Source organism: Cuculus canorus, chromosome Z, assembly GCF_017976375.1.
Source record: "Cuculus canorus isolate bCucCan1 chromosome Z, bCucCan1.pri, whole genome shotgun sequence".
In the NCBI taxonomy this organism is placed as follows: domain Eukaryota; kingdom Metazoa; phylum Chordata; class Aves; order Cuculiformes; family Cuculidae; genus Cuculus; species Cuculus canorus.
Genome location: NC_071441.1, coordinates 65285404 through 65400864, shown reverse-complemented (window position 1 = coordinate 65400864; position 115461 = coordinate 65285404). Strand labels below are relative to the sequence as shown.

The 115461-nt window shown below is 44.6% G+C and overlaps 5 protein-coding genes across 14 annotated transcripts in view; 1 reads left to right on the top strand and 4 right to left on the bottom strand.

The window, feature by feature from the left end:
* Positions 1–8045: 8045 nt before the first annotated feature.
* Positions 8046–45591, bottom strand: RANBP3L (RAN binding protein 3 like). 10 transcript variants are annotated; one of them, XM_054054911.1, is made up of 17 exons: positions 45194–45591; positions 37660–37776; positions 32140–32198; positions 31841–31877; positions 31194–31271; positions 30042–30116; positions 29339–29431; positions 28837–28911; positions 27414–27538; positions 26835–26938; positions 21621–21705; positions 20470–20569; positions 19267–19397; positions 18226–18346; positions 17484–17626; positions 13704–13896; positions 8046–8516 (listed from the first exon to the last, which is right to left on the bottom strand). In XM_054054911.1, the coding sequence occupies exons 1-17, from the start codon at positions 45411–45413 to the stop codon at positions 8473–8475; spliced, it is 1800 nt and encodes a 599-aa protein (XP_053910886.1). In that variant the 5' UTR covers positions 45414–45591; the 3' UTR covers positions 8046–8472. The 10 variants fall into 10 exon arrangements, with proteins under 10 accessions (XP_053910886.1, XP_053910888.1, XP_053910887.1 ...); XM_054054913.1 differs by lacking the exon at positions 29339–29431; XM_054054912.1 differs by lacking the exon at positions 31194–31271.
* A 10227-nt stretch (positions 45592–55818) lies between these two features.
* Positions 55819–68284, bottom strand: LOC128850459 (maestro heat-like repeat family member 5). Its single transcript, XM_054054822.1, has 9 exons — positions 68170–68284; positions 67585–67734; positions 67244–67398; positions 66754–66898; positions 66497–66634; positions 66119–66295; positions 65420–65575; positions 65142–65243; positions 55819–55950 (listed from the first exon to the last, which is right to left on the bottom strand). The coding sequence occupies exons 1-9, from the start codon at positions 68251–68253 to the stop codon at positions 55819–55821; spliced, it is 1239 nt and encodes a 412-aa protein (XP_053910797.1). The 5' UTR covers positions 68254–68284.
* Positions 68285–81282: 12998 nt separating this feature from the next.
* Positions 81283–101854, top strand: LOC104057484 (3'-5' RNA helicase YTHDC2-like). The gene is given in 27 exon segments (XM_054054821.1): positions 81283–81346; positions 83011–83101; positions 83737–83933; positions 84867–85066; positions 85653–85819; positions 86806–86908; positions 88153–88309; positions 90582–90689; positions 92349–92497; positions 92908–93043; positions 93404–93530; positions 94461–94526; positions 95581–95723; positions 95726–95758; positions 95934–96030; positions 96117–96203; positions 96300–96381; positions 97287–97364; positions 97886–97996; positions 98094–98106; positions 98109–98194; positions 98542–98670; positions 98672–98791; positions 99291–99414; positions 99924–100128; positions 101016–101212; positions 101805–101854. Coding segments are annotated over 27 exon segments (3102 nt in total). The 5' UTR covers positions 81283–81300.
* Positions 101855–102090: 236 nt separating this feature from the next.
* Positions 102091–109402, bottom strand: LOC128850426 (uncharacterized). Its single transcript, XM_054054694.1, has 19 exons — positions 109097–109402; positions 108862–108941; positions 108616–108741; positions 108156–108238; positions 107916–108045; positions 107532–107621; positions 107021–107125; positions 106605–106782; positions 106346–106437; positions 105761–105910; positions 105235–105389; positions 104745–104889; positions 104488–104625; positions 104110–104286; positions 103395–103550; positions 103117–103218; positions 102745–102847; positions 102587–102646; positions 102091–102360 (listed from the first exon to the last, which is right to left on the bottom strand). Exons 1-19 carry the CDS (start codon positions 109212–109214, stop codon positions 102224–102226), a joined length of 2325 nt encoding a protein of 774 aa, XP_053910669.1. The 5' UTR covers positions 109215–109402; the 3' UTR covers positions 102091–102223.
* Positions 109403–110837: 1435 nt separating this feature from the next.
* The window catches only part of LOC128850458 (uncharacterized), an 8424-nt gene continuing 3800 nt past the window's right edge, over positions 110838–115461 (bottom strand). Inside the window, exon 11 of the mRNA XM_054054820.1 lies at positions 110838–110942. Coding sequence (XP_053910795.1) covers positions 110838–110942 — 105 coding nt within the window. The remainder of the gene's footprint in view (positions 110943–115461) is intronic.

Below are 115461 nucleotides of genomic sequence, written 5' to 3'. Positions count from 1 at the left end.
CGCGCGTCCGCGGAGGGTGCGTGGGTTCCCTCGGCGGGAGCACTGCTGTCCGGCATCCTCGCTGTCCCTCTCCGCCCGCAGGTGGTGAACGAAGCCGCTCGCGCCCCCGGTTCGGGACCGGCGCAGGGCGGGCTGTGGGAGCGCTGAGGTGGAACGCAGAGAAGCTGGGCCGCTTGCTGGTTAAACGTGTCTGAGGAAAAGGGCTTGGAAAGTTAGAATAACGCAGCAGGCTCTGTTTTACGAGGACTGAATGGTGTCTTCATAGAATTGCTAGCTTGGAAAAGACTTTGGAGGTCATCGAGCTCGACCGTACCTAACCACTACTAAATCATATCCCTAAGCAATTCATTTAGCCAGCTTCGAAATACTTCCAGAGATGGAAACTCAACCACCCCCCTGGGCAGCCTGTTACAGTGCCTGACAACCGTTTTGGTGAAGATATTTTTCCTAACATCCAATCTGAACTTGCCCTGGTGGAGCTTGAGGCCATTCCCTCTTGTCCTGTCACATATCACTTGAGCAAAGAGACCACCACCCACCTCACTACAACCTCCTCTCAGGTAGTTGCAGAGAGCAATAAGGTCTCTCCTCAGTCTCCTCAAGACTAAACAACCCCAGTTCCCTCAGCCACTCCTCATAAGACTTGTTCTCCAGCCCCCTGACCAGCTTTGTTGCTCTTCTCTGGACACCCTCAAGGACCTCAATGTCTTTCTTGTAGCGAGGGGCCCGGAACTGAACACAGGATTCGAGGTGCAGCTTCACCATTGCAGAGCACAGGGTAGAATTGCTTCCCTCGTCCTGCTGGCCATGCTGTTTCTGACACAGGCGAAGATGCCATTGGCCTTCTTGGCCACCTGGGCACGCTTTGTGAGGACATGGTAGGAAACATTCCATTTGAGAAGCCCTCCTCTTGCCCATGGCTATTCCTGGTTTTATGACATTTATGGCAATGCCTGAGGAAGCACAGAAGGCGGCGATGTGGTGAGGGCAGCAGGGCTGGTAGCAGAACCGTGCACCTGGGCTTTAGCCCAGGTGAAAAAAATGGAATAATGGACCCCAAGTTAGTTTTTAATGTTGTAAGCAAGCTCTTTAGATGCGCTGTGTGGTTTTTCTCAGGAACTGACTTCCACAGGCAGCACTTCCACACATAAAGCCTCACGTATGCAAGTTTTGCTAATTGCTCACCTTGCGCCTGTTCCTTCCCTGGAAAGTTGCGTCCACTCATTGTGGGGAGAAGTCGAAGACGCAGCTCTTAACCCTCAGTGCAGCACCCTTCTATGATGCCTTGTGAAGAGAGCTTTAGCAAATTAGAGCAGCTAAAACCACACAGCCCTTCCCTACTCTTGTATAACAATATCATCCATCCAGTCCCTACTGTCGGGTGGGAGGATTTTCTATCTACTGATTAGCTTAGCCTTGAAGGAATCTACTTCAAACCAGATTACCAGGAGAGTAATTAAACATATCTAATTCCCTTGCTATCCAGAAAACACCTCATTCTGTTTAACCATTAACTTTCAGATTGCACAAAGCAGTAGGTATTACAAGAACCTGCAGACCAAAAAGATGTAAGAGGCTTTGAAGATTTACAGCTCTGTTCTCAATGGTATCTATTTTACAACTTATTTGGCCACTGAGCTGCTCCTCCAGGATTCCGTGATTCATGTATTACCTTTTTATACTGAGCTGTTTTGATCTTTGTTTGAAAAACAGATCGGCTTCAACCACTGAGGCAAGCTTGTAAATGGAACAGTATTTGAGGCCATTCAATTATCATGTTACTTTTTTTTTAATTAATGCCCACACCAAGCATTATAAGCATAAAATATTAAATATATATTTTAAAAAGTAAATCCAAAGCAGTAGATGTTATCTTAATGTTCTGGAAGCAGAGCTGAGGCATAGAGTATGATGTGATTGATCCAAGATTCCCAGAAGGAAGTCTCTGACAAGATACGTGAAGGGAACACAGACATTTGACGCACCATTGCCTATGTGGAAAAGGTTTAAACTTTCTGTATCACAGAAAATAGGGTTCGTGGGATGTTACAGTTTGCATCTTAATTTGTAAGCAGACTTCCTTACAAAAGTTCAGTAGACACTATTTCACCACTTCCCTACTACACCTTGTGAATACAGGCCTGGTATGCATGAACAGGACATAAGTATCTGCCAAATGACACTTTGCTCAATTTGAGATATATTCACAGTTTGTGACATATGACATGTCTTCATGCCCCATCTTCAATAACTTCAGAGCAATATAGGTGCATCAAGGGACAGATTCATTCATACAGGATTAAATTAACAAGCAGAAGCATTTTAGCCTGGCGTCCTTATTGGATACAAATATGGAGCAGAAGAAAATTCCTACTGTAAGAACTTTTTAAACCCTTGGCCGACCACAACCAACTTTGTTTTGGCCATAGAGTACTTAAAAATTACTCATGGTGACAAAAAACTCAGTATTGCCCTGCAGTAAGGAAAATGCTTCATTTTCCTTATGCCCACTTTAGGCACCAAGGAGTCATGATACATGAGGTAAATGTCATTACACAAATCCATAGAAAGCTAGGCATCCCTAGCTCTGCATTCTATATAGTGAACTTAATAAAAACCTATGTAATAAACTTTAAATAATTTATTCTGTGTTACAAACCAATGTAACTGGAAGAATTTCTAAGTAAACATTACATTATTCCTAAATTGTTACACTAGCTGCAAAACTGGCAATGCACAACTGTAACAGTTTTACATAAGGAGGTCTCCAAATGTAGCCTTTTTCCATCCAAAGGGATGTATATATTGCTTCCAGTGCAGTTACAGTCTAGGAAAACTGTTCATTCCTACTCCTTATTGAAGTCTCTAAGTAGTTCCTTCTTGTGATCATTCAAATAATAACCAGTTATATAGTTAACTAATGCAATAATTTACATTCTTTAGATTTTTTTTATGTGCCTCCAAGTACTGCTGATGCCTGATAATTGTACTGCACTCATTGTGTTGAAAAGGATAATGCTCTCAGTGTTACCTGCATTCACAGAGGAGAAGGCAAACAGACCACCACAGCAATGTTTCACAAAACTGAGTCCTCGGATTTTGAGCCCAGCTGACCACAGCTGTTAATTCAGATTATCCAGAGGAAGATTCCAGATCAGTGCTTAGAGAACACATCACTCATGTAACACGTCAGAATCTTACAAGGCAGGCAGATGAGCACATTAGCAGGTATAGTCTGATTGAATTCTAATCCCAGATTCTATCCATGTATGCTTGCATTCTGATTGCAACGTATGTACCCTTATCAGTGATTACATAGTTAGGTAATGTAATTTGCTTCATAAATTCCAAAGTAGAGGAGGATGCTTCAGAAAAAGCAAAATAAGTGCAGTTACTCCTACGAATGCAAATTATTTTCTTCACACAAAACTAATGAAAGGGGGCAAACTTTGTTGTCCATGCTTTCATAAAAATTTGTTTTAAATAATAGAAATTGACTCTTCTACTTTTCTTCCCAGTCTTTTTTTTTTACGCGAAGCAAACTATACCATCCCTGAAGTGGACTAATACACTGACTTAAACATTTCAGAAGCAGTCTGAATATGATCAAACAGATGCAGATGCATTGTTTTGTAAGAATACCAATAGTGTTTGTGAAAGACGACTCAGCAACCTGAACTCTACTTCTTAGGCAGACAACTGCTGTGGAACAGGCAGTGTAAGCTTTTTGTAGATTTTCCTGCCAGCACACCCCAGTGGTGGGTCCTCTAAAACCCAGTTAGGGAAGAGGATCCTCTTCCCCTCCCCATCCACATTGCATGGGCTGTCAATAGCACTGAAAGCAATATCAAAAGTGCTAGAGGTCTTCCCTGTATTCATTCACTCGATAGAGACATTACCAAACTATTAAGTTCATACCATTTGCCAAAACTAATCCAAAGGTGACTAGTGATCATTACATGACAAGATTTAGGAAGAGATACAAACACCTCCAGAACATAAAATAAGCCGTTTAGGCCACCCCATCTAAGTAGATTTGGCCAGAAACTTGTAAGTTTAGTGGGAGATATCTGCATATGTACCTTTATATTATTATATTGTTAGTTTTCCCTCCTTTTGAAAATTACTGCACTGATAGATTAGAGCTTCCAGCCTTGCATCCCTTCTATGTATAAATGCATCACTGGGATTTGTTAGAAATTAATAAATTATTACATGAATAAAATCCATCTGAAAAAAAAAAAAACCATAGAAAAACAGGTTGCTTCACAAACAGCAGTATTAGCCATGTTTAGCTTCCTGTGGATTTAGGTCACATCCCTACACCCCTCTTCAAGCCACCATAATCCCAAGCATCCTTTCATGGTTTTCCTTTCTCATCCCTCTTACCAAATGCTGCAGCTTGTTCAGAAGCAGGAATGCGCCATTCAGCCCCAAAAGCCTCACAGAAAATACCAAGTTTGCCCTGAAACTTCTTCCTCAAAGGATACCCTCCTCTGAGTTCTGTCACTCAACAACTGCCAGTTTTCATGAAGAACCTGAATTGTCATTGAGCTCTCTACCTCCTGTCCAATTTTTCTGAAACTGAATAGTGGGCTTGAAGTGAGTCTGACAGATAGATGGACAGAGTACAGAAGAGTTTAAATCTTGTTGCCTTTGAAAAATAGGCTTGAAATTCTGCAGCATGGAATGAACTGCCTGTAAGAAGCTCTAACTGAGCCAGAAAATAAGGTAACTAGTTACACATAAATTAAAGCTGTAAGAAAATTGTTTATTATTCAGGCACAGAAATCGCTGCTCTGGCCATCATAAAATGACAACCTTTACATTTTAAAAACCAAGTTAATATATTACATATTAGCATACCTTCAGTCTTGAGAAACAATGAATTTTTGTACAATGAGACTATATAGAATAAATAAAGTATTAGGATCTCAAGAGTAAAAATTTATACCATAAATAGGTTTGCACATACATGTAATTATGTGTCCTCTATTAACATAGCATCCAGAGTCACCAAAATAAACATCTCCTTCCCTTCTCGCTTTTAGGAGACACAGCTTCATATTTAAGAGTGTGTATGTGCACACAAGCCTGTGTATTTGTGTGTATACTTGTGTATATACGTAAGACTCTTGGGAACAGGCAGATCAAAAGAGAGTTTGTTTATTTGTGAATGATCACAAGCCTTGTTCCTCATGCTGGGGGGGGAGTGGGGATGACAAAGTGTAAGTCCTGTGTCTGCTAAAGTTCATTATGCCTCTCCAGGAATGCTCTTTCTTTTGCCCAGAACTTTACAGCTGCAGCAGAATTTAGAGGGATATCATGACAATCAGGTGCTTAAATCCTATTTCACGAAAGGCTTTGATTATCAGGACAGACTTTGAAATCAAACTCTGCATTCAGTGCATAGCCAGCTGAACTCCAGGGCAGAGTTATCACCATGACCTGTTGCTAAATACATATGGCTGCTGTGTTTTACAGCTGCTGAAGTTTTTATAACACAGGGCTTTATTCCCGAGTATGAGTTGCCGCAATGAATCTGAAGGTCAGTGATGCAAATATTGTGGAGATCAGGAGTGAAGCTGATGGAAAGGGACAAAATGTACAGCTAATTATGGAAAGAACATTTTTGCTATCAGCAGTCTGAAGAGTCAAAGAGAATCCCAGTGCTTACTGTCTGACACAGGTGCTCTGTTGTGAAGCACTCCCCTTTTTCTGAAGGCAAAAATTCAGTCCCACTTAAGCTTACTGTCACCCAGATGTCAGACGAGTGCTGATTTTGGCAGGCAAGTTAGGATTCAGCGTAATCCAGGTGCTAGTTCAGCTTCAACTGGATGCTAATCTTGACAGGCCACTGAGAATTCAGGAAGAAGCTGGTATTCTTCCAATTCCATATATATGTTCAGATGGGAAGACTGAATTGTAATTTGACTCTTCATGCGTGACGCAGCTTTTAAGATTGATAAATCATTACAATTACTTTGGTTAAAAGGACTTCGAGATACTTCAGAACAGGTTTCATCTCTGGGGATGACAAATAACATTTGCTAACCAACAATATACAGGGCAGGAGAGAGTTGCAGCAGAATGATTACAGAAATATTTTCTTTATCTTTTGACAGAATGAACAGAAAAACAAAACATAAATGGCATTTGTACTGGGCACAGGCTTAGGAATGGTGTAGTAAGTCTTCACTCACAGAGGGCATTAGAGAGAAATGATGTTTCTAATTCCTCATGAGAGTTGTTAAATAGTAGGCAATAGTTTGTGGAATCACTTTTACAGAGTCACTAAGTTTGGCACTGTTGGGATTATTACGCATATTAGGATGTGTAACATATTAAACTATTTGAAGGAATGATACTGTTTAGGGATAACTACAGCTAAGGCAGATGTAATCTCTGATGATTCCACATATTTAAGAGAAGTTTTAGTGGAGATACTTGGTTATACTGTGCAGGCATTTATTTGTGTCTATTAAGTGGACGATTAACTGTGCAAGTGCTTTTTTTGCTTGACTGAAAAGGGGTTCCTGAGTGCAAGCACATACAATTTTACATCAAAAACCTCATATGCACCTTAGAACTGGCTTGCAGCTCTTCATGGTGAATTCTCCTGGTCTTTATGGCTGTAGAAGGCCAACTGTGTTTCTTTGACCTTTAGCAAAATTCTACAACCAGTATACAAGTCCAGACATTTTCAAAACAGAAAAAAAAATCCGTTATGAAGGCTTGCTTCTGTAGTCCTTGGTCATGCTAAACTGCTACTCCCAATTCTGCTTGTATGTGCTTACAAACAGAATTCTGAATGTTACCACACAGTTTTAAATAAATGCTTTTAGTGAAGCGAAATTTAAAGTTTCCCAAGTGTACCTGTTAAACAACAGAATAATATCTCTTTATATATATTATTAGTTCATGGTTATGTGGTCTTATCCACCAATATGATCACACAGAATCACACAGAATCACACAAGGTTGGAAAGGACCCATTGGATCATCGAGTCCAACCGTTCCTAACACTCCCTAAACCATGTCCCTAAGTACTTCATCCACCCGTTCCTTAAACACCTCCAGGGAAGGCGACTCGACCACCTCCCTGGGCAGCCTGTTCCAGTACCCAATGACTCTTACTGTGAAGAATTTTTTTCTGATATCCAACCTGAACCTCCCCTGACGGAGCTTCAGGCCATTCCCTCTAGTCCTGTCCCCTGTCACTTGGGAGAAGAGGCCAGCTCCCTCCTCTCCACAACCTCCTTTCAGGTAGTTGTAGAGAGTAATAAGGTCTCCCCTCAGCCTCCTCTTCTCAAGGCTAAACAACCCCAGCTCTCTCAGCCGCTCCTCATAAGACTTGTTCTCCAGCCCCCTCACCAGCTTTGTTGCTCTTCTCTGGACACGCTCCAGAGCCTCAACATCCTTCTTGTGGTGAGGGGCCCAGAACTGAACACAGTATTCGAGGTGCGGTCTCACCAGTGCCGAGTACAGAGGGAGAATAACCTCCCTGGACCTGCTGGTGACCCCATTTCTGATACAAGCCAAGATGCCATTGGCCTTCTTGGCCACCTGGGCACACTGCTGGCTCATGTTCAGTCGGCTGTCAACCAGCACCCCCAGGTCCTTCTCTTCTGTGCAGCTCTCCAGCCATTCTTCCCCCAGTCTGTAGCGCTGCATAGGGTTGTTGTGCCCCAAGTGCAGGACCCGGCATTTGGTCTTGTTAAACCTCATCCCATTGGTCTCGGCCCAGCAGTCCAGCCTGTTCAGATCCCTTTGCAGAGCCTCCCTACCCTCCAGCAGGTCGACACTTCCTCCCAGCTTAGTGTCATCTGCAAACTTGCTGAGGGTGCACTCAATGCCTTCATCCAGGTCATTGATAAAGACATTGAACAGAGCTGGACCCAGTACTGAGCCCTGAGGAACTCCACTTGTGACTGGCCTCCAGCTGGAGTTAACTCCATTGACCACCACTCTCTGGGCCCGGCCATCCAACCAGTTTTCAACCCAGGAGAGTGTGCACCTGTCCAGGCCAGAGGCTGACGTGATGAACAAACATTTATTCCCTATAAAACTCCTTACTTCAATAATATATCTAAATGTATTTAATTCTAAAATCTGAAGCCTTTGTAATACTTCTTGAGTACTGGAAGCCATTGTGTCATTCAGGGCATCATTTAGTAGTGGAGTTGTCCATGTTGGGTTTATGGTTGGACTTGATGACCTTAAAGGTTTTTTCCAACTTAAATGATTCTGTGCTTCTGTGATCTCAGTGCAAAGCAGGCTGACTGGAATTGTCAAAAGTGCATCCCAAGTTCTTTCTCAATATGTTAAACTTAAGCTGTCCCTAACATTAATCTTTACTTGAAGGTCGTAAAGCAAAACACATGTGATTTTGTTCCTCCAGGGACTGATGAGTCAGCTAGACATCTTGGGAAGAGGAGTTCCCAGGCGTGCTGTTACAACTTCTGGTAGGTGTCATGAGCAGACTACAGACTGCCCGCAGTTCCATCTAGAATGATCTGAAAAAGAATTTTTAAAAAGTCTTGCTTATTTGAGTGTATTCTTGTTTTGAAACAACCCGGCATTTCATAATACCAGATCAGTAGGTTAAAGTCTGTATATGGTCAGTTCCTGGTTTAGGTAAATATCTAACTAGATAACACAGGATTATTCACAAATATTTGAGCATGTGAATAGTGAATGAAGCCCGTGACCCCCCATGTCAATAAGGACAAGTACATAAGCACTAAGGAGTCAGATGTCTAGATATGACAGTGTGTCTGGGATGCAAATCATCTTGCTCTGTATGGGGAACATCGTCTTAACACTTCATAACAGATGCTCAGTAAACTGAGAAATCCAACATATCTCCAAACAACTCATTGGTCATGATAAAGTACCGAGGGGTGGTTCTGGTGCACAGTTTCTATGACTATGATTAATCTGCAAAAAGCAGAAACAGGTGACTAATGCCAGAAACATAATACTGGTATCTCAGTATCTGCTTAAAAGTTGCTGCTACTATCTGGCCACTGCTAAGTACTTTCTAAAAGTTCTAAACCTCTTATAGGTGAAATCAAAGGCCTTCAGTCTGGCAGAACATTAAATCTAATTCCCCCCACCCCAGCACTCCATTTCCTGTTATGTTAGCATTTAAAGCCAGTCAGACAGTTGTCTTTTCCTCTCTACTTTAGAAGTTACTGAAACCTCCTGGAAAGAATACAGAAACTTAGACTCCAACAAAGAAGTTAATTCTTCACTTTTCCTCAGTTTTAATTACCATCAGGTATGTGTGTGTTAGATTTACGACTGGAAATTCTTAACTACTGGTAAAAATTTAAATAAAATTAACAAGAAATGTCAAACAAAGACAGCAGTTTTTTAGGAGTTCCTATAGCATTGCTGAAGAGTAGTTCCTTTAAGGACTTTTAAAGTATTTTGCTTAAAAAGTAAAAAACTCTCTTATAATATTTTAACATCTTGATAAACACCAGCGATGACAGAGCCCTAATGAGGCCAACATGGGAGGTGTGTGTTTGGTGGACGAGAAAACATCTCTAAAATAAAACAAAGGTTGCGCTTCTGTGATATTATACTTCCCAGCTCACAACATCAACAGTCTCCAACATCTGCGGAATTTTTTGTGGACCCATGTGAGACACATTACATCCTTGCACACTGTGGTCTTCCCTTAAACCAGGCAGACTTCCTGGGACTTACCTAGTCCTAGACTCCAGCATCTTTCAATTCACCCTAATACCTTCTAAAAGAAAACTCTATGCCAGGAAAGAGAGGACAACTCCATCAAAAGAGAAGAGCCCTCAATCAGAATGAACTTGTAAAGTTTTAGAGAGTTTTTGTTGAGGTGCAGTAAAAGAAACAAGTCATAAAACACATTTTTGCCTAGTGACACTGTCATCCTTGTCCCTCACATGTACTTTTCTGGCATCTCTGTTCCCCCTTGGAGATACAAATAAAAAGACCCATAAAATAAATAAATAAATTCATAGTGAGGAAAAGGGTGGGAATCATATAAATGGTTTAGGTATATTTATATATAAATTATATACACACACACATACATTTATACTTTAATATATATATACCTATAGCCCTTTGCTAGCCTATTGCTATGACTGGCATTTCATGCTCCCCTATGAAAGAAATGCCTTATTCCTCTAAGGAATAACAGTTCTTTCGAAATACTAACAGAGTAAGGACCTTCAGCTATTTCTGATGATTGTGATGCAAACAGCACTGGTCTCTAAATGTAAACAAAAATTCTTTTGAACTAAAGAGAGAAACTCCTTATGGCTATGGAGAAAACATGGAAAAATCCCTTAGAAGCATCAGAACCAAGAAGTAACTTTTTCAGAGACATCTTCATCATTTGTGCATCTAAGTAGTGACTTCAATCACCTGCTACCAATAGCAAGCTTAGGTGTTGGGGCTCTGCAAGGTTCATGTGCTGGCAGGATAATTTTTTGAGCCTGACATAGGTACCTTCTTTGTGCCATCAGTGGAAAGAGATGGGCATCCTGCAAGAGCTGCATAGTGTCTGCATTAGAAAACTGCCTATCCTATAACTACTTATGGATTTATGCATATTAGGAGTGCAACCCAGTAGCCCCATGTGCTGAATTTCTAACTGCCTGTAGTCAAGGTGCTTAAAAAACAGGAGTCTGAAGAGTTTGTCTGCACAGATTCATGACACAAGCCTGCCAACACCAGGAAAGCCTCAAATTTAGGGTTGAGATATAGTAACAAAGCAGGAGGAGGTAGTGGCAACAGCTTGCCCTTATTTTCCTGGTTGCAGAACACAGTGTGGTATGGCCTTTTTGTCCACAGGGGTCAGGTACAACTTGTTGCCTGCTAGGAGACCACGGGCCTGTACTAGGCTATTCTATCTGCCTAGCTAAGGGGAATTCTCTGTCACGCTTCTTGAGGCAGATCTACCACACAGCAAAGAATGTAAAGATCTGCAAGTTCAAGGAGAGGAAAAATGAAAGAGGAGAGGCACGGAACTGTCTGAGGCCAGTGGCATTTCACTCATAAGGGAGCAGCCTTGGTCCAGTCATTCACAGATTGCCACAACAGCACTTTTCTTTGTTTTATTTGTTAAATTATTTAGTGAGAAAAGTTTTCATATGCTTAGTAAAGAATTCTGCTCATCTTTCCTCAGCTAGGTATTACAAAGACAATGGAGGCAAACAGTTACAATACTTAAAAGAGAAAATAATTAGCAATGAAAGAAATAGCGGAAGAGATTTGCTCAACTTTGGTCAGCTTAGAAGTTTGCTGTCTACTCTAAATTCATCTCCTCGGGTCACTTTGTGATCAGTGGGAAAAGATAAATACTTCCCAGAGAGTTATTGATCCCATCCACTCTCAAAATCTATTTAAAGAGGAATTGTTCTGTTTTTCTCCACTGAGATTTACAGAGCAATTTGTTGGTAAAAATATCCAAGCTGTAACTGATGAAGTCTGATCTAATAAAAATTATCAGGTACAGCAACTTATTCTTTACAGAATATATGAAATTAATATCCCTAAATTAAAGTTAAGCTGTTCAATTAAGATTTTAAAGTATATTTCAGTAAATGTCTATTTTTAAAATGGTAGAAATATCTCTACTACCTTATACACTGTCTTTCTGCAGCATTAGCATCCCATGGATGTTCTAGTGAAGAATTCTGTATAAAAAATTCTTACAAAACTGTATTGCAAATACACAGAATCACTTTAATGTTCATAATGTTTCACTTATTATGTATATCATATTTGCCTTCTTTTTCTAGTCTTCAGCACTAAAATTAATTTTCATCTAGTTTTTCATGTCTTTTACAGTGTTACAAAAATATTGCATAATCTAGGGAACTGTGTTAATTCAGTTTAACAAGAAGGAAATCGCCTGCTTTAAGAAAAGAAAGAACTATCACATTTTTTGAGACAAAACAGGTAGATGGAATGAAATAAAATGCAGGCATACTTTCTAAATGTATTTCTTGAGGGCTTACTCTTCTTAACATTTATGTAGTCTATTAAGTAGACGTAATCTCTGAAACTTTCATCAATAAAAAGAAGACAGATTATTCATGCACATCCTTCTATGAAAACAAAAGCATATAACCAAAAAATTTAAAAAAATGTTCTTAAATATGCAAGATCTGATCTCTTACATCTAAATGGATGTTTCTATCCTAGTATTTAAAAGTGACCTCAACCTATTCAAAATCCATGAAGTGTATTTTTCTTTCTGTTCTGGAAACAGGAGTTCCAGGGACAGGCATGGGTAACACTGAATGTCTACAAGTAGAGTGGGATTTGGATACCAGTAACAGGGATCTATGCAAAATTACAGACCTTGTGGCCCTGAGAATAATAGAAGAGATTAAGATAAGCAGGAAATGCTAGAAGTTATCAAAAAAATACTTGAAAGGGATTGTTAGAACTGCAGTCAATAACTGGACATAAGTGACAGACAGATGCTTAAACTAAAAGGTCGAGAAAAACACAGCAGCCAACACTCATATCTCAGAATCTGCTAGCTGCCATCTGCATATTTCTATCAGAGGCTTATGCAAATCAAAAAAAATATTTAACTTGTAAATCTGCGTTCTTACACTGCTTTGACACTCCCCTTCCCCTCTTTTTTTTTTCCTTATGAGAACAAAGAGTTCTTATCATCATTAGTTCTGGAAAGGAATCGAGCTCCATACAGACTTTTCAAGTTATCAGAAACTCTTTGTAAAGTCAATAGAGCTTGATTAGAAATTACAGAGGCAATGTTTGATTATTTTGAAACAATCCAAGGAGATCTCAGAGCTAAGGATTTTTCTATTTCCTAAACAGAAAAAAGGTATTTGTGAGAAAATGTAGTATAAAAGCATCATGCTTTCCTTAGCACACTAAATGCTGCTGGGAGGTAGTTAAACAACGGGAACAAGCACTGTAAACTGCAATCTATTTGCCAAAAGGGGAAAAAAAGTCTTGTTCCCTTAAGCAAACAGTCAGTCATAGCTGTTTCTTGTACACGGCCCAATTCTTGTTGAATAGTTGTTAAAAGCAAGATTTTATAGTATAAGGGCAATATGTTACTTCTAATGGCTGTGAGCAACAACTCAAATATGCCTCCTGCAGGCCTTCTATTAGAAGATTGAACGCAATTGTCTGCTTCTGTATCCACTCTAGCAGTTTAGCACAAGGAAGTGAATTTGACGCAGAAACATGACTTATCTTTTGCTAAAATAGAAGAGCTTTTAAGTCTGATTTGCTTTCTGCAAATGTGACCCTAGACTTGTTGTGAGCTCTATTAACAGCTTCTTGAGTAGCATTAAGTCAGCAGCTTCCACCTTACATCTTGCTTTAGTTGCGTTTTTCACTTCGAGCAGCCTACATTTTTGTTATGTTGAAGAAAGCTGGCAAAAGTGGCATGTAATTCTTCACCTGCAAATTTGCCAGAGAGGCAGTTGTTACAGCTGATCAAGAATCGATGTTTTAAATGAAGTTAACCACTGCATAATAAATACCTTAGTAAACACATTATGCTTCAAGCCACTAGTAACTACCTAAGTGATGATATGAATGGGGTATCTGCAACAGATGAAAGTTATAGTTAGCATGGGGAAAAAAAAGGTACAATTTTCATCGCTTACAAGAAAATACTCTGAAAGGATTACAGCATTCCCAGGAAAACTTCTTCTTACCAGATCCACTGCTGCTCACTTGAGTTATTTTTTCATCATCTTCATCATCACTTTCACAGTTAAACAGCTGAAAAGCTATTTCTGACTCCGTGTCTACTTGATTAGCATCTGGCTCTTGTTCAGCAAAGCTTCGCAATGCCACAAGGCGGTGATGTATTGCTGTATACAGGTATCCAGTGTCTTTTGAGCCTGCCTGCAGAACATAAAATGTATACAATCAGAACTAACTGAGAAAAAACTCTTATTTTTCACAGAGAAGCTAACTAACTAATTTTCACAAGGAAAGAGCTGTGTTTTGCCTTTGTAATCAAAACAATCAGTTTAAGATTGACACTTAAAAATTCATTTAAGAAAATAAATTTAAAAACAAGTAAGGTCAAGTTTATTTAAGTGGTCTGAGTTTTATGTGTAGCTGTTTATATTCTCTATATTTACAAGAAATATAAGCTTAAAATTATTATTTCCCCTGAAGAATGACTCAGTTTGTACTGAGTACTTGATACGCCAAATGATTCCTAAATATGGTTCTAGAAGCAATAAAGCAACAACATGTTACTATATACATTCCATTTTGGTTTCCAGAATAAACAAGAGTTTTAAAACCTAACTACAAAAAATATTTGTTATTATAAGATTTAAAGATACCATGAATTCTGCTGCTATTGTTGAGCAGAAGATAAGCATCGTCAAGAAGGGTAAGGAGAACTAGACAAAGCAGCGTTTTGCCAGTACATAAAACCTTGAAGCAGCCGTGTTTTGACTGTCATGCTCCACTCTGGTCATCACATCTCAAGGATATAGTAGAATTGAAAAAGGTGAAGAGAAGGGCACTAAAAATGACTCACGGTATGGTGCAGCTCCTTATGAAGAGCTGAGACACTCAGTCTGAAGAGAAAGAAGAGGAGGGTTTTCAAAATTGTAAAAGTGAGAGATGAAAAAGTGATGGATGAACCGAATATGGTTAGGCTGTTCATCAGACCACACAATAAATGCATTAGGGTGCACTCCATGAAAGCAATAGAGGACTAGTGTAAAAGAAAGTGCTTCTTCACAGCGTAAGAATTAGAATTTGCTGCCTCAGGAGAGAGTGGGGCCAGACAGTATAAGCTGAAAAGAACAGGCCAAGAATATAGTAATAGAAGTTTTTAAAAAAGGAATTAGGATAATTCAGGGACAACTATTTCACAAAATAGATAGAAAAGGAAACAAGTATAAGTGCATATTCTCACAGCCTAATGCAACACTTAGGGACACTGAGGGCTGATGAGGTTAAAAGACCATACAAAGAGGTCATGCTTGCCTGTGCTTCTTAAAAGCACTGCATTTCAGCACTGTCAGAAGTGCCAGCAGAGTACTTCTTAAGATCTTATGGAGGAAACAATCTACCAGAGGGTAACTGACTGCACATGGTCTTCTATAGCCCAACTCTCCACTTCCGTGCATCCTGTGGACTAATTTCTATCTCTATGACTTGGTAATAGGAAGAAATATATCTTGCTCGGATTGGAAAAACACATTTCAGTGTGTACAGGTGGAAAAGCTATGTGAATTGGGAAGCAACAGCAGATTAGGGTTGCCTTTTGTGCAAACAATTCTAGGCCTACAGCCAGGCAAAGAACAAAGCAGTTCAGAGTTGTTTAAGTGTCTCAACTGCAAATGCAATTCTCAGTGGACAAATCCTACCTCTCAGGATAACATAGCTTTTCAGGAAAAGTAAGGCCATAAATATGAAAAAGGCAGGTATTCAGTATGATCATTTCTATCTGTAGACTTCCACTGATTCATTCAAGAGCCAGAGTTCCTCTGTCACTTTAATCTGATATGGTCAGGTGCAAGGTCTTGCACCTGGGTCAGGGCAATCCCAAGCACAAATACAGGCTGAGTTGAGAATGGACTGAGAGCAGCCTTGAAGAAAAGGATTTGGGAATGCAGGTGGATGAGAAGCCCAGCATGATCTGGCAATGTGTGCTGGCCCAGAAAACCAACTGTATCCTGGGCTGCATCAGAACTGTAACCAGCAGGTCAAGGCAAATGATTCTGCCCCTCTGCTCTCATGAGACCTCGCCTGGAATATTCTGGAGTCCTCAATGGAGGAAAGACAAAGATCTGTTGAAGCAAGTCCAGAGGAAGCCACAAAGATGGTCAGAGGGCATCTCCCATATGAGGACAGGCTGAGAGAGTTGGGACTGTTCAGAAGAGAAGGCTCTAGGGAGGCCTTATAGCGGCCTTCCAGTACTTGAAGGGGGCCTAGAGGAAAGCTGGGGAGGGGCTCTGTATCAGGGAGTGCAGTGACAGGACAAAGGGTAATGGTTTTAAGCTGAAAGAGGGGAGATTTATATTAGATATTAGGAAGATTTTTTTTTCTGTGAGGCCAGTGAGGCACTGGAGCAGGTTGAATATGTGGGTGACTCATCCCCAGAGGTGATCAAGACCAAGCTATGAGCAACCTGACCTAGCGGAAGGTGTCCCTGCCCATGGGCATCTCCCTGCAGGGTCAGCCCTCTTCCCAAACCTGGATAAGTACTAAAGGAACAACCTAATAGAGTCTTGTGAACAGCCTCCTTTGCAGCTGGTATCATACGACTCCTCTGCCTCACTGACAAGGAGTCCTTTGGGTTATATCCCTGAACCAAACATATCAATCATTCATACGACATGGGAAAAACAAATTTAAATGGTAGTTAAAAATACCCACTCATGCTGGGGAGGAGTGGGTTCCACTGAATACTAGACCAGTCTCAATGATATACCAAGGCTTTGGTAATGTCTGCTGGGTGTCTCACACATTGACCAAAGTCTCAGTGTCAGTTTGTATGCATACCAGCTATAGGGATGGCATACCACACACTTCAGTGATAAATGAGGAAGCAGATTCCTGCAACCTTTGCCATATGCACACAGCTGTCACGGATCTTAGATTCCTAACATATGTCTATTTCACTGTCCAGAAGTGCCAGGACAGAATTTAAGAAAAGTTTACAACCCTATATGCTAGAAAAACTGCAGCATATAGGACATTTCCAATTCTCACATACAGACGAGCTGTGTCAATCACAGTTTGAAACTGATAGGCTTACACTGCTTGCATATACAGTGCATGGTGCTTTGCTTGTGATGCTTCCTGGAAACTGTGGTTTATTTTTCCTGCCCAGGAGACTGAACCCTTCCCAGAAAGGTCTACTGGTGAAAATATAGACATCCTTAAACTCAGATGGACACTTTCACTTTCCAACCTAGTACATACATACTATTTATTTGCAAAGAAGTCCACCACATTTCCATCCTCAACTTATCAGCCTTTGCTAGACAAAACCAGGATTCTCAAGACTACTGTCTAAGACATGGCTGTTCTCCTCAACTGAGAAATGAAGGTGCTACTCTGGATGGATTATTGGTAGCACTGTGTTGAGGACCATGGCAGAAAGTTGCTGCCTTGTACCAAAGTAACTTATGAATATGTATTTCCCTGTGTAGAAATTCTTTCAGTGTTGCTTCTGTAAAAAAGATTAATTGCCGCATTTGACTCTGGAATGATATCCAACAGTATGTGAAACAGAGTCTAGAAATTTCTGTCCTAAGGCCATATCTCACCTTCATACCTTTTTTTTTTTTGATATATCAAGGGATAGTACTTCTGACTAATTTCATAGTAAATGCATGTAACAGCTATGCACAGCCTGACAAAGCACAAAATGACATTTACTAAAAACAAAGCCTCAACAACTCTTCAGAATCCTAGATCAAAGGCGGATTTGGGTGTGGGTTTTATCTCTTGCTTACCTGAATTAGAAATACTTGAACAGAGTGGTCCTCTTGGTTTGTTGCAGTGAAGCACAGGCTCTTGCTGTTTGCTCTTTTTATAACCATTTGATCCCAGAGTCGAGTGTTGAGAATCAATCTCAAGCTGCCTTGATTTCGCATAACTAAAATAAGGTGGTTTATATGACAGGTCATTGGAACCATTTTATTTTTTACTGCAGCAATTTTTTCTACAACGAATATACAACTAATATTTTCATGAATTACTCTTTTACAGTTGGTCTAAAACCTGACATGGTGAGATATTTTTCTAAATTATTTTTTAAAATACCAAAATATATTTGTTTATTTTAATACAGCTGGCATACAAAGCAAATGCTGAAACAGTGCAATACAACATCAAAAAATAACAGTACAGGAAAAACAACATTCCAGAAGTGACTTGAAACAGTGCTCCTGGGAAAGCAGAATCAACAAAGACTAACTGTGAGACTGGTGACTGAGCTAAAGATACACTGCAGTAGGAACATATGGAACCCTACAACACACATAAGTGTGTGTGTACTGAGTGAAAAATGCCCAGTACTTCAGTCCATAAAGCAGCTAACTTCATCGGGAAACATTAAAAAGATGCTCAACAACTTGACTGAAATAGAGCTAGCTACTCAGTTTTAAATGTTCTCAAACAAAGTTATTCTGGTCAGCAATTGAACAAATCAGTTTAGTGTTTTGTGTATGAGTTGCTTTGTTATTTAATTCTTACTTAGCCTTGACTGCAGCATTCCACATTTATTGCTAGAAGTGTCATTAAGCCTCAGGGATCCTCTGCCTCTTTCAGTCCAGGTTAAAGAAAGCTTATTAAATACAAAAAGCTTGCAGTTGATCTGAAAGAGAAATACATGATGGAAATTGCCAGCCAATGTTAATTTTAGTGGTTCTAAAACTTCATGTTTTCAAACGTTTTTATATGGCTTTTAATAGACTTGCACACATTTACAAATATAGATACATCACCACTACTACTTAAAAGGAAATTGCTCCCAGATCTGTGCTAAGCTTTCTGCGAGTCACGGAAAACATTCAGCACGAATCCTATTTTATGTTGTCAATTATTTCATCTTCATTAACTCTTCAGCTGTGATATCCACTAACACAGCAGAATCTGTTGCAAGTGTCCTACAATCTTATTCTCTTACTCATTAGGAACATTATGCAGCCCAGGATACCAGGCGAGTACTACTCCAAACAGAGAAAAATTTCATGTTCTGACAAGAGAGAAGACTTAATAAATTATACAATCATTTAACTTCCAACGTTAAGATTTTTTAAAATCATACACATAATTGCTATTTCCGGAGAAAATAACAGTTTTAAGATGAAAAGTAGAAAGATACATCCTGCTGGACCAGGAATATAATTGATATTTTAGATGAACTATAAAATTAATTACTTTGAAAACACGTTTCTTCCCCCCCCCCCAAAAAAAGCCTTTGTAATTAAAAAAATCTTTACTTAAATCACTTCCAGTCTAGAAGTTTTAATTACTGTTGGTATATGTGTAGATGCTTATAAAATACAAGTGTAGAATGAAGTTCTGAAGCAGTTACTGAAAGGGACTACAAAATAAAGAAATACGGCATGAAAAAGAAAATATCAGCCTACAGAAAAACAGATTAGCAGAGACATATCTTTTAAAACTTAAAATGTGAAGTGAAGTTGTTTCCAGATTGTTGCAAACTGATAAATATAGATGTTCTTTTCAACAACAAAACTGTTCTCTGTCAAGGCTTTATGAAACACACACCTGTAACACGTTGTGCTCTGCTTCTTCTCCAGTTATAACTTCAACTTTATCTAGCAGAATTTTTTCCACTGGCTTGGAAATACAAGCAGCTGCTGACTCAATTAGTGTTGCATTCCTCAACAAAGCTGTTTCTGTAGGGAAAAAAAAAAGGAAATCAGGAAATCCTTTCTGTACAGAAAATATTTCCAGGACAAAACTAGCACATAGGATGGCCTGTGACCTCAGTAAGCCCTGTGGTGTCTGATATGATTTAGTGTTACTAGTAAGTTTTTGGCCAAAGCATGGCATAGAAAAGAAAAAGAAAAAAGCTGGAATATTGTAAAATGTCTCATCTGTTTAGGCTCATTTTCAGTTGAACAGGGCTCTCTGCAGTTGCAGAGCTTTGCCAAAACGAACAACTGTAGAAACAAGCCCTAAATAATCAGAAGTTGATTTTCTAAATGAAACTGGTCCCTCATATTGCTGTGCAGACCAATAAATAATGAAAAGCACATGTCCCAATATCTGAATAGTAACACATATACAACAAATATTTGACAGGAACAACATTAAACAACAAGGAACAACATTGGTACAAAATTTTTTCTGTTTGCATAATTGACATACGTTTTCCATAGGCTTTAATGTTTTTTTTTCATTTGTAAGAACGTTTATACAAAGTACAAGGATGCAATACATCTGTTACTAGAGAGGGATGCAAAGACAGGTGCCTACTTGGTATTTCCTCACAATCTAAGCAGCTTGCATAGTAGAAAAGCTGACACTAGAGTCACAAACAACCCCTGAAATCTGTGTGTGGGGAGTTTCAGTCCTACAATTAGCAAACAAATACGGCAAAGTAATTTATAGGAGCAGTCACAAAATACAAGGAGCCAACAGCTTAAAACTGCAGTTAAAAACAGTCCAAAAGGCATTCAGAAAATTCACTGCATTTTTTTCAAATAATAAATAATAACCTGTAAAACTCTATCATTTCCTGAGTACCTTAGATCATTCATTCTGAAGTTAGTCCAGTTCAAATGTCATCACCAGTAGCTGATTTCTGAATGCAGATTTTGGCACATACTGCAAGTGTACTAGTGATTGGATAACTTGAGAATAAATGACAATTACTGACCCCTACTCATTTAACATCCTCCAAGAATACAGCAAAACACATAATAATAAAGCTAGCTGTAGTGGTTTGCTGGTAAGTGCTCTTATTTGTTTGAGGACTGACATGAGAAGATTCTGTGTACATGTATGTTATTTGTCCTTTATACAAATTGGCTTCATTACATGGCTTGGGATGTCTTTCATGACTCTAGAAAAAAAACACAAAACAAAAATTCCCATTTAAATAAAATGGCTAAATCATTTCATATCAAACAGAACATTGATCATTTAATGCATGCTAGGCTGAAGATTAGCAATTGCAATATCTTAAAAGTAAAAACTGCCTCAGATGATACCGTTTCAATCTCCAGTGGAAGTATTTTTATTATCATAAAATCAGTACATCTTTCTTCCACCAAGAAGAATGGCCTCTTTGTTTGGATCCTGGACTAGGACTTAAACACACTAAAAGACTTAGAAGTTTAAGTACCAGCTAATGTCCAGTTTAAGCAGTTAAGCCCCAGAAAAATAGCTTAAAATTCCCAGATATCACCAACTTAACCATGACCTTCAGGTTTTCACATGTCTAAATAAATCCTTCTGGCTTCTAACAATGCTCAGTGGCTCAATTCCTACTTTGTAATTAAATCCTGCTCAGAAGTCATAACCTAGACCAACAGTGGCCAAGCTGTTCCACTGGCAGATATTCAAGCTGTTTCATTCTACTCCTACTAGAAAGTGAATCTCAATTCCATTTTAAATGGTGCAGTTCTTATTGGGAAACACCTTTTTGTCTGAGCTTCCTTCAAGACTTCAACCATTAAGCTGTCTCACAGCATGCACAATGTAGTTTCACAGGGACAAGATCTAGGATGGGTGTTCACTTTTCCCCTCATACTAATTTCTCCCATTTCATAAAGGAAACAGAGTGGTGGGGACCACGCCCTTTTATCTTCTGTTGTGTCTGTCCCACTTTGCATAGAATATTTAAAATATTTTTCATGTCAAAAAATGAGCAAAAGACAAGTGCATATTGGTACGGGTTAGTCATTTGAGCACTTATCTAGGATGGGGAAGACAGGGATGCCTATCCCTCCTACAGCAAATACTTAGATATTTTCTCCTCAACAGTCATTGGAATCATATATACTCACATCTTTGAAAGAACAGGAGGAGCTTAAAAGATGCAATCTCTGAAAAAATATATTCATAAGTACATTAACCTTGATAAAAAGCTTACCAGCGTTTACAGTTCTTACCAAAACTCTCTCAACCATGTTTTCTCCAAACACAAAGTCAGAATTCCTGCTGTTTTGTAGACTTCTGTCTTCAAACAACTGACTTCTGCGGGAACAAAATAACAGAAAAATATGATTTAGAACTATTTATAACTTTGTGAAGAATATAAATAAGTTAATGCATTTGCTTTACCGCACCTTACATTAAAGTAAACCAAAATGATCGCTGAAATAATCAAATTCTTCAAGAGAATCTGAGATTATTCCCTGCATAACATTTCACATAAGGAATTGAGAGTGTCACACTGTATTTCATGAAGATTACTGAGAATGTTCCTTAAAAGCAAAGAATAATAAGAAAAACAACATCCCTCCTTCTCCTCAGAGAAGTGTCTTACCCCAGAAATTTTAATGAGCTACTTTTGTTTCCTGGTCTCCTTTTGCTACACCAGTATAATACCAACAACTAACAATTATCCTTTCCTGTTAGTGCAGCACTAGCACCCATCAGAATAACGTATTCCCTGGTGCCTCACAGGCGCTCCTTGGTCATCCATTTCACATCCTGGAAAGGCAGAGAGGCAGTGCATACTAATGCACACACTTCGAATTCAGGTAAACACTGCAAAAATGAAAAGGCATGATAGCAGATGGCTGATGATGAAGTATAACTAAAACAGGAAACAAAGGTCTTCTTCCCATTTTTCAGTGACTTGTTCCACAAATAGATTTAAAACGAGAAGTGAAGAAAACTAAATGCTTGCAGTCATTTGGTACTGGCCCAATTTATTTTGGTGATACAGATTCAAGAGAAAGTTTCAAGGAGTTGGTAAATCACTTTGCATTTAGGATCTCTAGTTCTTTGAGTATGACTGGGTTTCCCAGAAGCCTCATTAAAACAGCACTTGTCCTTCTCTGTTGTCCCTTTTTCCTTGTCAGTGACTCAGGTTTTCCAGATAAAAGTTTGTTTCATTTTTTTTTTCTTATAATGCCACCATAACAGCTCTAAGTTAGCCTCTTAACTCTCAGGGTTTAAGAGAAGAAGGTAGACGCATGACATAGTCACAGCTTGTAAAACGTATTTTACTTGTGGATTATATTCAACAATATTCTCATATAAGTAGACTTGTGATTTGACCTGCTAACTACATAGCCACTTTAAATAAACAGATTCCATTTTTTTATATAAGTCACTAGAAACATCCTTGTATACATCTTTGTGTGGAAGTTCCTGCTACTGTGGTTTTCGGGTATTTTTTGAGGGTTTTGTTTTTTTGGGGGGGTTGTTTTGTTTTGTTTTTTGACAAAAGGCTTATACATTGTCCATGCTTTCTGTAGAGCTTAATCATTCCATCTCTTGCTGGCATCGGCAAAACCTCTGAAGTTCTTGTCTCTTTCTGTTCCAGAAGAACAACTTAGCAGGAAGATGATTTCATGTTCTGTCACAAGCTGTATCCTTCAGCACCACTTATCTGCACTTCCAGATCATTTATGACCCGTGCGAGAGCTTAAGGGCACATAAGTCATGCAGAGAATATTCCTGTTAATAAGCTGAGTTTGTTGCCAGAACTTTGATGACTGCTTTGAAAACTGAAGTGCTTGGGGATGTGATTTAGTAGTGTAGTAGGTACAGTTAGACTTGATTATCTCAAAGGTCTTTTCCAACATAGACATTCTATGATTCTATGATTCTGTGTTCACATCTTACAATGTTCTTGAAATCTCTTCATGTAGAATGAAGGAATTCCCAAGTACAAGCAACCTCCATTTTACACTTAAGGAAAAAAGCATTCTTTTAACATTCTCATGCTTGATGTGTTGCTAGGACTAAGAGCAAGTAAGAAAGAGGTATTAGAAAAAAAACGTCTCTTTTCAGCCTTGAAACCTTCCATCCTTGTTTTGGGCCGTGAACAGGGAATCTGAAGTGCCTTTAAACTAATAAGTTTCTTATCTTTAAGAAAAATCCCCACTAAAATTCATTGAATTGTGATCAATTTCTGGCCCGTAATTTCATCTGCTGCTTCTAGGCTGCTCTGAATGGCAGATAGCAAATCAGTAAAGTAGCAAACCCAGAAACTAGAGCTTCAAAGAAATAATGTGGGAAATGGATTTTAATATATTATTTTCAGAAACATAAGGAAAAAGTAATCAGTGCAGGATCATTCTTTTTCCAGACAGTTAACTGGAAGTGCCAGCCTTAAAGTTCTATTAAAACCTCAAAGTCCTTATATTGCTGCAGGATAAGAACTGTGTGCCAGGGATGGCATTGCCATGGAGATACAAAACAGAGGTACTGAATTCAGGGAATGACCACAAAGAAGGAAGAATGGGAAAAGGAGAAACGTGGATAACATACTGGAAAGTGACTATGGAAAGGAAGTAGATCCAGGTACTGTCTCAGAGTGTTCCAAAGGGTCTGAGCAGCTGCCAGTTGCAGTGCTGGCCTAGAACCCTTGCAGTTTTCCAAGCAGATCCTTGTGCAAAGCTGAATACGTGAACAGAAACCTGTGTTTTCCCAGCATTATGTTCCTGTCACGACACAATCTCCTTTCCAAGCTCCTATTCAGACTTAAGAAACTGCAAGTTCCTTCTTTTCAATTCATTACTATGGCCAGTTCAGGAAATGGAACTGTTAGTGGTTTCCTGGGACATGGACAGCTGCAGCAACTGCAGAGGGCTAACATACCATTTTCATTCATCTCTACACAGAACCAAATCACATATAGAAGAAGCAGTGGAGGGGGAAGCAAAGGAAGAGGGACGTTTGCAGGCAGCAGCAACCCCTGCTGTTAAGTGTCTCTGCATTTTATTTTGTAAATAAATGTCAATAGCTATATCTTGACTGATAATTAAAAACAAATCTAAAAAAATATTTTCCTAGCCATGAACAGGTCTGGCTGCAGTCTTCCCTATTGTTCAGCAAATACAAGGTCCAACAAAAGAAAACCCATGAGAGTATCCCTTTAGCACAGAAACCAAGAGTTGCAGAGAAGAGACAAAGAGATGGTTGTAGAACATGTTCTAAGACAAGACTCAACTCAATAACTTCACTCAGTATGAATGCATGTGTGTTCAAATACATAAATTTTCTCACCGGAAAATGTCGTTGTGCAAGGGTGAACAGCTAATTAACATGAAGTTTCTGGTGAAACTGAAGAAATCCATGATGGAAACTTTTAAATTAGAGACTGACGCTTACAGTGAAGAGATCCCAGATCCCAGAGATGCTCAAAGTAACCCATTTTTTGTCTGTAGAAGATGTGAAATCAAAAATGACAGAGATCCTCAAAACCCAGAATTGCATTGAAAGTTGGCAGCATTGTGTGCAGCTGTTTGCCAACTCAGAAGGGAACTATTTTGAAGGTGATTGCAGTGGGTAGTCTTAATTTGTTAAATAAAGAGTTAGAGGCATAGTCTCAGGGAGTTTTGTGTTGGACCTCAAATATAGAGTGTTGAACTTGTTTGAATACCTACTGTCTAGTTATCTATGAGAAAATACTTAAGCCAAAAAGATGTTACTGAAGTGTTTTAAAGTATCAGTCAATATGGATCAGAAAAGTGGCCCTTACACCCCCCTGCAGTTTCTGAAGAGCAGTACGTGCAGTAAGGACCTAGCTGCGTTTATGTTCATTTTCAACTTGACAGATAAACCAAAATTTACTACAGGTGTGATACACAGAATCAAGGAGGCGCAAATAAGCAGATTAGCAATTCCTCTTCAAAAAAAAAAAAAATGCCATGAACACTTTTAAGTCTTGTAACTTGTCAGCACTGAAATGCTGCATTGCATTTCTCTGTATATCTACTTCACAAGAGAAAGCCACTCACCTAACTTTTCCCAGGTATTGTGCAGATGACAGAAGGTAAATAGAGTTGGAATATCAATATCAACTGATTCTGAACTTAGTACCATCTCCCCTTTAGCTTTTCCAGTTTGTGTATTACCACCACTCTGAATATGCTAAAAATCCAGTGTGCTGTGTGGTACCATGTTGTCCTCACAGGCTGTCAACACAGCATTAGTTGTGACAGAAAGGGATAGGCTGGCTCTTCCAAAGCACAGTGAGCATCTGCCCTCTAATAATACTGTTCATTTTGATAAGGATTAAGAATCTAAGTTGTTTGTACATGTAAAATACCTCATCTCTTTAGAACCCCAGCACTGTGCATCCCAAATGTTATATGCAGGAACCTTCACCTGTGACCCATCCAGGCCTGAAGAAGGTTGGATTAGACTCCTTTGCAGCTAACACACTCTCTGCTCTTCAGGTGGGTGGAAGAAAGGAGGCAACACCACAATGAGTCATCTGTGGCCCTAGCAATTATGAAATGTCATTCTATCATCCTAACTACTCTCTGTTCTATTCCAGATTCTCCAGTTAAATAACCATCATCAGCCATCAGCAAGCAGCACTACTATCCACAAGATAGTCTTCTGACACTAAGCTGGCTAACCACAGACCGAACATTCTCAGTGTCCAGCGAGAAGCAATAGCACACTTTGCATCAGTATGAGCTCTTTCAGCCATATACAGAGGCAAGGGCATGGGACAATGACCTACTTCAAAGAAGTCACCTTCCTTATCAAGAAATTCTGAAGTCCATGCTGGTCAACCTATCAGAAGCCACCCTGTCACAATCATCACAGCTAGCTGTTCACGCCAGAAAGAAGAAGCCACCCTGTCACAATCATCACAGCTAGCTGTTCACGCCAGAAATTCTGGTGTGTGTACAGAAGTACAGCTTCAGTTGCAGGATTCACTCTGTCTTCCAAATCACTCCTGTATGGTTTTCTTCATATCTCCTGTGCTCAACATGATGATACGTTTTGGTAATTCCTGAGTTTCCCTGCACCCATTTCTGAGATGCAGCAGCTACACAGTCAGAAGAGAGTTCTCCAAAGGGACACAAAAATGACTGTAAACATTCAAAACTGGGATATATTTTGAGCTACCAAAGCTGCAGGAGATGGCAAACCAAAACAGTGCCTTGAGGGTTGCTAATTAGAAACAAACTGTCCTACAGAGATTAATTACTGGCAGGAGACTATTTCTTATGGTGTATGGAGCTCATGTCAGCATTCACAAATCCTGGCACCACACACAAACACCACTGGGCACTGTGTGGGTGTAGATAGCATGGATTTAGTACCATGTTACAAATGTTGGACAAAAAGGCATAGTGACATAGGCCAAGTGACAAAATTGTGTAGAAATATAATAAATAGAAACTTACTGTATTGTTTTACAGCTAGAAAGATTCGTGGTAGTAGATAACCTCACTGCTGTTTTGGAACTTACTGAATTCTCAGCTGAGGAGTAAGAGCTGTCTTCAGGTGGCTATGAATAATAAAACCAGATTACTTAATTAGAGCAAGCTTATTTTCTGCTATAAACAGGTCTGCTACAAGTCCAGAGTCACTGTGGTGTTTGTAGGTATAGCTATATGTGGTAGTTGGCAGGACTTCCTCTGGCTGTGTACTAAGCTGGTGCCCTTAATAAAAATGTTAAAATGTTACTTTCTAAATAAACAAAATCTAGAAGACCCCATAAAGCTGATTTTCCCAAAGAACCTTCATATCTTTAAGTAGAGACAGCCTGCAATTATGAGATGTTTTTTCAAACACAGTCAGCACAAGTTTAACCGTTCACACCATGTCAGTGATGTATCGATTCCACTGCAACTGATATAGGAACTTTCTTGAAAATGATGCAGTGGAACAATTAAGTGCTTTCAAACAGCACTGTTTGTTGTTGTTTTTTTTAAGCTGAGCTCCAAACACATACTAGCCAGCAAAATTACTTTTCTTTTTACCTGAACACATGCTTCTTTCTTAGTCACAAGAGATAGTACAGGATTTTCAGGACAGGTCAGGGCTTGTGGGGGTTGTAAAATGGCAGGTCTAAGGACATTCCGCAACTGACTTTGTGACAAAGATCCTTGGAAAACACAAATACAAAATATTTAAAGAGATTTTTCCTTCACATCATTAATAGTTGTCTTAATGTCAGTTAGCAGCGTGTCCAGATTGCAAACAAGACCAACAGCATCCTGGCTTGTATCAGCAATGGTGTGGTCAGCAGGACCAGGCAAGTGATTGACCCCCAGTACCCGGCACCAGCGAGGCCACACCTCAAATCCTGCGTTCAGTTTTGGGCCTCTCACTACAACAAAGACATTGAGGGGCTGGAGGGTGTCCAGGCAAGGGCAACGACACTGGTGAAGGGGCTGGAGAACAAGTTTTACAAGGAGCGGCTGAGGGAACTGAGGCTGTACAGTCTGGAGGAAAGGATAACGAGGGGAGACCTTATCACTCTCTGCAACTCCCTGAAAGGAGGTTGTAGCAAGTCTGTGTTGGTCTCTCCTCTCAAGTAGTAAGTGACAGGATGGGATGAAATGGCCTCAAGCTGTGCCAGGAGAGGTTTAGAGTAGATATTAGGAAAAATTTCTTCACTGAAAGAGCTGTCAAGCACTAGACAGGCTGCCCAGGGAAGTAGTAGAAGTTGCCATCCCTGGAGGTATTTAGCAGACATGTAGATGTGGTGTTTAGGGACATGGTTTGGTGGTGGAGTTGGCAGTGTTAGGTTTATGGTTGGTCCTGATGATCTTAAACGTTTTTTCCAACCTAAACAATTCTGTGATTCTGTGATGTAATTCATACCTATATGTCTCGCTGCTTTAACTGAAAGTGTGAAAGCATATTTAAATTACTACTATGACTAGCTACATTTTCTGATAAATTGTAATTCCTTCTAAATTACAGAACCCTATAATGACACCAACCCATTATCCTAGCAGAATAAGAAGGTAATGAGTTACATAAATAAATATACATATTTATATTTATAAAATGCATCTGCATTTCTATATTTAAATATATCTCTGTATTTATACTCATATTTAAAGCTTTATGTTAAATCTATCTTCTGATATTTCAAAGTTAATGCTGCTCCTGCAGACACCAAGAAGGTTCCTCATTGCCTTCTCCAGGATCAGCGTTATTCAGTTAGAAATGTGAAGTGTCACTATTCAAAGTTATATTCAATCCACTCAGGAATGTAGTCAAGGCAGAGGCTCAGAACAGAGTTTACACCATATTTGCACTGTCAAACAAATAACTTATGAACCTCATAAAAATACTTAGCGCATCATTCAGCATAGAAAGGAGTTGTCATGTTTTTGCCTTATGTATCTGTTAAGAACGTCCTTGTGGAATAAATAATGCAATGACAGTTACCTTCTTTTGTACTTTTGATCAAGTCAATGTTTCTCTGAAGAAGTGCTGAGGTCATGAATATGTTATTCTTCGCTACTACAGAACAAGGAATTTAAAACTTAATAATGAGTAATGCAAACTTCAATTATTAATTCATGTCTCTCTAAACTCTTCCTATTCTGGTAGTACCTGAGCAATATTCCAACCTATCCATCTAAATAAGATCTATGAGATAACCGTTACTATCTCCATTTTTGGAGATGGGGTTGACGTAGACACAGAAAACACCATGGGTGTTCTGCTATGTCAGAGACAGATGTCTTTTCAATATTAACAGACGTTTTAAGCTCAAAAAATTCTTCTTTGGCTTTTAAAATCAGGTGCTGCTGATTTGCAAAAGCCATTGAAATGGCAATGCTGGTCCAATTTTAGGCATTTTTAAGATGGGTAAACAAAGCCCAAGAACATGGGAATAAATAAATGTGCCCTGCCCTGTTCTGGTAAAAAGACTTTCATAACTTACAAGAGTGATGGCAGCGCACTACCGATGCTTTCTCTGTTTTAAAAAAAGATACCAAACAGGAGCCAGAAAGTGACGGCAACCATGTACCACATCCTGTAAAACGAGATGACTGATGCTCTACACACAATCACAGTTTCTCACTGCAGAAAGAGTGTGTTTTGTTCCTATAACAATGTTGTGTCTTCTTAAGATTGTTTAGAGATCCTTCAAGCCAAAGTCTGTCAAGGATCTGTCTCTGGTAGGAGATACACACTAGGCTTCACTACAGACTCCATCATTCCCAATAGCTCTAAGTGGGAGAATATTTCCAGCCTTAATAGCTAGGTGGAAGACAGGCTCCCAGAACAGAAAATTAGGTTCCTGTAGGACCTATCACCATTAAATTGCAAGCAAACTGATTAACGTAAATACTTTAACTCCATTCTGTTTTTTTCAAGTATAATTTATGTCACACTCTGTAAATGCCTGTTTGCAAATTATTCAAAGATTGCAGGATTCCCTAACAACAAACGTTTCTTGTATTCAACTGCCAATTCTAAAACATCCCCTTCTTCTGTCCAAATACCAGGCTAGTACAATGCGCTGCAGCACTGGCCTGTAGAAAAAGTATTGACGTACACCTCTCTATTTTAGATAACATCTGCTTTCCTACATAAATATTTATTGGTTTTGTTGTTTTCTTTTTTTTTTTTTTTTTAATTACCTGAGTGGGAAGGAGGGAAGGTAGGGAGGACGGTAAAGGAAGATGATCTCCCTCTTTTCTGAACAAGAGTTGTATCTGAAAAGATAAAAGGCTGAAATTATCATTTGTTTGGGAAAAAAAAAAAAAAAGATTAATTTTCAGGTTAGCCAATTTGATGTCATGCCTTCATTGGCAGTAGAATGAATTATTATCTGCTAACTACCAGCTTTATGAAGTAGCCTGTTAGGTTATGCCTGTACTGCTGAATCGGAGGCATCTTTGAGACCAGATGGCACAGAAATGCTTATTGCTAGCCCACTCTGTAACAGTTCTGCCCCGGAGACCACCAGTCGGAAAGGTTCACAACATAGCCAGGGAGTGAGCCATTTGTTAATTAGCACCGACAATCAAGAGACCAAACAATCAAGCTTCCTCCTGCATCCTGCTTTATTCTTTGGCATAGTCATCCCCTAAAGTTTCTTCTACACCTGTGATTCTTCTGCGTATGATCTCAGCATAATTTTCAGAGTAAACTCAACTTAGCTTATCTTAAATCCTCTTAGCTACATTCAGATGTGTCACAGGACTATATAAAACAAAATATAATGTACACATATTAATGCCTAAATTCAGAAGTAACTTTCTGGTCTCATCTGCATGTTAAATAAACATTGTAAAAGCCAGTCATCCATCCTTCTACACAGCAGCCTCAGTGTCTTACGCGCATTTCCCATGGAATCAACACAAGGTCCTTAATAGGCCTTCCAGGTCAGCTGTTGGCTGGATGGAAGGAGGGGCCCTTCTAGAAACTGCTCAGCATTTTCAGGGATTGCTCAGGGAACACTGATCTCTTACACAAACCAGGGAGTCTCATTCCTTTCCAGCCCTCCTCCTCCCTTGACTGTGTGAGCAATTCAAAGAAGCAATATGTTATACACAGATTTTTCGGGGCTTTATATAATATTATGTAAGTATTGAAAAAAATACATTTTTTCTAAAGAAGGGATTTGTTGGAACATACCAGCAAGTTTCTATGAATGTTTAAATTCTCATGATTTGCAGCATTTCTACAGTGCAGAAATGTTTCTTAGACTGGAAAATTCGCTCTCTTCTTTACCAGATGAGAATACAGAACTATAATAATCAAAACATGACTGGAGCTAAACACCATACCTGTGTTAGACCCAGAGTCAGACTTCTGGAAAGTAAAAGATGATGATCTTGCACACTTCCCGGAACAACTAATGAAATCTAGAGAAAAGTAAATCTAATGTTCTGTAGGGACAGACTGCAAGGAGATTTCAGCACAATATCATGATACAGAATTAAAACCTCAACATGACACATTCTAGGAATGACTTACAGGAACAGTTTTAAAGCAGTACCTAAGAACACAAGGGCTTTGGAATCTCAGTCAACACCTGGTACAAAGGCCTAGGGAGTCTTCTTTATTTCTACTAAGTTCAGGGGACTTAAATGAAGCACTTGCGATCCATTCAGAGCCCACAGGCTCAGAAGACATTAAGACTGAGAAGTTACATTATAATACAGCTAAAAGAAACAGGAAAGGGCAGCTAGGAGCTCATACAGGTGTTGAATGTACTTGGCAACTTTTCAGGGCTTCTGGAGTTTGGTGTTCAGGTAATATAAGAAGTAAGATTGAAGGGACATATGTATTGGGACACAATAGGTGGCTCTACACCCACATAGTCTTAAGACTACTAACAGCAAATTGTCCCCGCTCATACTATTTTGAGAGGCAACAGACCAATAAATAACCCAATGTATTATTATACTCTTTCAAATGAAGTGGTTATTACCATTTTCAGCTTTGCAAATTGGGTCTTCTGCAGGCCGCTGGAAAAAAAATATGTGTGGAAAAGTCAAGGAGAATAGAATAGTCATTTTCTAGACCAAGACACAAAGTATTTAAATCCAGCACTTACGCATTAAAAGCAGTCTTGTTTCTACTTTCTACTTTTCCTCGCACTATTTCAAGATCATTTATTACAAGCTTAACCCTAGGCTAAAATTCTTTACTACTGCTAGGATTATGGTCTACAGATTCCTCATTTCTCAGCATTCTCCATCAAATATGTAAAAATAACAGGCTTTTTACCGTCAAAGGACGCTCTTTCTTTCCAAAAACAACTGTTGGCTGGGCAAGCACTGATCTCTCTGGAAAAAAAGACGTGATCATTTTTAATAGTAATTCTGCAATAGCAATTCTCAAGTACAGTTCTTGAAGTAACGTGCAATAGCAGACAGGACTTTATTGTTCTGTTACAAAGGACAAAAATATAGAGCTGCAATGATGTACAGCACAATTCATAAATGAAAAAAAACCAAACCAAACCGCTAGACTTCACAAATCCCACTGTGAATTTTGCCTAACTGGATGCCAAAGGATTTGGCCTTACACTTTTTTTACACTTCTAGTTAAAAAGAACAAAAAAAATGCTTTTATCCCTAACAAATAACATCTGCTATCCTTTAGGAACAGCAGTGAACTACAGTTTTGGTTCTCAAACAAGTGCAAGGATGCGAACTGCAAAATGATCCCAAAAGAAAAGCAAGGAAATATGTTACACTTGGCTTCTCAGCTACATTCACATTGCTCATTCTTTAGGCTTCAGGTAAGTGAACATCTAGCGTCAGTTTTATTGAGTGAGTATGATTTATAAAAAAATGAAGTTCTATAAAGCAAATTCCATTCTCAGGTATACCTCTGCATTTCTTACGTATAACTGAAAAAAACTTCGCATCCATGTTTGGGTTTTGTTTCTTTGTTGTTTTTGTTTAACGAAACATATTTCAGCATACATTTGTCTCACATCAAATTTTATGTCAATTTTGATTTCATACTTCTATATATTGCATTAATTCTTCAGACTTTGCTAAGAATGAGCCACTCTGCAGCTCTAATGGACTAATTTTGGTTGTCAGTGTGAAAGCAGAAGTTTTCAGCAGTTCCACTGATTAATGATACATTTATTATGCCAAAAAATGGCACAATTAAATAGCAAAGAAGCAGAGACAAACAGATTATGTTACACCACCACATACAGAAACCACCTTATGCTTCCTTGAGATGTCTGTAACACGCAGTTAATAGAAACAGTCAGCACCTGAGCACGAGCATCTTTTAGTTGTGGGAGATTAAAACAGAGACCTGAATCATAGAATCACAGAATGGTTTGGCTTGGAAGGGACCTTAAAGAACATCTAGTTTCAACTGCCATGCCATGGGCAGGGAGACTTCCCACTAGATCAGATTGCTCACAGTTATCTTATCTAGCCTGGCTTTAAACACTTCCAGGACGAGGCATCCACAACTTCTCCGGGCAGCCTGCTCAAGTGTCTCACTACCCTCACAGTGTAGAATTTCTTCCTAATACCTATTCTAAATCTACCTCTTCCAGTTTAAAGCCATTATCCCTTGTCCTGTCACTACATAGCCCTGTAAAACGTCCCTCCCCTGCCTTCTTGTAGCTCCCTTCAGGTACGAGAAGGCCACAATAACATCTTCCTAGAGCCTTCTCTCCTCCAGGCTGAACAACCCCAACTCCCTCAGTCTGTCTTCATAGGAGAGATGCTCCTTCCCTCTGATCATTTTTGCAGCTCTCCTCTGGACTTGCTCCAGGAGGTCTATGTCCTTCCTGTAACGAGGACTCTGCACGCAGTATCCCAGGGAGGGTCTCACAAAAGTGGAAAGAGGGAGAATCACCTCCCTTGAGCTGCTGGTCATGCTTCTTTGGAAGCAGCCCAGGATACTGTTCCCATTCTGGGCTGGATCGCACATTGCTGGGTCACCTTGAGCTTCTCATCCACCAACACTACCAAGTCCTCGTCAGGGCTACTCTCAATCCATTCTCTACCCAGCCTGTATTTGTGCTTGAGATTGTCCCAACCCAGGTGCAAGACCTTGCACTTGACCTTGTTGAACCTCGTGAAGTTTGCACAGCACACCCTCTCAAGCCTGTGGTGGTCCCTCTGGATGGCATTCCATCCCTCCAGCGTGTTGATCACTGGAGGTTTGGTGTCATCGGCAAGCTTGCTGAGGGTACACTCAATCCCACTGTCCATGTCAATGAAAGATGCTAAACAACACCAGTCCTGATACCAACCTCTGATGAACACCACTTGTGAGTCATTGCCAACTGGACATTGAGCTGTTGACCACTATTCTTTGAGTGCAACCACCCAGCCAATTCTTTATCCAATGAGTGGTCCAGCTGTCAAACCCATGTTTCCCCAGTGCAGAGAAAAAGATGTCATGTGGGACAGTGTTGATTGCCTTGCACAATGCAGGTAGATGACATCAGCTCCTCTTCCCATATGCACCAACCCTGTAGCCCTGCTGCAGAAGGCAACAGAATTTTTCAGGCACGATTTGCCCTTAGTGAAGCTCTGCTGACTGTCACCAATCACCTCCTTATTTTGCACGTGCCTTAGCAGAGTTTCCAGGATGATCTGCTCCATGATCTTGCCAGGCACAGAGGTGGGACAGGCTGCCCTGTAGCATCCCAGGTCTTGCTTTTTTTTTTTTTTTCTAAAAACAGGGGTTATGTTTCCCCTTTTCCGGTCAGTAGGAACTTCATCAGACTGCCACTGCATGTATTTTTCTCCATGGGTGACAAGGACAGACTAAGGTAACTACTAAGACATATGTCTGCCCTTTGGCCAGAGAAATCCCACACTTGATTTCTTGTTAATTGGCACTTGTCAGTGTATGTTTCATGTGCACACTATCTTTATAACATTGCTTTCCTCCGTTACCTGCTCAAACTAAAAGTCCATGTGAAAATATACAGACCATTATTTTTATCTTGGCTTGAACATTTATCTGTGACCAAACCACTCTAGCACTGTTGTCGATTACTCAAAGGTTTAATAAAGCAAACATAAACCTATCATGGATAAGTCAAAATTACTAAATAAATACATGTTCAGCAATCAAGAAAAATTTAAACATTGTTTAAATAAATGCTGCACATATCCAAGCAGTGACAAGAATCACAAAATTATTACTCAAACCCAGTGATAAAGAGTCACAGCAGTAATAACTAATACAGTTCTGCTGTTGTTGAATTTAATTTCATATTTCCTCAGGCATTGTGTGTGCAAAGTACTGAATCTAGCAAATTGGGCAAGCTTTGCAATGAAGGTTTGGTTTGTCCTTAACAGAAAAAGCAGAAAAAAGTCACATTGTTCAACTTCAAAAAAGAAAGCTCTCTGTCACTGAAAACTGAAGAAAATTTCCGTAGTCCGGTTATAACTGGGGGGCCATGACATGGCATGAGGTGTAGCAATTCCACTTCCATTCACCGGAGGGGAGTGACACACATTTAAAGGATAGTAATTCACTGAAATACAAGGTCTCGCAAAAAAACCCTGAGACTAACTGTACAACTCAGAACCCAGAATGCGAGAGGAGAGACAAAGAGATGGTTATACGGCATGTTCTAAGCTGTCACAGTGAGACAAGGCTCATCTCAATCTCTTCACTCAGTGCGAGTGCATGCATGTTGAAAGAGAGACATCTTCCTACCCTCCGTTGGCAAATGTTGGTGTGCAAGGGTGAACTGAGTTGACATCAAGACAACATGCCAACTCACAATGCTTTGTCTGTGAAGTAGTATTTAGCAGATAACAACATCACTGTACTTGAGCACCCTCTCAGGTGTGATGCTCTAAGGAACCTTTTTTGACGTTTTAATGATGTGAATGCAAAACTGATGGAGATCATCAACAGCCTTTCAGAAAACGATGTCCAGAATCGCACTGAACATTAGCAGCATTGTATGCAGCCATTTGTCAACTCAGAATGGAAATATTTTGATGGCAATCGTAATTGATTTTCTTAATTTGTTAAATAAAAAGACTTACAAGCACAGCCTCAGGGACCTTGTACGTTTTAGTAGTAGCAGGGTTTTATCCTGTCGTCTTTTTTTTTTTTTCCAAAAAGGGGACTTTTATTCTTATTGAATGAAGGTAAAATACAAAAATTAAAACATGACTACAGAAACCTTTATATTCTCCACAGTCCCTCTCAAAGCTCAGAAGCTAGGAATATTTTTTAAAGGTACATTTACGACTCTAAAGCATGGAATTAATAAAGCATAAATTGCAGTGAAAAAGGAACTGATTTTCTATCAGACAATTTTTGCTGGAGCTAAAGGGCTGTAGGGAGTTTTAAGGAATTAGGAAAGTTCACTACAATATAAACACCAAGAAAATTCCAGTAACAGCTTCAAATATAGAAGTTTCTGAAGAAAAATTCATAACTGGTCGATTACCAACAGAAATATGTTAAGCTAGGGTATAATCATACCTCTTAAAGACAAATGTGCATATCTTGATGCTGCAGTAAATATAAAAGACATATCCCATCAACTGCTTTTCAGCCAAAGGGGAAAAATTCCTTGATGTTGGTAGATTTAGTCAGAGGTTGCTGATGCTGCCCTGGTTATTTATTATTTTTACAGTTCTGTGCCGCCTGTAGCCAAATCAAGAAAGTTTTTTGTAATTCCTCAAAAGTGTTCACGTTGCTTATCAGTAAGATCTTCATTCATCAATCAGGCCATTCATAGCAGAGTTTTAAATATATATTTGTGTTACCTAGACAAGCATCCTATGCATCGCCTTCCAATTTTAAGTTGATATTTAAGCACAAAATATCTGCAGCTGATCTCCACAGAAAAAAGCAAGGCAGAATTACTTTTGTATGTAACACAAGGCCATGAAGGAGTTACCAAAATCATGTCAACATGTGAATTTTAATGCTGGGAAGCAACTTTGCATCTCTCCCCTTCATTTTCTGCAATAAAATGTGCTTCCCTGTCCCAGGGAAGCAGCAGCAGCCGCTGAGGAACTGGACTAGGGTGGGCTGGGGCCACCAATGGGACAGTCATACAAAGCCTGGCTACTGTCTAGTTAAGAGTGGGATGCTCCAGCCTTCATCAGCTTGGTACTTGTGGGTAAAAGAGGCTGTTGGAAAAGATACCAAAAGAACCTGCCAAATGGACTGCTCTGGCTCCAGAGACTTGAATAATCCACCAGCCTCAGTCAAGAGTCCAGACACAGAACCTGTCTGTCTGCCCATGAATAATCATCACAGATCAGCCTCTCTTCCTTGCTACGGTTCCTCTTGAAGCTGCTGAATTAGAGAGGTCTTAGCCTAATGTTTGCTTCATTCAGAGTTCAAAACAGGCCTGGAAGAGACACTGGAAATCTGCCATTCCCTAGCCTGAGATCTGCATGGTCCCTCGGCTCCAGCTTTCTGTTCTTCACAGAAGCACCATCAAACTCTGATGCTCTGATCATGCTCTGATCATGCTCTGAGCAGAGCTCCCCGACATGGAAGGCAACCAGATCTCAGACCCGGTGCTCTGCTTCGCTCACCCAGTGTGGGCATCCCCACCGCATCACTCTGCTTGGCACTCTGCCTAGAGCTATATGTGCAGGCTATTGTGCAAATTACAGTTATTCATATGCCCAAATGGAAACTGCATTTATAAGAGTTCCATTTGGAAGAAAATACAGATGCAGTTTGGGAAAAATAATTGCTGGCTGCTGCCTAAGCCTAGAAAGCATTATTCAGAATGACGCACAAGAAATAACGTAAAATAGCTCTCACTAGCTTTGCTGGTATCCCAAAAGCCATCATTGTCCTCGAGATGTATGGGTCCTTCAGCCCTTCCTGTGACATTCCACTCCACTTCGATTGCTATTGCTTTTCCTAAACCTGCAGAAACTTAACAAAAATAGATACATTAAAAAATAAGCCAGACACCGATGGATTTCAAAATTGTAGTTATTATTATTGCTCCATCTTGTCCAGATAACAGATAAATGATCCTTAACCTTTGAGGGCTAAGGACAGAGTGGAGAGGATGTAAGACCAAAATTCTCTCCCATTTTCAGTTATATACCTGACATCATAAGTGACTGGATCCTCCCAAGCAAAACAAAAACCCTCAGATCTGTAAGAGGCTAAGATAGGAATTCGTGTTCTCACTAAAAGCTTTTTATTTCTGACCTTTGAACAGTTAATTTTTACATTTTCAGATTTCAAATGAAAATAAATTCTGTTGCATCTTCACTTGCCAGAAGTCTGAAAACATTTTACTTCATAGTTACGCCAATACTTTCAAATTTTTGTGTGTGAAATTAGGAACATCTATCTATAAAAAAAAGCCAGCAGGAGGTTTTATATAACTTAGGATGTCTGACTCTACGGAAAGCCGTGAAGTACCCATCGAATCTAAAAATCAAACTTATTTTACATATATATTACAGAGCTAAAATGCAGGCACCAGTTTGACTGCAATTACAGTTCTTAACACACGAATCACGATTTTCTCCTCCAGTCTTAGCAATATATACTGTTTCAGATAATAAGTTAAAAAACTGATTTTATCATTCAAATTTGTGTTCTGTTCAAATCTATTTCATTGGCTAGTGATCACCTTTAGCTAATTACAACACTGAGCAACTATTTAAGTCAGTGTTGAAGAAAGCCACAACTACTTTTCCAGTAAATTAACATATCTTATAAAACGTAAGGTTAGACACTTACATGCTGTTCTGCTTTTCCGCTTTGTATCAGATTTTAAAATTATGCCTAACTGAAAGCAATATGAAAAATTGTCCTTTAAACATTTCACCCCAGAGCTGGCAACAGGTGGGTTTTATTCTATCTGTCATTTGAGTGCTATTAACCACTTAGGTGGCAGGATTCTGGTCTCTCTGTTGTTTCTTTCAACAGTTAAACACAGATAATTTCTTTGAAGGCCTAAGGCCAACCCACTGGATTTTGCTTGAGCTTCTACAGCTCCCACAACTTTATATGTTATTTGTATCACTCTTTACAAATAACTACCAGTCCTGCAATCAGATATTTCAGACTGTCTGAGTTATAAACCTGAATCCTTCATGCAAAACCTGAAAAAAAAATCTAGTATTTCATAACAGCCAACAAAGATGTAATATTGAAACAAAAGTTGACTAGTAAAAGTATAACATTTTTCTCATAATTCCTTAAATTAAAATAACAACTTATACTTCCTTGGTTGTTTTAGCAATGCCACTTGTACCTCATAGGAAAACTTTTAATTCGAAAACAGAAACTACAATTTTTACTTTACATAGTAGGAAAAAAAAAAGTCTTCTTAATCATAATTTCCAAATAATGTCACTGATTTACAAAGTTTTTAAGTGCATCCAGCTTTCCTGCACAACATCCAAGTAACCACTACACAATGCACAAAAACTACTACCTGAAAATTTATAAGTAGATAATAATTTTATCCTATGTCATGGTTTAACCTCAGCCAGCAACAAAGCACCAGACAGCTGCTGGCTCATTCTACATCCCCCGCAGGATACCAGGAGGAAATCAGACAGGCAATAGAATACTCCTGGGTTGAGATAATAACAGTTAACAATAACAACAGTAATTAAGAAATTAGCAAAGAGGGAAAATAAACCCCAAGAAAGACAAGTGATGTAAATGAAAACAATTGCTCACCACCAGCCAACTGATGCCCAGCCAGAGCCCAAGCAGTGCCCCCAGGTGCCAACATTCCCTCCACCTTTATAGGCTGAACATAGTGTCTATGGCTTGGAATATCCCTTTAGTCAGTTGGGGTCAGTTTTCCAGGCTGTATCTCCTAAAAACTTTTTGTGCAGCCCTAGCTTACTCGCTGGCAGGGCAGCCCAAGGAGCAGAGAAGGCCTTGACTCTGTGTAAGCACTGATCAGCAGTAACTAAGATATCCTGTGTTATCAACAGTGTTTTCAACACAAATCCAAAACACAGCCCAACAACAGCTACTTTGAGGAAAATTAAGGCTATCTCAGCCAAACCCAGCACATTCTATCACGAGATATAGGTATAGAATCCTGGAATCACTCAGTTGGAAACAACTCACTGGATCATCGAGTCCAACCATTCCTAACACTCACTAAACCATGCCTCTCAGCACCGCATCCACCTGTCCCTTAAACACCTCCAGGGAAGGTGACTCAACCACCTCCCTGGGCAGCCTCTGCCAGCGCCCAATGACCCTTTCTGTGAAAAATTTTTTCCCGATGTCCAGCCTCAACCTCCCCTGGCAGAGCATGAGGCCATTCCATCTTGTCCTGTCCTATGTCACTTGGGAGAGGAGGCCAGCTCCCTCCTCTCCACAACCTCCTTTCAGGTAGTTGTAGAGACCAATAAGGTCTCCCCTCAGCCTCCTCTTCTCCAGGCTAAACAAGCCCAGTTCCCTCAGCTGCCCCTCGTAAGACTCATTCTCCAGACCCCCTCATCAGTCTTGTTGCTCTTCTCTGGACACGCTCCAGAGCCTCAACATCCTTCTTGTGGTGAGGGGACCACAACTGAACACAGTATTCAAGGTGCGGTCTCACCAGTGCCAAGTACAGAGGGAGAATAACCTCCCTGGAACTGCTGGTCACGCCGTTTCTGACACAAGCTAAGATGCCATTGGCCTTCTTGGCCACCTGGGCACACTGCTGGCTTCTATTCAGTTGGCTGTCAACCAACACCCTCACGTCCTTCTCCTCTAGGCAGCTTTCTAGCCAGACCTCTCCTAGTCTTTATGACACAGCTCCAGTACATTTTTGTGCTCCGATACACAATAGCATGAATTTCACTAGCATATTAAAGCAGAAACACTTCTGCATTTTGATGTTACAGCTTAGTTTGCCGGTTCCCAAATTATAGAACTCAAATTGAATAAAGTTAAGCAGCAACAACACAAATTCTTGCACATAACATTGCTGTTTTGTTTGTTTCACATACAAATCAGCTCAACAGGAACATGTAATAGGGGAAGACATAGAGAAGAAAAGTAGACTTACCATGACTTTAATTGTTACACCTCCAGAAGCAGATTTTACATTACTAAAACACTAAGTAAAGAAAAAAAAAAAAAAAAAGCGTTGCCTCCGTCATTTATGAATATATGTTGTTTACATCTATTACGTGAGAAAAACTCTAAAACAAAATATTATGGCTAGAAACATGAAAAACAAAGAAGCTAACAATAGACTACCCTGTAAGTGGAAGTCATGGATCCAGAAATTAGTGTAATTCCATTCAAAAAAAACGGAATTATTTTGACTCTGTCAGCTGAAGATCTGTCAATTAACATGCTGCCTCAAGGAGCATCAGAGTTAAACTATCTACTAATATAACCATTTTTTGTTCAATATGCTGTAAAAAAACAGAGAAAACTGCCTGTACTTAGATAAAAAAAATGCAATAAGGCATAAGAGAAATGTATATAGTGAACATTGTTGGGGAGGGGAGCCCCGGAGTCAATGAATGAGTCCTCATAGAGGTATGATCATTGCTCGTTTATTGTAACATCTGAGGGTCTATTTATACAGATAATCAGAGTGCACGTGCCAGAAGCAAGTCTACAACAGGTTACAAGACCTTGTCCATGCGGCCTAAAAGTTATTCTAATTGGTCAATAAGTTAAAATCACGCAGCACAGTTTGGCACATATTCCGTTTTACATCCTAACAACAGACAGTAATTGGTTACATCTTTCAAGATACATGTTTCCATGGAATCAGAACACTTACAACATATTCTAATCGTAAAGTTACCTTGGTAAACTACGCACCTGGTTCCCATGCCTCGTTCTGACTTTATCAAGCCAGACTCCTCATTCTCATGAGATAGCAAAGCTCTCAAAAACATCACAACCTTGAAGCTTTATACTAAGGCTTTGTATCTAAGAACTGACTATAGGCCTTTGTGTCTAAACATTGATACTTTAGCACATTCCTTTCTACTGATCATCGTAGGCAGGGTTGTGCAAGCAGGCTTCTAGGATTACAGCATGTCCAGTTGGTTCCAATATATTTTCTACAGAAAATATACAGTATGATAAATTAATAAAATACTTATCCAATCTCAGACTCATGTTTCAGTATTGTTTCTGGGTTTTGATACAAAAAGTCACCTGTCAGTATTTCCAGAGATGGATCATTTTAATCTAAAAATAGGAGAAAAAATAATAAAAACCTTCTGGCTAAGAACAGGGTATGCCAAACCTGAAGTGGATCCTCACTTTCTGTTTTATAAAAACTCAACAAACTTTGCAACACAGAGTCCTTCAAAGCCAATCAAGAGTGCAAAAAGGCTGCCAGCCAGCATCCCAGGTCCCTCAGTGACCTCACTCCTTAGCCAGGCTTTCCTCTGCCAAAACTCATCTGAGGAAGGGGGCACAAGGCAAAACAGGGATGCCATAGCACAGTACATTAGGCACCTAACATAATGAAACTGATCAACACTCAGACGTATAGAAAAAGCTTTTAAGAATTTCACATTGCAGAGTAACAGTTCTGCTTCTGGAAGCACTAAGCAGACGTGAATTCCATTGGAATTCAAAAGCATGGTTGGCTGCTCAGTACCTTTGAAAAATCAGGTCACTTATTTAAGACTCTAAATATGGACATGGAAACCTACTTTCACATTTCCATTTATTATCCTTCACACTTCTGACTTCTGCTTATGAAGCATATTCAGCACTTCCTAGGACCCTTAAAAATTAAGATCAGTATTAAAGCGAAGACGGCACGACTTTCCAAGCAGACTTCCCGTTTTTTTTTTTTTGTTTTGCTCTGGTTTTCATGGTAAGACATTGTGAGACAATGTTGGTTAATTCAGGCTGAGAGAGTTGGGCTTGTTCAGCCTGGAGAAGAGAAGGCTCAGAGGAGCTCTTATAGCGACCTCCCAATACCTGAAGGGTACTCCAAGAAAGCTCCATAAAGACTTGTAGTGATAGGACGAGGTGCAATAGCTATATTCTGGAGAGGGGCAGATTTAGGCTTCCTATAAGGAAGAATTTCTTCACCATGAGAGTGGTGAGACACTGGAACAGGTTGCCCAGGGAAGTTGTGGATGCCCCATCCCTGGAGGTATTCAAGGCCAGGTTGGATGGGGCCGTAAGCAGCCTGATCTAGTGGGAACTAGAGGATCTTTAAGGTCCCTTCCAACTCAAACTATTCTGTGACTCTATTATTCTATGATTTCATTTGCATCTAAATCCATTGTATGTACACAGTGGTGTTTTTAATCAGTCAAAACTAAAAAAAAAAAAAAAAAAAAAGGGAAAATAAAACAGGGTTATAAATAAAATTAAATTCTAATCTGGTCAAATCTCCAATGCTAATTAGAAGAGCTTTCTGTACACGGAGGTACTAGAGATGCACGTTGCTGTACAGACAACAAATTTTGTACTTCAGTGGCCCATGAAGAGATTTCTAAATACAGCACAGCACACTGTTCAAACACTCCATATTAAATGTTCCTTATCATGAGTTCAGGTAGCATCCTATTAAATACAGTTTGGGGAACTGATCAATGATTTCCCACCCCGACATCTCTGTTTGGATCAACAGAGAGTGAATCCTCAAAGCAGTGAGCTTCCTTTTTTTTGTACTCAGAAAGAGGAAAAGTTCATCCAACTGACTATTGTGAAATAAAATTTCTGGAAGAATTTGTCCTAGGACAGCTCTACTGTACTGTTTTTCAATCTTGCACATTCTTTGATATACAAATAGTTAATAAGTCCCATAAATCATTTCTCTGTCATCACTAAGGCCAGCGATGAGAGCAAGGATTCTTCATATGGGCACAGTTGTGCGGAATCAGGCTCTGCCTTTTTAAGTCATGTTCACCCTCTCTTCAACCACTCTCCTCAATGCAACGGATTCTAAACAGTGTGGAAAAGGTTCTTGTACCCAATGATTCCATCTACTAGTCCTAGCTTCCACTGTGGGTTTATAGCATGCCACATGAGATCTAAAAAATTAACATACTTCTTTTCAACCATGGAAACTCAGCCTGCAAAAATGTTTATAAATACAGCATATGTCACGCCCATTCAACTTGGTACAGCACAGTCCTCTACTTTATGGGAGCAAGACATAGATAGGCATTAAAACCACACCCTCATGCCAGCAATACTTTAACATTTCTGTGAGTTGGCTTTATTTCAAACATTAGAGTGAAGAAAATAATTTTGGGAGCCTTATGACTACAATGTAATTCTACCAGTGATGCAATGCCAGAAGTAACAGTGTCACTAGATTAGTAGGACTGTGCCAAAGTACACAACCAAAAATTGTTTTATAAACATGGAAACTTCCAACATCCCATCATTTTAAATCTGTCATAGAAGCCTGTAAAATACTGACTGTAAGTCCAATTAAATTCTTAGGCATATAAAACATTACCAATTTCAAGCTATTGTACCAATATTAAATTTAATAAATTGCTGCAAAGTAGGCGAGAAGTAAAACTCGGGGTTTTTTTGTGCAGAAACCAAACTGTAAAGGTAACAAGAGTGTGATGCAGAAAAACACATCCTTAAATTTTAGGCATGCAAGTAACTGGACTCTTTGTGCTCAACACTAAGCACAAACTGAAAGGCTGGTTGACTGATATATTAGTCCAAGCATGCTAAACTGTATCAGTCACAGCATCAGATTTAGACCTTGAAAGCAAATGCTTGCTCTTGCTGTTTTGCGTTCGTTCACCAACCTGAACTGTAGAAGATGTTTGGTGGTATTACCAACAAAATGTCCTTAATATTAGCACTGTTCCTTTATGCATCCTCTTAAAACAACGCTACTACTACTATTCTGTGTAAGCCATTCTCGGTTCTTGGCCCTCCTTGGTACCCAGGCGATGAAGGCTTTGGCTGCCCGTGCCTGCAGCGAGGCATCTCTCTGAAGAGACAGACTGAGCCTGCTTTTCTCTCAGCGCCCAAACGCACAGGGAAAGGCAGGAATGGCCAGGGAAGCACGAGCTGTGCCCACCCGCTGTCAGGACTGGCGTTTTGTAAAGCTGCAGAAAGTTTAGCCGATTCCGCGCTCCTAGAAGCACACACAGACTGCTTTGAGGTGCCCTACAAGTAAACCCCCCAGGCATACACTACCTGGTAACATCTTTTCCCCACCTAAAACACAAACCAGAGCTCCCTGACTGATTATCACTGACAACTTGTGTTGAAGATACTAAAATCAGCCAAGCTCTTGCTTTGTATCACCCACAACCAGGCACATCGGGGTTTTTATCCCACTCCCCAGCAACCCCCTCGCAGGGGCAACACAGGAGCCACGCAGAAGCTATTATCCAACAAAACCCACCTGGGCAGCACTCCTCTTTGGGGTCCAGTGCACTGGGGCAGGGCCAGCAGGTGCTCTGCTCTTGGAGCACAACCCTGGGGACAGCGGGGCAGCCTCTTCTTTCAGTCTCAGTCTTTGCACTGTGCGCGGATCTGACCGAAGCCTCGCTGCGGGCACAGCAGCGCCGCACACCTGCACGTAGAACATTCCCTTTGCACGCAGGAATTGGCCGGTGTCTCATCGTGAGGTCCGCAGAACTACCTTTATATATATATATATTTATATATATGCAATCATAGATAGGTTATATATGATAGAAAAGCCGCTTATATCATATATAAAAGCCGCGCAGAGGTTTGCCTTCAGCCGCACCCGGTGCTCCCACGGCCCTCGCACAGCCCGGGAAGCGCCCGAGGGGCTCTCGGGGTGCAGCGGGGAGAAGGGCGGGGACGGGGGGGAGGAGGCACGGACAGACACCGCCTCCGCCGCGCACAGTTCCTGTGTCTTTGCTCACAGCTCGGTCTACGAAGATGTCTCCTTGTCCGCGCACGCCTCCCACCCCCCCCATCTCCCTCTCCGCTCACACCTCCCTCTCCGCGCCTTCTCCCTCCCTCCCTGTCCATCTCCATCTGCGTGCACACATCTCTCCGTCTCCATGCACACCTCCCTCTCCATGCACACCTTTCTCTCCGCACACACCTCCCTCCCTTCCTGTCCATCTCCACGCACACCTCCCTCTCCTCGGCCGAGCCCTTGTCCTGCAGTAAAGGCACACCCAGTAAAGCCCAGCCCCATGGAAACAGCACTGCCATAAATGATGGCGTCATCCTGAGGGACCTATATTTCCTCCTCTAACGGAATAGTAGATTTTGATTAACCTCGGTCTCCTTTCATACTGCTCTTGGTATTGATTTTGGGGGCTTTTTAGTTTCAAGAATAAGATAAAACATTAAGCCAAACAGCCAAGCACTATGATTATTTCCACTCTGACACAATCTGAATGCAGTGTCCCCAAAAAGGCTGTTGCAGCTGCCTCCTAGATGCACCGTGCAGCGAGTTTGTGCGGCCTTGCCAGCATCTTCTGCAGTTCACCAAAGTTATAACAGTCCCGGGTTACTCAGGTCAAGTAGGAGCAAGCGTAGGCAGTTATATTGCAAGCTTGGTGTTAAACTGCCTCTAATAGTTTAAAACAAGAAGGCAGGCATTTTCTAAAAGTTCATCAGAACCATAGGTCCAGCTTAATCCAGTTTCTCCAAACCACAAGCATCAGGTGTTTCACAGGAAAAGATGCAAGAAGACCAAGATCAGGCAGATGCCGAGTAATTTTGTCTCATTAGAACACCAATGTGTGTTGGCACAAATCCTGAAGTGTGCCATTTGCCATTTCACTCCTACTGCAGTAGAATCACAGAATCATTTAGGTTGGAAAGGACATTAAAGATCATCAAGTCCAATGGTTAACCTAGCCCTACCGAGCCTATCACTAAGCTGTGTCCCTAAACACCACATCTACAAGTCTGGTGCAACTTGAGGCCCTGTCCTCTTGTCCTATTGCTGCTTACTTGGGAGAAGATACCAACACCCATGTCACTACAACCTCGAGGGCAATAAGGTCTCCCCTGAGCCTCATTTTCTCTAGAACAGCCCTTGTTTCCACAGCAACTCCTCATAAGTCCTTTTCTCTAGTCCTTTCACCAGCTTCGTTGCCCTTCTCTGCAGCACATCAATGTCCATCTTGTAGTGAGGGGCCCAAAACTAAACACAGTATTTGAGATGCAGTACTCTACTTTCACTGTTAGTAACAGGTATTTTTGTGGACTCTTAACTAAATGCGCAGACACTCTTGAAGCCTTACTTACCCCTTATTTCATGGGTGCATTATGTAAGCAAGTTCCACAGACACCATATTGTGTGAAGAACTCTTTGCCATTTGTGATTTTGCTCATTTTCAGTTTAAGGTGAATACTGCCTTGTTACTGGCACGTGCAACAGTCCTGTTCTAGCTTCTGAAAGTTTCATTACTTCATACTTTCATCACATGTTTTATTTATCTCCAGAGACAAATTGTTTAAAGATTTTCAATTTAAGAACTGCTTTTTAATCTAAGAACCGCTCCTGCTTCCATTGCAGCTCTGGAGTCTAGAATTCCAGAACGCCTTTCTTGAGACTGAGGTGGCCTGTGGTCAACATTGTGGAAGTCAGTGGCACAGAGCTATGCTTGATTTCTCCAGAATTATTTTTCATGTCTTCCAGATGTTTACTAACGTATCAGTCATTTTTCCGTCATACTGCAGATCGAAGTGAGCTATGATCACAGTTTAGGGTAATGCCAAATTTAGAATACCCTAATATGTATTTATAAAGGATTTTTTTCTTCAGGATAGTAGTTTATCATTAGTATTATGTCATTAGTCATTGTACTTGCCATTTTAGTGGCTATTCACTTTGTAGGGTGGAAGACTTCTCAGCTTCTTCAACATCTCTCAGCTGACTGACTTAAGTATTTGCAAATGCTGCTGCTGGATGGCACCTTTCCAATTCACCTGCACTAGAGGCCTTAATAGGAATGAAATCTGGGTTTCATCTATGCAAAATTCCTTTCTACTTTCACTCTTTCTCTCATCTCTTAGGTAGCTGATTTTCAGTCATGTTAATACTTAGTCTGATCCCAAGAACATTTAGTTGTGGGCTAACTTTAGACTTACAAATGCTGATGACAGGATGCTTTGGTCCAAACCAGCATCGCCATTCTCATATCTTTGTGTTAATACCATATTAATTTTCCTTGCAAAATTCCTTCAAATAATAAAATCTTTAATGTACTGTAACAGCCAAGTGAGTACTGAACATCAGCTGAAACTGTAAATTAAAAGGAAAGAAAAAGGAAAAATAACGTGTTTGGAAATGATAAAGCATGCGTATACTATGTTTTTCATGTTTCATCTGTGAAAATATAAATTAACCAACAGATAGCTTCTCCATAAGAAGTTTTTCATCACATCATGATAAAATTAATTTTGATTTAGGAGAGATAAAAATAAAATACAGAGAAGTTAACTTTCCTGTAGTCTTAGCTAGGTTACAGGGTAGATTCCTTATTTCTTCAAGACTCCAAATGGTGTAAGGTTCTTTTACAGACAAGTAAATATGATTTCTAGACCAAAGACATAATAATCTAATGATGAATCTAACAGTTTTATGAAAACTCAGTTATAACAAACAAACCCAAGTGTTTGCAATTGGTATTCATTCAAAGTCCTGAAAATGCCTGCATGTGTACCGCTGTCATTGGCAGGGCTGGCTCTCCCCTGCAGATCCCTTCCTCTCAGTAGCCAGAACCTCCAAGGATAGGACAGATTTTGTGAATGTCAGCATGATGCACTCGCATGACTCTTACTTACCCAAAGATAACCTCTGAGAACTCCTTATATAACATGAATAAAGTAAGTCCAACAAATTAATTTTAACTTTCAGATACATTAATCATTCAACCAAAAAGGTACCTATCCCGTACTCTGAGCACTCTCCACTTACCAAAATTTTAGGAGGGACTATCATTCAGATCACAGTATCTGTCACCTCACCCGCCACCCTCAGGAACAAACACTGTCTGCAGTGGCACCCTGCGGCTGCGACATTTCTGTTCTCCACTGTTCTCCACATCTGAACAACAAAAGAATGGACATGAGATTTTGATAACAGCTGACACCTAGTTTCAAGGAATAAACAGTTAAGAAGGACTTTTCTTAGTACTTTATTTGTCCTTTACTGATTTCCCATAACACACTTAGATAGTTTGGCCAAGTGCAGCAACACATTTTATCAATTTTTATCCCCTTTACACATTTCTTTTCTCAGACCAATTTCAATGCTGTATTTGAGAGAGGTCTGTGTGCTAGAATTTCTGGCCTGCCTGTCTGTTCAGTTGTGATCAGCTGAACACAGGGGATCTCAGTGAGGAACTGAACAAGTGCCTGTTACACTTGCGAGTACACTCAGCACATTCTCCTTTCACCTGCCTCGAAGGCAAGGGCAGCTAGGGCTAGGGTGGAAACCCTTGAATGGGAAGACAGCATGAAGGTAGTGAGAAAGCACATGTCACTGCCAGCTCTAGTTACTGCTTACGCAAATGGGGAGAGCTACTAAATGGATGTTCATGCCATCCTTGGGGCTGGTGAGATCCAGCTCCTAACTTGGGCAGGGTGACACAAAATGAACAGGAAAAGGCTCTGAGCCCTGCTGGTTGGTGTTTGGCAGTAAGTCGCTGCTTAAATTTCCACTATAGTATTCCAGAACAAACAGGCAGTGCAAAACAAGAGTATTTTTAACAGCCTGAGGCCATATGGTGTTCTTCTAACCAACAGCTTGGTAAAATGAACTGATTTCACAGGCATGGTGCTCATTCAGAACATACACATTAGTTTTTTTCTCCCCAGAGCTACCAAATTAAACTTATTAAAGACTAAGAGACAGCAGCCAGTTCAGAATTAACTCTATGTTTGTTACATCATCCTCCAAGTACTTTGAAGTCCTGACATGAAAGACATTATAAAACCAAAATGTATTGTTACTAGTACTATGCAAGATTTGGGGGAATATGCTTAATTAGAAGGGCACATTTTGCACAGATATGTGTCTGTGTAAATGTGCATGTGCAGTGCTTCCCATGTGCTTATTTGTGAAAACAATATATGCACTACTGAACCTATTTATAGTACATATTTTGCAATAAGGAATTGGAACTATATATATGATGATACAAGTAATTTTTTTCAGTTTTTAAATCATAGGCTTGGATTTTTAAATTTCTTTTGGTTTCCACATCAAAACTTATGTGTCAAAATCATGAAATTAACAGAATAATTCAGCTTAGAAAGGATATCAGGGAATCATCAAGTCCAATCTCCTGCTCAAAGTCAGGTGGACACTGAGATCAGACCGGGTTGCTTAGGGCTTTATTCAGTTGAGTTTTGAAAACCACCGTGAACAGAGGTTCGAACTTCCCTGGACAACCTGTTCTTTTTTCTTTATATTCAGTAAGATGCTCTCCAATTTCAATTCATGACCACTCTGTCTTGTTCTCTTGCTGTACAGCTCAGTAAATAGTCTGGTTCCACCTTCTTAATAAGCTTCTCTAAGGTTTTGGATGGCTGCTACAAGATCCCCTTGAAGCTCTTTCTTTAGATTGAACAAGACCAGCTCTCTGAGCACTTCATTAGGGGGCAAGTGTGCCAGGACCCTGATCAGCTTCATGGCCCTGTGCTGAATTTGCTCCTGTTTATCAATGTGTTTCTTGTACCATGGGCCCTAATCACCTTCTTCACCATATGCTGTGAATACATAAAATAATATAGTATGAGATAATATGTAAATAATATACTATCCAGTATCTGATCATCTATATTTTATACAGAAATAAAGATACCTCTTTAGCCTGCAATATCTACTAGCTGTTTGTGGACCTGCAAGTTTACAAACTGTTTCCTGAGCAGTTCTGTTGCATTTGTGTTGTGGTACTAAGAATGTTTCCCAGCTGCTGAGTTGCCATTTGAGTGTTCTGGCTGCATGCTGACTTCCTGTTTTGATAAAACCGGGAAAATACCCCTGTTCTTTTTTTCCCTTATAAATAGAACAGAACAGACTGTTTCATTTGGAAGGGACGTATAATGATCACCTAGTCTAACTGCTTGACCAGGCAGGGGCTGATCAAAAATGAAAGGCAGTCTAAATGCCTCTTGAACACTGAGAGGCTTGGGGAATCGACCACCCCTCCAGAAACCTGTGCCTTTACCACCCCTTTGGTAAAGAAGTACCTCCTAATGTCCGGTCTGAACCTACTCTGATGCAGGTTTGAGTGAACCATTCCCATGTGTCCCATCACTGGATACCAAGGAGAAGAGCTCAGCACCTCCTCCTCCACTTGCCATCCTCAGGAAGCTGTAGAGAGCCATGAGGCAGACCCTCAGCCTCCATTTCTCCAAACTAGACAAGCCCAAAGACCTTGGCTGCTCCTCACAGGACATTCTTTCCATCCCTTCCACCAGCTTTGTTGCCCTCCTCTAGATGCATTTGAGAACCTTCACATCCTTCTTAAATTGTGGGGCCCAGAACTGCACACACCATGCAAGGCGAGGCTGCACAAATGCTGAATACAGTTGGATAATCACATCTTTTGATCAGCTGGGGTTTTTTTGATCAGTTTGATCAGCCTCAGGATGGGGTTTGCTGTTTTGGCTGCCAGGGCACTGCTGAGTCTGGCTGACCCAGCTACTGACCAGCACTCCAGCTCCCCTTCTGCAGGACTGGTGCCCAGCCCCTTCTCTCCCCATCTGTTCTTGTGCCGGGTGTTACTCCATCCCAGATGGGGAATCTAGCATTTGTTCTTGTTAAATTTCATAATGATGATGATTGCCCAGTGGCCCAATCTGCCTAGAGCTGTCTGCAAGACATCTTTTCCATCACCAGGACTTCCCATTTTGGATCACTGACAAACTTACTAATGGTGCATTCAACTACTGCATTCAGGTCATTGATTAATACATTGAACAGAACCGGCCCTAGAATTGAGTCCTGAGGAACACCTCTGGTGACTGTTCACCAACCAGATGTAGCCCCATCCACTACAATCCTTTGAGCCCTACCCTTCAGCCAGAAGGATGCTGTGAGAGACAGTATCAAAATCTTTACTAAAATCCTGAAAAACTATATCCACCTCCTTCCCTTCATCCACTAGGCAGGTGACCTTTTCAGAGAACGATATCACATAAACTGAAGAGGATTTTCATGCGAACATGGGTTCGCAGAAGGTAATCAATTGTGCCTGATTACCTCTGCAAGAAAGCTGTAGAGGGACTATTCATAAAGGCTTGTGGCGATAGGATGAGGGGAATCGGTTATAAAATGGAGAGGGGCAGATTTAGACTGGACATTAGGAAGAATTTCTTCACCGTGAGAGTGGTAAGACACTGGAACTAGTTGCCCAGGGAAGTTGTGGCTGCCACATCCCCGGGGGTGTTCAAGGTCAGGTTGGATGGGGCCTTGAGCAGCCTGATCTAGTGGGATGTCCCTGCCCATGGCAGGGTTGTTGGAACTAGATGATCTTTAAGGTCCCTTCCAACCCTGACTATTCTATGATTCTATGATTCTATGACTCTATGATGATTATATCGTTCTTTAAATGTCTTTCTTCCCTCTCTCTACTCGCACTACGCTCTGTTTTCATACCGAGAATATCTAAGACACAGATCTGTAGCTCCCTCCTGCACATCCTCTGAACCTGCAGAGCAAAGGAACGGGACTGCTTTAACACTACACTACATGTGCACCCTGCATGCCCTTACAGAGTTAGGGGGTTCAGAATACATTTCCCCACTCTGTGCAAATGCATACATTCCTACTGCTAGATGTCTAGCTTCATATTTTGCCATATTAGAGCATTCTTTCTTTAAATAGGCCTGAGTTAGTAGGCCACCTAGAGAGCCCCTTCCAAAATCATTATGCCATCTATACACCATTCATGTAAATCTACAACAGCTTCAGGCTCCCAATCTCTAGAAAAAAATACCTGTGTTCACCTGTCATTACCCAAAGACAACTACTTTATGAGCAACACCATCCAACTTTTAAAACATTTTACGTGTACAAATTTTTAATCAAGACATGATGCTGTACTAAATCAAAAGTCTTGCAAAACTTTATTTGAAAATATGTAAGGGCCATATCATTAACTAAACATTGATATACCAGGGCACTTTTATTCCAGAGCTACTACAGTTTATGATTAATGGCTACATATTTGTATCTTTAATTTAAATCACACATGATGATTTTCAGGACAACAATACTTAATTTGATCAAACAATTTAGAGTACATCACAAGTAAGTATCCCTGGGGGTGTTCAAGGTCAGGTTGGATAGAGCCTTGGGCAGCCTGATCTAGTGGGATGTCCCTGCCCATGGCAGGGGGTTGGAACTAGATGATCTTTAAGGTCCCTTCCAACTCAAACTATTCTATGATTCTATGATTCTATGATTCTATGAACAAAATGTTCAATACAGTTGAAAACTCCTCACATTTCTGGGTTTCAAACAGTAATAAAGAGAGAAATTAACAAATACTGTGAAAGCCGTTAAAGACTTGTAGCTACTGAAGGAAAAGGAATTCTATTTCTCTCTATCCAAAACACTATTGCCTGAATTTACATCTGTCTGATTTTAGGCACTTAAGTAAGGAATCTAAATTAAGAGCCGTATTGCTCTACTTCTACATTGTACCTCAGAGAGGGTGATTTATTCCTCTGATCTGAACTATCTCTGGACAGACCTTCTGCCACTATTGATTGTGGAAGAAGCCTCAGCTATCAAAGTTTTCTTTCAGACACCGCCGAAGTGAGATAGATGAAATCACATGTATGAAAAAACATAAATAAGATGAAGCTTAGTTAAAAGCAATTCAGTAGATATACCCTGCAAACGTGAGAAAGGGAAGCTTTGTTATCTTTCTATCTCATTTCTTCCCTCCTCTGCAGCAAACCATCCGTGAAGATTTCTCCTGTGAGCCAAATGTCAGGTGTTGAATGCAGAGCATGTGCAGGGCTTTATTCTTGTGCAGAACAATAATAGAGATAAGCAAAATTCCAAGGCTTCTAAGAGCAGATGTTACTATGCTGCTAACTGCATTGCTGGCTAGGATTTTGACTCCCTGATTTTGAGATGAGTTCACGTGGCAATTTCCTGTTTTACTGCCTCCCAGCTGTTCACCCATCAGAGTTTACTGTCCTGCAATAGAAGGAGATAAGTACTTGCATGGCAATCAATAAGTGAGTAAATTGCCAGGCTCTAAATCCTGATAAATGAAAAGATAAAAGCGTGCCTGTGCAGTTAGTAACCCTACTGGGAGCAGTGCATCCTTAAGACATAATAGGAAGACTCACCAAAGCCCTTCTGTGCTAGCTCTCACTCCAAAACTAAGGAAAGGTGCCACTAAATGTATAGTCATTTAAAAGGAGAGGTTTGGAAAAGGTCACATAAATCACTCCCTATTGATGTAAATTTGCATGCACTGATTATAAAGGAAACCAAGGGCCATTGCCTCAGATGTAGATCCCCTCCAACTGCAGTTAGGTTGAACGGATCCCGTCCCCAACATGAAAATTTTACTTGTGAAGAACACATTGCAAAATCAGTTTAGGAATGCAACGGGCTTGGAGAAGAGTGGCTGGAAAGCTGCCTGGCAGAGGAGGACCTTGGTGGGTTGGTTGACAGCTGACTGAACATCAGCCAGCAGTGGCCCAGGTGGCCAAGAAGGCCAACGGCATCTCAGCCTGTCTCAGAAACAGTGTGGTCAGCAGGACCAGGGAGGTTATTCTGCCCCTGTACTCAGCACTGGTGAGGCCACACCTCAAATCCTGTGTTCAGTTTTGGGCCTCTTGCTACAAGACATTGAGGTCCTGGAGTGTGTCCAGAGAACAGCAACAAAGTTGGTGAAGGGGCTGGAGAAAAAATCTTCTGGGGAGAGGCTGGGGGAACTGGGGTTGTTTAGCCTGGAGAAAAGAGGGGAGACCTCATCACTGTCTACTGAAAGGAGGTTGTAGTGAGGTGGGTGTTTGTCTCTTCTCCCAAGTGACAGGTGATAGGGTGAGAGGGAATGGCCTCATGTTGTGCCAGTGGACGTTTCAGATTAGACATCCTGAAAAATTTCTTCACTAAAACAGTCATCAGACACTGGCAGAGGCTGCCCAGGAAGGTGGTTGAGTCACCATTTCTGGAGGTATGTCAAAGATGGGTAGACAAGGTGCTCAGTGATACGGCTTAGTAATAGGCAGGTAGAGTTGGACTCAATGATCTCCAAGGTCTTTTCCAACCAAATGATTCTGGGATACCAAGCGATATCACGAGGGCTTGTTAATGAAAACCCATTTGCCTCTGGAATATCTATGTGTGTGGAGATAACATATAAAGATTCATTTCTTGTTATTTTTCATCTGCGTACCGCATCCAACGGATATATATTACACTATGTTAACAGCATCATGGCATCAACAAAGCATAAAATCAGACTGCCTGATACTGTGCTGAATTGCCTCTGTTTCAATACTGTGTGTTCTGGTGTAGGACCAGTGACAAAATAAGCCTAAATCAATGCCCTGGAAACTTTCCAGTGCTTCTGTAATAGATATTCTAGGACATTGTTAACATTACTTTATTACTTAATGCTGTGTACAACAGGCTTGGTTTTAATTAACCTGCCTCTGGTAATTATTGAAAGAAAATTAAGGAGGAAAGAGAGAAAAAAAGTCCTTCTGAGCTCTGTGATGATCTCGATGATCCAGGAGGTCTTTTCCAACCTGGTGATTCTGTGATTCTGTGGGACAAGATCAGCACGGACTGTCTTGTTTGCTCTTCCAGGGAAGAAGCAAACTTGTAAAGGTCCTCTGTCTGCTCTGTCAGCTGACATCAAGCCATGTTATCAGTCATCTCAAGGATTTCTGTAGGAGTTAGTCCAGAGATAGAACTAAAAGAGTGAAAAACAATGAAGAACTATTTAGGAAACCAAGAGAAAACTGATTAAAAAAGAAGTTAAATGAGTACGTCATAAGTCTAGTAGTAAACAGAAGTCTTAGAAATTTATTATAAAGTGCTTTTAATTAGTAGTAGCCAGTATTTGCCTTGTTGTTAACAAGTCCTGTGTTCTCTGTTGGTATCTGGGTCTGCTTAATACACCGCTCTTTCTCTGAGTTTTCATTCTCTTCTCTGTTCATGCTGTACTCTCTTCCCTCCTGAAACAGGAAATAGGCTCATTACCATCACACTTCTAATCAAATACAGATGCACAATGACCTGAAAGACCCACATGTACGCCTATTATGATGTAATTTATATAATAAATGTAAGTTAATGCTGTAATTTATGTAATAGTTGAGATCTCTGTAAAATTTTAAATTCTATGTAAAGTTTCTTTTTAGTAGCAGATTTACTAATTTAACAGGACACTTACGTTCACTAATGACTATTATGTAGAACATGTCTTAAAGTGAAACAATGTTATTGCAGGTTTGTGCCTTTTCTTCCTGTCTAGAAAAGAATTTTGGAGGCTTTTGCAGATCATTTGCAAATGAAACAATATTAAAGGCCAGGGTTGAAACCCTTAAGTCTTTGGACAAGCCATGCTATTATTTAAAAGATTTTGAATTAAAATATAATTTTCTCTATAATTTATGTCCTCTTACTACAACCCAGAAATCAAAACTGCTTCAGAGTGAAAATTTCTATAGCTCCTCCCTCAATTCTCTTAGTACACTACAGGTACTTTAAAGTCTGATTTGAACTGTTTAAATACTATCATTGTCAATCATATGATTTCAATATCTTTTACCTAACCAGCCTTTGCTTTCAAAATGGTGTTGATTAAATGCAGAAGCTATTTTACCGTAGCCTTAATGTTATAGAGTTTATCTAAGAAACACAGCATCATCTATGCTTGATCAGTAAGTAAAAGTTGCTATGTTAAGTGTTTTGTGGCTTTTATTAAACACAGTATACCAAGATATTAATCTATGTATTTAGCCAGTGAAGCAGGAGCAGAAAGTACAGACCGGTTGTAGTAGCGGTGGTGTTAGAAACTTGTTTTCCTTTACTGGATGCAACTGCCTAGTCAATTCCTTATTCAACAAATGGTCCATCCACCACATCACCTCTCTCCAGTTTAGAAGAAGGATGTCGTGTAGGACTGTGTAAGATGTGTATGTCACATATTTCACTGCCAAAGGAAAGTTTCACAGATAATCCATATCTAACAGTTACTGCCTTTGAAATTCAATTACAAATACACTATTTCATTTTTAATAAAATGCAATGCCTGCCCTAAGTTTTACTGATCTAAAGAACACAGTCAGATCGCATGTACTGCAGAGGTTTCAATACTGATGATGAGTATTGCATGCGTTATACTCAGTAGCATAGTGCAAAGCAAAAGAACTATGTCTTAATAACTTAGATGTATTACAGCTGCAGGAATATGCATAAGCAGATATATTCCACTTCTCTAAAGGTTAAAGCTTCCTTGGGTATATTTGTACACTTAACACAACTGGCAGATGGTTCCTTAGTACTTCAGTGAGTGCTTGTATTGCTACTTACACCGCCTAATGCTAGAAAAAATTTGTTTCCACAGCTGATTGAGAGAATTCAGGAGAAAAATTCCATGGGTGTCTCAGAGTTATATATGCTGGTTTGAGGAAATGCTAAGGGCCAACAAGGTTTAGTTTAGTTTCAAATAAAATAATGCTGATAAATAATGGATGTGGTTATGCTACTAATATAATTATGCCTTGAAAATGAAGACATTTAGGGACAAGAATATGCAGAGTAGACACCCTATTATCTCAGTTACCTGTCAGGACAAAAGCAAATAGATGAATTTCATAGAAAAAGATATTTTCTATTTCACCATTTTATTATGTCAGAGGAGTAATTTCTCCAGAGAAACAGAGACAGAGAGAACCACACCCATCACTGAAAGACAATTACACCCTTCCTGTTTTCTGAAAGGAAAAAAAAAAAGAAAGGCTAGAGCCCTCTGTGGTCCTGGAAGGATTTCCATGTGGCAACTCAGCTACCAATCAGAAGATTATAACTCAGTAGAACAAAGAATTTTGATGATTGCTTCAGACTTCAGGCAAAACTAGGTTTTGTTATCAGTCGTTTTCTCTTTCAAACATTTGCAAATTAAATGATTGAATTGTAAGAATGTTTTAATTGTTTTCTGGTGCCATATTAATGCATTTTTATGTGATTTCTTTTGGTCCTTTGTAACTACAAAGTGACTTCCTGAATCACAGGGGAAGAATGAGTGAAATTCTTTGACCTCAGGAGGTCATGAAATGTTCAGAATGATCCCTTTTAGCAATATAACCTATTAATCTCTGAATCATTGAATAGCAAAATCTGCTCCAGCTGTCAAGGCTCATCTGCTTTTACTACATGCAGAACAAGCACATCTCACTTCTTTTGCTTCTGGAAACAGTTAGAGGAATTTCCTTAGTACTCTTCAGAGTTACAAAAGTTGTATTACTTCAATTATTCAAATATGCTAAACGTGGTACTGCTCTCCTGGTAGGAAGACAGATATATTCTTCCACTCAGTCCTCATTTACTCATTGATAGAATCACAGAATCACAGAGTGGTTTGGATTGGAAGGGCCCCTAAAGGTCATCTGTGTTGCAACCCCCATGCCGTGGGCAGGGACACCTCCCAGGTTGCTCAAAGCCTCATCCAGCCTGATCTTGAGCACCTCCACAAATGGGGCATCCACAACTTCTCTGAACAACATGTTCCATTGCCTTACTAACCTCACAGTAAAAAAATTCTTCCTACTATCTAATATAAATCTACCCTCTTTCAGCTTGAAACCATTCCCCCTCATCCTAGTACTGCACCCCGTGATAAGAGTCCCTCCCCAGCTTTCCTGGAAGAGGAATAAGCCATAAGGTCTTTTTCTACTAGTGCCATGAAGTCAAATCTAGATACGGTCAAACCAACAATAAATAGTGTCCTTCACTAACTCTGATGCTATGTTTCAAAATCTGGGTATGAAAAGAGTCTTAATTTGACAATACTACAGAATGGCCAATGTTTCTTTAAGGGTGTTGGCAAAGCACTTACCCACTTCAAAGGTGATTACTCAATAATATTTTATTAATCTTTTTTTTAATTACTTTTAAAAACACAGAAACACAGAAAGCAAAATCAGCCAGATAGCCATGGTCAACCGCTGATGCTTCACAGAAATTTAAACTTGGATCCAAGGGCATCTAAGAACCAGAACCATGCAAGTTCTTTTAAAGTCATGGAGATACTTTTCAACAAAAGCCAGTCTAAACCCATATTAAATTCTATTAAACTTATTAAACTGTACTTCATTGTAGCAGGCAACCAGCCTGTTTTGTGATGTGAAACATGAGGTTTTATTTATATCTCTTTTTAACCTTGCTTCAATAGAGTTTCATTACCCAGTACTTTAAAAATAAAACATATATACACTGTTTTTTGATGAATTCATGCATCACCGAGTTCACCAGGCCTATCTTGTGGACTTCATTTCCTTATACAGAATTCATATTTCTGTGTTCTTGGAGCCTATACCCTTTGGATTTCATTTGAAGCTGGTACTCAAAATTTGGGCTCTTTAAGCCTAAATCAAGAGACATTTGAAAAAGAGCCTGAACAAGCCATGTGGAATGCAAGTATTGTCTTACACACATCTCTAATAAATACTGATATTCACCCATTTGCTTCCTGTTTTGGGGTTATTTCAGGAGTGTGTCGTATGCTACAGTAGTGTGCACAGCAAGCAAATGGGCAGGTTCCAGAAAGAGCAAACAGAATTTCAGTCATTGCTGCACTACATTGATATGCACTAAACATGAGAAAGTTTCCTTTGCAGTCCCTGTCATAAAAACTTGGATTCTCTGATACTATGATTTTGTTACTATTTATTTCCTGATTTCATTTTCCAGTTGACTTTAACACTGTGACCTGAACACACTCTGATAATAATTAGGTAAGAGGATGAAATAACAGGGTGGGAAGGTTGGAAGAGGTGGGGGAAACAAAACAACTGATGAAACCATCTGCACAAACATACCTCCTCAAAAGCAATTCTCCCATAAGGGAAGGAGAAAGGCAAGAGGGTGCTGAAATAAAGGAAAGATTTGGAAAAAGGAAGAAAAAGAAGTCAAGATATGACAAGTGAATGAAAACTAGAGATTTATGTGCGAAGGACCCAGGTCAAGGGCACAGATGGAAATCCAAGCACTTGGGACCACTGCTCGAGTCTCCATTAGACTGGAGGCTGGCAGATGTTACACCCATTAACAAGAATGGGAGAGAGGATTCAGGAAGCTAAAGACCTGTCAGTCTAATTTCAGTGCCAGGGAAGGTCATCATAGGTTCCATCTCACAGCACACACAGGACAGGCCCAATTAGCATAGGTTTATGAAAGGCAGGTCCTGCCAAACTAACCTGAACACCTTCTCTGACAAGGTGACCCGCCTGATGGACGAGGGAAAGGCTGCGGATGTTGTGTACCTAGACTTTTGTAAAGCCTTTGACACAGAATCTCACAGTATCCTACTTGAGAAACTGGCTTCCTTTGGCCTGGACAGGCGCACCCTCTGCTGGGTAAAAACTGGTTGGATGGCCGGGCCCAAAGAGTGGTGGAAAATGGAGTTAACTCCAGCTGGAGGCTGGACACAATTGGTGGTTTAGCTTTATTCCTGCATTAAGCACAACAGCAAACCAGTGGTTTTGTGAACCTGTTTTGAGAGTTCCTACATGGAATGTTGCAGTGTGTTGCTGGTATATTCCAGCAACAACAGTGAAGATCTACTCTATGGCTAAACACCTTTCACTATACAATTGCGGTTATGTAGAATCTGCTTGGGCATCTCTACAGTCCGGTAGTTAATAGAGATAAAACCTATAGGTACATTTTCTTTCCTATCAATGTTAATGATCTGAAACATTTCTATAGCAAAAGAAGTATATCTTCTAACATGCATTCTCATTCAAAATTACTGCTCCAATCATGCTGTACTCTCGTCACTTGCTATCTTCTTTCCATTGAAAAGGAATTGCCTATGAATGCAGATGATACAGTTTCTGTCCTAACACAAATACCTGGAGAGTCAAGATCACAAGAAAAAATGAGAAGGATTGGTAGTTTCCTAGACAGGTAATAGATTAGCATAGCACATATATTTCTTGCAATTCATGTGAGCCAGGGAAATCCATCTAGTATTGTCAACTCCCACTGCCTAAAAAAAGTCAAATATTCTGAGATGTTAAAAAGTATATTTAGGATCCTTTCTCTTTAACATTTGACTTCTATCTTTAAAGACATTTGCATGACTTTGTAGGTCAAAAGAAGAAAGAGAAGAGTGAATCTGGAAAGCTGGTCTTGACTTGCGGAGCGATGGAAGTGTATTGCAGTCTCCCAGAAATGCATAGTGCCTTTTCAAGACAATATTCAGCACTACACAATAGCAGAGTGCTGTTCACTGGAGACCAGAGATGCTGTCTTACATCTCTGTAAGACAAAGCAGAATTTCAGTGGAAAACACAATAGGGCTAAAATCTGTTGAAGCTTTGGCTGAAATTTTTGTCTGATTTTGCTGTTTTCTGAATTAATTTATTTTAGTTCAAGTTAAGGAGCTTTGATAAGCAGAGGAAAAAATGTATTTAGTTTTGTTCTGTATTTTATAATCTCTATTGTCTGTTTTGCTGAAAGGTCAGGAAAGATTTATTTGAATTTTCTGCAGCGTCATGCATTTTGTTTTATTTATTTATTACGTTAAAAGATTTCAAACTGTTTTCATATGGATGTTTTTAAGGGTAGCTAGGAGAGCTCCTTGTCATCTTTGAGTAACTTCTTAGCTCCCCAATGAGATATTAAAAGCATCAGATTCATTAATCATTCAGTTTTATCAGAGAACTTACTCCTGGTGAACAATAAATATTTTTTCTAAATCTGCCTGGAAGAAGACCCTTCTTATTTCTACTGTAACAAAGAGGCCCGCTGTTTCTACTTTTCAAGATGTACTCATGTTCCCTTTAGGAACCTCTGAAATCCATTGGGTCATAAGTATTTAACCGGGTTAGGCTCCTTTGAAATCCAAGCCTTTGATTGTAATACAATGACTTGAACAACTCTTTGCAGAAATAACCACTATATCTACCACTCAGTCTTGCTGTTTACAGTGAGACTACAGGTAGTGTTAAGATGTAAAGGTATTTACTGGGAATTAAAACTCTGAGCTTTCTCAATTTTATTCATCTCAGGAGTTCCCCAATTTTGAATTCAGAAACACTTGATTTTTACAGTAATTGGTTTTCTATTTGGCTTGTGTTTCACTTGTAGGAATCAGAAATTAGACTGTGCTTATCCCAGTACATGTATGAGACATCCTTCTGCTAGAGTTTTTAAAGCAATAAATAGTCTGTAGTTCATAAATGCTATACAAAACTGTTCATTTTCATGTAAATTTCATAAAACCCACGTTTCTTGAAGTCTTCGTCCTAATTAAATTTCTATTACCTAATCAAATGACATAAAATTCTACTGAATGTCCAGCAAATTTGTATTGGGAGTTTACCTCAGAAAGACAAAAGATGAGTAAAAACTAATGGTTGAAAAACTAATGGATGAGTAAAATTAATTGTTGGACTCAATGATCCAAGAGTGGCTGACAGGTCAAGGGAGGTTCTCCTCCCTGTCTACTCTGCCCTAATTAGGCTCCATCTGGAGTCCTTTTTCCAGTTCTGGGCTCCCCATCTCAAGACAAGGAGCTACTGGAGAGAGACCAGCAGAGACCATGGAGAAGATTAGGGGACTGGAACACCTCTCTTATGAGGAAAGGCTGAGAGACCTGGGTCTGTTTAGCCTAGAGAAGGGGAGGCTGAGAGAGTATCTTATCAATGCTTATAAATATGTAAAGGGTGATTGTAGTTACTGAAGAGGCTTAGCTGAAAAGTCAGAGAATTGATTCTGCTTTAGCTCAAACCAGAATAATATGTTCTTGGCAGTTCTTTAGCTCTTACTGTCTTCAGGATAGCAATCGAGTCTCCAAATTCATGCTGCTAATATGTTTTGAAATGCTTTTTCTCTAGGTCTCAACTGTTTCAGACAGCCCAAGGACTATATCATAGAGAGGAATGAAAGATCAAGCCACAGCAACCTCAACATTCCCCTCCTTGTACAAAAATTAACAAAATTTGTTTGTCGAGGGCTACAATACTGTTGTGCCATAGGTATGAGCTTTTATGTAAAAAAGTCTCATTACTAACCTATTTAATATACTTCTGGTCCTTTTTCATGCTTGAGTTCCATAACAGGGGGCTGGAGTACCTGGAAAGCTGGTACTGGTTACAGGCATGCATGGTGACAGGTAAATGATTTCTTTATCTCCACCGCTGAGCTGGGGATTTTCCACTACGGTGTCTTTGCTTAGGGAATGTTTTAAAATGACAGCAGAGTCTCAAGCTGTCTGATTTTAGTGCTGATAGAATGGTACGTGATTTGTTTGACTAAGGAAGCTGCAGGCAAAAAATGTTACAATTGGCAATTTACTTGTCTCCATAAAATAATTTGATTCAGTTCATTTTTCCAGTACTATTTCATCACAAGGTAACGGAGTTAGTCGTTCTTCTAGGTAGGATGAGACAAAAGGGTAACTTCTCCTCCCAGTCCTGAGACTGTTTGAGAGATCTTTGGCTTGAAAGCCGCCTGGCAGAGAAGGGCCCGGGGGTGCTGGTTGGCAGCACGAACACGAGCCAGCAATGTGTCCAGGTGGCCAATAAGGCCAACAGCATCCTGGCTTGTATTAGAAAAGGTGTGGCCAGCAGGAGCAGGGGAGGTATCATCCCCCTGTGCTCAGCACCGGTGAGGCAGCACCTCGAATACTGTGTTCAGTTCTGGGCCCCTCAATACAAGAAGGATGTCCAGGTGCTGGAGTGTGTCCAGAGGAGGACCCTGAAGCTGGTGAAAGGTATGAGGATAGGCTGAGGGAACTGGAAGGACTTAGCCTGCAGAAGGGAAGGCTGAGGGGAGACCTTGTGGCTTTCTACAACTGCCTGAAAGGAGGTTGTAGCGGGGTGGGTGTTGGCCTCCTCTGCAAAGTACCACAGGATGGGAAGAGAGGGAATGGGCTCGAGTTGTGCCAGGAGAGGCTTAAAGTAGATGTTAGGAAAAACTTCCCTTCTGAAAGAGTTTTTCTATATAGACATATATTTGTCTCTACCTGTATAAACTATGACAAGATTAAATTGAATTGCAACTAGAGGGTTAAACAGCCTAGTCTTATTCGCTCTTGCACGGATTCCCCCAGCAAATGGGCAAGATGCAGCCATTCAGGTGCTCCCTACGGAGTGCCTTGTATACGATGAAATGATGAGAGCTCGTGGGATAACGAGTATCCGATGCTGTTCTGTGGTGACACCTATCACCGTGGCACTCATCTGCAGACCGGCGAGATTACTAAGTGATGCTTTGCAGGAGCCATCATTCGTTCGAGGTACAGAGGGGTTTGGATTTGGAAAGTTTCCATTGCAATATACATTTTTATATATGTATATAGAAATGCACATGTGGTTTTGCAAACAGCTTCAGGCACAAGTTTGGTAATGGCCTGTTGATATTGATAAAGGTACATGAGTGAGTCAGCTCACATCAATACAGGTGCTTATATAGCAAGGCCCTCAGCAGATTTGGGTACTGGAGTTCTGCTAACTGAAGCAGATACTTTGCACTGAGGTATGCTTGCAGAAAAAACCCAGTGGTTTTACAAGCATTTACCTTTTAAAACGAAATCTAGAAGGGAAATGGGCTTTATTGCTAGTTGTACAGTTGTGTTTGGGTTTTTGCCTGTAAGTGGAAATGATACAGAAATGTTAATGTACCTTTTCTATTTAATCTGGGGCGGTGTTCTGGAATGATAGCAGTGAGAGTGAGAGTGAGGACAAAACAGCTGGGCACACCGGGCTGGCATGAGGCACAGTGGCCTGACACAAGGGAGACGCTGCGCCTCACATTCCAGGGGCTGCAAAGGGTTGGATTTGAGGGAGAGCGGGGCTCTCTCTCTTCTCTCAGCTTCCTCACAGTCTTTGGAACTCCTAAAAACAAGGAAGTGACAACAGAGAATTGGATTTGAGCACAAGGGATGGGCATGTCACAGACCCTCCCCAGCTGGCTGCACCAGTCCCTCCTCCCAGGATGCCCCATTGCGGAGACCCTTCCCTCCCACAAAACGTGGAGAAGAGCCCCTGGGAGCTCTGTTCTTGAGGACAGGGAGCAAGGGTGCAGCTCTGGGCTGTGGGCTCAAGGCTGGAGCTGGACAGGGGAGACCTACAGCCCAGACATGTGGGGCAGGCCTTGTCCAGCCTGGGCACTGGGGTTTGGGGGTTCTTCTCACCAAGCACTCTGCTATTATCCACATCTGCTGAGACCGGATGGGCTCTTTGAGCTCCCTCCAGCCGAGGAACTTTGCTGCCACCAGGAGAGCTTCCTCAGATGCCTGTGGGGCAGCAGAAGGTGGGAGCTGACACAAGGGCCTGGGCAGGGAGACTGGGCATCCCTCTTCTCGTGGCTTTGCTTGTGGGATGGCGATGGCCTTAGGAAGCTGGGACGTGCCCTGGCCCAAGTGTCTGGGAGCCTCTTCCCTACATCACGGCTCAGCCTTGAAATTTATACCTTGGCCACACTTGGCGTTTCATCGCTCAAGTGCAAGAATAGAGGGAGCAGGGCCATTCTCACTTTGCTGTTCATCAGGCTCTTGTGCTTCCATGCCACGCTCTTCAGCTGCTCCTTGAAGCACCCGATGGCTTGTTGTCTCACCTGGCTGAGCTCCTGGTGGGAAGAAACAGAGCAGGACTCGAGAACCAATATCTCTCTGCCATGGTGAGCTGGAGTGTTACCATGGCTGATGGGAGGGGAGATGCTCTGTGGCTGGATTCGGGTACTGGAGGAGCGGGACAGCTCTGGAGCTGCAGCTGAATGGCCGTGGGCTTGTGCAAGGCCCCTCAAGGTGCTCTCCTGGCCACCCAGCGCTCCCCACCAGCTCAATCAGCCACGTCAGGGACGAGCTTCCCCGAAAGGGGCTGAGAAGGAGACCAGGCTGACCCTTGGCAACGCCTGTGGGCCACACAGCCCTGGCTCAGCCTTTGTCCCCGGCCATGCTGCCTGGAGAGAAGATGTGGTTGTGCTCCTGCAGGAGCCCTCGGGGTTCTGAGAGCAGCTCTTGGGGAGAAGCTGGGTTGCAGAACAAAGAAACCTGGGGGAGAACGGAGAGGAGAAGCCCCTGCTCCGAGTGCTGTGGGCAGGGCTGGGCAGCAGGGCAGTTATCCTGGTTCGCTACCTATCTGCAAGGCTCAGGTTCCCCATCAGCCTTACGTGATCAAAGAGGGGCAGCAGCTTTTCCACAAGCTGCAAGGCGCTGGAGCTGGCCTCCTCCTTCTTCAGATAACCTGTTATATTTCGAATGGTCCCCAGGGCCCTTATCACGATATCTTCACTGCTGGACTGCAGGTCCTCTGTTATGTCCGGCAGGAGGACCCGCATTCTTCTTGCCTGCGTGAAGACAATTTCCTTGTTGGGAAAAGCTCCGTGCCTGGAAAGCTCCCCAGGCAACCACCAGACCCTGCCATGGCAGGGAGAGCATTTGGAGCCATCACCCCACCAACTAACTCCAGCCGTGGCCAAGCCACCGCCTTGCCCACTGCCCCAGCTCCCGGCTGCCAGTGTGGCTCCCCCTGCCTGCGCCACACTCACCGTCTCGGCTCTCTGAGAGAGCACCATGAAGCCTTGGAGCACTAGTGGGCATATGGCTGGGTTTGGAGACCTCAGGAATCTCCAGAATTTACACAATGCCTCAAAACTGTCATTTTGGAAGTCCTTGCAGGCCAGGACCTGGAAGAAAGGCAGCAGTGAGCCAGCAGCAGTGCAAGTGGATCTCCTCACACTGTGCAGCTCCAGGTTCCACCAGCAGCTGAGGCTAAGGGCACTTGGGACTGTTGCTGGGAACTCACAAGCAACTGAAGGATGCCGATGTCCTCCGGTAAAGCGTAGAGGAGCTGCTCCCGTTCCCTCTGGTGCCACAAGAACAGCTCCATCAAGATGCTCTCCATGGTTTCTGGCATGGAGAACATGGCCTCCCACACAGGCAGGGCAGAGCTGCAAGGAAGAGGGCTCCGTCAGCAGGGTGTCCTCAGCCACCACAGCCTGGCCTGGGGCAGCCCTGCAGGATGGGGACCTTGGCCCTCGGCTGGAGTGGCCTGGACAGCAGCAGAGGAGCGAGGAGGAGTTCGCTGTGGAGCTGAGAGGAGCGTGCTGGTGGGGCTCTGGCCTGGCTTGGCCACCTTTGGCTGCTGCAGGGCTTTCCTGGGGCTGGAAAGCACGGTGGGAGGGGGGGCCCTTCTCCCCAGGGGTGTCCTGCACCATTCCTTGGCTCCGGCAGCCGGAGAATCTCTGTGTCCCTTTCCCCACAGGAACAACCCTCCTGGCTGTCAGGGCCAGAACCTGTCTCTTGGTGGTGCGATGGTCATTAGTGTCGCAAGCACTTTGGTCGGATGATGCTGGGTCAGGAGGAGCAGCAGTGACTCCACGCTGTGCCGCGCTGTCTCCATTTTGACGCCTGTGATGTTTTGGTGGATGGACTTGATGATGTTTGGGACCTGGAGGGGACACAGGTGAGGATGGAGCTGCCCCTGGAGTGCAGCCATTTCCTCAGCTGCCCTTCCCATCCCTCTCTGCTGACTTCAGGTGGTTGCAGGTGCCCAAGGCCCCTGCATTTGGAAGGGAGGGAGGAAGAAGGCCCAGCAGGGCTCAAGGGCAGGGCCGTCCAGCCCCAGGCCACTCACATCCAGCAGCCAGCACTCAGGGGCGCCCATGGCCACATCCACCACATTTCTTGCTGCATCCTTGTCAGAGACACTCCACCAGTTCATTGCCTCAATGGCCGCGACGACGATGTCCGTCTTCTCCTCGCTTCGGAGGTATCGTGCCAGCCTCTGGGGGACAAAGGGAAGGAATGAAGAGATGTCCAAGCAACAGCCCTGGTTGTGCTGCTGTGCTGGGCAGCCCTGGCGAGAGACGCCCGGCAGCGCTGGTAGCGGCGCCCACAGGAAAGCTGGCAGTGGGGGCTGCAGTGGCTGCCTGGGGGAGGCTGAGGAGAGGGGGCCCCCGGGGGGAGGGAGGAAGGTTGAGCTCAAGGGCACAGTGGGTGGCCCCCAAGCCAGACAGAGCTTGCTGGTGGCCAGGAGACTGGAGGTGCTGCTGGGAGCCTGGAGTGCAGCCCTCCCATCGTCCCTGCTCGGGGATAGCAGGAACCCTCTCAGCAGGGGCAGTGGGGCCACACCAGCCCCACTGAGTCTCCGTGCCTTTGCTCCTACAAGTTCCAGGCCTACGCCTGGCACGGGAGTCCCAGCAAGGGAGGAGCTCATTACCATGAGAATGCCCTTGGCGTCGAGAAAATCGGTCACAGAGGTATCCTCAGTGTCTTTCTGGAGGTGTCCTCCGTCCGTTGGCATTGACCTGCCTGGAGAGTGGGGAAGAGGCAGAAGGTCAATAGGACAAAGCAGCTTCCTTGGCCAGCAAGGTCAACCCTGTCATCACCATCCTTAAGATCTAATGATACTTAAGGAGAATCAGAGCTATCAGGAGACATCTGTGTAGAGTGGTGAACCCCAATGCAACTTCTCTTACTTTCTTGCTTGCGGATGAACTCATATAGAGAACACAGGGCATCCAAATCCGGAGTTCCGTTCTCTTCCACGGAATATGGGAAAATGAAGAGATGTCCTAGCAGTTGTCCCAGGTTAGAGACTGGCACGTCTCCAAAGAAGACAAGGCTTTTGGTGGGTCTTGTCCGTTTCTCCCAGACCTGGGTGTGGGAGGCAGAAGAGCAGAAAGGCTGAGGGCAGGCAGCTGGTGCTGAAGCCCTGGGGGCAAGAGGCTGCCCAGCGCTGGATCCCTGGCGGGTCAGGGCTTTGCAGGGCAATGCCGGCTCCGGCTCGCAGAGCAGCCAACTGGGCAGCAGCCCCGTGCGAGGGGAGCTGCGGCTGCTCTGCTGGGCAGGGAGGGGACATGGCCTGGCTGGAGGGGGCCTGGCTCCTGACCTGCAGGGTGGGGTTGTTGGCCAGCAGGCGACTGAGCTTCTTGATCCTGCCCAGGGCCCTCTGGCGCACAGCTGCTCTCCCTGAGCTGGTGAAGTCCAGAAGAGTCTGGGAAGAGAGAAGGTGCTGGTGAGCCCTGGGAGCAGAGTCCTGCTCCTGCAGAAGCAGCGCTGCTGAGCTCCTGGGCTGGACTCGCCCAGGCCACGAAGGCTTCCTCTGCTCTCCAGCACAGCCTGCAGTGGGGTCCCTGTCCTAGGAGAGCTCGTTGGCTTGGGGGTTCAAGACAGATCCCCTGGGCCAACCTCGTTGGCAGGCAGGAAGGCCGGTGCCACCCTCGGTGCTTGGAAAGAGCGTGGAGGGCAGACCCTGGTTCCCAGAGGAGCTGGGCACCCTTCCTGCAGCGCTGTCACTGCCTGGCACCGAGATGGAGACTGTTGACTCCACAGTGGACCCCTCTGGTCGCTTTGCCATTGTTTGAGAGGGTCATTGAGTGCCACTCCTGTCCCTGCATAGGACACCCCCAAAACTCATCAAAGCATGGAATGTCCTGAGTTGGAAGGGACCCACAAGGTTCATCGAGTCCAACCCCTGTCCCTGCACTGGAGAAACCTAACACACGCTCTGTGTGTCGGGGGACATTGGCCAAAGGCTTCTTGAACAGTGTCAGGCTTGGTGCCGTGACTGCTTCCTCGGGGAGCTGTTCCAGTGCTCCACCACCCTCTGGGTGAAGAACACTGTCCTCACGTCCAGCCCAACCCTCCCCTGGCGCATCTTCCTGCCATTCCCTTGGGTCAGAGAGAAGAGCTCCGTGCCTGCTTCTCCTCCTCCCCGTGTGAGTAAGGTATAAATACGAGCTGGCAACAATAGACTGGGTCTTAGCTGCAAACACAAGCGTGAGGACACCCCCTTCGGCCCCGAGGAGAGCCCGACCCATTTCCCCCCCCCCCCCCGGTGCCTCGGGCAGGAGGGAGGCTGAGGCGGGATCAGCCCCTCGCTCCCAGCCATGCCGAAGGCTCGAGAAGCTGCAGCAGAGCCGGCACCAGCAGCAGCGCGGTCCCTGGCTCCGCCCCGGAAGGGCCTTGGCGAGCAAAGGGCGCGGCTGCCTTTGCCGAGGAGGGAGCGGTCCCGCCGCGGCGCGGAGCGGCTCGGGGCGCTGCTGAGCGACTGTCACCGAGCGGGGGGGTCGGTGCGGCCGGGATGGAGCGGGGCCGCCCTTAGGGACCAGTGCGGACAGTGGCTCGGGCGCCTCTGGCTCTTTGTTCGGTCCCAGCGGGCGCTGACTCGCAGAGGAACGGCCCCAGACGCAGAGCTGGGTGCCGGTGTGCGGCTGTGCTGGCGGCGCAAGGGGGATCTTTCCTCCGAGCTTGCACACCATGTGTCAAAGCCGGGACAGCTCTCTTGTGCTATGTCACACACGTGCATGGTGCTAACGTACAGAGTCATGACTTTTGCAAGAAGTGGGTAGGGTTAGTAAGATTAGTCCCTGGAACTCATTACCATAGGTCTCCTCCTCTCAGCGCCTGCGCATTTTCCCGTGGTAATGGTCGATGGGGTCTTTGGGGCTGAAGGCAGGCAGTCCTCCTGGCGTTGAACGTTTCCCCTTTCCTCCTTGCGCATGCTCGTAGAGAGCCTGGGCTGCCTTCGGGCCTTCTCTGGCCCAGCTGGTGGGCCTTCCTACGACCATTGTACCAGTCCTTGTTATGTGCCTTCAACCAGATACAGTCACTGCACGCTGAAAACACTTGTGTGTCAGAATTCTATATTTTACTGCATTCAAAGTTATAACTTTAAGAAAGGATTTCTTCTTTCAGCAGCAGGCTCGCTCGGCTGGTTTGTTCTGCAGCAGCTGCAGCGAGTGGCATGCGGGGAGAAGGAGGCTCGGGCCCGGGGTTCTGTGGGCGCAGAGACTGCCACCGTCGCGTTAAGGAGCCCTGGGTGTGCATAGGCCACTGGGAGCACTGGGGAGGGACTGGGAGCACTGGGCTGGGACTGGGAGCAAGGGGAAGGGACTGGAGGCACAGGGCTGGGACTGGGAGCACTGGGCTGAGACTGGGCACACTGGGCTAAGATCAAGAACACTGGGCTGGGACTGGAAGCACAGGGCTGGGACTGGGAGCACTGGGCTGGCACTGGGAGTAGTGGGCTGGCGCTGGGCCCACTGGGAAGGGACTGGGAGCACTGGGCTGCAACTGGGAGCACTGGGCTAAGACCAAGAGCAATGGAAAGGGACTGGGAGCACTGGGCTGGCACTGGGCCCATACTGAGCAGGAATTGGGAACACGGGACTGGCACTGGGCACACCGGGCTGGAACTACGCACATTGGTCTGTCTTTCATTTCAAATGTCTTTCATTTCAAGACTTTTCATAAGCACAACAAAAATGTGTTTTGCACCCAGAGTCTTGTCACAAACACCCCCAAAAGGTAATTTTCACCCCAGATCTCACAACTCTCTCCAAACTCCCCAAAAGCTTGACTTTGCCCTCAAATCTTCCCAGATTTCATAGAAACACGGAATGTTATGGACTGGGAGGGGCCTCAAAGCCACCCCCTGTCATAGGTAGGGACACCTCCTGCTGGATCAGGGTGCTCTACGCCCCATCCAGCCTGGCCTGGAGCACCTACAGGGATGGGGCAGCCACCACTTCTCTGGGCAGTGGGCACAGTGGGCTGGAATTGGGAATACTGAGCTGGCACTGAGCACACCGGGCTGGCAATGGGAAGACTGCAGTCTGGGGGTGGGAGGGTCTGGTGGGATTTATATTCACCATGAAGCCTTGGAGCACTAGTGGGCTTATGGCTAGGTTTGGAGGCCTCAGGAATCTCCAGATTTTACACAATGCCTCAAAATTCTCGTTTTGGAAGTCCTTGGAGGCCAGGACCTGGAAGAAAGGCAGCAGTGAGCCAGAAGCAGAGCAGGTGGGATCCCCACACTGTGCAGCTCCAGGTTCCACCAGCAGCTGAGGCCAAGGGCAAAGGCAGAGGGCTCCGTCAGCAGGGTGTCCTCGGCCACCACAACCTGATCTGGGGTAGTCCTTCCCGTCCCTCTCAGCTGGCTTCAGGTGGCTTCAGGTGCCCGGGACCCCTGGGTTTGGGAGGGAGGGATGGAGGAAGAAGGCCTGACAGGGCTCAAGGAATGGAATAGGTTGGGTTGGGATGGGTTGGGTTGGGTTGAGTTGGGTTGGGTTGAGTTGGAAATCCATTCAGCTGGGACGTGCCCTGGCCCAAGTGTCTGGGAGCCTTTTCCCTGCATCACGGCTCTGCCTTGAAATCCATACCTTGGCCACGCTCGGCATTTCATCGCTCAAGTGTAGGAAGATCGGAAGCAGGGCCGTTCTCGCTTTGCTTTTCATCAGGCTCTTGTACTTCCATACCATGCTCTTCAGCTGCTCTCTGAAGCACCCGATGACTTGTTGTCTGACCTGGCTGAGCTCCTGTCTGGAAGAAGCAGAGCGAGACTTGAGAACCAATATCTCTCTGCCATTGTGAGCTGGAGCGTTACCACAGCTGATGGGAGGGAGGAAGGCTGAGCTCAAGGGCCCATTGGGTGGCCCTCAAGCCAGCCAGATCTGGCTCTGCTCTGACTGGGGTGAAAAGCGGAGAAACCCATCAATCACTGCCAAGAAACCCCAAATCCACAGAGAGTGGGAAGGCATGGGGGCCCCAGTCTGTACCCCACAAGTTGGGGCCGGGGAGGTGGGGGGAAGGGGGGCAATTCAGCCCCTCTGACTGCACCATGAGCAACTGAAGGATGTTGATGTCCTCGGGTTAAGCACAGAGGAGCAACTCCTTTTCTCTCTGGTGCCACAGGAACAGCTCCGTCCAGATGCTCTCCATGGTTGCTGGCATGGAGAACATATTCTCCCACACAGGCAGGGCAGAGCTGCAAGGCAGAGCACTCCGTCAGCAGGGTGCCCTTGGCCACCACAACCTGGTCTGGGGCAGTCCTTCCCGTCCCTCTCTGCTGGCTTCAGGTGGCTTCAGGTGCCCGAGACCCCTGGGTTTGGGAGGGAGGGATGGAGGAAGAAGGTCTGACAGGGCTCAAGGAATGGAATAGGTTGGGTTGGGATGGGTTGGGTTGGGTTGGGTTGAGTTGGGTTGAGTTGAGTTGGAAACCCATTCAGCTGGGACGTGCCCTGGCCCAAGTGTCTGGGAGCCTTTTCCCTGCATCACGGCTCTGCCTTGAAATCCGTACCTTGGCCACGCTCGGCATTTCATCGCTCAAGTGTAGGAAGATCAGAAGCAGGGCCGTTCTCACTTTGCTTTTCATCAGGCTCTTGTACTTCCATACCACGCTCTTCAGCTGCTCTCTGAAGCACCCGATGACTTGTTGTCTGACCTGGCTGAGCTCCTGTCTGGAAGAAGCAGAGCGGGACTTGAGAACCAATATCTCTCTGCCATTGTGAGCTGGAGCGTTACCACAGCTGATGGGAGGGAGGAAGGCTGAGCTCAAGGGCCCATTGGGTGGCCCTCAAGCCAGCCAGATCTGGCTCTGCTCTGACTGGGGTGAAAAGCGGAGAAACCTATCAATCGCTGCCAAGAAACCCCAAATCCACAGAGAGTGGGAAGGCATGGGGGCCCCAGTCTGTACCCCACAAGTTGGGGCCAGGGAGGTGGGGGGAAGGGGGGCAATCCAGCTCCTCTGACTGCACCAGACAAGCTGCTTTATGTAAAATATAACATTGAAAGTCAGGGGAGAGGTTTCAGCAGCAGACGGCACGAGGAGTTCACTGTAGAAATGTCTTCTTCCCAACACGACCAGGAGCGCCAGTTCAGACTGCATAAAAGAGATGCTCATGGAATCATGGAATTGGTTGGGTTGGGTTGGGTTGGGTTGGGTTGGGTTGGGTTTGGTTAGATTGAGTTGGGTTGGAAAGCTGTGCGCACTGTGCAGCTCTGGGTTCCAGCAGCAGCTGAGGCCAAGGGCACTTGGGGCTTTTGCTGGGAACTCATGAGCAACTGAAGGATGTTGATGTCCTCGGGTTAAGCACAGAGGAGCTGCTCCTGTTCTCTCTGGTGCCACAGGAACAGCTCCGTCCAGATGCTCTCCATGGTTGCTGGCATGGAGAACATATTCTCCCACACAGGCAGGGCAGAGCTGCATGGCAGAGGGCTCCGTCAGCAGGGTGCCCTTGGCCACCACAACCTGGTCTGGGGCAGTCCTTCCCGTCCCTCTCTGCTGGCTTCAGGTGGCTTCAGGTGCCCGAGACCCCTGGGTTTGGGAGGGAGGGATGGAGGAAGAAGGTCTGACAGGGCTCAAGGAATGGAATAGGTTGGGTTGGGATGGGTTGGGTTGAGTTGGGTTGAGTTGAGTTGGAAACCCATTCAGCTGGGACGTGCCCTGGCCCAAGTGTCTGGGAGCCTTTTCCCTGCATCACGGCTCTGCCTTGAAATCCGTACCTTGGCCACGCTCGGCATTTCATCGCTCAAGTGTAGGAAGATCAGAAGCAGGGCCGTTCTCGCTTTGCTTTTCATCAGGCTCTTGTACTTCCATACCACGCTCTTCAGCTGCTCTCTGAAGCACCCGATGACTTGTTGTCTGACCTGGCTGAGCTCCTGTCTGGAAGAAGCAGAGCGGGACTTGAGAACCAATATCTCTCTGCCATTGTGAGCTGGAGCGTTACCACAGCTGATGGGAGGGAGGAAGGCTGAGCTCAAGGGCCCATTGGGTGGCCCTCAAGCCAGTCAGATCTGGCTCTGCTCTGACTGGGGTGAAAAGCGGAGAAACCTATCAATCGCTGCCAAGAAACCCCAAATCCACAGAGAGTGGGAAGGCATGGGGGCCCCAGTCTGTACCCCACAAGTTGGGGCCGGGGAGGTGGGGGGAAGGGGGGCAATCCAGCTCCTCTGACTGCACCAGACAAGCTGCTTTATGTAAAATATAACATTAAAAGTCAGGGGAGAGGTTTCAGCAGCAGACGGCACGAGGAGTTCACTGTAGAAATGTCTTCTTCCCAACACGACCAGGAGCGCCAGTTCAGACTGCATAAAAGGGATGCTCATGGAATCATGGAATTGGTTGGGTTGGGTTGGGTTGGGTTGGGTTGGGTTTGGTTAGATTGAGTTGGGTTGGAAAGCTGTGCGCACTGTGCAGCTCTGGGTTCCAGCAGCAGCTGAGGCCAAGGGCACTTGGGGCTTTTGCTGGGAACTCATGAGCAACTGAAGGATGTTGATGTCCTCGGGTTAAGCGCAGAGGAGCTGCTCCTGTTCTCTCTGGTGCCACAGGAACAGCTCCGTCCAGATGCTCTCCATGGTTGCTGGGATGGAGAACGTGTTCTCGCACACAGGCAGGGCAGAGCTGCAAGGCAGAGGGCTCCGTCAGCAGGGTGCCCTCGGCCACCACAACCTGGTCTGGGGCAGTCCTTCCCGTCCCTCTCTGCTGGCTTCAGGTGCCCGAGACCCCCGGGTTTGGGAGGGAGGGATGGAGGAAGAAGGCCTGACAGGGCTGAAGGAATGGAATAGGTTGGGTTTTGATGGGTTGGGTTGAGTTGGGTTGAGTTGAGTTGGAAACCCATTCAGCTGGGACGTGCCCTGGCCCAAGTGTCTGGGAGCCTTTTCCCTGCATCACGGCTCTGCCTTGAAATCCGTACCTTGGCCACGCTTGGCATTTCATCGCTCAAGTGTAGGAAGATCGGAAGCAGGGCCATTCTCGCTTTGCTTTTAATCAGGCTCTTGTACTTCCATACCACGCTCTTCAGCTGCTCTCTGAAACACCCGATGACTTGTTGTCTGACCTGGCTGAGCTCCTGTCTGGAAGAAGCAGAGCGAGACTTGAGAACCAATATCTCTCTGCCATTGTGAGCTGGAGCGTTACCACAGCTGATGGGAGGGAGGAAGGCTGAGCTCAAGGGCCCATTGGGTGGCCCTCAAGCCAGCCAGATCTGGCTCTGCTCTGACTGGGGTGAAAAGCGAAGAAACCCATCAATCGCTGCCAAGAAACCCCAAATCCACAGAGAGTGGGAAGGCATGGGGGCCCCAGTCTGTACCCCACAAGTTGGGGCTGGGAGGTGGGGGGGGGCAGTCCAGCCCCTCTGACTGCACCAGACAAGCTGCTTTATGTAAAATACAACATTAAAAGACAGGGGAGAGGTTTCAGCAGCAGACGGCATGAGGCGTTCACTGTAGAAATGTCTTCTTCCCAACACGACCAGGAGCGCCAGTTCAGACTGCATAAAAGGGATGCTCATGGAATCATGGAATTGGTTGGGTTGGGTTGGGTTGGGTTGGGTTTGGTTAGATTGAGTTGGGTTGGAAAGCTCTGCGCACAGTGCAGCTCTGAGTTCCAGCAGCAGCTGAGGCCAAGGGCACTTGGGGCTTTTACTGGGAACTCATGAGCAACTGAAGGATGTTGATGTCCTCGGGTTAAGCGCAGAGGAGCTGCTCCTGTTCTCTCTGGTGCCACAGGAACAGCTCCGTCCAGATGCTCTCCATGGTTGCTGGCATGGAGAACATGTTCTCGCACACAGGCAGGGCAGAGCTGCATGGCAGAGGGCTCCGTCAGCAGGGTGCCCTTGGCCACCACAACCTGGTCTGGGGCAGTCCTTCCCGTCCCTCTCTGCTGGCTTCAGGTGGCTTCGGGTGCCCGAGACCCCTGGGTTTGGGAGGGAGGGATGGAGGAAGAAGGCCTGACAGGGCTGAAGGAATGGAATAGGTTGGGTTGGGTTGGAAAGCTCTGCGCACTGTGCAGCTCTGGGTTCCAGCAGCAGCTGAGGCCAAGGGCACTTGGGGCTTTTGCTGGGAACTCATGAGCAACTGAAGGATGTTGATGTCCTCGGGTTAAGCGCAGAGGAGCTGCTCCTGTTCTCTCTGGTGCCACAGGAACAGCTCCGTCCAGATGCTCTCCATGGTTGCTGGCATGGAGAACATATTCTCCCACACAGGCAGGGCAGAGCTGCATGGCAGAGGGCTCCGTCAGCAGGGTGCCCTTGGCCACCACAACCTGGTCTGGGGCAGTCCTTCCCGTCCCTCTCTGCTGGCTTCAGGTGGCTTCAGGTGCCCGAGACCCCCGGGTTTGGGAGGGAGGGATGGAGGAAGAAGGCCTGACAGGGCTCAAGGAATGGAATAGGTTGGGTTGGGATGGGTTGGGTTGGGTTCAGTTGGAAACCCATTCAGCTGGGACGTGCCCTGGCCCAAGTGTCTGGGAGCCTTTTCCCTGCATCACGGCTCTGCCTTGAAATCCGTACCTTGGCCACGCTCGGCATTTCATCGCTCAAGTGTAGGAAGATCAGAAGCAGGGCCGTTCTCACTTTGCTTTTCATCAGGCTCTTGTACTTCCATACCACGCTCTTCAGCTGCTCTCTGAAGCACCCGATGACTTGTTGTCTGACCTGGCTGAGCTCCTGTCTGGAAGAAGCAGAGCGGGACTTGAGAACCAATATCTCTCTGCCATTGTGAGCTGGAGCGTTACCACAGCTGATGGGAGGGAGGAAGGCTGAGCTCAAGGGCCCATTGGGTGGCCCTCAAGCCAGCCAGATCTGGCTCTGCTCTGACTGGGGTGAAAAGCGGAGAAACCCATCAATCGCTGCCAAGAAACCCCAAATCCACAGAGAGTGGGAAGGCACGGGGGCCCCAGTCTGTACCCAACAAGTTGGGGCCAGGGCTGGGAGGGTGGGGGGGGGGCAATCCAGCCCCTCTGATTGCACCAGACAAGCTGCTTTATATAAAATACAACATTAAAAGTCAGGGGAGAGGTTCCAGCAGCCAACGGCATGAGGAGTTCACTGTAGAAATGTCTTCTTCCCAACACGACCAGGCGCGCCAGGTCAGACTGCATAAAAGGGATGCTCATGGAATCATGAAATTGGTTGGGTTGGGTTGGGTTGGATTGAGTTGAGTTGGAAAGCTCTGCGCACTGTGCAGCTCTGGGTTCCAGCAGCAGCTGAGGCCAAGGGCACTTGGGGCTTTTGCTGGGAACTTAGGAGCAACTGAAGGATGTTGATGTCCTCGGGTTAAGCGCAGAGGAGCTGCTCCTGTTCTCTCTGGTGCCGCAGGAACAGCTCCGTCCAGATGCTCTCCATGGTTGCTGGCATGGAGAACATATTCTCCCACACAGGCAGGGCAGAGCTGCAAGGCAGAGCACTCCGTCAGCAGGTGCCCTTGGCCACCACAACCTGGTCTGGGGCAGTCCTTCCCGTCCCTCTCTGCTGGCTTCAGTAGGCTTTGGGTGCCCGAGACCCCCGGGTTTGGGAGGGAGGGATGGAGGAAGAAGGCCTGACAGGGCTGAAGGAATGGAATAGGTTGGGTTGGGTTGGGTTGGGTTGGGTTGGGTTGAGTTGAGTTGAGTTGGAAACCCATTCAGCTGGGACGTGCCCTGGCCCAAGTGTCTGGGAGCCTTTTCCCTGCATCACGGCTCTGCCTTGAAATCCGTACCTTGGCCACGCTCGGCATTTCATCGCTCAAGTGTAGGAAGACCAGAAGCAGGGCCGTTCTCGCTTTGCTTTTAATCAGGCTCTTGTACTTCCATACCACGCTCTTCAGCTGCTCTCTGAAGCACCCGATGACTTGTTGTCTGACCTGGCTGAGCTCCTGTCTGGAAGAAGCAGAGCGAGACTTGAGAACCAATATCTCTCTGCCATTGTGAGCTGGAGCGTTACCACAGCTGATGGGAGGGAGGAAGGCTGAGCTCAAGGGCCCATTGGGTGGCCCTCAAGCCAGCCAGATCTGGCTCTGCTCTGACTGGGGTGAAAAGCGGAGGAACCCATCAATTGCTGCCAAGAGACCCCAAATCCACAGAGAGTGGGAAGGCATGGGGGCCCCAGTCTGTACCCCACAACTTTGAAAATTCTTCTTCCCAACACGACCAGGATCGCCAGGTCAGACTGCGTAAAAGGGATGCTTATGGAATTATGGAATGGGTTGAGTTGAGTTGGGTTGGAAAACTGTGCACTGTGCAGCTCTGGGTTCCACCAGCAGCTGAAGCCAAGGGCTGGGACCTTGCAGTGCTCAGGGTCAGCAGGAGCCCTCTCAGCAGAGGCAGTGGGGCCATGCCAGCCTCACTGAGCCTCCGTGTCTTTTCTCTTACAAGTTCCCCGGCTATGCCTGACAAGGGAGTCCCTGCAAGGGAGGAGCTCATTACCACGAGAATGCCCTTGGCGTCGAGAAAATCGGTCCGATAGGTGTCCTCGGCGTCTTTCTGAAGGTGGCCTTCATCCCTAGGCATTAACCTGCCTGGAGAGTGGGGAAGAGGCAGAAGGGTCAATAGGATAAAGCAGCTTCCTTGGCCAGCAAGGTCAACCTTATCATCACCATCCTAAAGATCTAAGGATGCTTAAAGAGAAGCAGAGCTATCAGGAGACATCTGTGTAGAGTGGTGAAGCCCAATGCAACTTCTCTTAGTTTCTCGCTTGCAGGTGAAGTCATATGAAAACGCTGATGGCAAGAGGGTGCCCAGGGTTAGATCCCTGCTGAGTTGGGGCTTTGCAGGGCGACGCTGGCTCCAGCTCGCAGAGCAAACAACTGGGCAGCAGTCCCATGTTGGAAGAGCGTGGTGGGCAGCCCCTGGTTCCCAGAGGAGCTGGGCACCCTCCCTGCAGCACTGTCTTTGCCTGGCACTGAGGTGTGCACCATCAATTCCAGAGAGGACATCCCCTCCCCCTAGGGTGAGGAGCAGCCCCTCAGAACTCAAATCGTCTCCCGTAGCTCACTCAGCACTTACCGCGGTGCAGGGATCAGTGTCTGTTTCTGCCTCGAAAAGCTCCTTTGCTTTTATAGAAAGAAAGGGGCAAGAGCGTTGTCAGGCAAGTTTGTATCAGGAATTTCTCCTTGCCCTCCAGCACTCTCTCCACAGAGCTGCAAAGAGAGAGGGAGAGGCCGGTTGGGCACTGGTGCTGGGAGCGGTGCCTGGAGGCCTCGGATGTGTGGACATGGACCTCAGGTGTCCCTGGGAGGGATGTTCAGGTACCTCAGTTCAGTGACCACACACATGGCTTTGTGCCACAGCTCCAAGTGGAGGTAGTTGTTCCTGCATTCCTCTTGCAGTGGCGCCTGCAAAGCACAACTGGTATGGGACCTGGAAGCAGGAACACACGGTGCCATCACACCCTCACCACCCAGTGCCACCAGACCTTCACAGTATCATACAAGCTTTAAGATTGGAGAAGACCTCTGAGCTCATCCAGTCCCAACCCCTCCAGACCTACTAAAGCCTGTCCCAAAGCATCACATCTCCACGTGTTTTGAACCCCTCCATGGACGGAGACTCCACCGCTTTCCTGGGCAGCCTCTTCCAAAGCTTCGCCTTTCTTTCCGTAACCAAGTTGTTCCCATATCCAATATAAACCTCCCATGGTGCAACTTGAGGCCCATTCCCCCACACTGAGCAAGCTTTGCCCTCTTCCACTGAGCTCCTGCCTCTCCTCTCACCTGGACCTTCTCCACTACCTTGTAGCCACAGAAGAACGTGTCGGGGCCTCGCAACAAGCAGGACTTCTTGGCAGCTTGGCAAAGGGCTCCGATGCTGTGCACAAAATTCATATTCCTGCTGTGCTCCTGGCACAAAGACAAAACAGGGAGCGTCACAGGAGGACACACCTGGCCAGCAGGACCGGAGCACTGGAGATGGAGACCTGGGAGAAGCAGCTCCGCCCAGGCAGCGAGGGGCAGGGGTACCTTCTCTGGGCAGCTGATGAAGGTGCAGATGAAATCTATGGTTTCCTTCAGCTTTGCGTACAAGGGGAACCAGCTGATGTCTAAGAAAGCAGGAGAGCAGGGAGGGCTGTCAGAGGGTGCAGTGGGCTCTGCTGGGTGCAAAAGTGGGGGCCTGGCCGGGTCCTGCCCTTGGGTCACCGCAAGCCCTTCCAATGCTCCACACACAGATTCGGGCCCAGCTGCCCAGGCCTGAGCCCCCTTAGGCCTTGGGGGTCCTCGCAGGGGGGATTCCAGGATTTTAGGGCATGAAATCTTTGCCCTTGTCCTCTTGGGCCCAATACCGACCGTATTGGGGTGACGAGACATTTCCAGTTTATAATAAAACCACACAACCCTGACTGGAATGATATTCAGCTGCTATTAGACCATATGACCAACACAGAAAAACAACTGGTAATAAGAACAGCTCAAAGTTTGGCAAGTGATCAAATAAAAGACCCAGAAGAGGTCAAGCAACATTTCCCTTTACGAGATCCAGGGTGGGATTCTAACAGAAACATGCATAAAGCCTCGTTAACAGCATATCAGGATTGGATAGTTAAAGGAATGGAAAGGGCCATCGCAAAATCAATTAAAGTGGTCAGCGTTACACACAGTGAGACAAGGTCCAAAAGAAACACCCTCAGAATTTTTTGACAAATTACGAGACACCATGAGAAAGCACGCTCCCCTAGATCCTGGATCTGAAGTAGGAATACAGCACGAGAAGTGAAGAAACTAGGGCCTAGGAGGGTTTTAGGGCAAAATCAATGTACATGGTGTAAAAGGGAGGGTCATTAGAAAACAATGGGACCGTGTCAATGAGGAGGTGAACATCATGGTGTACCTCGCCCTGGATCGCTTCCTCTGCAGGGAGGAGGAAGGTGCGGGGCTGGGGGCACAGGGGGAGGGGGCGGCTCCCTTCTGCCCTTGGTGCCCCAAGAAAGGCAGGAGGGGAAGGGCCGAAAGGCGGAGGAGCTTGTGTTGGGAGCAGCTGATGGCATCGTACAATTACCAGCTTGAAAAAGACCTCTTGGATCATCCAGTCCAACCCTTCCGATCTGCCGCTAAACCAGGAGGTCCCTGAGCACTTCATCTACCCGTCCCTTAAACACCTCCAGGGATGGGGATTCTCTGGGCAGCCTCTGCCAGGGCCCCATGACCCTGTCTGTGAAAAATTTTGTCCTGCTCTCCAGTCTGAGCCTTCCCGGGCACAGCTTGAGGCCATTCCACCTAGTCCTGTCCCCTGTCACCTGGGAGAAGAGGCCAGCTCCCTGCTCTCTACAACGTCCTTTCAGGTAGTTGCAGAGAGCAATCAGGTCTTCCCTCAGCCTCCTCTTCTCCAGGCTAAACAACCCCAGTTCCCTCAGCTGCTCCTCGTAAGACTTGTTCTTAGCCCCTTCCCCAGCTTTGTTGCTCTTCTCTGGACATGCTCCAGAGCCTCAACATCCTTCTTGTAGCGAGGGGCCCAGAACTGAGCACAGGATTCAGGGTGCGGTCTCCCCAGTGCCGAGTCCAGGGGCAGAATCACCTCCCTGGACCTGCTGGCCGCGACGTTTCTGACACAAGCCAAGATGCCATTGGCCACCTTGGCCACCTGGGCACACTGCTGGCTCATGTTCAGTCAGCTGTCAACCAACACCCCCAGGTCCTTCTCCAGGCAGCTTTCTAGCCACTCTTCCCCTAGTCTCTAGCACTGCATAGGGTTGTTGTGCCCCAAAGGCAGGGCGCGGCATTTGGCCTTGTTCAGCCTCATGCCGTTTGTTTCAGCCTGTGGGTCCGGCCTGTTCAGATGCCTCTGCAGAGCCTCCCTACGCTCCAGGAGATTGACGCTTCCTCTCAGCTTAGGGAGCTAGGGCTGTTGAGCCTGGAGGAGGCTGAGCGCTGCTGAAGGGCCTGGAAAGAGGTGATGGAGATGGGAAGCAGGTCTGTTCTCCCGAGGGACAAGTGGGAGTGGAACGGCCTGGGATGCACCGAGGGGGTGAGAGCAGAGAGCTGGGGAGACTTGCCTTAGGAAAGAGTGCAACGGGCTGCCCGGGAAGCTGGGGAGGCTCCTTCCAGTGGGTGTTCAGAGAAGTTGCAGATGTGGCCCGTGAGGACGCGGTTCAGGGCACAGGGGTGGCTGAGAGAGTTGGCTTGTTCAGCCTGGAGAAGAGAAGGCTCCGAGGAGGGACTGTTTACAAAGGCTTGTAGTGATAGGGTGAGGGGCAAGGGTTATAAACTGGAGAGGGGCAGGTGTAGACTAGACATGAGGAGGAATTTCTGGACGATGAAAGAGGTGAGGCACTGGAAGAGGTTGCCCAGGGAAGCTGCGTCTGCCCCCTCCCTGGAGGTGTTCCAGGCCAGGCTGGGTGAGGCTTTGGGCAGCCTGACCTGGTGGAAGCAGGCTTGTGACTGAATGAGCTTTAAGGTCCCTTCTGACACAATGTGCTGGGCTGACAATTTGACTTGATGATCTCAGCACTGATTTTCCAACCTCAATGATTCTGTCTTTCTAAGAATACCGTGCCTTATGTGGTTCTGTGTTTTTCTTTCATTGCCTTTCTAGAAATGGAATTTCCTTCCTCTTTCACGAGTACAGAAAGAGTGTTTGTTCACTGGCTCTGTCGGTCTCTCGGACTCATATCTAAAAACAAAGGGTGAGTTAGAGGCTGAATTTTATTTTTTTATTATATTTTTTCTGGAATTTCATGACTTAAAATGATGTGTGTTCCCCACATATCGTGCCCTGTTGCAGGGGATGGTGCTAGAGAGAAAAGTTTCAGATAAAAATAAGTGTCTTTGTGCGTGGTTAGTTGGAAGTGGCTTGCCCTTGTAATATTAGGTGGATTTCATGGGTCAATCCAGAACCTCTCACCAAGATCTGCTTTGTTTTCCATGCGCTATTTGGTGAGAGAATACTTGAACTGAAATTTGAACAACTGAGGAAAGTAAAATACTCACCTCTGAAGACGTGCACTGTATCTTTTTTCCTTCGCTGTACTAGTGTGTTGCTCATTTAAGAAACGCAAGTTTTCTTTTGAAATAAATCTGAGTGTTCCACTCCTCTTTAGTCTCCCCAGATTTCCGCAGTGTTTCTGGACTGATCAAGTGATCAGTCTCTAAAAGCCTGATCGTGATTGATTCTTGTCGTTGAATTTCTAGATAGAGTATAATTTTGATGTTAATAATTATTATGACATTTTATTTGAATATAATCTGACCGCCAGATCATTACATAGATATAAATAGGTTAATTATTCCTAAAATACTTTTTGGTTTTTTTCCCTCCCAGAAAAGGAGCACATCGATACCTGGCTGTAGAGAAGAAGTATAGATCAGAAGTGACACATGCAGAAATTACTTGTTGCTTGGCTTCTAGGACAAAACATACAATTTGGAGTTTAATTCAGAGATTTCCTGTCACAAAGAAAGAACAAACAGAATTTCGGCCAAAGACAGAGCGAGGAAATGCATGTGCTGTTGAATCTGGTATGTTCAGTGTGTCCTCTGATACGGACTGGTGATTGACACGGCTTAAAGAATAAACCAATCCCCAACCCAGCTGACACTTGCCCCCAAAACATACCCATTACTTTTGTTGACTTTTTTGTTGGTAATAATAGGGTTGTTTAAAACTGGTGTCGTGAGGAACTTAGGCAGTCACGTTACGCAAGCTTTTCATTCTTCTGGGAAATATTTATTAAGGGATTGCAGAATAGCATTTACAATACCAAATTTGAAGTACTCTTCTCTGAAGACGTACAAGGTTTTTAGCTAGTGCTGGATTGGTTTCTAATGTGTAAACTGTGTGCTCTGTGGGTCCAGGGGTCTAGATGCAGCGTGATTCAATTTGCATGATTTCAGCTAAATCTTAGGGACTAGAGTGTTAGGCTGTGTAAGACCGGCTGAAGGGAGGTCATAAAAGACCAGGGAGCACGTGAAAGAAGGCATCTGAACCACGGCAAAGTTATCTTTTCTCAGGAGACAACATTGTTAGTTTGGAATAACTTAGAAGTTTAACTATACAGTGACTATTTCTAGGCAAGCTGTAGAGGTGTGAAGGTGTGACTATGATACAAAGGCCAAGAAAGTATGCCAGGCAGGATTTTTTCGCATTTGTTATCTATTTCTTTTTGCTCTGTGTGGCCTTTTTTGACACTGAGCAATCCACCAGCATAGTTTGTTTTTGTTCAAAGTATCTAGGAAAGTAAGAACTCCTTTGAATAATATTTATTTCAAGCATTGTAACAGGCTGTGCTACTGTGAACATGGCTTGTAAATGTGTGAAGGGTTTGTCGCTCGTCACATCTCTAGGGATGCATACAAAGTCAGGAGTGTTCATTTTCAGGTGTGATTTTTAAGCCATAGTTTAGTGACTTGCTTCTGCCTCTGTGCAAGTAAAGTGTTAACTTCTCTTCACAGAAAACACAGGAGTGAACAAGACACGTGAGCGACTCAGCAGTGGGATCTCCCAGGTGTCAGTGAGAAGAGGGGAATCAGAGTTTGATTCCTTCAGGCAATTGCTACCAGTTTTTGAAAAACAGGATGAAATTGTTAAACTAATAAAGGATAATATGGTTGCTTTGATTGTAGGAGAAACTGGATCCGGAAAAACTACACAAGTATGTTTCTTTAATGGCATAAAACTATAACAGTATTTATAAAACACTAATGCCATTTTTTTCAATACATGTGTAATAAGGGATTTCTTTCTGCTGCTTTTAGAGTTTTTGTTTTCGTTTGCAGTTGAAAGCCTTGTGTCGAAAGCCTCTGATTCCCTTTCTCGCTTTTGAACTATTAAGCCAGCAGATACTTAGTAAGAGCATAAATATTTCTGTGCAATTTTGTGATCGATACTAGTTTTTCAGTACAGTAATGTAAAACTTGGAAGGGAAAATAGCCTTCTAAAGCTAGTTCTGTAGTGGAATATTTTTGTGATAAAATGGAAGGTTACCTAAAATATTTTTTATCGCATTCTCTGAAGCAGGAGGGAGAAGCTTAAATTATTTTTTTTGAAACAGATGAAACTTAAAATCAGAGATTTATGATTGCTGCCTTTCTACTCTTTTAAGCACATTTGCAAGGATAATCTTATTATGTGTTGTCTTGCAACCTCTGTAGTATTGAGATGCAGTTAAGTTGTTTCCTGATAAAAAAGCCATGACTTTAGGAAACTGACAAGGAACTTGAAACCACTTCTCTTTACAGATCCCTCAGTTCCTTCTGGATGACTGTTACAAAAATGGGACTCGTTGTCATATATTTTGCACTCAGACGAGACGTTTGGCAGCCGTTGCTGTGGCTGAGAGAGTGGCAGCAGAAAGAGGAGAAAAGATTGGCCAGCCAGTCGGTTATCGGGTCCGATTAGAAAGAAGGTACTTATGATATTTCTTATAGCCAGTTGATCTCGTGTTGCTGTCTTTAGTCTTATGTACATATAAGCTACCATTTATTTGGGATACAGCCTAGTACAAGCTTTGTGTGTACAGTATAGGTAAGAGCATGTTATTGCTTGGGTAATGGGATATTTAAGAGTGAAAAAGACAGTTTTCCTCCTGTATTTTTCAGTTTCAGATGGTAAATTGTCTTAGGTAAGTGAATTGCAGGTCCTTTCTCTTCGTCTGATTGGGAGTGTGTGAGTGGAATTCCTTGTCTTGCTTTCAGATCAAGCCTACGCTTTCCCCTCTTTTTTTAATCCCTACTTTTAACATGTTTAGATCCGAAAGTTCTGCCAGCTTTGAAGATGGGTAGGCAGAGCAACAGCCTTAAGGGATGCTGTAGAGCGAGAGTCCCTAAAAGTGACAGTGGCGAGGAGTGTGGCAGTCACTCCTTTTACTTGCCAAGCTAACTCTGCCACCGGTACTAGAATAGTAACTAGATAGTAAATAGATTTTGAAGTTCTTGAAGAGGAAAAAATAAAGCATTTGAAAAGGATCAGCTGATTTCTTTGGGCTTCAGTCAGGTGTAGGCAAATAGGAAATGATATGGAAGCGTAGTGCGGAAGAATTGGCACCTGTTTTTTTCCAAAGCCGTCCATGCTGAATTTTCCAGTAAAGTAAACAAAATGGAGTGATTCTCAAGGTTCTGTTCAGCTTGATTGTTTATTTATTTATTTATTAATTTGTTAATTAATCCATTGCCTGAAGGTTTGGTGCATGAGCACTAAGATTCCTTAGGAACCCTCTGGGAACAGGCATTGTTTACAAACAAATAGGATGCTTCTGTCTCCTTGGGAGAGCTAGAATCCAATTCCATTTCTGGTGAGCAGCTGTTAATGATTTAATTTTCATTAAGTATTGGAAAGCTAGCATGCATTTCAATGGTGTGAAGGACTGAAGTCTCTTCATGAATTGTTCTATAGGGTTTCTCCAAAGACACTGTTAATGTTTTGCACTAATGGCATCCTGCTTCGCACGCTAATGGCAGGAGACAGCGCTCTGTCAGTAGTGACACATATTATCGTGGTAAGAATCTTGCTGTATTTCATGTGAGGTGGAGCAATGCGTATTACTTATTAATTGGAAGATAAGGTCTTAGTTGTCTTTATTAATTTGCTGAGCATGTGCAGTGTTTTTATTTGGTTAGAATCTGAATTACTGTTAAGGACTTACTGAGTCCTTATTATCGGGCCGAGTTCGGGTTTTTTGCTTTTTTGCTTGTAACATTATCTTGTTTTAGGTTTATATCAATAATTAATTTTGGAATCATTACGCAGTTGGTGAGGAGAGAGATCTAAATTTCTCGGAACTTCCTCTGTCAGAAAGCAGAAGAGCCCTAGAGAGGCTTCTGTGGATATGGTTCAAGAGAAGCACGTGGGAATTCTTTGGATCATCATGTACTTGTTTTAGCAATAAAGGTTTGCAGTCCTTTTGTTGGCCCAGATGTTTTCAAGATAATGACTGGTCTAATTTTCAGCAAATTGTTTAAGCATTCGTTTCTGATGATGTGACTAGTCCTATTGTGGAATTTGATGTCAGTGGAACCAGAATGTTTGTTGCAAGATTGAGCTCTCCGTGGCTGAGGACAGAAATGTTTGTGATAATTTTATGTGCCTGCCTGTTTATCAAAATGAGAAAAACTGTGAGAATAATTTATACATTCTTGACGACTTCAGCCTAAAACTGTGGTATTTTTGAAATATTTGCGTCCCTGCTTCATCAGTCCATAATACAAAAACCAGAACAAAGCACACCAACAAAAGCAATTACTCTAATCAGTCATGTGCCTTAGCTGGGGATAAGCTTTGTGTGTGACTTAACGGATCTAAGCAATCTAATTTTTTTCGTTATGCGTTATCATACATTTCTTTAAATGTTCATCAGTTGTGAAGTGAGAGTTTGTTCAAATAGTTGTAGGACTGGCAGTTTATGTCATTATCTTGAAAATGAAATTGAAATGTAAGCATTAGAAAAGTTTCAGGAGTTCACTTTAACCTCTGAAATCAAGCTGTGTGTGGCTGGCATCTTAACAGAGCAGTCTTCATAGAACTTCTTGATATAAACTTTTTGAAATATTTGTTACTTTTGAATAGTTTAAAAGAAGTCCTGTCTTAAATTAAACTGACACATTTCTGTGTCTTTAGTGTTCCAGCAAATCGTATCTTTCAGTCTTTTAAAGAGTTCATATTTGTAGAAGGTTCCAGTATTAAGTTTGTGATGTTTAGCTGTTGTTTGTCCCGTTCCCATTGTGTCCCCGCCGTTTGGTACAGGACAAAGTACACAAGAGGGACAGGTTCAATGACTTCTTGCTAATAAAACTGAGAGATGTGTTGCAGGATCAGACTAATTTAAAACTAATTATTTCTAGTGCTGCTCTGGATGCAAATCTCTTTGTTAGCTATTTCGGAAGTTGCCCAATCGTGCGCAGTAAGTATTTGTGTAAAATCTTAACTCTGGGTATACCTGCCGTAGCATTTATAGATTTTATTGAACCAGAGCAAACTGTTCTAGGTAATGGAACACGGCAAATATGCTGAGAGTTGCAGCGATGCTTGCCCTTGGTTTGTTAATTTTTTGTGGGCCTTTTATTTGTTTGCATAGATGGGAGAGCTCTTATCACAGGGAGTTCCATAAGTGCAGGGGTGTACCGGCCCAAGCTCTGATCAATTCAGGAAACAGGAAAAGGTTCTTAAAGTGCTGGTCTACATGGTGGTGTAGACCCTAGGATCTATCTGCCAGAGTCTGATCGACCTTAATTCATTCCTGGGAGTTCCAGTTCTTCAGGTCTCTCAGAGATTGCTGCTGGTTAGTGGATAGAACCCAGGTAACTGCAGCCGGTCGCTTCAGAAGTACAGTCTTAGGCAAATTGGGTTTTCACATTTTAATCATGCAATTCTTTCTTTTCAAGAAATTAGTTGATAATCTAGGTAAACACTGAGAAAAAAAACATGGCAATTTATGTTAATTTGCGTTTAGACTCAGTAACCTGCAGTTAGATTACATTCAAATGCAAGGAAAAGCTATCATTGCTGCTGTTATTATTTCATTTGGCTCATCTTTAGTAGAGGTAAAACAGATGTGTGGGAGATTTTTTTTTGTTTTCTTTCTCTTCTCTTCACCCTCTTGGCTTGCAAGTTTTGCACAGGGCCTCCTGTGGCACCTTGCTGTGCTCTTCCTTTCTCAGCAATGATGTCTAAGTGTAACGTATTCTCAGAAGCGTTTCAAGAGGAATCCTGTATTTTCAAAACAATCAAGTAGCCTGTCTGCATGTCAACCTTTTTTTTAAGAGGCTCGACGGTCCCAGGACCCAGGTAGGATCACTTTCCTGAGAATCTTCTCTACAAATCATCACTTTAATTTTTGGAACGTTCCTGAGAAAGAAAGCTATTTTATTGTGGATAGAAATGTTTCTTTCTAGTTCTGAGTTCTGAATTTATGTCTAGTAAAAGAAGGCTTGCAATTTGTTGGAAGCAGGAATCTGGAAATTACGCTATTTCAGTGTTTTCGAAAGGTTTCTTTGCTCAGGGGGAACCTCAGTTCTAATTATTTTGTGAGTTTCCACCTTCCTCTTCTTGCGGCTTCCCGCTCATTTAGATCAGTATGCTTATTCAGGAAATCCCGACAACTTTTTTCCTCTGGTTTGCCTGAGTGGCCGTGCTGCTATCACTTCCTTTAGTCTTTGCAGACGAGTTCCAATTGCTAAAAAACCTTTGCTTTTTCCAGTTCTGAGATTTTAGGAAGTATAAGAAGATGGTTTCCAAACTTTGTCTGTTAGTGTCATGAGAAAGCTTCGATCCTCCTTCAGTAATAGAGCTGACAAAGTCCTTAGCGCAGAAACCAGCATTTTGTAGTTATGCGTTCCTGTGGCACAGTTTGTGATCAGTGCTGGAAGACTTTGTAACTGCTTCTACAAGTACGTGAGCTGTAGCTTGTTATTTCTGAGGAAGAGAAAAGCCCTGAGTGATTTAAACTAAGATAGGGCAAATGTCTGCTAAGGTACGAGAAATTAATATCTGGAGATTTTAATGCTTCCTGTGAGGAAGAATCCTTTAGTGTCCATAAGTAGGGTCTAGGAAACAGTCATGTTGAAACAGAGGTCAGGGTAGATTGTTAGGAAATAAGGACCATTGGATTGTCTCATTTGTCAGGCCGTACTCGGTAAAAAGGAGCCCAATTTGGAGAGAAGTTTTTCTCATCGTCTACTTGTCGTGAAAGAAGGTGTTTTAATACGAAGGTGACAGTCTGCTTCTGAGATCTGGCACTAAAGCTGTATTAATTGCTATTAGAATTTTTAACCCAGGTGTCAGTCTTACATAGTTAACTCTTTTCTGTAAACCTAAACAAAAATGGCTGTTTTCTTTTTCTCATTTTGATAAAATTGCAATTAATAACCGTCACTCTTCTGAGCATCTCTTGGTATAACAGTTGATAGAATTGAGGAGCTTAATGGGAAACGAGGTACCCAGCTGACATTCCCCTTTTGAAATGTGTTTTGCTTTGTGGCCCGATAGTCTTCAACAAAATGAGCTCTGCTGGAGATACTTGTACAAGACTTTTCAAGGAAAGGTATTAATTCTTTAAATCAGGCTCTAAGAAAGTTTAATTCACTTTTTGTATCTACAGAAACGCTTTTTTAAAATTCAGACTCCAAATGAAGCTTGGGAATGTCTAATGTTTTAGGAACTATTTTTACTTTCAGTACGAGGAAGACCTTCTGAAGTTCAAGAAATGTTTTTGGAGGATATTTTACGAAGCACTGGATGTATAAACAAAGAGATGCTAAAGTACCGAGAAGAGAAGCAGCAAGGTTGGTGGACTTGTTTGGGTTGGCAATGAGTCTCATTGACTGAGAGATTGAGCAGCTAAATAGGATGATTCTCTGTTAAAGTTCCAAAGTCAGAATATGAAATGAGACGTGATTAGATGGCAGCAGGTATCTTTTAGCTCTCAGTGTTTACATTATTGAAATAGATTAGGTAACCTTAAAAAATTGTTTTCACTTTCTTTTTATGGTTGTATTTTTGCTTTCAGTTGAGAAAGGACGTGTTTGTCATAATCATTATTGAGTAGAATTGCATATTGTTGGGGGTTTTGCCCACATGAAAATGATAGAAGTAGAGACACTGTGTGCTGACTTTTGCATGGCAATCGAAGCGCAGCCGTTAAAGAGGGCAGGGTTTTGTACATTTTGTACAGAAATGATTCCTATGAGTAACATTTTCACTGCATTCTTCAGACATAGATGTATTCAATACCATAGAATAATAGAATGGTTTGGGTTGGGTTGTGAGGGACCTTAAAGCCCATCCAGGTCCCAACCCCCCTGCCATGGGCAGGGACACCTCCCACCGGACCAGGCCACTCAAGGCCACATCCAACCTGGCCTTGAACGCTTTGAGGGAGATGGCATCCACAACTTCCCTGGGCAGCCTGTGCCAGCGTCTCACCCCCCTCGTCATGGAGGATTTCTTCCTCATGTCTAATCTAAATCTTTCCCCTTCCAATTTCAAGCCATTCCCCCATGTCCTTATCAGTCCAGGCCCTTGTAAAAAGTCCCTCCCCAGCTGTCTTGTAGACCCCCCTCAGGTACTGGAAGGCTGATGCAAGGTCTCCCTGGAGCATTCTCATCTCCAGGCTGAACAACCCTAACTCTCTCATCCTGCCCTCATAGCAGAGGCGCTCCAGCCCTCTGATGATCTTGGTGGCCCTCCTCTGGACTCATTCAGACAGTTCCATGTTGTCCTTACGCTGGGGATTCCAGAGCTGGACACAGCACTCCAGATGGGGTCTTACGAGAGAGGAGTAGAGGGGGAGCCCCGAAGTCTTAATGTGTTTGAACTGAATATTGTTCTTTTTTTATGGGATGAAGGGGATCTATTATTTGAGAAGTTTTCCTGGCAATGGTAACTAACGATCATAGAGTGTATTTAAAAAAGCCAGCCAAACCAACAATAACCAGTATCTGAAGCTCTAATATACAAGCCTAAGTGTACGTTGATTGCGTTGCTCAGTTCTGATCACTGTGGACAGAAAAGTTGAGTTGAGGCACTGCTGTCTTTTACTGTTTATTCTGCTTTTATACAGAACGTAGTTGTTACGTCCAGGAACTATATCACTTCTTTTGTGGTATTTCACTTCTGGAGAAAGATCTGGACTGAGAAGTGCTTGGGAGACACTTAGTTGGGAAGCTCATTTGAATGCAGTGTGTTGAAATACTGGAGAGCCTGGGGGGTTAAGCACCTAAATGACATTTTTTCACCTTGCTCTTATAGCAGGTGTTTACAGTGGTGCACTTAAGATGCCCGTAATTGTGGAATTTCTGTAGGCTGGTAACGGCATTCTAGATTAAATAAAAGAACTGGAATAGTTAAAACTTTGCATTGGTAAGGCTGATTTTTGTAACTGGAAGCAATGGATAATTAAGACAACTGTAAAACTCTTTTTGGAAATACTTTATGCATCCTAGAAGAAAAGCAGCAGAGTGCTGTGAGTGACTGGTGTTCTGCTCAAGAAAATAAGAGCGAACTGGGATCTTGGAGACAAAGATCTGTCCCAAGAGCAGATGAAGAGGATAATCTCTTGGATGATGGTGGTGACACTGTGTTTAATCATCTGGTAAGTTTCTCCTTTAGTTGGAAAAGATGATTAAATCTACATTTGGTGTAATGTTATTACTACCTATTTGAAACTGGTTTCTAAAGATATTACTCCCGTAGAGTTCCTGGAAGGACATTAACATATTTTAAATGACAATTTTTAAATTATTTGTTCATAGCATGAACTCCTCTGGCTGAAGTGCGCTTTCCTGTCGTGATGGTCGTGCATAGCTTTTGCTTAGACCAAATGGCTAGGCTGGCATTGTTTAACGTACTTGCATGTGATACCATAAATGCTTGAAGTGACACCTGAATGCTGCATTTCTGGTTGTTACTTCAAACACTGTTTGAATTCTTTGTGCCTAATATACAAGAGCAAAGACAACCCTTTGAGGAGGTTAATCTTTCAGTACTTTATTTTCTCTTCAGGCTGAAAAAGATGTGAGTTGCCTTGAACCATGGTTAATAAAAGAAATTAATTCTTGTCTTTCTGACATCTGGTTGTATAAAGATGTTGATGCCTTTGCTCAGGTGTTCCATCTCATCCTCACTGAAAATGTCAGTGGTAAGTTTCTCATCTTATTGCACACGAGAAAATAACTGCAAAATGATTTGAATTTCTGCGGCTACTTCATCTCCAGTTTCAGATGTTGTTACCTTTGAGTTCTGAAGCCTATTGACAAAATGAATAGGGTTAGCAGAATTGGTAAGTTTTGCAGTTATGTGTTGTACTTGTTTGAAAGTATTGACGGGTGTCAGAAGACATTTCTAAAATAGTGTTAAATTCACATGAACTGACTGGTGGGATGAAGTGAGTAAACAAATTCTATTTGGGCTTTGTTTTGGAAGTGATATATACATCTAGATGAGAAGATAACGCAAGTTGTATTTTTTCACTGTTTTTCTCTTTTCTTGTACTTCTCAGTTGATTATAGGCACAGTGAAACCAGCGCCACTGCGCTAATGATTGCTTCAGGGAGAGGCTTTTTGAGTCAAGTAGAGCAACTGATCAGTATGGGAGCAAATATCCACTGGAGATCATCCAATGGCTGGTAAAAACAAACAGATAAACTGAAAGATGTATTTGTCCGTATACAAGTGAGAAAGAAATTTCTGTAACATCTAAGCTGATTTGCTCACTTATCAGACTACTTTAAGCACGAATAGGGTTTTACAGTTCAAAACAATTTCTAGCTTCCAGTTATCACACTGCTTCCTGTTAAATCTAAATTGAATTCTTAATTAAGCAGCGTCTAGTATGGGACAGATGCTCTTGATTTCGGTGTGTCTGATTAAACACACTGGCTGGAAGAAAAACTGGCATCTTTCTCACTGGGTTGATTGAATTAGACCTCAAAAGTTTTGTGGTTCTTATTTTAAGAGAGTAGCCTATACAGAATTTAGAAATAGTGTGTTCCAGGTGCAAAGATCTTCCAAGTGTTCTATCTGTAGATACTGGGAGAGCATAGGGACGCTGCCGGCTTGTGTAGGGATGGGGTCAGGAAGGCCAAGGCGCAGCTGGAGCTGGGCTTGGCAAGGGAAGTGAAGACTAACAAGAAGGGCCTCTACAGGTCTGTCAGTTAGGAAAGGAAGAACATTTGGGGCGTGTCTTCTCGGGATGATTTAAAGGAGCTAGTAAGGGTACTGCAAAAAGGCATGGTTTATCTCTGCACGTTGGTGTGTGGGTTTTGAAGGAATGGCATGTTCTTTGTCTCCATTTCCTTCTCTAGGCTTGCCTGTACTTCTTTGTAAAACTGGATTCTTTCTTGGCAAAGAATTGCAATTATCTCAAAATTCTATTGCTGTCACACCTGTTTCTGCACTTCAGAAGAGGAAGCTGCCGTTCCAGCAGTAACAGTGCTGATGAAAGATCATGCAGAAATTCATAGAGAAGTGTGGTGTCAGTTGTCTCCTCGTGTAACGTGCCATTCCTGTTTGCCTTTTGAAGCGAGACATGAAAGATTTTTCTGCAGCTCTTTCAGGATGGCTTTGAACTGGGCAAAACACTTTGGACAGACCGAGGTTGTTGACCTGTTGGAGCCCTACGAGTGAGCTAGAACTACTTTGCAGGAGTGGTTGTGTGACACGGTGCAGGGAAGTGTACCTTTTGTCTTCTTTTCATCAGAACAGGTTTTAGCTTTTTATGCTTTAACATCTGGCCTAAATAGCAAGATTTATTTGAGAAGAGGAATATTTTGAAAACATAATTATTTTTTAAAAAACATAGTTTGTATTCAGTATCACGTATTTTTTGCGCGTAGGATGATTATGGTTCTAGTGCAGTATGATTTCTTTTACATTATGAGCGTTTATCACCTTGATATGGACATTACTATTATCATTACATATAGCTGGGCAGGTTGTGATTAAGTAAGTTAAATAAATTTGCAAATTCCATACGTAGTACCATTTTAATTTCAGATACTTATTTTGGAAAGAGATCTAGTGTGCATTTTTATCTGTCTATTGTTGATACACGATAATTATATTAAAGAAACTTTATGTTTATGTTTATGTTTATGTTTATCTCTTTTCTTTAAGTTTCTTTAATATAAGTATCGTGTATCAACAATATATTGTTATGTGAATAACAATATATATTATTCTCATATTATTATGTGAATAACCTGTCAGTAGGTCATCCAAGAATTTATTTTTTATCACTTGGTTATCGTAGTTTACCTACAGTTTAGTAGAGACCGACATTATTATGATTCTTCTTAGTGAGGTTTCTGTTAATGTCGTACCTGCTGAACTGTTATGGTATGGAAGTTTTTGGAAAATACCTTTATTCTATTTTTTTTTCCTTTAGCAGATAAAGAAATGGTGTCTGTTCTTTGAGTTCTGATACATTTGCTTGTAGTTGTGTTTCAAGAAAGTATAACAAAATTAGAGTTAATGCTGAAAATTGGAAATTGCATGCTTTGCTGGGTTAATACTTCAATTGGGGAACAGTAATTGTGTTGTGGAGAGGCTATTGCACTGCACTTCCAACTTCAGGAGGAGTAGTCTGGTTGGTCTTCATCTGAATTTGAGTTGACAGCTGAGTGCAAATGTGAAGCAAACAATCTTGTCTCTGGCTTGTGGATTTGTGTGTTTTAGTGCTTTGGTGGAATCTGGCAATACGGATGAAAGTTCCCTGGTCCAGACAAGTGACGGTGATCTTAGTGCAGAGGACAGAGGACTATTGACAGCTTATCATCACAGTTTTGATGGTGAAAAAGTAGATCTGGACCTGATTATGCATTTCTTTATAACGTCTGTCACAGTTGTGGTGCTGGTGGGTATATACACATATTCCAAATAAATTACTGTGGATTCGGCTTCTGAGGAATTGTGCTCTTTTTTCAGTAATACTTATTAGGTTAAATCTTCCGAGTGCTAGTATATGCAGTACTGTAATAGATTTGAAGGGAATTTTCTATTTAACTGTGCAAACTTAACTTCTTTTTTAGGAGCAATTTTAATATTTCCTCCTGGCTGTGATGAGGTAGTTAGCCTGAGAGACCGTATTCTTTTTGATGACAAGAGATTTGCTGCTAATGCTCACAGGTGAAGCCTCTTGTTTCTGTGGTTGTCTTGAGCCTTCAGTGTTTCTTCTAAAGATGCTTAAAAAGGTGCTCTTTGTCTTGCATTAGATACCAAGTTTTCATGCTTCATTCCAGTATGCAGACCTTGGAACAGAAGAGGATGCTTCCAAGTCCATCTTCTGGCATCTGCAAATTAGCATGTACCAGGGGACTTCATCAGATTTTGTCTTGACCGATTTTGTCTTTGCTTTTATAGTTACAAGAGTGTTTGGTTTCTTTTCTTTAATTGCGGATTCTTTCTACGAATATTGCGGTAAGCAGCATAACAATCAATGATGTTGTATTTGTTATTGACTTGGGCAAGGTGGAAGAGGTATGATTGTTTTAAACTTTCTTTGGGAAGTAAACTTCTTGGTGTCGATTTAAAATATGTAATAGGTAAATTTTGGAGACCTGTTTGTTAAGTAGGCTGAGCTAGTGCGTGTCAAGCAACAAAACTCAACGAGAGCTTTGACATCCATTAGTTTTATGACACTTAGTGGTAATAGCTGGCTGTTCAAAAGCCCTGTAAAAGCTATGGCACGTTGATATAGTTATAGATCCACCTCTTTTTTTTTTTTTTTTTTTTTTAAGGTAGCATTTCTGTTTGATTTTTGAAATAGTTCCGTGAGTTTAGACTGCCATCTTCTGAGAATTGGAGAACGCTGGGAGTTTCCTTTGTCCGACTATTGTATCTGGCTGAAGTCTAATCAATGAAGTGCTAATTGAGCATTCTTTTTGATGTGTTGAATTTGTTCAAGTCAAGTGAGATAACATAAGGCAGTTTAAGATCTAGAATATGACCTAGAAGATAGAACGGGATTTCAAATGAGATATGCATACCTGGTTTCTGAAGTTCTCATTGTAAGACAGCTTTTGTTGCAATTTTGTATCAAACGTGGGAATATAAGGATGTGAGTTCCAAGTGAGACAAAGAGAACTTTATTCAATGTGATAGCATATTTTTGCTTAGTTTGTGATACCACTTAACACAATCCATGTCTTTTATTGACTTCTGATTAACTATTGCCTAGAAAACTTAATTTAGGAAAATAGGTAGCACAAGTAAGCTGTGATGGAGGTAGTATGAATTCACTTGAAATGAAGTACTTTACAACAGATGCTGCTTGTGCTTATTTCTTTTTCGAGAAATTCTGTTGATTTTCTAAATAATTAGTAACTGTTGTTTCCTGTACACTATTCGGTTTGGGTTTTATGTTCCTTGCTTTGCTTTTATAGAAGGCTTTTGATGCACGAAGTTGTGTTACCATGTTAAAAACGGTGTGGATTTCAAAAGCCAGTGCTGTCTAGGAAAAGGCAGGTAATAAACGCTTCATCGTGGATTTCATGTTGCAGATATCTGCTGTCTTGCATGTGAAAGATAAGTTAACCAGCGCAGTAGCAGCCATACTGGGTAACATTACTAGACCGGTCCAATACTGTGTGGCACAATGGCCGATGCTAATTCTCTGCAGAAGAGGAAGCAAGGAAGTGTGCGACTTCTGTTCCTTACAGCAAAGGACAGCTGAGATTTGGCTTGATCTTAGGATAGCAAAAAAAAACCCCATCACTTTATTTTTAGGCCTTATTTTTGTTTATTCAGATCTTTAAGTGTTGGGATTAAATATCAATAAGAGATTTTCATTCTATCAGAAGTAATCTGTGTACTGTAAAAGTCTCACCTCATGTGTGAGACTTAACCTTTACAACAAAGTGACCTTTTCCTTAGACCTGCTTCTGCGTTTCTGTTCTAAGTTTGTGTGTATGTGTTGTTGGCTTAATGTGTTTAGTTTTTTGAAAAGAAATTCTAATTTTCAAAAAACTTCCATATTTTCTTTTCAAGGGCTGGGTGCTGTCAGCCTGGAATCTGTTTTTGTCTCTTCAGCAGTCTCCGATTTCCGAATATGCTGGAATTTCAGACTCCAGAACTTCTAAGATTGCCACTGCAGGTGCACATGCACTTTTAACAAATTCTCATCAAACTGAACTAGTGACACCAAAAAGTGTTTAGCTTGATTTTTTATTTGTTTGTTTTTTAACTTGCAGGAGCTTTGTTTGCACACAATTGTCCAGTTGTTGACTTCCTTATGAAAGCTCCCAATCCTCCGCCGGCTTTAACTGTGAGAAACGCAGTGCAAATGCTTAAGGTCAGCAGAGGAACAGATTTAGATGGGAATAGTGTTTGACTCTGTATTTGTGGTGTAGCAACATATCTTACTGAGTTTTCTTTGTACTGAGACTGTTTAGCTGCTAAAGGACGCTTTGAGTCTGTTTTCATTTTGTGTGGGAATGTGTGGGGTTTTTTTAAGGGAAGAGACTGCTTAAAAATTTCATCTCAAACTGCTAAGGCTGTAACTCGCTTTCTTAGTGTTTGGGAACAAGTCAAGCCCAGTATTCACATCCTTTCTGGATTTTTTTTTGTAAATGAATTCTGTCAACTTTCCCACCCCTTTCCTCCCTTTTTTTTTTTTTTTTTTTTTTTTGTTTTATATAGTCAATGGATGCCATGGACCCATGGGAAGATCTCACTGAACTTGGTTATCATCTCACTGAACTACCAGTAGAGCCACATCTTGGTAAAATGGTGTTGTGTGCTGTTGTTCTGAGGTGCCTGGATCCCGTTTTTTACCATTGCTTGCACTCTTGCTTATCGAGACCCTTTCGTCCTACCTACGCTGGCCTCTCAAAAACGTTTTGCTGCAGGAACGTTTAGTGACCACATGGCACTTCTGAGGGCTTTCCAGGTATTGTTTCACCTTTGGAAAGACTCCTAATCACAGTAAATCGCAAATCAAAGTAAATGATGTACCAGTCAGGTTGGGTGTGGAATGATAGACGAGTTGCTGGAGCAGAAACTTTATTTTTGCCTAGTGGCTTTCCTGTAGGTTTGACTCGTAAATCTGTGAGTGAACACTTTTTGTCAGATTCTTTGTTTTTTCAAACCTGGTTGAGTCCTGCATGTTCCAACAAGGTGCCACTTCATATCCTACTACACTGATAACTGAAAATATTGATCTTAATGTAATGGTCTCATAATAATTCAACATAGCCCTCATTGCGCTAACTTAGGGAATGGGTGATGAGAATCTAATATTTAACCAGAAAAAACCAAGCCTGGTTTGGGACATTTCCTTTCTTGCAGAATGGTTTTTGCCTTGATTTTATTGACGTACTAAAAAAGTGCACTCTTAAATTTTAGCTAATCAAATTAGTAGGCAAATGTAAAACAAATATTCTTTCCAGGCGTGGCAGAAGGCACACAGGGACCGCTGGGAGCGAGCCTTTTGCGAGAAGAACTTCCTGTCTCAAGCCACAATGGGAATCATAGGAATGAGAACACAGTTCCTTGGCCAGCTTAGAGCCTCAGGTAGATAGCTTGGAAGAAGATCTAACATAGTTTTGGAGTCAAGCGTGTACCTAGTAGGAGGGTATCATCCAAACTGTACAAAGAGTAGCATTTGCCGGTGTCATTTTCCTTCCATGATTTGCAATAGACCAGTGCACATTCATGCGGCGCCTGGTGCAGATGTTGGAGTGAGGAGGTGTAGCCAGGAAGCAGATAATAGAAATAAGAGCGCCCTTATTATTCCACATCCCCCAGGCTTTCAGTGTGAGATCTGTTTCCTTGGATTTGTATGTTCTAATAAATTATTTCCATGGGAAACGCCTCTGTGTTTTAAAAACTAATTCTCTTCTACTTTTGTGTAAAGCCCCTTATCAGGAAGGATTTTCAGCATCATAATTTCTTCTTGATCCTGCTACAGTTGGCAGTGGTGAAAAATGGACTTTTTTTTTATTGTATGATTCCTTTTGAGAAGCAGGAAAGTAGATCTTCAATAAAAGCAGATATGGCACATGTTTGCCCTCTTTCTTCAGGTTTTGTTAGAGCCAGAGGAGGAGCCGATATCAGAGATGTTAATACTAACTCTGAAAACTGGGCTGTAGTTAAAGCTGCCTTAGTGGCTGGGATGTATCCCAACCTAGTGCATGTAGACAGAGAAGGCATGATTTTGACGGGACCAAAGGAGAAGAAAGTGTGATTCCGTCCTTCCTCTGTTCTTAGTCAACCTCATTATAAAAAGGTAAAATCGCTTTGAATTTATACTTGACAACAAAGAGGACTATGCTCTATGAAACGTTATAGAAATGTTTCTTTATAGTTGTCAGTGCTTTAAAGGCAGCATTTGAGTTAAACACTGCATATTTAGAAAATATTTTTCCTGACACTCGATAAAATAATTTGATTCAGTTCATTTTTCCAGTACTATTTCATCACAAGGTAATGGAGTTAGTCGTTCTTCTAGGTAGAATGAGACAAAAGGGTAACTTCTCCTCCCAGTCCTGAGACTGTTTGAGAGATCTTTGGCTTGAAAGCCGCCTGGCAGAGAAGGGCCCGGGGGTGCTGGTTGGCAGCACGAACACGAGCCAGCAATGTGCCCAGGTGGCCAATAAGGCCAACAGCATCCTGGCTTGTATTAGAAAAGGTGTGGCCAGCAGGAGCAGGGGAGGTATCATCCCCCTGTGCTCAGCACCGGTGAGGCAGCACCTCGAATACTGTGTTCAGTTCTGGGCCCCTCAATACAAGAAGGATGTCCAGGTGCTGGAGTGTGTCCAGAGGAGGACCCTGAAGCTGGTGAAAGGTATGAGGATAGGCTGAGGGAACTGGAAGGACTTAGCCTGCAGAAGGGAAGGCTGAGGGGAGACCTTGTGGCTTTCTACAACTGCCTGAAAGGAGGTTGTAGCAGGGTGGGTGTTGGCCTCCTCTGCAAAGTACCACAGGATGGGAAGAGAGGGAATGGGCTCGAGTTGTGCCAGGAGAGGCTTAAAGTAGATGTTAGGAAAAACTTCCCTTCTGAAAGAGTTTTTCTATATAGACATATATTTGTCTCTACCTGTATAAACTATGACAAGATTAAATTGAATTGCAACTAGAGGGTTAAACAGCCTAGTCTTATTCGCTCTTGCACGGATTCCCCCAGCAAATGGGCAAGATGCAGCCATTCAGGTGCTCCCTACAGAGTGCCTTGTATACGAAGAAATGACGAGAGCTCGTGGGATAACGAGTATCCGATGCTGTTCTGTGGTGACACCTATCACCGTGGCACTCATCTGCAGACCGGCGAGATTACTAAGTGATGCTTTGCAGGAGCCATCATTCGTTCGAGGTACAGAGGGGTTTGGATTTGGAAAGTTTCCATTGCAATATACATTTTTATATATGTATATAGAAATGCACATGTGGTTTTGCAAACAGCTTCAGGCACAAGTTTGGTAATGGCCTGTTGATATTGATAAAGGTACATGAGTGAGTCAGCTCACATCAATACAGGTGCTTATATAGCAAGGCCCTCAGCAGATTTGGGTACTGGAGTTCTGCTAACTGAAGCAGATACTTTGCACTGAGGTATGCTTGCAGAAAAAACCCAGTGGTTTTACAAGCATTTACCTTTTAAAACGAAATCTAGAAGGGAAATGGGCTTTATTGCTGGTTGTACAGTTGTGTTTGGGTTTTTGCCTGTAAGTGGAAATGATACAGAAATGTTAATGTACCTTTTCTATTTAATCTGGGGCGGTGTTCTGGAATGATAGCAGTGAGAGTGAGAGTGAGAGTGAGGACAAAACAACTGGGCACACCGGGCTGGCATGAGGCACAGTGGCCTGACACAAGGGAGACGCTGCGCCTCACATTCCAGGGGCTGCAAAGGGTTGGATTTGAGGGAGAGCGGGGCTCTCTCTCTTCTCTCAGCTTCCTCACAGTCCTTGGAACTCCTAAAAACAAGGAAGTGACAACAGAGAATTGGATTTGAGCTTCAAGGACATCATCAATCCTACACTCAAAGCCATCAGGAGATCCACTTCTATTTTCCACATCTATAAAGGCAAAATGAATTTTCGGGGAAAAGTTTGGCTAGGGAGAAGAAATAAAAGGAAGAATTCTGACTCTTGGTTTGGCAGCTTTATGTAAAATACAACATTAAAATCAATGTACAAGTTCCAGCCAGCCCAGACTGCTCAAAGGGATGCTTATGGATTCATTCCAGCCCATGCCATGGGATTGGAACTGGATGGGCTTTAAGATCCCCTCCAACCCCAGCCATTCCATGAGTCTATGATTCTTCCTCCAGCTTTCTCGAAACGGAGCCATGGTCCCGATGAATGCTGCCCGTCTGCGTGGCTCACCTCCGGAGCCACAACAGCCATCTCAGAGCGCTCTCTCTCCTTGGCGTCTCACTTGAAGGGCTCAGGGTGTGAATGGTTTGGGCTGCCAACGAGCGGACTGACTCCATGCCCTGCTCGGTGAGGGGCCGCAGGGCTGTGGTGGAGAAAAACAGAGCTGAGATGAAGCCTCGTGTCTACAGAGAGCCGCAGGCACCCCCTCCAGACCCCACCACCCCCAGGCAGAAGAGAGCTGCTGTGCAGGAATGCCCCAAGTGCCCCAGACAGGCTTCCCTGGAGCAGGGCCAGGCATGGCAGCAACCTGAGCAGTCCCCAGCCCCTGTGCCACCAGCCCCGGCCCACCCAACCCTGCCCGTCCTCACCTGTGCAGATCTCCGCCACCTTCTCTGGCCTTCGGTTCCTCAAGGGTCGTGCAGCAAGCCCTAGTGACAGAGCTGCGTCAGATCTCCCTCGCTCCCCAGGGTCGCGGCGGGAACTGGGGTCGGGGTGCTGGAAGAGGGACGTGGGGGTGGTGGCTCACCGATGAACCTCACGGCTGCCTCTTGCACTGCATCCTGAGGGTCATCCAGGTAGCGCAGGCTCTCATTCAGATAGTCCTCAGCCCTCTTTTTGTCCTGAGCCAGCTGGAGAGCACAAGGGGATGGGCATGTCAGAGGCCCTCCCCAGCTGGCCGCACCAGTCCCTCCTCCCAGGATGCCCCATTGTGGGGACCCTTTCCTCCCACAGAGCGTGGAGAAGAGCCCCTGGGAGCTCTGTTCTTGAGGACAGGGAGCAAGGGTGCAGCTCCGGGCTGTGGGCTCAAGGCTGGAGCTGGACAGGGGAGACCCACAGCCCAGACATGTCGGGCAGGCCTCGTCCAGCCTGGGCCCTGGGGGCTGGGGGTTCTTCTCACCAAGCATTCTGCAATTCTCCACATCTTCTGAGTCCGGATGGGCTCTTTGAGCTCCCTCCAGCCGAGGAACTTTGCTGCCGCCAGGAGAGCTTCCTCGGATGCCTGTGGGGCAGCAGAAGGTGGGAGCTGACACAAGGGCCTGGGCAGGGAGACTGGGCATCCCTCTTCTCGTGGCTTTGCTTGTGGGATGGCGATGGCCTTAGGAAGCTGGGATGTGCCCTGGCCCAAGTGTCTGGGAGCCTCTTCCCTACATCACGGCTCAGCCTTGAAATCCGTACCTTGGCCACATTCGGCGTTTCATCGCTCAAGTGCAGGAAGAGCGGGAGCAGGGCCATTCTCACTTTGCTCTTCATCAGGCTCTTGTGCTTCCATGCCACGCTCTTCAGCTGCTCCTTGAAGCACCCGATGGCTTCTTGTCTGACCTGGCTGAGCTCCTGGCGGGAAGAAGCAGAGCAGGACTTGAGAACCAATATCTCTCTGCCATGGTGAGCTGGAGCGTTACCACGGCTGATGGGAGGGGAAATGCTCCAGGGCTGGATTTGGGTACTGGATGGGCAGGACAACTCTGGAGGTGCAGCTGAATGGCCGTGGGCTTGTGCAAGGCCCCTCAAGGTGCTCTCCTGGCCACACAGTGCTCCCCACCAGCTCCTTCAGTCACGTTGGGGATGAGCTTCCCCAAAACGGGCTGAGGAGGAGACCGGGCTGACCCTTGGCAACGCCTGTGGGCCACGCAGCCCTGGCTCAGCCTTTGCCCCCGGCCACGCTGCCTGCGGAGAAGATGTGGTCGTGCACCGCAGTGCAACTGGGGATGCAGGAGCCCTCGGGGCTCTGAGAGCAGCTCTTGGGGAGAAGTTGGGCTGCAGAACCCAGAAACCTGGGAGAGAACAGAGAGGAGAAGCCCCTGCTCCGAGTGCTGTGGGCAGGGCTGGGCTGCAGGGCAGTTGTCCTTGCCCGGTACCCATCTGCGGGGCTCAGGTTCCCCATCAGCCTTACGTGATCAAAGATGGGCAGCAGCTTCTCCACCAGCTGCACGGCGCTGGAGCTGGCCTCCTTCTTCTTCAGGTGACCCGTTATATTTCGGATGGTCCCCAGGGCCCTTATCATGACATCTTCACTGCTGGACTGTAGGTCTTCTGTTATGTCCGGCAGGAGGACCCGCATTCTTCTTGCCTGCGTGAAGACAGTTTCCTTGTTGGGTAAAGCTCTGTGCCTGGAAAGCTCCCCAGGCAACCACCAGACCCTGCCATGGCAGGGAGAGCATTTGGAACCATCACCCCACCGCCTGACTCCAGCCGTGGCCAAGCCACCGCCCTCCCCACTGCCCCAGCTCCCGGCTGCCAGCGTGGCTCCCCCTGCCCGCGCCGCACTCACCGTCTCAGCTCTCTGAGAGAGCACCATGAAGCCTTGGAGCACTAGTGGGCGTATGGCTGCGTTTGGAGGCCTCAGGAATCTCCAGAATTTACACAATGCCTCCAAATCCTCGCTTTGAAAGTCCTTGCAGGCCAGGACCTGGAAGAAAGGCAGCAGTGAGCCAGCAGCAGAGCAGCTGGGGCTCCCCACACTGTGCAGCTCCGGGTTCCACCAGCAGCTGAGGCCAAGGGCACTTGGGACTTTTGCTGGGAACTCACGAGCAACTGAAGGATGCCGATGTCCTCTGGTAAAGTGCAGAGGAGCTGCTCCCGTTCCCTCTGGTGCCACAGGAACAGCTCCATCAAGATGCTCTCCATGGTTCCTGGCATGGAGAACATGGCCTCCCACACAGGCAGGGCAGAGCTGCAAGGCAGAGGGCTCCGTCAGCAGGGTGTCCTCGGCCACCACAGCCTGGCCTGGGGCAGCCCCGCAGGATGGGGACCTTGGCCCTCGGCTGGGGTGGCCTGGACAGCAGCAGAGGAGCGAGGAGGAGTTCGCTGTGGGGCTGAGAGGAGCGTGCTGGTGGGGCTCTGGCCTGGCTTGGCCACCTTTGGCTGCTGCAGGGCTTTCTTGGGGCTGGAAAGCATGGTGGGAGGGGGGGCCCTTCTCCCCAGGGGTGTCCTGCACCATTCCTTGGCTCCAGCAGCCAGAGAGCCTCTGTGTCCCTCTCCCCACAGGAACAACCCTCCAGGCTGTCAGGGCCAGAACCTGTCTCTTGGTGGTGCGATGGTCATTAGTGTTGCGAGCACTTTGCTCAGATGATGCTGGGTCAGGAGGAGCAGCAGTGACTCCACGCTGTGCCGCGCTGTCTCCATTTTGACGCCTGCGATGTTTTGGTGGATGGACTTGATGATGTTTGGGACCTGGAGGGGACACAGGTGAGGATGGAGCTGCCCCTGGAGTGCAGCCATTTCCTCAGCTGCCCTTCCCATCCCTCTCTGCCGGCTTCAGGTGGTTGCAGGTGCCCAAGGGCCCCGGGAGTGGGTGAGACTGAGGGATGGAGGGAGGGAGGAGGAAGGGAGGGAGAAAGGGAGGGAGAGAGGAAGGCAGGGAGGAAGGGACGGAGGAGGGAGGGAGGAGGAAGCAGGGGAGGGGAGGGAGGAGGGAAGGGTGGGAGAGAGGAGGGAGGGAGGGAGGGAGGGAGGGAGGGAGGGAGGGAGGGAGGGAGGGAGGGAGGGAGGATGAAGGCCCGGCAGGGCTCAAGGGCAGGGCCGTCCAGCCCCAGGCCACTCACATCCAGCAGCCAGCATTCAGGGGTGCCCATGGCCACATCCACCACATTTCTTGCTGCATCCTTGTCAGAGACACTCCACCAGTTCATTGCCTCAATGGCCGCGATGACGATGTCCGTCTTTTCCTCGCTTCGGAGGTATCGTGCCAGCCTCTGTGGGACAAGGGGAAGGAATGAAGAGATGTCCGAACGAGAGCCCTGGTTGTGCTGCTGTGCTGGGCAGCCCTGGCGAGAGACGCCCGGCAGCGCTGGTGGCGGCGCCCGCAGGAAAGCTGGCAGTGGGGGCTGCAGTGGCTGCCTGGGGGAGGCTGAGGAGAGGGGGCCCCCGGGGGGAGGGAGGAAGGTTGAGCTCAAGGGCACAGTGGGTGGCCCCCAAGCCAGACAGAGCTTGCTGGTGGCCAGGAGACTGGAGGTGCTGCTGGGAGCCTGGAGTGCAGCCCTCCCATCGCCCCTGCTCGGGGACAGCAGGAACCCTCTCAGCAGGGGCAGTGGGGCCGCGCCAGCCCCACTGAGTCTCCGTGCCTTTGCTCCTACAAGTTCCGGGCCTACGCCTGGCACGGGAGTCCCAGCAAGGGAGGAGCTCATTACCATGAGAATGCCCTTGGCATCGAGAAAATCCGTCACAGAGGTATCCTCAGTGTCTTTCTGGAGGTGTCCTCCGTCCGTTGGCATTGACCTGCCTGGAGAGTGGGGAAGAGGCAGAAGGTCAATAGGACAAAGCAGCTTCCTTGGCCAGCAAGGTCAACCCTGTCATCACCATCCTTAAGATCTAATGATACTTAAAGAGAATCAGAGCTGTCAGGAGACATCTGTGTAGAGTGCTGAAGCCCAATGCAACTTCTCTTACTTTCTTGCTTGCGGATGAACTCATATAGAGAACACAGGGCATCCAAATCAGGAGTTCCATTCTCTTCCACGCAATGTGGGAAAACGAAGAGACGTCCCAGCAGTTGTCCCAGGTTAGGGACTGGCAGGTCTCCAAAGAAGACAGGGCTTTTGGTGGGTCTTGTCCGTTTCTCCCAGACCTGGGTGCGGGAGGCAGAAGAGCAGAAGGGCTGAGGGCAGGCAGCTGGTGCTGAAGCCCTGGGGGCAAGAGGCTGCCCAGCGCTGGATCCCTGGCGGGTCAGGGCTTTGCAGGGCAATGCCGGCTCCGGCTCGCAGAGCAGCAGCCAACTGGGCAGCAGCCCCATGCGAGGGGAGCTGCGGCTGCTCTGCTGGGCAGGGAGGGGACACGGCCTGGCTGGAGGGGGCCTGGCTCCTGACCTGCAGGGTGGGGTTGTTGGCCAGCAGGCGACTGAGCTTCTTGATCCTGCCCAGGGCCCTCTGGCGCACAGCTGCTCTCCCTGAGCTGGTGAAGTCCAGAAGAGTCTGGGAAGAGAGAAGGTGCTGGTGAGCCCTGGGAGCAGAGTCCTGCTCCTGCAGAAGCAGCGCTGCTGAGCTCCTGGGCTGGACTCGCCCAGGCCACGAAGGCTTCCTCTGCTCTCCAGGACAGCCTGCAGTGGGGTCCCTGCCCTAGCAGAGCTCGTCGGTTTGGGGGTTCAAGACAGATCCCCTGGGCCAACCTCGTTGGCAGGCAGGAAGGCCGGTGCTACCCTCGGTGCTCGGAAAGAGCGTGGAGGGCAGCCCCTGGTTCCCAGAGGAGCTGGGCACCCTTCCTGCAGGGCTGCCTCTAGCTGGCATCGAGGTGGGGACCGTTGACTCCGGAGTGGACCCCCTCTGCCCCCAGGGTGAGGAGCAGCAGCGCCTCAGAACTCAACTGGTCACAGATACAGACCTGGAAGATGTTCTGCAGCTCCTCACTGACTCTAGCGACAGGAATGATGCCGAGCAACTCCTCCATCATCCTGTCCAGGGCTTCCAGGGTCTGCAAAGAAGACAAAGGATCATGGCAGGATTTCCTGCCATCCCTCTCACCACCGGGAGGCTGATCCCACTTCCCAGTGCCAAGGCAGGACTCGCACACGTGCCTGGCAGAGTCCCAGAGCACAGAGCATCCGGTGGCACTGGAGGTGGCCAGAACACGGGAAGGGGATGAAGGCATGAGGGTGGGCAAGCGAAGCTGAGCCCCTGCCTTGGACCCCTGGTGGCATCGCAGCACAGGGCGGCCAGGGAGCAGCCCAGAGGGCCTGGGGGCTCCTGTAGCTCGCTCAGCACTTACCGCAGTGCAGGGATCAGTGTCTGCTTCTGCCTCGAAAAACTCCTTTGCTTTTATAGAAAGGGGCAAGAGCGTTGTCAGGCAGGTTTGTATCAGGAATTTCTCCTTGCCCTCCAGCACTCTCTCCACAGAGCTGCAAAGAGAGAGAGAGGCCAGTCGGGCACCGGTGCTGGGAGCGGTGCCTGGAGGCCTCGGATGCGTGGACGTGGACCTTGGGTGTCCCAGGGAGGGATGTTCAGGTACCTCAATTCGGTGACCACACACATGGCTTTCTGCCACAGCTCCAAGTGGATGTAGTCGTTCCCGCATTCCTCTTGCAGCAGCGCCTGCAAAGCACAACTGGTATGGGGCCTGGCAGCAAGAACACCCAGCGCCACCACACCCTCACCACCCAGTGCCACCAGACCTTCACGGTATCATACAGCCTTTAGGGATGGAGAAGATCTCTGAGCTTATCCAGTCCCAACCCCACCAGGCCTACTAAAGCCTGTCCCAAAGCGTCACATCTCCACGTGTTTTGAACCCCTCCACGACAGAGACTCCACCACCTCCCTGGGCAGCCTCTTCCAATGCTTCACCCCTCTTTCTATAACCAAATTGTTCAATACCCAACATAAACCTCCTCTGGCGCAACTTGAGGTCAGTTCCCCTCACGCCGAGCAAGCTTTGCCCTCTTCCGCTGAGCTCCTGCCTGTCCTCTTACCTGGACCTTCTCCACCACCTTGTAGCCACGGTAGAACATGTCCAGGCCTCGCAACAAGCAGGACTTCTTGGCAGTTTGGCAAACGGTTCTGACGCTGTCCAGAAAATTCATCTTCCTGCTGTGCTCCTGGCACAAAGACAAAACAGGGAGCGTCACAGGAGGACACACCTGGCCAGCAGGACCGGAGCACTGGAGATGGAGACCTGGGAGAAGCAGCTCCGCCCAGGCAGCGAGGGGCAGGGGTACCTTCTCTGGGCAGCTGACAAACTTGCAGATGAAGTCTATGGTTTTCTTCAGCTTTGCGTACAAGGGGAACCAGCTGATGTCTAAGAAAGCAGGAGAGCAGGGAGGGCTGTCAGAGGGTGCAGTGGGCTCTGCTGACTGCAAAAGTGGGGGCCTGGCGCTGCGGAGCAGAGGAGCAGAATCTCCCCCGTGACCCTGGCGTCGATCCCTGCTCAGCCCACCAGGGCTCCTCACTCACCGATCTTCAGGGGCTCGACCACAGCCGCCTCCTCAGGCTGTGGGGCAGAGTTGCTCTCCTGGGGAGACTTGTTCTTCTCCCAGGCCATCCTGGGGCTGCGAGGAGCTCTCTTTGCCATCGTTTGGGATGGAAGTAAAGCGTAGGGAGTGAGAAGGAAGAAGCTTCGGCAAACACCTCAGCACCACAGGGTAAGACGTGAGCTCTGCTCGGGAGCTGCGAGCTCTGATGTCTCTCCTGTGACTGTCCTGACGGACACTGAGGGCTTGGGGGGTCCGTCTTCCTCACCTCACGGGGGTCAGGGTGGGATCCCACTGTGATGTCACAAAGGGTCCCACCACGACCTGGCAGGCGGTCAGGGAGGGGAAGGGTGGCCCTGGAAGGGAGAGTAAGATGGGGACGGGGAGCATCAGGCGAAAGGGGGAAAGAGAGGAGAGGAGAGAAGGTCCCCGTGCAACAGCCCGGAACCTGCCCAGCACAGCAGGACAATAAATCATCCAATCATGGAATGTCTTGAGTCGGAAAGGACCCACAAGGGTCATTGAGTGCCACTCCTGTCCCTGCATAGGACACCCCCAAAACTCATCAAAGCATGGAATGTCCTGAGTTGGAAGGGACCCACAAGGTTCATCGAGTCCAACCCCTGTCCCTGCACTGGAGAAACCTAACACACGCTCTGTGTGTCGGAGGACATTGGCCAAAGGCTTCTTGAACACTGTCAGGCTTGGTGCCGTGACTGCTTCCCCGCGGAGCTGTTCCAGTGCTCCACCACCCTCTGGGTGAAGAACACTGTCCTCACGTCCAGCCCAACCCTCCTCTGGCGCATCTTCCTGCCATTCCCTCGGGTCAGAGAGAAGAGCTCCGTGCCTGCTTCTCCTCCTCCCCGTGTGAGGAAGCTGCAGAGCGCCAGGAGGTTTCCCCTCAGCCTCCTCTCCTCCAGTCTGAAGAGACCAAGTGACTTCAGCCGCTCTTCCCGTGGCTTCCCCTCTAAACCCTTCACCAACTCCGTGCCCTCCTCTGGACACTCTCTGTCAGAAGAGATGGTGAGCAAGAAATGGCCACGAGTCTTGTTGGGCCTCTGGAGAAGGAGAGCAGAGCGTCTGATCTCCAGCGAGCTGCCGGCCTGAGGAGAATCACCACCGCTGGCAAAACCAAGGAGGCATGAAAACAAGAACAGCGGTCACGAGGAGCTCGGGAGGAGACAAACACACTGTGAAAATTTGTGTGAAGGACCTGTGGGATCGGTGTTGACGTTTTTAGTAAGGTATAAATACGAGCTGGCAACAATAGACTGGGTCTTAGCTGCAAACACAAGCTGAGACTGTGCACGTTCGTAGGCCATGAACAGCGTCCGATTTTGGGTCCGAACGGAGGCATGGGAGGAGCGCCCTGCGTGGCATCCACCGCAGAAGGGCTGGAGGGGTGAAACAAAGTCCAGGGTGCGCCCGCAGACACCTGCTTGCAGGATGGAGCTGAGCTGCTCACAAGGGGATGGGGAACTCGATGACCCCGAAGCAGAAGGATGGAATTGACTTATTGACACGTCTTTTAAAGAGGCCAAGCCGAACGCCAGAAATGAGCGACCTCCAAGCAGTCTCGGGGCGGCAGCCTCCTTGGGCTGGTGGGCCTTCCTATGACCGTTGTACCAGTCCTTGTTATGTGCCTTCAACCAGATACAGTCACTGCACGCTAACAACACTTGTGTGTCAGAATCCTATGTTTTACTGCATTCAAAGTTATAACTTCAACAAAGGATTTCTTCTTTCAGCAGCAGGCTCGCTCGGCTGGTTTGTTCTGCAGCAGCTGCAGCGAGTGGCGTGCGGGGAGAAGGAGGCTCATGCCCGGGGTTCTGTGGGCGCAGAGACTGCCACCGTCGCGTTAAGGAGCCCTGGGTGTGCATAGGCCACTGGGAGCACTGGGGAGGGACTGGGAGCACTGGGCTGGCACTGGGAGCACTCCGCTAAGACCAAGAGCACGGGGCTGGGACTGGCAGCACTGGGCTAAGACTGGGCACACTGGGCTGGCACTGGGCACACTGGACTGCCACTGGGCACACTGGGCTGGTACTGGAAAGACGGCAGTCTGGGGGTGGGGGGATCTGGTGGGATTTACAAGGAGGAACCTGTGGCTGCCCCATCCCTGGAGGTGTTCGGGGCTGGGATGGATGGGCCTCGGGCAGCCTGATCCAGCGGGAGGTGTCCCTGCCCATGGAATTAGGTGACATTTAAGGTCCCTTCCAACCCTAATTATTCTATCATTCTATGATTCCTAGATTAAATTGAGAGCTTTCTCTGCTTTTGAGTAGGTACTTGGGGCTTCCGTGTCTGCTGAAAATATTGGCACAATTCACAGTCCTCTGTGTCCTCTGTTCAGGGAGGACTCTACATTCCGTGGAGAGACTTCCATACGTGATGGTTGGGTTTGCCTTTGCAAGACTAACCGTGTTCTTGTAAGGCCAATATTGCTTAATACAGTGTTTCTGGAGATGGTGAGTCTGTGGAGCCGTGAGGCTTGTATTGCCTCGTACGACACTTGCAGGGCCCTGCCCACAAAGGAATGTGTTGCCTTGTCCAGGATTCCCAGGCCCACGCCCTGTACCCCAAGGACAGAGGTGGCACAGAGTGGGAGAAGAGGTGGGCTCCTTACCCCAAAACACCACCAGTTTCCAACTGGGAACCCAAGGCGGGTTCACGAGGGGATCTGGTCCTGTTCCAAATGGGGCAAAACCAGAGAAACCCAGGGATCACTGCCAAGAAACCCCAAATCCACGGAGCGTGGGGAGGCGCGGGGGCACCAGCCTGCACCCCAGGGGGGCAATCCAGCCCCTCAGCCTGCACCCCACAAGACAGGGCACCCCAATCCCACCCCAAAGCGCCCGGCCTGGTCCTCCTGCCTGTGCCATGGGGGCTGATGCCCCTCCTGCATGCCCTGCTGTCTGGGGGTGCCCCCATCCCAACATGGGAGGGGGCACTGAGGGAGGAAGGCTTTGGGGCACCGGGGGGCTGCCAAGGAACCCCCATTTGTGCAGATTCGGGCCCCCCCTTAGGCCTTGGGGGTCCTCGCAGGGGGGATGCCATCATTCTAGGGCATGAAATCTTCACCCTTGTCCTCTTCTCCTGGGGCTGCGTCTGAAGAGAAAACGGCCCTACCCTTACCTAAATCTCCTCACACTCCCTTCAAACTCCCCCAAAACAGGACTTTCACCTCAAAGCCGCTCACAAACATCCCCAAAACATGTTTTTCCCCTTACATTGACTTTCCCCTTAAATCTTCTTTTAAAATCAATTGGAAGATTGACTTTCCCCTCAAATCTTCCCACATTTCATAGAATCATGGAATCTTATGGACTGGGAGAGACCTCAAAGCCCATCCATTTCCATTCCTTGCCATGGGTAGGGACACCTCCTGTGCGATCAGGGTGCTCCAAGCCTCATCCAGCCTGGCCTGGAACAGCGGCAGGGATGGAACAGCCACCACTTCTCTGGGCACCTGGCACTCTGGGCACTGGGCACACCAGGCTGGAACTGGGCACACCGGGCTGGCATGGGGCACAGTGGCGTGACACAAGGGAAATGCTGCTCCCCGCATGCCGGGGAGCAAAGGGTTGGATTTGAGGAAGAGGGGGGCTCTCTCTCTTTTCTCAGCTTCCTCACAGTCTTTGGAACTCCTGAAAACAAGGAAGTGACAACAGAGAATTGGGTTTGACCTTCGAGGACATCATCAATGCTACACTCAAAGCCATCAGGAGACCCACTTCTATTTTCCACATCTATAAAGGCAAAATGAATTTTCAGGGAAAAGTTTGGCTAGGGAGAAGAAATAAAAGCAAGAATTCTGAATCTTGGTTTGGTAGCTTTATGTACAGTACAGCATTAAAAGCAAGGTAGAGGTTCTGACAGCAGACTGCACGAGAAGTTCACTGTGGAACTGCTGTCTTTCTTTCCAACAAGGCTGGGAAGGCCAGTCCAGACTGCTCGAAGGGATGCTCATGGAATCACGGAATGGTTAGGTTTGGGTTGGAAACCCATTTAGTTCCCACCACCACCACAGGCAGGGACACCTTCCACTCTAATGCTAACCCTAACGCTAACACTAAACCATGCCCAAAAACCATAAGCATAACCATAAACTTAAACCTAACCCCTAATGCCAACCCTTACGGCCCAGGTTGTCCAGAGAAGTCACAGCTGCCCCATAACTTGAGATGTCCTACAAAGCACTGGATGGGGCTGGAAGTAACCTGGTCCAGTGGGAGGTGTCCCTGCCCATGCCATGGGATTGGAACTGGATGGGCTTTTCCAGGTATTGTTTCACCTTTGGAAAGACTCCTAATCACAGTAAATCGCAAATCAAAGTAAATGATGTACCAGTCAGGTTGGGTGTGGAATGATAGACGAGTTGCTGGAGCAGAAACTTTATTTTTGCCTAGTGGCTTTCCTGTAGGTTTGACTCGTAAATCTGTGAGTGAACACTTTTTGTCAGATTCTTTGTTTTTTCAAACCTGGTTGAGTCCTGCATGTTCCAACAAGGTGCCACTTCATATCCTACTACACTGATAACTGAAAATATTGATCTTAATGTAATGGTCTCATAATAATTCAACATAGCCCTCATTGCGCTAACTTAGGGAATGGGTGATGAGAATCTAATATTTAACCAGAAAAAACCAAGCCTGGTTTGGGACATTTCCTTTCTTGCAGAATGGTTTTTGCCTTGATTTTATTGACGTACTAAAAAAGTGCACTCTTAAATTTTAGCTAATCAAATTAGTAGGCAAATGTAAAACAAATATTCTTTCCAGGCGTGGCAGAAGGCACACAGGGACCGCTGGGAGCGAGCCTTTTGCGAGAAGAACTTCCTGTCTCAAGCCACAATGGGAATCATAGGAATGAGAACACAGTTCCTTGGCCAGCTTAGAGCCTCAGGTAGATAGCTTGGAAGAAAATCTAACATAGTTTTGGAGTCAAGCGTGTACCTAGTAGGAGGGTATCATCCAAACTGTACAAAGAGTAGCATTTGCCGGTGTCATTTTCCTTCCATGATTTGCAATAGACCAGTGCACATTCATGCGGCGCCTGGTGCAGATGTTGGAGTGAGGAGGTGTAGCCAGGAAGCAGATAATAGAAATAAGAGCGCCCTTATTATTCCACATCCCCCAGGCTTTCAGTGTGAGATCTGTTTCCTTGGATTTGTATGTTCTAATAAATTATTTCCATGGGAAACGCCTCTGTGTTTTAAAAACTAATTCTCTTCTACTTTTGTGTAAAGCCCCTTATCAGGAAGGATTTTCAGCATCATAATTTCTTCTTGATCCTGCTACAGTTGGCAGTGGTGAAAAATGGACTTTTTTTTTATTGTATGATTCCTTTTGAGAAGCAGGAAAGTAGATCTTCAATAAAAGCAGATATGGCACATGTTTGCCCTCTTTCTTCAGGTTTTGTTAGAGCCAGAGGAGGAGCCGATATCAGAGATGTTAATACTAACTCTGAAAACTGGGCTGTAGTTAAAGCTGCCTTAGTGGCTGGGATGTATCCCAACCTAGTGCATGTAGACAGAGAAGGCATGATTTTGACGGGACCAAAGGAGAAGAAAGTGTGATTCCGTCCTTCCTCTGTTCTTAGTCAACCTCATTATAAAAAGGTAAAATCGCTTTGAATTTATACTTGACAACAAAGAGGACTATGCTCTATGAAACGTTATAGAAATGTTTCTTTATAGTTGTCAGTGCTTTAAAGGCAGCATTTGAGTTAAACACTGCATATTTAGAAAATATTTTTCCTGACACTTGATAAAATAATTTGATTCAGTTCATTTTTCCAGTACTATTTCATCACAAGATAATGGAGTTAGTCGTTCTTCTAGGTAGAATGAGACAAAAGGGTAACTTCTCCTCCCAGTCCTGAGACTGTTTGAGAGATCTTTGGCTTGAAAGCCGCCTGGCAGAGAAGGGCCCGGGGGTGCTGGTTGGCAGCACGAACACGAGCCAGCAATGTGCCCAGGTGGCCAATAAGGCCAACAGCATCCTGGCTTGTATTAGAAAAGGTGTGGCCAGCAGGAGCAGGGGAGGTATCATCCCCCTGTGCTCAGCACCGGTGAGGCAGCACCTCGAATACTGTGTTCAGTTCTGGGCCCCTCAATACAAGAAGGATGTCCAGGTGCTGGAGTGTGTCCAGAGGAGGACCCTGAAGCTGGTGAAAGGTATGAGGATAGGCTGAGGGAACTGGAAGGACTTAGCCTGCAGAAGGGAAGGCTGAGGGGAGACCTTGTGGCTTTCTACAACTGCCTGAAAGGAGGTTGTAGCAGGGTGGGTGTTGGCCTCCTCTGCAAAGTACCACAGGATGGGAAGAGAGGGAATGGGCTCGAGTTGT

Bases quoted from the DNA above. Each gene is read 5' to 3' on its own strand.
- RANBP3L (XM_054054911.1), bottom strand. From the start codon at position 45,413: ATGAGACACCGGCCAATTCCTGCGTGCAAAGGGAATGTTCTACGTGCA. The intron at 32,199-37,659 runs GTGAGAGCTATT...CTTTTTTTCCAG, and splicing joins TTGGGATACCAGCAAAGCTA to AGAGATCAGTGCTTGCCCAG. The intron at 19,398-20,469 runs ATAAGAGCACTT...TTTTCCCTACAG, and splicing joins TCATGTCAGTCCTCAAACAA to AAACAGCTTTGTTGAGGAAT.
- LOC128850459 (XM_054054822.1), bottom strand. From the start codon at position 68,253: ATGCCAACGGACGGAGGACACCTCCAGAAAGACACTGAGGATACCTCT. The intron at 66,899-67,243 runs GTTCTGGCCCTG...TCTTCCTTGCAG, and splicing joins ATCGCACCACCAAGAGACAG to CTCTGCCCTGCCTGTGTGGG. The intron at 65,576-66,118 runs GTAAGGCTGATG...TCTTCCCACCAG, and splicing joins TGCTGCCCCTCTTTGATCAC to GAGCTCAGCCAGGTGAGACA.
- LOC128850426 (XM_054054694.1), bottom strand. From the start codon at position 109,214: ATGGCAAAGAGAGCTCCTCGCAGCCCCAGGATGGCCTGGGAGAAGAAC. The intron at 103,219-103,394 runs GTACGGATTTCA...GCTGCCCCACAG, and splicing joins AAACGCCGAATGTGGCCAAG to GCATCCGAGGAAGCTCTCCT. The intron at 102,361-102,586 runs GTGAGGACGGGC...TCTCCACCACAG, and splicing joins GGTGGCGGAGATCTGCACAG to CCCTGCGGCCCCTCACCGAG.